At 30.5% G+C, this 144,179-nt stretch overlaps 6 protein-coding genes and 1 non-coding gene across 9 annotated transcripts; 3 read left to right on the plus strand and 4 right to left on the minus strand.

The window, feature by feature from the left end:
- Positions 1-8,968: 8,968 nt before the first annotated feature.
- LOC113849424 lies at positions 8,969-9,835 on the plus strand. The gene has a single exon (XM_027479329.1). The coding sequence runs from the start codon at positions 8,969-8,971 to the stop codon at positions 9,833-9,835; it is 867 nt and encodes a 288-aa protein (XP_027335130.1).
- A 28,670-nt stretch (positions 9,836-38,505) lies between these two features.
- On the minus strand, positions 38,506-39,828 carry LOC113849428. Its single transcript, XM_027479336.1, has 2 exons — positions 39,580-39,828; positions 38,506-39,468 (listed from the first exon to the last, which is right to left on the minus strand). The coding sequence occupies exons 1-2, from the start codon at positions 39,826-39,828 to the stop codon at positions 38,506-38,508; spliced, it is 1,212 nt and encodes a 403-aa protein (XP_027335137.1).
- Positions 39,829-51,766: 11,938 nt separating this feature from the next.
- Positions 51,767-68,862, minus strand: LOC113850187 (signal recognition particle 9 kDa protein-like). 3 transcript variants are annotated; one of them, XM_027480603.1, is made up of 6 exons: positions 68,785-68,862; positions 61,253-61,427; positions 60,919-60,987; positions 52,677-52,770; positions 52,017-52,129; positions 51,767-51,902 (listed from the first exon to the last, which is right to left on the minus strand). In XM_027480603.1, exons 2-5 carry the CDS (start codon positions 61,334-61,336, stop codon positions 52,053-52,055), a joined length of 324 nt encoding a protein of 107 aa, XP_027336404.1. In that variant the 5' UTR covers positions 61,337-61,427; positions 68,785-68,862; the 3' UTR covers positions 51,767-51,902; positions 52,017-52,052. The 3 variants fall into 3 exon arrangements, 2 of the variants coding, with proteins under 2 accessions (XP_027336404.1, XP_027336403.1); XM_027480602.1 differs by having other exon boundaries at positions 51,773-52,129; XR_003502176.1 differs by lacking the exons at positions 51,767-51,902; positions 52,017-52,129 and adding an exon at positions 52,382-52,493 and having other exon boundaries at positions 52,543-52,770.
- A 3,386-nt stretch (positions 68,863-72,248) lies between these two features.
- On the minus strand, positions 72,249-77,916 carry LOC113849776 (enoyl-[acyl-carrier-protein] reductase [NADH], chloroplastic-like). Its single transcript, XM_027479937.1, has 13 exons — positions 77,740-77,916; positions 76,419-76,734; positions 75,768-75,877; positions 75,594-75,649; positions 75,420-75,504; positions 75,284-75,331; positions 73,958-74,032; positions 73,771-73,882; positions 73,633-73,684; positions 73,495-73,546; positions 73,321-73,378; positions 72,750-72,848; positions 72,249-72,630 (listed from the first exon to the last, which is right to left on the minus strand). Exons 2-13 carry the CDS (start codon positions 76,696-76,698, stop codon positions 72,476-72,478), a joined length of 1,182 nt encoding a protein of 393 aa, XP_027335738.1. The 5' UTR covers positions 76,699-76,734; positions 77,740-77,916; the 3' UTR covers positions 72,249-72,475.
- Positions 77,917-108,335: 30,419 nt separating this feature from the next.
- On the plus strand, positions 108,336-111,503 carry LOC113850161 (U-box domain-containing protein 9). The gene is made up of 2 exons (XM_027480562.1): positions 108,336-108,882; positions 110,252-111,503. The coding sequence occupies exons 1-2, from the start codon at positions 108,586-108,588 to the stop codon at positions 111,335-111,337; spliced, it is 1,383 nt and encodes a 460-aa protein (XP_027336363.1). The 5' UTR covers positions 108,336-108,585; the 3' UTR covers positions 111,338-111,503.
- A 6,167-nt stretch (positions 111,504-117,670) lies between these two features.
- TRNAT-AGU lies at positions 117,671-117,744 on the plus strand. Its single transcript has one exon. It is a non-coding gene; the product is annotated as a tRNA-Thr (tRNA).
- A 153-nt stretch (positions 117,745-117,897) lies between these two features.
- LOC113850519 (E3 ubiquitin-protein ligase CHIP-like) lies at positions 117,898-127,573 on the minus strand. The gene is made up of 8 exons (XM_027481083.1): positions 127,286-127,573; positions 127,108-127,175; positions 126,694-126,757; positions 120,580-120,651; positions 118,793-118,926; positions 118,476-118,629; positions 118,262-118,372; positions 117,898-118,170 (listed from the first exon to the last, which is right to left on the minus strand). The coding sequence occupies exons 1-8, from the start codon at positions 127,403-127,405 to the stop codon at positions 118,045-118,047; spliced, it is 849 nt and encodes a 282-aa protein (XP_027336884.1). The 5' UTR covers positions 127,406-127,573; the 3' UTR covers positions 117,898-118,044.
- Between the last annotated feature and the right edge of the window lie 16,606 nt (positions 127,574-144,179).

Raw genomic sequence — 144,179 nt, forward strand, 5'->3', positions numbered from 1 at the left:
GTAAGAGACACATGAATGAATTGAACTTACACTAGAATGAGAGAGATCTAGAGACTCTGTATACAGTTGATGATAGCTTAAAGAAATTGATTGGGACTACGTATATCAACAAAAATGCATTTACTTTTTGGTGGCCTATCACTTAAGAACTCCAAAATTAAGCGTGTTTAACTTGAAAAAATTATGGGATAGGTGACCTTCTGGAAAGTTCTTGGGAAGTGTCTGAGTGAAGACAAAACACACTAAAATGTCTTGCGTTAGTTTGTGGGAACAGTCATTAATCCCGAATAAGTTGCTAGGTTGTTACAAACGAGCCTTTTATAGTCAAAATATTATAAACATGAGATAAATGAAAAATTATAGGATTTTTTTACTATAACAAAAAGAAGTCAACTATCAAAATTAACATCATCTTATATATAATGAGCCAATCTTTTTATATCGAGTACTAAAACATAAAGAGAAAATGGATCTTTTTAACGAATATCCTAAGTAGGTAGAAAAGTATATGTGAATTCACCATTCCAATTTATGCACACAGAGGATGTTGACATACCTTCAAACATCATATTAACAAAAATATTGAGTCAAACTTGTCGTGATATAGTATCCTTTACAAATTCTCAACTAAGTATATTCCATGCTTTTCTAAATCCAAATTTAAAATCATATATCCTTTATTACTTTTAATATTTTTAAATAAATGTATTAATTCTTGAATTATAGTAATATTATCTATCCCTTCTCTACCAAAATTCAAATTAGCTTGACTATCTAAAATAAAAAATTAAAAGAAATACTTTTAATTTATTAGATAAAATTTTAGGCATTATTTTATAACTCTTGTAAAGTAAAATTAGTCTAAACTTAGCTAATTTTTTAGGTGAATCAATTTTATAAAATAGAGTTAAAATAATTTGATTAACCATCTTTTGAGGGATTAAAAAATACCTTAATAAAATAAAAAATATAAGAATGCAAAATTTTTCATTAGGATTTAAAAATTAAAGCATACAAACCATTTAGATAAAGAGATTTATAATTGTTCATACTAAAAAGGACCACTTTAATCTCATCATATGATATAAACTTATTTAGCAAAGAAAAAGATGTTAAACTTTCTAAATCATCCCTAACATTTACATGTTAAACATAAAAATTAGTAAAATAATTAGTTACCATTATTTCAAAAGATCAAAGTCATAAATTCGAACATTTTACTATTCATTTACTATGCCAAATAAGAGATTTAACCATAGTAATATTAAAACATTTATATAAATACATGCTATAAAATACTATAATATAACCTATTAAAGCATTTAAGAGATGAAATATTGTACTAAATAATAATATTTATAACATTTAGTAATTTTAAACGTTTTAAAAATTATTGTAAGGTGTACAACGATGCTTACTAAGTAAACATTAAAATAAATTTTATCTATTACAATATTTCAATATTCAAATGCTTTGATAAATGATGTTTGAAACATGAGAGAGTATTTTATACTTTCTTTAGATTAACGGTTATAATTCTTTTAATACCTTAAAAGATGAGAGAATATTAACATTTTTTTTTTTAACTAAACAACTAACTCTATTATTTGTTAATATATAATTAACAACTAGTATTATTTAACATGTAAGAAATGTACCAAATCCTCTCAATTACTGAGTACCGTAGATTTTACCTTAATAAAATTTTAAATCTTACTGCTCAAAATAACAATCTCATAGCACAACAAACTCGCATCTCATTCAAATCCTAATTCTTCAAGAAACATGTTTCATCATTGCTCAATCCCATTTAGAAATTGAGTAATGTGTTCGATTTTCTTAAAGGATTTCGCTCTCTTGGGCTATTTGTGTTATTCTGAAATCTCTTTGCCATTAAGCGTCTTAGACCTGCACTCTTGGTGACATAGTTGATGAAATCTCAGTCCTTCTGATGTTAGGGATTTTTTCTTTTGTTAAAATGCTTTGGTTCATACTAAAACTAAAACTATAATCAATTTCAAAGTTAAACCACTACTATTGTGATTTGATTTTCCTTCTTTGTAATGTTTTCTTCGGTTTCAATTTTTAAGGAGTACTAGAATAATATATAGCGGTAATTGCTCGAATTCTTTTGCTTCAATGTTGGATATTAGGTTCAATTTTTTCTTTTCTGTTTTAAACTCCACAGGTTAATTGCTGGAATGATGAAAGAAGGATTTGGATTTGTTGCTGGAGTTTAAAATAGGTGGAATGGAATGAAACTAAAGAACAAGTCGTTGTTGCTCTTGAGGAAATCAATGGAAAGCATATAATGGAGGTTGGTGTTTGTTAAAATCACAATTTACATTTTATTTGGTTATTGGTGCTAGCAGTAGCAGAACCAATGGGAAATATTATGAATGTGTTGGAAAATTCCATCAATTACTATGTTATAGTTAAGTAGCAAATGAAAAAGTTTGCTTTAATATTTATCTTGCAAATTGCAACTGTATTGTTAGCCAATTGATGATACTTTCTGATTTGGAAGAAAAATTTGTAATTTTGCTGATATAGTTGGCTAGATTAGAAATTAGTACTCACTAATATTCAATTTAATGCCATTGGGCATTCTAAGTTTGCTTTAATATTTATCTAAAAGTGATTTTGTGCTCTGCAATTTTATAAAATAAAAAAGTGGCCCAAATTGGTTTGGTGAAATAATGTTCTAGGGTTCAGATTGACTCAATTTTTATATGATAGGCTTGAACTAGATCCAATCTTTGACTCAAGCATGGGACTACACAACCCTTGCTCAGAGTCAATCAGCATCTTATATAATGTGATAAGTATGCAAAACCCAACAAGCTTGCAAATTTGCATCTAAGTGGAGTTACACTTGCATCTCATTCATCTAGATTCAACAGGCACATGATTTATTTATAATTTACCTTTTCTCACCAATTAATGTTTCGTTAAGCTGACTAATGAAATTTAGACCATTTTTAACACTTTTTTTGTGTGATAAAAGCTTATACCTTGTGTATTAAAGAGGTGCGAATTATGAAATATTCCAAACATAAAATTAAAATTATATTTTCACTTTTTTATGTCATTGTTTCATGTTATTACAACACTTCCTTGATTAAGTGTTATAATATATTAGTTTATTACAACGCTTACTTAATTGAGTGTTCTAATTAAGTAAATTATTATAAATCTTCTGTCTAATAAGTGTAATAATATATAATTTTTTTTACACCGCATTCTAATTATTGTAATATTTTTTGCATTTTATTATTTTGAAAAAATATATAGTGTTGTAACATGTTATAAAAATATGTGAAAAAGTGCTGTAAGATCATTTTTGACATAATGATTAGAACTTCAGCTCTATGGGTTTTTTTTTTTTTTTTTTGTCTTTGGAACAAAGAACTTCACTGAAAGTATTTTTTAAGATAATTTACGAGACAAGTACTTTATTTAAAAAAAAAAAAACTAACCTAAAGAATGTATCGTTAATGCTTCTCATTCTCATGTATAAAAATTACAATTTGTAATTGTACCAAAAATCAATAAGATAATATGAAGCAGTAAATAAAATATCATTTAAGTTTGATTGACAACCAAAACCTAAATCTTTAATTTTAAAACTATCAAAATAATTTGTTGAAAATTTATACAGGTATTTCAAAAATTTTAAATTATAGCATCTTTAAATTTTAAAATTAAATTATATAAAACAAGTATTTATTGATTAATTCCACTTTTGAATTAAAATATTCATTTTAATTTATTGCAATTATTCTTTATTATTTATTATTTATTTGGCATATTTATTTTTATTAATTTCAAATTATAATTTATAATGATATTTATTTAATATTCTAAACTACAACAACCCTTTTATTTTAAAAGGGGTCTATGATTTCATTTAACATGCTTATTCTAAAATAAATGTTTTTGAATATATATATATATATATTCTGTAAACTGTTCTATTTTTTTAAAACAAAATTAAAAGAACCTGTTATATTTGGAGAGATTTTAATAATATTTCAAAACTAATAAATCATTAAAGATAATATCGTTTGATAGGTCTTAAACCCTTTTTTTTTTCATATTTTTCAATAAATTTTTAAAATTAAAAAAGATGACACTTGAACAAAGTAGCAACAATTGAAATTAAAATTAAAATTACGGTATTTTGATTTCGATTGAGCAAATCATATTTAAAATTGATGAAGTTATAATCCAATGATCGTGAATTATCTGATAATCTCTCCTAAGAATATTGACTAACGCATATTACCTACTTCTCTTCAGCAATAATAATCATAAATCAACCCGTTGTAATATACGATTAACCAAAGACAAAGTTGCACTGTTTAATAAATTTAAAATCGAATTACACTGTTATGGTGAAAAAGCGTTTAGACACTATCCTTTTCACTTTTGTAACTTTTGCAACTTGGGAGCCAAAATTACTAAAGTGCAATAATGAATAATGGAAAACCTTCTTCAAAGTTGAAATTATTGAAGCTAAATATCTCCTCCTTTGCAATATTTATATTGATTTCTCATTATTCCTATTTGCTCAAAGTCTTACAATGTTGGAAAATACGCCCAGAAAAATAAATGAAGAGAAAACAAAAGTTAGTGTGTTTCGGAAAGATCATTTACTTTAATTGTTTGAATAGAAGTTATAAAAAGTACTGTTATTTTTGTTTGGCAATAAAATTGATTATCACAGCAATTGATTATACATATAATAAAGGATTAAAATAATTTGCTATTTTAGTTAATTCAAACACACTCTTAGTCTAAAAATTACGATAAATGTAAAATTTTGTTGTGGTTCAAATGAGTAAAAGCTTGAACACGAAGAGTGATGGGAACAGCTTGTGGCAAACTTTGCTTTCTTCCGCATAGCTTTTCTTAAACGACAAAGACAAAGGTAGTATTCATTGTAAGTTAACTGATTTTGGACCGTTCCTTGATAAACAAATTTCACCCTCACAGAATTTGGATATCTATAATTTTACAAGGTAAAATATAGTACATCACCTCTAGTTGAAAAGTTTTGATATGTGTCTAACAAGAATAACAATTGTTATTGTTAATTTTATATTAATAGATAATGAAGTTAAAAAATATGTTAATATCTTTTAATTTTTAAAATATAATAAAAATTATAACTGATAATTTAAAGAGGATATAAAATATCCTCTTAAATTTACAAAAATTATAATAAGTATTACTTACTGAATTATATAAATTTTTTAATTTAATTTTTTTTTATTAATTCTCCTTCCTCCTTTTTCTTTTGTATTTTAATTTCTTTTATAAAATAATAACTTCAATAGGATCCACATATCTATTTATTTTAAAAATTTGATTGTAAATAAATATTAAATTGTTGTAATATAGATATAATTTTAAAAGTTTAAAAATTTTACACCGTTAACTAATTATAATACATATTACATATGATTTTTAATATAATTACTATTATTACTAATATACAATATATAATTGGATGATAATATTATAATATTTACACTATCAATATATTTAAATTAAATTTTAATTTTAGTTAATATTTTTCGAGTATATGTAACAGTTATAATTTTCCTTTTTATATTAAATGTGAGTATTCATTTTTAATTGAGAGTATTTTTAAAAATTATTTTCTTCTTTGTTATACTATGTAACTTCAGTATTTAACGTGTTTTTAAAATTTAATATTAACCTAAATTTTGAATAATTTTTTAATATTTAAAAATTTTATCTCTTTAAATTTAGTCTAATTTAATACAAAAAATATTATTCAGTAAAATGTTTAATTTTTAAATTATAAAATTTTAAAACAATTGCATAATATATTTTAAATTTTTTATTAAATTCTTTTAATTTAATAACACTCATTGCACAAAAAACTTTTTATTATTTTAATAATTTTTAATTCAATATTTTTTTAAAAGTATTTATTCTTTTATTTAGGGAGATATTACAATACTTTAAAATATTAAAATATTTTAAATAATAATTATGGTAGTTTAGTTTTTTGATTTTGTTAACCACTTTTTTTATAAAAATTTTCTATTTATGGATATTTAAATTCAGCCCTTAAGACTGAAGTTAATAAAACCTTATACATAATTAAATAATAGTATAAAATTATATTAATAATATATCATACTTAAATCATAGTAGCTAAAAGAAACAAAAATAATTAAATCATGCTTTAATATAGTAAACCACAACTACTTCTTTTTATTTGTATCTTCTTTTCGTAACTGTTTATATATACAAATACAAACAAACATTTAACACAATTAAAAAAAAAAACTGTATAATTAACGTATGGTATATTCCTTTCCAATAAAAATAATGCCTTCAAAGTTTAAATCTAACTGCTTTCCTTATCTTTCCTCAAATAACGACACATATTTTATGATTCACCTACCAATGAAACGCTCCTTCTTGACCCACAATAATTACCAAACGGCAACCCCTATTCCCCAAAACGACCCCATTCCTTGAATACACTTTCCCAACGCCCAATCCTTCCCCTTTCATTCCTCCTCTTGGCTGAATGCTCATTTTTTTTTATTAATAAAAGTGAGGGAAAATATTAATAATATATTTTTATAATTATTTTTTTTAACAAATATTAATAAATGTGTTTTAAATGTATTATTTAATATTTTCTTTTATCAATAAGTTTCTCGGGTGCCGCATGAGAATTATTTAATTTAAAATTTTAAGATGCATTATAAGACTTACTTTAAGGAATAAGTTTTAAAAATATATTTTAATATTAATAATAAATATTTAATTATATTAAATAAAATTAAAGAGATAATATTTTATAAATTAAAAATAGATTATGAAAATTTTCAAATTAAGATTGAATTAAAAAAGCTAAATGTTCAATATAAAAAAAGTGAAAGAATGCAATAAAAAAAAAAACTCCTAAAACTACTTTCATTTAAAAACAAAAACTTATATTTAGTATGAAGTGGATCAAATTCAATCATTTTGAATGTTCATATCTATTAGAACTTGATATATAAGAAAAGAAAAACACATTTATTAAGAAAGATTTATATTTCATGCTATAGGTTTCGAATTGGAATGATTCCAAAACAAGGAGAAAGATATTGTTTTCTACTACAAATTCAACATAAGAATTAATAGAAAAGAATATGTATTTCAAGATACAATTGAGAGTTATTTTGGACGTATTTGGTGAGTTTAAAAATTTAGAAATTATTTAAGACCCTAAAAAATGTAGAATTGGAGACATTTAAATAGAGACAATTTACAAACATAAATAGATAGTGAATTTTTGAGAAATAAGATGCCATAAACGAGATTTAATAAACTTAAGATCACCATTTAAAATGAATTTTTATAATAAAATCAATGAAGGTGAGAAGAAGTCTGGCTAAGAGAAAACTCTCACATTTTAGAAGAAAAAAAAAACATATTCAAATTTAATTCATCAAACTAAATAGTTTTAGTAAAATTTTACATAAATAAAAATTCACTAAATTAAACTTAACAAAAGCTAAAAATAATTAATCTTTAATTAAGTACAAATATATCAATTAAAAATATATATTTAGTTTCAAGTACTTGAATTGATTAAAAATTTTGTTTTTAAAATTACAAAAAATATATTTTTTAAAATCAATATACTTTATTGTAAGTGTTCTAAGAGTAATGTTTAGATAATTAAAAGTGGATTTTATAAATTGGCCTTTGCTTATGATTTTTAATATACGTATGATACTGCACTTAAATTTTATCATTTTTAATATAATTCAACACAATTTACAATAAAATCTCTCACTTGTAATTTCTTAACCATGGCCCTTAGAAAGTAATTTACTTTACAATACATTTAATTTAAAGTTGAACAAAACTAATTTTGAATAATTAAATATAACTTTAATATATATATATATATTAATTTAAATCATTTTTATTAAAATATACGTTTTTATATTTTAAAAAATACAATAATTAATTTTTAGCTTTAAAGCATTAAAGTCCTTAATAACTTTTATTAATATTAAACTTTGTGAATTCTACTATGGTTAAAGCAATTTCATCAAGAAATTTAAGTTTACAGAATTTTATGTTATTAAGAATTATTTAACAATTTATCAATTAAATTTATTTTTATGTATCGTATACATTTTAAAATATAAATAAGTATTTATTATAGGATTATATAATGATAATTTTTTTATTTAATTAAAATTTGACATATATAATATGATAATAATATATCATTAGACAATTAATTTTATAAAATTTACATTTTTAAATATTATTGCAAAGAAAATTTAAGACGTATTCTTAAAATAAAATAATATGGATTAATGTAAAAATTGCTAAAACTAGAAAATAATTATATAATCTTAAATATGAAGACAAAGGTTAACAAAACTATTTTTAATCACACTTTAAATTCACCATTAAAACTAAAATGTGTAGAATGTAAATAGTCATATTAAAATTGAAGGGTGGATAATCTCATATATTAAAGTAGATAAATACGTTTTTATTATAAAATAAATTTTTATTTTCTTTCTCTTACAAAATATATGGGCCGTTTAATCTGAAAAATATATTTATTTTTAATTATAAAAGTATTACACTAGTTTTATTTTCATACATTTTTGTAAAATTATGGAGACAACCGACACCTGGCACAGCTGCACTCTCACACGTTACACACTGAATAATCAATCCATTTTTAGTCTTCCGCGGATATGCCAAGCATCTAATGTAACAGATTAAGTTTCATAAAGCTCACTCTCAAAGTGGAAATTGAAATTAGTTTCCACGAATATTCTCCACATAATTCTTCTACGTCCATTTCCCTCTTCAAAAACCACCCGTTTCTCACACAAAACAACCCTTTACCCAAAACCTCTTCATTTTCATTCCAAAAAACAAAATCACATAAATACTAATGCCTAGTTTTGTACCAAAGAAGCGAGTCACTGACCCGTTCGACGACGACGCCCGAGCTCGACTCGTCGGCGCCCATCACCGTCAACTCAACTACGGAACCCCAGATTTCGGCGACGGGGACTCCCTTTCCCTCTCTTATCTCGTCCATGGTTTCCTCGAAGAAGAGACCAATTGTAGTGGCGATGACTCGGTAGCTAACGAGTTGGACTGGGACCGAGTCGACTCGGTAGACGACTGTGTTGACTCGGTCCACGACTCGCTGAGAGTCGCGCTTGCGAACAATATGGATCCTTATAGGAACACGCTTCTCCCGCACGTTTCTGAGGCTGCGGAGAAATTCGCGTTTCTGAGGGAGCGAAACGTTTCGGCTTTCCGACGAAGCGTGGTGGCGTTTCTCCGAGAGAGAGGACACGACGCGGCGGTGTGCGCGACCGTGTGGGACTCCTCCAGCGGTGTCGCCGCCGGGAGCCACGAGTTCGTCGACGTGGTTCAATCGGGAGCGTCCACGCGGCGGTACATCGTGGACCTCGATTTCCGCACGCAGTTCGAGATTGCGCGGGCGACGCAGCGGTTCTGGGCGGTGCTGAGCTCCGTTCCCCGCGAGTTCGTTGGAGAAGCGGAGGAGCTGAAACGAGCCGTTTCGATCGTGTGCGACGCGGTGAGAAAGTGTTTCAGTGATAGAGGGCTTTCGGTTCCACCGTGGAGGAAAAACCGGTTTATGCAGAACAAGTGGTTCGGGCCGGGTCGCCGAACCGCGAACCCTGTTCTGAAGGCTGTAACTGCTGTAAACAGCGTTAATTGCAGGTTGGTGGGGTTCAACGATGCCAGACGCGGCAGTGGCGTAGTTGTTCGAACCAGAGGATAATAGGATTAGAAAGTAGTAGTTAGTTATAATATTATTAGTTTTAATAAAATGGATATAATTTTGGATAGGCTTTGTTTTGGAATAATTTGTAATAAGAGAATGTTGAAGAGGAATGATTAAGTATAAAGAATTGAAAAATGATTAATACTTTATTATATTCTTGTAATGATTTTTTAATAATTTTTTCATTGATGTCGTAAAGATATTAACAAGAGTCGTTGTAAAATTATAGTAACTTTTTTTTTTTTTTCTGTTGTGAGTTAAAGAATAATTTAATTGAAATGATCTTAAGATGGAAAGAAAGAAATGCGGCGAATGCACATTGTGTTTTCGAGTTGGAGGGAGCGATAGCATGTGGGCAGTGGGCACATCCGGTTGGAACTGACACGAAAATAATAATATAATATTTTATTTGTTAAATATAAAGACTAAATTAGTTTATATTTAATAGAAAAAAAAGTAGTTCATATTTATAATTTTAAGGATTAATTGATTGTTTTAGGAATTAAAGTGTTTTGGATATATTTTTTTAACGATTAGTTTAGATATTTATTCTAAAATTTTAAGGCTTTTGTGACTCAGTACTAATTACATAATAAATGAATAAACAATCGTTAAAAATTATGTAAGAAATATATTAGAATAAGGATAAGAAGATATTAATAATTTTAATATTTATTTGTTTTCAATCCCTTTAGTACGCTGATACACGTTCAGAATGTTGCGACTTGGCAGAAACGATGTTAACATGGTGTCGACATGCATCTTCTAGATCCATCCTTGAGATGAGAGCGCTCTGAAAAGCAAAATGATTTTCTCCTTTGGAATTTTGAAAACAACATTATTCACATGTTTTACATTTGTCTTTTATATATTTTGAAAAACCAGAATTATTTTTTTAAAATTAGATTAATCATTCATTCCTCATAAGTTTATCCTTGGGGATTTGACTTTCACATTTTAAAAAAGCTTTTTAAGTTTTCACTAGGTTATACATATATTTTTTAAGTTAAGGAACGATTCTTTACTTACCCTTTGTTTGCTTAAATGTAAAGGAAAGTGAGAAGAAAAAAATAAATTTAAATAATTAAATTAAAAAAAGAAAAGCTTTGCATTTTAATTTTTACTTTTTTAACTTAAATAAATAAAAATAAATTACTAGTTGTATTTTCTTTTATCCAAATAAAGGATTAGGCAGAGCTACTATTCAATTTCAAACGAAGAAAGAGTGAAAATGTAGAAAAGGTAGTATGTAGTTACCAAATTGCATTGTTTTTCTATTGTTATTAGATTTTTAATTTATTATGTAATTTTTATTTGATATAACTATTATAAAATTACTATTTCTCTTTTAATTTTGAATTACGTAATTTTCACAACACAATATATGGTTTTCACTCAATCAAGAGTTTAGAGAGTACTAATCTGAATTTATGGTTCCTTGATGTTATATCTCTCTTTGATGTCGTTGAGTCTTTTGTATTTTCCCCAACTTTTCCTTCCTCTTTTAGCTTCTCTCGAATGGTTAAGAGAAAGTATCTTTCTTGCAATTACTATGAGACCGTGAAAGTGATAGTCTCAATAGAAAAATGTCGTAACTTCTATTTTGGTAACTGCTTTTTTATTTGCTGAAGGGAGAGAGAAGGGTTTCCTTATAATTGTATTTAAAATTATATCCTCAATGACTCCATATTTTATATTTAACCACTATCATATTAAATCATTAATTAGAGTCATGTCATAAATTACACAGGCCATTATAATAAAATTATTAAAATAATCTAACAATCTCCCACTTGACCTATGTAACGACTTGAAAGTTCAATGAATTGTAAGTATGCATATCACTGATAATATCAAGTCATCATTTTTCAATGATTTGAATTGATCATATTATGATAGTCATAAGTCATTCAACGACATGATTCTTTCTAAGTATCACAGAACAACTCAAATTAAATTAGCTTTAATCAGTCATACTACATATTGCATCTTTGATGTGTTTTTAACACTCAACCTGCTATCAAACTCAAATCATACATGTATATTACCACAATTCAGATAACAAGTAAACAAGCAGAAACAATACATTTATTGAATTGCCAAAAATATCTACAATAAAATGAGTAAAATAATCTATATACATATATGTGAATCACACAATCATGCTAATAAGGACTTGTCTATAATGTTCATTCTTCCAACATGGCCAGAAAATGTTTTATAAGCAATCCCTTAGTTAGTGGATCTACTATCATCAAATCAGTATCAATATGCTCAATAGACACTTTTTGTTTCTGCACTTCTTCTTTCACTAATAAGTATTTTAAGTCCATATGTTTTGCTCATTTGAATACTTATCATTCTTAGAGAAGAAGACGGCTGCAGAATTATCACAGTATAATCTTAGCGACTTTTCTATACTGTCAACAATACCAAGCCCTAATACAAAGTTTCGTAGCCACAAAGCATGAATAGTGGCCTCAAAGCATGCCATAAATTTTGCTTCCATAGTAGACGTAGCAATAATGGGCTCCTTTATGCTCTTCCATGAAATCGCACCTCCAGCCAACAAGAAGATGTAGCCAAAGGTCGATTTCCTTGAGTCTACACATCCAGCATAGTCTGAATCCGACTAGCCAACCACTTCTAGGTGACTAGAACTCTTATAAGATAGCATGTGGTCCTTGGTGCTTTGTAAATATCTAAAGACTTTCTTTGCAGCCTTCCAGTGGTCCATTCCGGGATTACTTTGATATCGGTCTAACATTCCAATAACAAAAATGATATAAGGCCGAGTGCATGTCTGAGCATACATTAAACTCCCAACCACTGATGTGTAGGGAATAGATTCTATTGCTTTTTGCTCCAACTCATTCTTAGGACATTGCATTTCACTAAACTTGTCTCCCTTTTGAATTGGAACCACCCCTGATGAACACTTTTCCATTTTGAATCTTTTTAAGACTTTGTTAATAGAGCCTTTCTGAGACAATTCTAGTAATCTGTGTGATCTATTACGGAATATTTCTATTCCAATCACATAGAAGGCCTCACCCATATCTTTCATCTTAAAGTTCTTAGAGAGAAACTCTTTTACATAATGCAACAACCCAACATCATTAATAGCCAAAAAAATATCATCAACATACAAGACTAAAATGATTAACTTTCTTCCACTGACCTTCGTATAGATACACCGGTCAACAGTGTCTGGAAGCCTGTTTTAACCTATATATTGATTTCTTTAACTTACACACCAAACTTTCTTTACCTGTGGTCAAAAAGTCGTCTGGCTTATCCATATAAACTTTTTCTTTCATAATGAGCCACTAAAGCCATAACAATTCTTAAAGAGTCCTTATTTGAAACTGGAAAAAGGTCTCTTTATAGTCTATGTCATCCTTTCGAGTGTATCCTTTAGTAACAAGTCTAGCCTTGTATCTCTCAACGTTGCCTTTTGAATCATGTTTGGTCTTAAAGACCCTCTTGCAACTGACTAATTTTGAACCTTCTGGCAACACGGCTAGATCCTAATCCTTGTTGTCACTTATTGATTTTAACTCTTCTTTCATGGTATTTAACCACTTTTCAGAATTGTTACATTCTATGGCTTGCTTAAATGAGACTAGATTCTCATCAATACTTAAGTCACATTCATGCTCAAGTGAGTAAACCACATAATCATTTGAAATAGCAGGTCTTTTCTGCCTTATAGACCTGCTTAAAGTTATCTCTTGTGGTTCATCTTCCTTTTGCTCGTTTGTGACTTGCGTATTGTCAGCTGGTTTATCCTCTATATGTTGTTCTTATGGGTTTAGAACATTAACTTGTTGTCTCCTTATGTTGTGTGACTGTAATACAACAAGAGGGACAACAACTTGATAAGAGACACCAACTACAGGAGTTTCTGCATGTGTCTCTTTAATTTCCACCTTTTGTATTTCACCACTCCCACTAAACTGACAATTTTCAATCAACCTTGCATTTCTAGACTCAACTATTCTCGTACTATAATTAGGACAGTAGAATCTGTACCTATTTGATTTCTCAGAATAGTCAATGAAATAACCACTAATGGTTCTAGCATTAAGCTTCTTTTCATGTGGATTATACACTCTTACTTCTGTTGGACAACCCCAAACATAAAGATGTCTTAAACTGGGTTTCTTTTCTATCCACAATTCATAAGGAGTCTTTGAAACTGCCTTACTAGGAATTCTATTAAGCAGATACGCAGTGGTCTTTAATGCATACATCCACAAAGACATAGGTACAGAACTATAACTCAACATACTTCTAACCATTTCTGTGATAGTATGATTTTGCCTTTCAGCCACACCATTTTGTTGTGGTGTACTAGACATAGTATATTGTGCATATATGCCTCAACTTTCTAGAAGTTTCACAAATGGACCTGGATGTAACATCCTAAATTTTTAAAGTTTTAAAAGCTACTTATTCCATTTATTCAACTCAGTATAATGTATAAAATTTTCATATATGGAAAATTTTGTATGTATAAATAGATAAAATACCTATTTGTAATTAAGGTTGCTTACAAGGTTTGTCAACACATGAAATATTAAATAAATAGTAATAAACATAAATCATAATTACACGAAATAAATTTTTACAACATTGGTAAAAAAAAATCTGCAGTAATACATATTTTATACGATAATTTACAAACTCTTTGGTAAAACAAGTGGGACTCAAAATAATATGTACATGACCAAAATAATTACATCTCAAAAGAAATTTAAGTCCCAGACTAGCCCCAAAATATATTCCAACACTAAGAACCTAGTGCTAGTCTATTCGATGCTAGCTTTCTATCTCTGTCAGGTCTTTAGAATCAAGATCGTCTGGATCAGTTATGACTTCAGTACCAGTAACTCGTTACAAAGTCTATCTGGATGGTCTTCCGAGATGGTCATGATCATGATAAGTAAACAAATAAATCACGGCTATTGGATTTCTAAAGGTACTAGGAAATATATATATACATAGAGGGTGTCATGTATTTTATTTACAGGGAAATCAAAAGGAATACTATAATATAGTTCCATCTCCATCATAATGATATTCCTAGGTTCATCGTCAACATGTGCAACAATCCTAAAGTAGCATAATCTTTGATATTCATTAAATACATAGTTGAGTCTATTATATACAGAACTAACTACAAGCCTAATTCTTTCCCGAGACTCTGTCATCCTGATTTCCTGAAAATATTAGTAAGGATGAGCACCTATCTTATCATTTAAACATAATATTACTTTAAAGACTAACATAACAGCACAATCATGGTCATGGAACACAAGAAATCATAATAACATGAATTTCAAAGCAATATATCAAACATATATATATTTCATTACAATCATTATGTTCCTCTCTTTCAGATATGCACACCTAGTGCATTGTGATCACAATTATACGATGCCTCCAACAGTTCTTGAGGTCTTACACAACTAGGTAAATAGTCGCCGGTTATCCCATGCATACGGATACAACGTATACAATAGCGAGCCTCTTAGCAAAGGTATAGTCAGAAGTCTAGTCAGGAAACGAGCGTGAGGCTATGTGGCGCATTCGCTCTCAGAAAGAATATGTACACATGCACGAATGTTGCTCACCACCCTGTGTTTCTCGCAGATTTCCTATCATCTCTGGACTTTATACCCCTAGTGTATCTCTGTAACTATTCACACTAGATCCATTCAGCTTTTTACACTTATCTCATACTCCCTTTTGTACTAAATTCATCACTCAAGTAAAAGATTGTGCTTAGTAAAGCACTTCCAAACTAAGTTCCAAATAAGTATAATGCTTGAACATGACTTTAGCACCCAAAATCAACTAAACATATCCTTCATAACAATCCAACATTAATCAATCATAAGAATCATACAAAAACACATACATAAAGTACTCTCATGGTTACAAAATATTTACTATACTCAAAATCACAAAATAGAGTCCTCCTTACCTTGAAACGAAGTTTTGAAAGAGGGTTTATGAAGAATTTTGGTGAAAGAAACAAGATCTTCCTAGATATCACAAAAGAGAACATTTTGAGAAAGGAGAAAAATAGAAAACAACCAAAAAGAAAGAACAAAGCTCCAAGAACTTACTTGGAGTTGATTGGTGAAGTTCCCGAGCTTGGATTCGAAAGAGAGTTGAGATTTTGGAGAGATTTTCATAAAAGAAAGGGTTAGAGGTCGAGAGAACTGGGGAGAGCTCGAAACTTGGATTATAATCCAAGTTTTCTAACTTGAAAAGCCTTAAATACCCCTTGACTCGTGACATTCTCGCTACAGCGAGGGATTTTTGCTACAACGAGTCTTTCTCTCGCTACAGCCAAAAAACTAGACTAAATTGCACTTTGCTGTCTGTCATTCTAGCTACAATAAGAGCTCCTCACTATAGCTAGAGAATCCTCGTTATAGTGAGAGAGCATCAGAGAGCATCAGACTAAATTGATTTTTGGATGTTCTTTCTCACCACAGCGAGATATCCTGCAACTTACATCATTTAAACTTTCTAAAATTTAAATAACTTCACAAATACAACCAACATTCAATGTTATAATAATAAATATAAAAACGAAAATGTTACAATGGACATTGTCTACTTTTATAAGATTTTTCATAATATTCACCACCTTTATCTGACCTTACAACCTTTACCTTTTTATCTAGTTGTCTTTCCACCTCATCAATGAACACCTGAAAGACATCCACTGATTGAGATTTTTCATGCAACACATATAGATAGTAATAACGTGAGTAGTCATCAATAAAGGTAATGAAATATCTTTCACCACCCCAAGATAGGATGTCAAACAGACCACAAATATCAATGTGTATCAACTCTAAGAGCTAACTACTTCTTGTGGCTGGATTCTTTGATGTGTGTTTGGTTTGTTTTCCTTTAATGCAATCCACACATACATCCTAGTTAGCAAAACCCAACTGAGGTCAAATTTTATTTTTCATTACCTCATCATCATTTCTTTGGATATGTGACCTAACCTTTGATGCCACAAGAAAGCAAAGCATTCATTACGCACATTAAAATTACTACTAACAGCATTCTCAACATGAAACAGAGATTCAACAAATTTAACATTAAGATTGAAATGATATAAACCATCAATTAATGTACCAAATCCAAAATAGTATAAGTGTTTATACAAAGAAAAAGTACCATTTCTAATCTTAAAATTAAAATTAAATTCATCCAACTTTGCAAGAGAAACCAAATCTCTAGCACATTCAAGAACATAAAGACACTTTTCTAAATCTATGCAACAACCAGTATGAAAGATCAATCTGTAAGTCCTTATTCCTTCTATTCGTACCTTCATTATGTTCCCCATGTACAAGAATTTTTCAATTCTGCTGAATCAAAAGAAATCCCTACATTACATGTGACACGAGTAGTTGCACCAGAATCTAACCACCAGGTGTTGTTAGGTACCTCAATAAGATTTGATTCAAAGCATACTAATACATAATATATACCTTTCTTTTCAAACCAAACCTTTCTCTTCGGACAATCTTTTTTGAAGTGACTAGCCGTCTTGCAGAAGAAGCATCTTTGGCCCTTGTGGATTCGACCTTCACGAACCTTTAGTAAGGCCTTATCCTTCTTGTCCTTATTGTCTTTCTTACCTAGCTTAGCCTTGCTACTACTAGCCCTTTCATGAAATGTGAGATGGATGGAGTGTTCTTTCAACTTCTTCAGCCTGCCTTCCTCCTAAACCAGCATGGCCTTGATTTCCTGTATGTTCCATTTATCCTTAACGGTATTGTAATTCACCTGGAACTGACCAAACTCAAGAGGAAATGAGTTCAAAATAAACTGTACTAGAAAGAATTCCTTTACCTCTATGCCTATTGATTTCAACTTTGCTGCTTGATTAATTATGTCAATCACATGGTCATGAATTGGCCATAGCTAATCAAACTGCTTAGTAGTTGCCTCATTTAATAGGGTACCTGAAACGAACTTGTCAGTAATATCTGATTGTGCATACTTTTTTTCCTTTGCCATAAATTCCCTAGCATTTTCAGTCTTTGGTATTGATAGCTTCACATTTTCAGCCATAATCATTTTCAGCAAGCTCAAGTTCAGCCTATTTGACCTTTCCCAAGCCTCACGAAGAGTCTTTTCCTCCTCAGTACTAGTCTCTGTGATGGCTGCAGGCTCTTATTCCATAATGATTGCTAGGTCCAAGTTCATAACACCAAGCTAGAATTGAACTTGCTTAGCCCAATCATCATAATTGAGCCCATTGAACTTAACTACGCCATTGCTCATGCCATACGTACTCATTGGGACTGAAATATTTAACACATGCTTAAATATTTACACTTTGAATAAACTTGATGGATTCAAACAACTAACCATCATCAATTATGCATCTAAGTTTATCTTTGGGTAATGCCTAAATACATAATTTATTTATAATGAAAATAAATAACTTTAATTGACAATCAGTCACTCAAACCAATACGCAAGTCATCTTTGGATATACAAACATATTATGAAGTACTTACATGTCTCCTTAATGTCATTAATCATATGCAATAATCCACCCTTTATGTTACCATATAGCATCAAACAATTTTGAACAATTTACAATACACAATTAAATGCTTAAACAAATTTTTTAAAGCTAGGCCACTTTGGTGACTAACAAGCTACCCTTAAAATTAAGCACTAAATTGTGAAATTCTCGTTATGATCATATAATTTAGAATTACTTAACTTGAGAATTTAATCACTTTGGTGAGTAAAATCCACTTTGATGTAATTCTGAAGTGATCCATAAATTTTATGAATTATATTCTTTATTTTGCTGTGAAATCACTATGCACGATCGTGCTTCCTTATGCATGGTCGTGCTTATAATTGATGCATGGTCGTGCTTCTTGATGTGTGGTCATGCTTCAACTTGTTCCTGATGCGTGAACTTACTCCCTGATGCATGTCCCTGCTCTCTGATATATGATCTTGATCATATTACATATTCAAAACCTAATGTTTCTAGCTTCCAAAACCATAGGGTTTTCAATTATTGAATCCTAAACAATCAATCAACATCAAAATAATGGCAATCCATCATATGAAATACCTAGGATTCATGTAATTTGGGGAAAACTTAACAGAGAGTGATGAATCCATATTTTGTTGAATTTTTACTAGCCTTTTTAGTGTTTTTTAATAGAAAATGTAGACTTAGAAAGTGTAAATAAGATAAAAATCCCACTTAGGTCAAATATTATAGGTTTCTTAATTTTTACTTAGTTAACATTGATTTACATAGAAAAATTTACAATTTTGATTATTTGAATAATTGTGTAGGAATTTCCAGACTTATTTTATGGATTTTTAGCTTTTGAGAATATTTGAAGTGAAAGTGACCATTTTCAGAAGTGAGTGTGACCACTACAGCAGCTAATTCTAAAGGACAGACCAAAGTTACCACTTTTAGAAGCAATAGTTGACATAACAGAAGCCCAAAATGCTGCAGACCTGCGTATAGCTACTATCAGAAGCGATAATAGGCACTACAACGAGTACAAAGTGATGCAGGGCTGGGCGTAGCCACTATCACCTACAATAGTGACAACTACAGAGAGGAAGGAAAATTCTGGAAGCTGCGCATGACTACTATCATGAACGATAATAGTTACTCCAGTCAGGACAACACTGATAATAGCTACTATTGTAAAGGATAGTAGTTACTATGAAGGACATCAAGTTTACTATAAATAGATTTTTACCATTTAGGGTTAGGAACTTTTGTAGAACCTTTTCCTTTAGATTTTTTTAGGGTTTTAGGATGCTTTTGGAGAGCCTAGGTCATCCTTAGGTTACAGCCAAGGATCCAACCTAGGGTTTGAATTCCATTTCTTCTTCACTTTTCTTTGCCTTTTCATCTTGGTGTTATTGATTTATCTTTATTTTTAATTTGTAATGGTGAGACTCATCCTCATGGAGGGCTAAACTTCTTGTAATCCCTGGTGAGTTCATATGTATTCTTGAATTTCTGGGTTTTCAATGTTAATATAATTTCTTTTCTTTCATGAATTTCTTCTTCCTAATCTCTTGAATTGAATTAATGGTTGAATGAGGGGGCATTGATTAATTAACCCTAATTCATTTTAATGAGATTCTAAACTTAGTTTGCTTAATTCTGGGTTTATTTCTAAGGTTGCTTAATCTTGGGATGAGAGATTAGAGTCCATTGAATTGGTTAATTCGTATGGAAATATAAGATTGATTTTTGCTTGTTAAATTAACTTAATTCTAGGAGGAGAGGAAGAATATTAAATCTTGAAGAGGAATAGGGACAAAATCTTTATGGATAAACTAGGGATTACTAAATTTCATTGATTGAACTTTACGATTTAATTGTTTGATTGGGTAATTTTCACTTGAAACCATAAAACCACCCCTTTTTACTTGTTTTCTAAATACATTACACACTACATGTTTGATATTCAGTCACACATCCAATGATTCACAAGAGGACAACCTAGGTTAGCACTCTAATATTATATTAATTTCTGTTTATATTTTGATAAGGATTCGCGACAAATCTTTCGTTCATCAGAGAACCAATCTTTTATAGAGAATCACAGAATTCACAACCAACGCTCTGATGCCAACTATTAGATTTTTAATCCATTATGTAATTTCTATTTGATATGACTATTATGAAATTATCATTTCCTTTTTGATATTAAATTACATGATTCTCACGACACAATATATGGTTTTCACTCAATCAAGGGTTTAAAGAGCACTAGCTTAAATTCATTGTTTCTTAATGTTACCTCTCTCTTTGATGTCGTTGAGTCCTTTGTATTTTTTTCAACTCTTCCTTCCTCTTTTAGCTTCTCTTGGATGGTTGAGAGAAAGTATCTTTCTTGCGATTACTATGAGATCGTAAAAGTGATAGTCTCAAAAAGAAATGTCGTAACTTCTATTTTGGTAACCGCTCTTTTATTTGCTGAAGGGAAAGGGGAGGGTTTCGTATTTACAATTATACTCTCAATGACTCTATATTTTATATTTAATCACCATCGCATTAAATCATTAATTAGAGTCATACCATAAGTTACATATGTCACTATAAAAAGATTATTAAAATAATCTAACAATTGTATATTACTTTTCATATAAAAAGTGTTAGAGAATAATTTCTTTAAATAATATCCATTATTCCCGTTTTCTCATATGCTTAATATAGATGATATATTACCTGAGAGTTTTTCTTTTTTGCGAGATCGAGAAAAATAAATTTTAATTATTACTCTCGTTATAAATAGTTAATATTAAAATATATAAATTATGTGAATTTTTTAAAAAGTCGCATGATGTTTTTAAACAATTTTTTAAATCTTATAATTATAACTATTGATTTATAGTTATATAATCGAAATTTATAATTTCCTATATATTTAATTTTTCACATTAAATCTTTTTAAGTTTCTAATATTTAAATTAAGGTAGGGCATTAGTTAATTTTGTGTGAGTTTAGATACAAAATACTAAACTACATTTAATCGACATCATAAAATAAAATAAAAATGCTAAATGGTATAAAATTTATACACAAATTATATGAAAAATGTATATTGCTATTCATTCATTTTTATTTTTTATTTTTGTTAAAGATTGAATTTTATTTTCAACCGTAACTTACTTTTTGACAAATAGTTAAGATTAAAACATATCAATTATGCGAAATTTTTAAGAAGTCACATAACTTTTTAAAAGTAATTATGTCACTTTCTAAATTAACTCTCACTCTTGTATGAAAAAGCTTTTCTCACAAGATACACACTTAATTGCTCACATTAAATTTTTTTAATTTTCTAAATATTCAAATTAGAGGAGAACATAGTTGATTTTAGGTGGGTTTGACACAAAAATGTTATACTACAACTAACCTGCATCATAAAATTATTGAAAAATTTTGCCTGTTTTAAAACTCAAGTTTCTCAAATTTTGGTTAAAACAAATTGGATCAATTTTGGGTGGATAATTTATAGGTATTTAGCAAAATTTTCTTTCAAAAATATGAATGGATTAGGCTACATGGGTCATTAGTATTATGGATTTTAAGTCCGAAAAAACTATACACTTTGGTTAGGTACGGTTTCATTAAGTTAACAAATTTTAAATCTAAAATTGCTAGCCTCTTACTCATCCTAAACTCGAATGCATTGTTTGGTTTGAGTGAAAATGAAAGGAAAAATTATAAGTGAAAAAAAACGTTAAACATAAGATATTGCGTCGTCTAAGAGGTTTTGCTCGTGAGTCAAAGAAAATTATTAATTGTTGTACTGTATACAATTATATAATTTTTTTATATGAAAGACATTCATTTTTATTTATGGACATAAAAAAACTTCTCACTCATTTTATCTGTTGCAACTCGGCAAAAACTTATTTTAGAAAAATATTTTTAAAAAATAAAAATATTTTTCTAAAAATCAGAAGAGTCGCTACCAAAGTTTATTTTAAGAAAACCTAAGAAAAAATTTTAAAAATGATCTTTGAAACAAAAAATGAGTACGAGAGTCGTTTACGTGTAAGAAAGGTATTAACATTCTACAACGTCTATTTTTTTTAAAAACGATTACCTTAAATTAATTGTTTAAATTTATTTTAATTTTAAAAAATATTTATTTAACTTAAAAAAATTATTATATTTTTTTATTTTAAAAGAAGACAAATTATTTATTAAAATGTTAACGGATGCCTTAAAAAATTATTTTGACTTGACAGGTTTAGTTCCAGCTCCTACGTATTCCCGAGTGCAATGGAAAACTTAAAGTCACATAGTTCTATCCAAAAATTCGAAGTTGGTTGACTAAAATTAAGTTTAGCAAAAGAAAATTTATTTTGAAATTAAAATTATTTTCATAAAATTATAATGTTTAGGATATAAGATAACGCGGTTGTACATATACCGAGAAATAATACTGAAAGTGAAGAAACATTACACAACTATATTGCAAATCGTTAAAAATATTTTATTCGTGAATGAAATCTTTTTATTTTAATTTTAATTATGATTAATGTTGAAAAAAAATTAAAATAGCGTAAGCTATACATAAATCTCTTATAATTTATTGGATAATCGAAAGTAATGTAAATCGCACATCGATATTGCAAAAATTTGTATAATAGAATGTAGAAATGATTGGTTATTTAATTTATCAAAATTAGAAATACGATTTAAGAAAATTAAAATATGAAATCAACTCTATTTAATGAAAGGAATAAATATATTTGAATTGATTAAAAAAATTATTTAATAAAAAAAATTAAAACTTTGTTTTATAAATTTATATTGTATGGAACCTAAGGTAACGTTGGTATACATAGGTTCTAACAATTTATAATGCGTAAAGGTAGAGTCACTACATATTAGCATTATAAATTATTATGTTAATAAAAATAACTTCTATTTAAATCGATTGATTAGTAAAATAGAGATTATAGGAAATACATTTTGATTGATTATAAAGTTTTGGTAATTTAGGTACACATAGCATTTATCAATTTACAATACATGACTATAGAGAAGCTATACGCTAGTATCATAAATTGATTCAATTATATGCATTATTTTTATAATAATAATAATTTATTATTTATGAAATAAAAAAAAGTAAATCATATCAACATTTTATAATTATACAATAAATAAAACAAAAGATGATAATTGTAACATCCTTAATTTTTAATTACCATGATAATGTATTAATTGTATATTTCGTTCAATTGTTTCTAAACAATTACAAGAGCTTGAATAATAAAATCATGATAATTAAACCAATTTAAGAAAAATATCAAAATATCATGGTCCTTCAGTGTTCTCATAATATACAAAAATATATCAACAATTACAAATATTTATAAAAGTTACCAAAATACATTAGGACTATCTATTCAAAATAATATAGGTCCTAATGAACAGTCTGTCCATCACATGACCAAGTGGCACTAGTCATCCTCGTGTCAACCCTCTATCATCGCTATGTCTTCCGAATCCAAATCGTCATCCGAGCCAAGATACAAATCACCCAGATCTGTAGTGACTTGGGTACCCATGATCCGCTCAGATGTCCATCACCCAAAGTTATCTTGGTCATGATATGTGACTAAGTATGTCACTGCTGCTGAGGTTCTCATAGTACCAGGAAAGATATAAATACAGAGGGTATGATGGATTCTACTTACAAGAAAATCAAAAGGAATGCTAAAAGCTAGTTCCATCTCCATCATAATAATCTCACTGGGTACATCACTATCATAGACAATAATTCTAAAGAAACTAAGTCTCTGGTACTCGTTAAATATATAATTCAATATATTAATTACAAAGTTATCTAATAATCTAATGCTCTTGGTGGGTGTTGTCATCTGGGTTTCCTGAAATATTGACGTAAGGATGAGCCTCTATTCATATTACCAAGCATACATTCACAATTTGTCACATAGTAAAACGAGATAATACAACAATCAATCATGTTACAAAATCATACTCATATACACACAAAAATCTTTAAGTGTTCAACTTATTACTTTTCATCTCTCTCTTAATACTCAGGGTTCTCATTCCACTTTCACTGCCCCTGGGATCTCTCGAGATCTTCTTTAGCATAGATAGTTGCTGGATAGCTGCAGCTACACGGATACAACGTGTGCCGACTCGGCCCCTTTTAACAAAAGCATAGTCGGGAGTATTAGTCAAGAAATAAGTGTGAGGCCTGTGGTGCTCCTACTCTCATTTGTTTTGCACAATTCAAGAGAAGCATCCAACACCCTCATTTCCTCAAGATTTCTCAATCGTCTCCATCTTCTACACCCTAGTGTACCTCTGAACTATCCATACTCGTCCTTATCATATTCCTTTCTCATTTCATTTCACTTTATCTGTATTTTCCCATTTCATCTCTATATTTTTTGTTCTCTATTTACTAATATATTATTCACACTTTTATCTCTTTATTATACTCTAGTTTCATTATTATACCATACATTATTCAATCATTACCGAGAGTTAGTCCCCTCGAACTCAGTCCACCACATACATGCATATACACTCAAATCAATGATCATACACTTCATTAAACACTACAAAACATGCTTCAAACACAACAAAAACACGTTCTCATCCAAAATACACTCAAAATTATGCATTTCATCACAATCTTTTTATGAATACAAACATAACACTTTATTAGTAACAAAATAGAGCTCTCCATACCTTGAAATGGAGATTTAGTAAAGGGTTTTTGAGGGTTCTTGTTCAAAACGTTAGGTTCTTCCTAAATATCACAAGATACCTCATTTAGAAAAGGAGAATCAAGAAACTAACCAAAGGAATGGAGAACCAAGCTTCAAAAACTTACCAAAGAGCAAGGGAAGTGATCTTCGAGACTTTGATCAGAGAAAAGTTGGGGCTTTCCAAGGATTTGCTGAGAAAATGAGGAGAGAAGTCAGAGAGAACGTATGAGAGTTGTGACTTGGATTATAATCCAAATTTCTTAATTTAGAAACTTCTTAAATACTCCTCAACTTGCGATATTCTCGCTATAGCGAGCCAATTCTCGCTACAACGAGACTTTCTCTCGCTATAGCGAAAAAACTAGACAAAATTACACTTTACTGTCTGTCATTCTAGCTACAGCGAGAAGATTCTAGCTACAACGAGAAGATTCTAGCTACAGCGAGAGAGTACCATAATGCTTGATTTTGGATGCTGATTTCTCGCTACAGCGAGACACATCTCGCTCCAGCAAAAAATCCTGCAACTCACACATCTAAAGCTCTCCTAATTTCAAACAACATGCATTAACAACTCACATCAAGTATAAAATTAATAATTAATAAAGTAGGGATGTTACAACTCTCTCACATTTTTAGGAATTTTGCCCCCGAAATTCACTAGCTCAGAAGAGATGGGGGTAAGCTTCCCTCATTTGATCCTCAAGTTCCCAAGTTGCATCTCTTTCATCATTTGTACTCCATATCACTTTCACCAGAGATATTTCTTTACCCTCAACTGTTTGACTCAGCGATCGGCAATCTTTACCAGAGACACTTCATAAGAGAGATTTTCTCGAACTTGGACTGGATCAAGTTCGATTACATGAGAGGGATCTGGAATGTATTTCCTGAGTTGAGATACATGGAAAACTGGATGCAAACTCGAATGTATTTCCTAATTTCAAAAAACATGCATTAACAACTCACATCAAGTATAAAATTAATAATTATTAAAGTAGGGATGTTACAATAATTCTAAAAGATAAATTACCAACATAATAATTAATATATTAACAATAAAATATCATAAAAATGGGAAGAATTTATTGTTAATGTTGAATGAGATAAAAAGAAACTCAAATATAATATGATAAAATAAAAATATTATATTTGATCAATTTTAATAACCTCTAATTATAATTATTTTAATTATCATTGTTTAAAAAAAGAATACAATAAAATAAAGTAAAATGAATTAAAAGGACTTTATAACAGTAAATTACAGTAAACACTAAACATGAATAGATCCAAAATAAAATTTTAGACAAGAATAAGAAGAAGAAAAATATAAAGCCAAAAAGGAAAAAAAAAAATACAGCAAAACACAAAAAAATAAAAATAAAAAATAAAAAAAAGGACACAAATCTACGTGAATGGCTTGATGGACATGACAGTGGCTTTTCTCGAGCCTTACACCCAGCTACTCAATATTTTTATGATTCTTTCAAGTACATTCCGAGAGCTGATTTTTTTTTTTTTTTGTTCATTTATATTCATTCTAAGAGCAAGTTTTTGGTTCATTTATGTTCATTCTGAGAGCAAGTTTTTCAGTTCATTCATATTTATTCTGAGAGCAATGTTTCAAAATGTAAAATAAGAAACAAAGGTGACTAACCTAACGAATATAATAACAACATATGAATAATGATTCAAGCTGTGGGTAGAAGAGATGGTATGGTACTCGCTTCTTTTCTTTTTCTATTTTGTCTGTTCTCTATTTAAGAAATATGTTGCCCTTTCTTTGAAAGCTTTTTGTCATCTAAAAAATTTGCTCCCTTTATAAAAATCTTCCAAAGACAACAAAATTTCTAAGGGTTTCACTCTCTTTTCTATTCTCTATCCCTTTTCTCCTCTCAGATTTTTTCAAAGAAACCTATTGCCTTTCCTCAATGTTTTTTTTTTTTTTAAAAACTTCTTCTCTTCTCCTCGATTCTTTTTTTTTCTTTTCCTGCCAAAGACCTCGCTTTTCAGATTTCTTACTTGAGTTTTTATACCCCATTTAATCTCACGTTTTAGGGTTTTTTACAAAATGCCAAAAATCCTGAGGTTTCTTTTTCAATGCTTAAAAATAACTTTTGATATTGAGGTATAAGCCTGCATAGTCCAGGGCTTTCGTTTCCAAAACTAATCTCTTTTTTCAAAATTTTTTTATTTTTCTATAAAATGATTTTATTATTTTTTTAAAATTGGGAGGCAATCCCTAGGAGGCAAAAAAAATTAGTATTCACAGTTTCCCCTCTTTACTCAGTTCATATCAATTAGAGATATTTTGAAGTTAGAGTTGAAGAGAACTGAGCAAAGAAGTGAATCAATTTTTGTCTGAAACGAACAAAGTGTAGAAGAAATATAAAGACAAATATAGTGAACACTTAACTGTTAGAGAAAGTCATAATTTATGACGATTTGTGTTAAATAAAATTGTGAAGCGACATTGAGTTTTAACTAAAAACAAAGGTTGCCAAGCAGATACTAGGCTAAAAAAACAGGATAAAAGATGGAAAGTGTTAGTAAGGTTTTGGACTTTGACATAACGGTAAAAGGTGCAGTCATGTTCTAGATTATGGAAGAGAAGTAAAAGGTGTCAGTCAAGATCTAAGCTTTGACAGAAAAGTGAAAAGATGTCAGTTTAGTTCTGGACTTTGACAGAAAAATAAAATGTGTCAGTTTAGTTCTTGGCTTTAATAGAAAAGTAAAGAGATTTTGACAAAAAATATAAAGAAAACTAGTCAGGTTCAGAATCAAACAGAAAATAAAAAGGTCAATTAGCCTCTAGATACCCTAATAGTAAGAGTGAGATGGAAAGTAAAGAGATCAATCAGTTTCTAAATTTTGATGAAAGGTAAAGTATCCAGTCAGATCCTGGACATGTACTAAACATAAAGGTTGTAAGACAGATAATGGAGAAAAATAAATACATGCTAATGTAATGATGTAATTGCACAGACTGGATGAATGTTAACACTTGGAATGAAGTTATTACATGATGAAGTCAAATGTTGTGATGGGACATCAAATCAAAATAAACTCTTTTTTTTAGATTTTAATTTTTTAACCTTATCAGAACATGCACCCCAAGGTTCATGAATGAGTAAGCTCTTCAGTCAAGATCAATTCTTTCATGAAATCTCAGCTGAGTGAGACATCAATCAAATTGAATTGCTATTTATTTTTGAATTGTCATGAGGATTCAACTTCTTTTGTCACATTGAACTTATCAAGAAATTCATCAAACTTATCGTGTAAATTTTTAGAGACTATTATTCTAATCGTATTTTCTTATTACCCTTTTAACAATTTACATGTTTCCTTTTAGTATATAATTATTGAAATGACAATAAAATGTTGGTTAATGTTGTTGAAGAAGTTGAGTAAATGAAGTAGTGTATAAATTGAATGGAAGATGACAAAATTCAGAGATAAATATTTTTGAAAAACAGGATGACTATAATGAAGAAATGGTAAACTTATAAAGAAGACTTACGACATAACAGAAAAACTAATACATCAAACAAAAGATCAGAATGACTACATGAATAGCGAAGTATTATGCCTATTAAGTGATGTCTTCCAGATGAACAATGCTAATCTCTCATGTAAATTGATCATTCATTAACAAAACTCCCAAAAAATGTTGCCCTAGTATGATATTTTGAATTCATCTTCCTTTTAATTCAACTTCAACCTTTCAAAATTGTCCCAATTTAGTATTCTAATCCATCATATTTTTCTAACTTGTCTGGTGCACCTTTTGAACTGCCCTTTCAAGTTTTCAGTTTATTATAGAATTTATTTGACCTTAATTTTTGCCTAAGACGCTCTTTCGAGTTTTCAACTCACCAGGTTGCTCTAACTTTTGCCTAAGTTGCCTTTTCGGGTTTTCAACCTAGCGAGCTATTTTTTTCTTTTTTTTTTCCTTTTTTATTTTTTAAATTATTTTTAAGCATAGTATTTTTTGATAGCATCAGAATTGATTGGGTTTGGAAGATCTTGTCCATCCATATTTGTGAGGATTAAAACTCATCTTAAGAAAGCCTTTTTCACCATGTATGGTCCTTCATAATTTGGAGACCACTTGCCACGATAATCTTTATTTGTTGGAAAAATCTTTTTAAGCACCATATCTCCCTCATTGAATTCTCGGTGACGAACCTTTTTGTCAAAAGCCTTCTCCATCCTTCTCTGGTATAGTTGATCGTGACATAACGCATTCAATCGTTTTCCTTCAACGAGATTCAATTGATCAAAACAAGATTGAACTCATTCTATCTCTTCCAATTTGGTCTCCATCATTACTCTTAAGGAGAGAATTTCAACCTCAATAGAAAACACTGCTTCCATTCCATATACCAAAGAGTATAGAGTTGCCTTAGTTGAGGTATGAACTGAAGTTCGATATCCATGTAAGGCAAATGGCAACATTTCATACCAATCCCTATTTGTCACCACCATCTTTCAAATGATCTTCTTAATATTTTTATTGGGTGCTTCGACCGTTTCACTCATCTCTGGGCGATAAGGAGAGGAATTATGGTGTCAAATCTTGCAATTGTCACACAATTCTTTCATCATTTTATTATTCAGATTATTGCCATTGTTTGTTATCAACTTGCTTGGGAGGTAATATTAACAAATAAAATCCTTTTTGATGAATCTCACCACCACATTTTGGGTCACACTAGCATATGAGGCAGCCTTGACCCATTTTGTGAAATAGTCAATAGCAATCAGAATGAAGTGATGACCATTAGATGCTTTAGGTTCAATGGGTCCAATAACATCAATTCCCTATATTGAGAAAGGTCAGAGCGATGATAAAATATTCAAAGTTGTTAGGGGAACATTAATATTGTTAGCATATGTTTGACATTTATGACACGTCTTTACATAGCGAAAGCAATCGGTCTCTATTGTCAACCAATAATATCTAGCCCATACAATCTTCTTTGCCATGGCATGCCATGAACCTTCATGAATCTCTTCCATAATCTTTCATGCTTCTAAAGCATCCACACATCTAATTAGAACAATATCATGATTTCTTTTGTAGAGCACATCTCCTTTCAAAAAGAAACTCATTGCTAATCTCCTCAATGTCCTTTTGTCCTTTTTGACAGTATTTAATGGGTACTCTTGGTGTTTTAGGAAGTTTTTAATGTCATGATACCAAGGTTTACCATCGAATTCTTCTTCAATCATTTGACAATAGGCAGGATGATCAAGCTGTTACATCCTTATGAATGACATGTCTTTTTTTTGACTCACTATAAACATTGATGACAAAGTGGCCAAAGTTTCAGCCAATTGATTCTCCTCATGAGGAATGTGATGGAAAGTAACCTCACCAAAATAATTCATCAGTTCTCTAATATAGACTTGATAAGGGATCAATTTTGCATCTCGAGTCTCCCATTCACCTTTTCGTTGGTGGATGACCAAAGCTGAGTCATCATACACCTCGAGAATTTTGATCATAGACTCTATAGTTGCTTGAATTCCCATAGCACATGCTTCATATTCAACTACATTATTCATACAATCGAATGATAATCTAGCTGTGATTGGGATATATTGCTTCTCTGAGTAAATTAGTATAGCACTGATCCCGTGTCCAAGCGCATTAGAAGCATGATAGTCATATTTTAGTACATCTTTCTCTCCATGTTTTTGGTTTAATTGTGCTTCATTAGTGCATTATTTTGATGTGTTAGTTTAGATTTGTGTTAGTAAGTAATTTAGGATTTAAATATAAATCTTTCTTAATTTCTACCATAATTTCTTATTTTGACACAGTTTCTTGCAAAGACCATATCTGGAGCTACACTACTCGGAATTGGACAAAATTGGTGTCCCTAGAAATATAAGACAAAGATCTACAACTTCTCTGTTGGGAGAAAAGCCCAGTTCGAGCATCTTCAAGTTCAAAATTGCGTCACAATTTTGTGGCCCTGCACTAAAATTTTCAGAATTTGATTGTATTGTTGATTTTACTTAGTTAGGGAGTTGGGTCTTAATTAAGCTCAATTATTATATCTTTTACTTAGTTAGGTGTTTAGGAAACTCATTAGGGAGTTGGGCCTTAATTAAGGCCAATTATTTTATCTTTAAATAGAGATTATGACTCTATGTACGAATCCTTGTTTTTCTTTTACCGCAATTTTTTAGAATTACAAAAGTCTTTATTTTAAATTCTTTCCTTTATTTTTGTCTCTCTACCTTCCATCTTTTCATATTTTCTGGTTTTGGCCGAAGCAAACATGATCATGAAGCAAGGCTAGTCCATCAATCGGTTCAAGGTTTCGAGAACAACATTGCGTTTGAGTTTCGGGTTAGGTTCTATCGAATTCGCACTTTTCCTCCTCTTTTCTGATTAGGATAATTACGTTTTTCATGATATTGATTTTTCGTTTGCATTCTAAACAGAGAATGAGAATTTCATATTTGAAATAAATAAATTCACCTAATTCATAAATCAATTGTTCCAAATTTTGTTAGAGCATTGGATTTGCGATTGCAGTTCTTGTTTTGATGAAATTCATAATCTAGATTTAGATTTTGGGTTATTAATGTCGTATTGAATTAGTGTTGATTGGAAATTCGTTAGAATTATAATCGTGTAACAATGAAAATTGCGTTGTAGTGATTGAGATCTTGATTTGGTTGAATTTCATATTTCGTTTCGTTATAATTATTCCTTGTTCTTTTCTTTTCTGTTGTTTACAATTTAATTCAAAACAATCCTTTTCTAAGCTAATCTGAAATCACATGATGGAACCAGAAACAGAATGTATCTTATGTCCTTGTGAGATGACCTAGGTTTACTCCTTGTATTGCAAAATTTTTAAGAAAATCTAGTTTCTTTGATACCATTGCGACGTGGTTATCAAAGTACCATCAAACATCATGACACATTCATCTTTTGCTAAAGATTCTTTCTTATTAAACAACACCATTACATTTTCATCAAGAAATTCGTACTGTATTGATCGATAATCATTCATCGGTTGATGAGCTAGGAAATCTGCGAGAGTGCCACCTCTGATTGCTTTTTGAGTAACATACACAATATCATATTTTGATAATAGAACCTGCCAACGAGCAATCCTTCCAATGAAGATTGGTTTCTCAAAGATGTATTTAATTGGATCCATTTTTTACACCAACTAAGTTGTGTGACTCAACATGTATTGCCTTAACCTGCGAGCTACCCAAGCAAAGGCACAATAGGTTCGCTCCAACGAAGAGTATCTAGCTTCATAATCAGTGAATTTCTTGCTCAAGTAATAAATGGCGTGCTCTTTCTGACCCTGATTCATCATGCTGACCTAAAACAAATCCCATGGATCCTTCTAACACTGTCAAATACATAATGAGCAGTCTCCCTAACACTAGCAGCACTAGTATTGGAGGATTTTGTAAATACTGCTTTATCTTCTCAACAGCTTCTTGACAATCCTCATTCCATTCCATTGGCTAATATTTCCGTAACAACTTAAAAATTGGCATATGAATCGAGCAATATAATTCAATCTCCCCAAAAATCCACGGACCTCTTTTTCTATGTGAGGCGGTGGCATTTCAATGATTGCTTTTACCTTGTCAGGATCAACCTTTATTCCCAACTGATTATGAATCCCAATAACTTGCCTAATTTCACCCCAAAGATACATTTGGCAGGGTTCAACTGCAATTTAAATTTCCTCAACTACTCAAACAACTTGTGTAAATTTATAACATAGTCTTCTTTAGTCCTTGATTTGGTAATCATATCATCCACATAGACTTCAACCGCCTTATGTATCATATCATGAAATAATATCACCATCGTCTTTTGATATGTTGCCCCAACATTTTTCAAACCGAAAAGCATGACCTTGTAGCAAAAGGTGCCCCAAGGTGTAATGAATGTAGTCTTTTCCATATCTTCTTTAGCCATTTTGATCTAATTATAACTCAAGTAACCATCCGTGAAAGAGAAGAATGAATGTTGAGTTGTATTATCTATTAGCATATCAATGTGAGGCAATGGGAAATCATCTTTAGGGATGGCTCTATTTAGATCCTGATAGTCAACACACATCCAAACCTTCCTATCTTTCTTAGGAATTGGCACAATGTTGGCAACCTATTAGGAGTATTGTGCAACGGCAAGGAAACCTGCATCAAATTGCTTCTTGATCTCCTCCCTAATCTTTAATGATATCTTAGGTTTCATTCTTTTTAGTTTTTCTTAACTGGGAAACACTTTGGCTTCAGTGGCAATCTATGCTGGACTATATCAACATCTAGTTCTGGCATATCTTGATATGACCATACGAAGACATTATTATAATCATGCAAGAGTTTAATTAACTTGTCGTACTCTTGCTTTTTCATGAGGGTGCCTATTTTGATTTCTCTCTTATTATCTTCAGTCCCTAAATTAATCACCTCAGTGGGTTCTTCATGAGATTAGATCTCTTTCACTTCTTGATCAACTAATCTTTGAAATTATAAGGATAAATCACCATCACTAACATCTTTGACAGCTTGATTAATGGGACAATCAAAATTAGTGGATGAAATATTAGCATTGTTACTTTCAGACATGTCACTTTTAGATCTTCATTGTGTGAGAGTTGAGACAAAAAGAAAATAAACGAGAAGATTCAAGCTATAAAGAAAGAAGATATGAAATGTTACTGAGAATTCAAATTGCATTTCATTTAAAAAAATATACTTAAAATGAAACATGTCTCCCAACTTACAAAACAAATTGATATTCCAAATTACAAAAAAAAACCATATATCAGTCTTTTCAAAAAGTAATGATATCCTAAAACTTTGGGACAAAACAATGGGATTAGCTTCGATGATTACTTTGAATAGCCATTAAAAATCACAGGTAACTCGATGATCTCCCAATTGCCAACTTCAGTGTTCAGCTGACAAGTGGGAACTAGGTTCATAACCTCTTCTCTAGGTACATCTTCATCAACAACAGCCATTGAGTCTTAAAACTCAAATCCAACACTATAGAAGCTCTTCAGAAGATCACAAATGGGGACTCCTTCACTTTTAGGCTCTCTACCCCCCAACCTAGCTAATCTTCTTTCTTCTCCTCTATGACTCTTTTCTTATCAGCCTTAGTGGGTATGTACCCCAACCCAAACCTATCCTTATTCTCATAGAGTTGTAACCATTTTGGTGCTTTCGTGGTGGTTTGTCTTGTCCCAAATTCATATTGACAACCTCCCTCTAGGATGACTTTAGCTGTCATTATGGATGTATTAGACAATTGAGGCTTTACGATTGGGGCTTCCTCTCCAACATAAGTAGCATTCGCAATCTCTACAGCCTGAAAAGAAGTCTTTAGAGCTTTTTCAGCAGCTTCAATGTAAGGAGTGGATGAAGGCTTACTCACTAGCACATCTTCTTCACCAGAGACAATCACCAATTTATTATATAAACTTCAATTTCTTATGCAATGTGGATGGTACAACTCGAGCAGAATGAATCCAAGGCCTCCCCAAAAGGCAGCTGTAAGCTGGTGTAATTGAAACAAAATTTGAAAAATGCAAGGACCAATTTGAATTGGGATTTCAATTTCTCCAATAACCTCTCTCCTTGTTCCATCAAAGGCACTTATTATCAAGCACTAGGTTTCATATACGACCCATCACAAGGTAATTTTGACAATGTTGCTTTTGGTATCACATTCAAAGAAGACCCATTATCAATAAGCACTCTAGCGATAATGTGATCTTGACATTTCACATAAATATGCAGTGCTTTATTGTGCCACATTCCTTTGACAGGTACCTCATCATTAGTGAATGTGAAATAATTGTTTGAAACAATATTACCAACAATGCCTCCAAATTTGTCGATAGTGATATCATGGCTAACATAAGCCTCATTTAACACCTTCAAAAAAGTCCTCCTATGTGGCTCAGAGTTTAGTAACAGGGATAAAAGACATATCCTGGTTGGAGTTCTGTTTAACTGTTCCACGACTTGATACTCACTTTGACGGGATGAACTTTAAAAACTCGCAAGCTTCTTCATCAGTCACCATCTTCTTTATTTCAAGCATTTTCCCTTCGTCAGCATCTTCAAACTCGCCTAATTTAGCTTTCCCCTTTGAGGATCTCTCTATCTCTATTGTTTGCTCTTTTCTCAGCTCTTCAGGTGTATAAATACGACCACTGCGGGTCATTCCACCAACACCAGCAATATTTGAGATGGAAAGAGTACTAGAATCAATACCTTCTGTTTGACTTTCCTTCATATTGCCAACATAAACTCTTGCATTGTAATTCCAAGGTACTGCTTTGTTGTACATGTAAGAAAATGGTGTCGGTATTTGTATAGTGATGGGTTTGGGTCCATTGGTAGTTGGGATATTTACACATTTGGTGTAATGGATGACCAAAGGTTTCAGAATAGTTGAGGATTGCCCATCAACAGTCAAAACTTCATTTTTCTCTTTAAGATGCCCGATTTGGACCAAATGTTTATTCATCAGGGTTTGCAGAATATGCTTGAATTCTTAACAATCTTCAATGGATTGATTTGCATTAATGTGCAAATCGATTGTATTTTCTTCATGAATGAAACCTTTAATTAAGTTAGCTTTGCACAACTCAATAAAAATAACCTTTAGAGGAGTTTTAACCTCTTCAACTTTTTTCTTTAAAACGTGGGTGGACTCTTCCTTTATGGCATTTACCGATGATCCTTCATGCCCGGGTAGGGAATTACTCCTAATGTTAGGATTATCCTCTTTGAAATTCAGCCATTTGGCATTCATTAAATCTTGTACTTTGAACTTTAATGCCCTACCATTCTCTGTTGAATGACCAATGCCACCAACATGATAAGGCAATATGATAGGCTTCAGGACCACCTCTACTCAGAATTTTGAATGGTCCAATGAATTTGGGAGATAGTTTTCGGGATTTCAATGCCCTACCAACTCCAGTAATGGGTAAAACTCTGAAGAACACATGATCGTCAACTTGAAATTCTAATAGCTTCCTTCGCGGATCATGATAGCTTTTCTGTCTATCTTAGGCTACCTTTATCTTTGCTCTAATCATCTTCACTTGATCATTCTGTTTCTGCACTAAATCAAGCCCTTATAGAATTGTTTCTCCTACTTCATACCAACATAAAAGAGTTCGACACTTCCTTCTGTATAATGCTTCATATGGTGTCATTCCGATGCTTACATGATAACTATTATTATATGTGAATTCTACCAAAGGTAGACATTCATCCCACACCCCTTGTTACTCCATCACACAAGCTCGCAATAAATCTTCCAGTGATTGAATAATGCGCTTCATTTGTCTATAAGTTTGAAGATGATATGATGAGCTAAGCTTTAACTTAGTTCCCAAGGCTTCTTGCAAACTCTCCTAGAACTTTGATATAAACCTTGGGTCTCGATCTGATACGATACTTAAGGATACCCCATGCAATCTAACTATCTCATTGATGTACAGTTCCGCTAACTTCTCTAGTTTATACTTCATGTTAATCGGAATGAAACGTGCAGTCTTTGTTAAGCAGTCTACAATCACCCACTGATTTCTCTTTGTTCTTGGCAGTGCAAATACAAAGTCCATGGAGATACTATCCCATTTCCATTTGTATGGTGATGTTCTGCCTTTGATTTTCGGCATGTTAAACACTTTGCAACATACTCCGCTATCTATTTCTTTGCAAATTGTGATACATTTTCATTGCTCAGGGATGGAAACTCAACTTACTCTTATATGCCTCTTCCAATATCATTTGACTGCTTGAGTCACAATGAAACTCTAAGCCCTTACTTTCATCCTTTGACTACGCCATATCTTGCAAATATGGATCTTCCAATTGAGCATTCTGGACTTGTATCAAGAAATCGTTACTAACTTTCAAGGTACCCATGTATAAGCTTTTGGGTCGCACTTCTACCTTCAAATTCAAGTCTCTAAATTCTTCAATCAATTTCCACTCTTTTATCATCATTGCATAAATGTGTAAGGATTTTTTGCTCAGCGTGTTTGCTACAATGTTTGCCTTTTCAAGATGATAAGATAATATGAAGTCATAATCTTTGAGAAACTCCATCCATCGCCTCTGCCTCATGTTTAATTCTTTCTGATCAAACAAATATTTCAGACTTTTGTGATCACTGAATACTTCAAATCTCGATCTGAATAGGTAATGCCTCCAGATTTTCAATGCAAATACCACTGCTGCTAACTTTAGATCATGTGTAGGGTAATTAACTTCATGTGGTCGAAGTTGTCTTGAAGCATAGGCAACTACTCTCCCAGATTGCATTAGAACACTTCCCAATCCTTGTCCTGAAGCATCACAATATACTTCAAACTTTTGCTCTAGGTCTAGCAATATCAACACTTGTGCCGATGTTAGCTTTTCCTTTAGATTCTGAAAACTAGCTTCACATTCTTCATTCTACTCGAAGTCTTTTCCTTTCCTTGTCAATTTTGTTAAAGGCAACGCTATTTTAGAAAATCTCTCAAAGAATTTTCTATAATAGCCAGCCAGTCCAAGGAAACTTCTAATTTCGGTTGGAATTGTAGGTCTCGACTATTGAGCTACTGCTTATATTTTTGCTGGGTCGACCATAATTCTTTCCTTTGACACAACATGTCCCAAGAATTATATTTGTGGAAGACAGAATTCACACTTTGACAATTTTGCATACAGCTGCCTTTAACTCAGTATTTGCAAGACAATTCTTAAATACTCAGCAGCTCCTCAGGAGTCTTGGAAGAGATTAGAATATCGTCAATAAACACTACTATAAATCGATCCAAGAATTCATGAAAAACTTGGTTCATATAGTCCATTAACACTGCTGGAGCATTAGTCACACCAAATGGCATTACCAAATATTCATAATGACCACAGCGGGTCCTAAAAGCTGTCTTGGGGATATCTTCCTTCTTTACTTGGATTTGATGATAATCTGATCGCAAATCAATTTTTGAAAACACTGAAGCTCCTCATAACTGATCCATCATATCATCGATCTTAGGAATAGGGCACTTATTCTTAATTGTCACTTTATTCAACTAACGATAATCAACACACATTTTCATACTTCCATCCTTCTTTTTCACCAAAAGTACTAGCGCTCCCCACAGCGACACACTTGGCCTTACAAATTGCCTTTGCAATAGATTTTCCACTTGCTTTTTCACTTCAGCTAACTCCACTAGTGACATTCGGTATAGTGCAATCGATATTGGGCTTGCTCCCAAAATCAGATCAATAGTGAACTTGATTTCTCTTTCTGGTGGCTATTTTGTTACATCTTCTGGAAAAACCTCCAGAAAATCTTGCAATATTGGAATATACTCAGCTTTCATGGTCTTATCAATCTCAGCAGAGAACAATACCATGAAAGCCTTAGTTTCAACTGTGTTTCTCGCTTCACTCATACTTAGGAGTTTAGAGTTTCCCAGTGTATCATCATCAAAAATTAAAACTTTCTCCTTACAATCTAACAGAACACGATTGGATGATAGCCAATCCATGCTCAAAACAACATCAAGTTGAGAAAGCGGTAAACAGATTAAGTCTATACAAAAATTCCTACTATGAACCATTACAGAGCAGCCTAAGCATACAGAAGAAGTTACAACAGACTTAGCTGTAGAAGTGGACACAACAACATTACATGCAAGGGAAGATATTGGTAACCCAACACAGTTCACATAATCCATAGAAATAAAGAAATACGTGGCACCAGAATCAAACAAGACATCACAAAGTCTAACATTAATGATGCATTTACCTCTAATCAATTCATCAAACTTGAACGCCTTAGATCTACTCATGGCAAAAACCTTGCCTTGCACATTCGGTTTCATTCCACTACTTGCTCTGGATGTAGGTCTGTTGCTTCCACTTACACTCCTACTCTGTTGAGAAGCTAACCAACAGTTATTCGCTGAGTGCCTCGTCTTCCCACAAATACCATAAGTTGATGGTGGCTGGGAGCAATTTCTCACCATATGAGGTCCTCCACATCTAAAATATCTCAACAGTCCTCTTGAAAGATTAGAACCACTACTACTACCTCCACGAAATGCAGTCCCCCTTGACTGAGACTGATTAGCACTAGAGTAAGGCCCTTTAGGAAACCTTGGAAGCCTTGGGTCTTGTCTCACTAGTCCTCCAATCTGGCTATCTATGGTCTTGCCTTTGGAATTGGCCTCAAAGATTCGGCATTTGCTTATCAAGGTTGGAAAATCAGTCAGCTAGAATACATTAATTGTTGCTCGTATCTCCGGCCATAGCCTATTCTCAAACTGGGCTCATAGATCTTCATCTCCATCTTTATGCTGAAAATGTGGCCAATACTTCAAGACCTCATGGAATTTCGCAGCATATTTCTCCACAGACATATTTCCTTGCTTCAACTCAATGAATTCCCAGGCCTTTTGTTTCTTTAAGTCTCTAGGGAAATAGTATCCTAAGAAACATGCCTTAAAAGCTTTCCAGTGAATGTACCCTTCTTCTTGTGGCAGAGTTTGACTGGCAAACCTCCACCAGTCCTCTACTTCTCCTCCCAACGTATAGGTGGCATAAACCAACTTATGCTCCTCACGACATCCCATCACATTGAAGATTTTCTCTATATCTGCTATCGATCTCTAAGCACCTTCTAGGTCAAATTTTCCTTCGAACATTGGAGGGTTATGTTTCGTGAACAAGGAAAGTCCACGATACTCCGCTGGCTCCACATCTTGGTTATGTATTAAGGTTTCAAAGACTTGCGTCATACGGGCCAGAATCTCATTCATGGCACCAGCAGGTCTACCTCTACCAACCATAGTTCTAATTCCAGAAAAATTAAATTTCACACATCAACTTTTATTCTAACACATTTAACATTAAGCTCAAACAAGTCAAACAATTTACAACCACTAGGTTTTATTAACAAACAATTCCTAAACAATAACACATATCACACCACATCGATGAACTAATCCCATACCCTAGGCTGGTTTGGATGAACTACTATGATACCAAATTGTAACACACTAAAATTTTAAAATACGAAAAAGTTATTCTTTATTATCAATTAGGATAAAAATACCATTTACTTATACAAGAAATCTGATTATAACAAGTTGATAAAAGTCACTTTATTAATGGGTTTGTTGTAAACAAAACTTTCCTATACGTGCAGTCTTAATGGAACAACAACACTTTTAAAGACTGTAATAAACCATAGTCAAATTTCTAATTTGAGAAACTGAACATGCATTTCTTATATCAAGTATAACAATTTACAAAATATTTGTCAAAATATATGGGACTTAAAATAATATTTACATTACCAAAATAATTACATAAGCAAATTTAAGTCCTAGAGCAATCCCCAAAATCTATCCTAACACTAAGAATCTATGCTACTAGTTGATTCTATGCCCGCTTTCTATCTCTGCCAGATCTTCAGAATTAAGGTCATCGTCTGATCTAAGATAGCGATCGCTTGAATCACTTGTGACCTCTGTATCAGTCACTTACTCAAAGGTCCATCTAGACGGTCTTTTAAGATAGTCGTGATCGTGATAGATAAATAGATAAGTGAGGGCTGTTGGAGTTCTAACAATACCACTATACATATAGATATATAGGGTCTGATGAATTCTATTCCTAGGAAAATCAAAAGGGATACTATAAAAGAAATACATCTCTAACATAACAAAAGTCCTAGGTTCATCTTCCACAAGAACAACAAATTTAAAATAACATACTCTTTGATATTCATTAAACACATAATTAAGCTTATTATGTAATGAGCTATCTATTAACCTAACTCTTTTCTAAGGCTTTGTCATCTTGTTTTCCTAAAAATATCAGTAAGGATAAGCGTCTATTCTACTCAGCAGTCTAGTCAGGAAATGAGTGTGAGGCCAAGTGGCACATTCACTCTCAAAAAGAGTGTGTACACATTCGCGAATGTCACTCACCACCCTACATTTTCCCCAGATTTCTCATCGTCTCCGGACTCTATACCCCGAGTGTATCTCTGTAACTATTCAACTAGATTCAAATCCATATTCCACACTTATGGTCATTCCGAAATCATTTCCTCCTTCACTCACAAGATCGTGGTTAATAAAGTACTTCCAGACTAAGTCCATTTCACCTATACTTTTTTTCTTTTTTAGCATAGTTTCAGTTACTAAATTCTTCATATCAGTATCACACTTTATCATAGCATTTTATCCAAACATATTCCATGAAATAAAATCAGAATCACTTAGCAAGTTTAATAATATTTCGTATTAAGTACTCATCGTATAATGCATTAAGCATGTAACAACCATTCAGTCCAAACAATCAAACAAACATCTTTTCATCCATTATTCACACAATAGATATTTCAATCACATATTTTTATGAAATGTCCATATAACAATGCTCTAATGAGCACAAAATATATACTAAAATAGAATGATAAAATAGAGCCCTCCTTACCTCAAAGACAAGTTTACAAAGAGATATTGAAGAAGATCAGAGATCAACTATGGAATTTCTCCTGAATACCAAGAGATATCCATAAGGAACAAAATCATAAAAATGATCAGAAAAACAAAGTTTTATTCATAGAAACTTACTTAGAATCGTTTAGACTCAACGTCCAAGCTCAAATTTGAAGAGAAATCATAGTTTTTTAGGCTTCTCTTTGGAGAATAGAAGAGAGGGTTCAGATAAGAATGAGAAGAGAACGTGAGTTTTGAATGAAATGAAATTTTCATGCTGGAAATCTGTTAAATACCCCTTAGCCCCACGCGTTATTGCTTGAGCGACAAACATCTTGCTTGAGCAACGGATATCTTGCCTGAGCGAGATATGCAGACAGTGGTCTCACCTAATATTTTCTAATATGCTCGCTTGAGCGAGCTCTATCTTGCTTGAGCAAGATGGCGCCTAGAGAGCATAATGTTTCTCCTGTGAATCCTCGCCTGAGCGACCCATCTCGCTTAAGTGAAATCTCATCTCGCTTAAGCGATATCACTCTCACCTGGGTGAGATGACAGTTGGGCTGAATTTATCCTATTTCGCTTAAGCGAGAATCATCTCGCCTAAGTGAGAATCATCTCGCCTGAGCGAGATTGCCCTAAAACATCATATTTTTGGACGCTCAGTCTCACTTGAGCGAGATTTGCCTCGCCTGAGTGAGACCCCCTGCACCAGAATTCTTCCAAAATCCTCTATACTCACTTCCAAATGTATTCTAATACTACTTAATATTAAACTAAACATAATTTACTGAATAATGGAAAGATGGTGTTACATGATTGCCTACAATGCAATCAATTATGATAGTTAAGATTGATCAATTCCAAACATATAGATATAAACACATTAGCGCAAAAGCAATATAAAAAGGAAATGATAATTGTGATTAAACTACAAGTTCATAAAAATTATGCAAAGAATCTCAAGGGAAAAGAGATGAGAAGAGTTATTCTCTCTAAAAAGAACTATCTATGACTTGCTCAAATTCCAAAAATGTATCATTTATCTTCACCAATGATTTCCACTCCCAAATGGCTCTAAAAATTGTCAAAAGTTGGCTAGAAAAAAGTGTCTCCAAGTCCAAAATTGTTTTTATATAAGATTCTCTATCTCTAGAAAATCTCCAAATCAGTTACACCAAAGAATAAGCATGAACATGCATGCCTATAAGCACAGTCGTGTTTGGTCATGAAGCACTTGTAAGTTGGCTTTTAAGCTAGGTCATGTTTCTTGTTGTTCGTGACTCTGCTTTTATCTAATTTCTTCTAATGATAGCCAAAATGTTTTTGTAAGTAACTGATAATTGATTCACGTCAAACTACAATAATTAATGAGTAAATCAGTGTAAAATCTCTATTAAATAAGGGTCAAATTTATAAAAATAAGTTATAAAAATACTTCAAAATATAGATTTATTAATTTGTTGACACAAAAAGAGTTGCAAGAGTTTGGTTTATTCCACCAAAGATAATTATAGAAGGTTCTACCAAATTTTCTAGTTGTTCTTAGCCTCCTTAATCGACAAACTAAATCACATTAGCATAAGATTCATTGACTTGACTGTGAAAAGCCTTATTGAAAAATTCACTAGAGCTCATCCAATATAGAGGTAAGAACAAATTTATAATAATTAAAAATCTTATCAAATAATTTCAAAAAACATACACCAGGAATAATACATATCATTTAAGAAAGGATTTAGGACAATATCAAATTTTTTATTATCCTCCAATCATCCAACCTTCAATAATTATAGTAATATAAGTGAAAAAGGATGATTTACAAGTTATTTTTCTACATTGAAAAAAAAGAAGCAAAATCATTTATGGTATTACAACACAACACTAAACTAAGCATGTATTTATTTTTAATTCCATTCAATCATTTTTTTTATTTGTCAATGGGTGAATATTGATGAACAGTGAGAGGAGATAAATACAAACATTGTAGCTACATTGAATTGTCACTTCCTTTAACCTACACACTACCTTCTGTCACTTGTGAATAAGACCTTACAATCTTTAAAGTGAAATATCTTGTTTTAAATATATAAATATTTAATTTATTATATACTTTTATTTCCTTGGAAAATACAAAAAAGTAAAGTAAAAAAGAAAAGAATAATCTATGCAAACATTGTGATGAGTATGAATTTTTGTGCAGTTGAGCAAATTGTCAGGCCTATGTTGGGTGCATACCTATTTTTTTTAGAGTTAATGATGTGTTCATTTAACTATGACGTCTCTATGTGTTGGGTGTGATGTTGTATAATGGTGGTGGTATGAAATGACTTGAAAATATGTATGCATAAGTTGTGTGGTTGATATGTAAAGGTTTAATGCATGTTGTGTGTGCATTAGAGGATTTTAGTTGATGTTGAGTTGCAAGATATCTTGCTATAAATGACAGACAGAAAAGGGTTCCACTGTCTGGTATATCTCACTGTAACGAGAGATGCTTGTTGTAGCGAGAGTATCACGAACTAAGGGATATTTAAGGGGGTTTTGAGCTGAAAACCTTCATTTCTCACCAAACCATTGTTTCCTCTTCCCCTTTCTTCACTCACCCTCTTCACTCAAAGAAAATCATCTTAAGGCCAAGCTTCTCCCAAATCTAAGTGAGAACCTTTACCTAGTGCAAATCTAGGTGAGTTTAGGGTTTGGTTTCTCTGTTTCATCCCTCTTTTCTTGATTTCTTTTCTCAAGGGTCTCTATTTCATGGTAATAGGAATATTTGAGGACCTGGAGCTTTATTTTCTCTTAAAAATTCATAAAAGCTTCGATTTGAGAGATCTCGTTCTAGGTTAGGGGAGCTTACCTAAGCTGGCCTTTTTCGTTCACTAAATGTTTAGACCTTTATGTGTATAAGTTCATTTTAGCTGATATTGAGTTGATGTAGGGACAAAACCTAAGGTAGAATACTAAGTAGCTATGTGATTGATTGTGAAAGTAGGGCAGTTATGCTGAGGCATGTAGGCTGAAATATTTAATGGAGACGGTAAAGTATAAAATATAGTGTGAATCCTGTGTGCCAAAATGAATGAATGAGTGCTGATATGAATGTTGATTTGTCGTTGTATATGTATGTGCATTGCTAGACATAACTAAGCTGTTAAATACATGATTATGGCTGAGTTGTATTATTATGCTGACATTTATCATTCTAGAGCCTAGATGCATATTTAGAAAGGGTAGGCATGTATCGATCAAATAACATGTTGAGTTGTACTATGTTGTATATCTGGATCCAAATACCGGGATTGGTCACTCCCAGACTGAAGAATTGTAGGTTCCTTCTGGATTAATAAGGCTATAAAACCAGTTGGAACTAAGTTGTTGCATCTTACATTAGGATGAGTTGCATTGTTATGCTGAGTGCTGGAAATGTTGAGATAATGAGTTATATGAATGATTATATCTATATTTTACTTCTATAGTTGTGATTGTTAATTCGTAAGCTCACCCTTGCCATTTTGTCTATGTTGGGGTGTGTTTGTCTTGCAATGATCGTACTGTGGTACGTGAGCAGATGTGACAAGTACTGTAGCTACTTCTCATGCTGGAAGGTCTGGCTAAGGAAAGCTTGGAGTCAAGTGCTCTATAGAAATTGTAGTTTTATTTATTTTTTTAGTCTAGATCATAATAATAAGTCTAGACTATTTAGCTACAGTCTTCAATGATGTAACTATTATTCAAAAACTTATATTTTGAGTTCCTCACAGAGTATCTATTGAAAATATTATACACACTTATGTAAATTTTTGGATTATATGAAAATGTCCTCAAGGCTTATTATTCGGTTGATTATGATGTTGAAGTCCAAATTTTAAAAGATTATAGGCAAATGTGACCTTTATTGTAATTTTACTAGCAAGTCTCTAGATTACACAAATTTCGCAACCCTTTTCATTCCCTTTGATACTTTGGCTAGCAGGCTTGAATCTAAGAGTGATACTAAAACGGTTTAACAGTAATGAAAGTTTAAATTTATTATTAATATTAATGTATTTCTATTTTGAAATATATAAGTAAACTAGAAATTTAAAGGCTTTTTGTTTTGTTTAAATTAAAATCACATTTTGTGCATAATTTATTTATTTTTAGCCAAATATAAAGTTACCTTGAAATATTAATTATCAAATAATTTATAAAATTATCTTGAATGAAAGTAATTAGTAAACTATTATCTTTTGATATTATTGAAAGTAATTTTGTCAAATATTAAGAAAAAAATATCAACATGTAATTGAGTTTAGATTAAAAAATATTTTTAAAATAAAATATAACAAAATATTATACAAATTTTTTTTGTTACAAAAGAATTCAAGCTTAATTATGATTGTCGGCCTAGTTTGAATAATTTTTTAATAAGTATTTATAAGAGAAGAAATTAATATAAAAATTAAAAATTTATTTCATAATTAAAAAAAATAACTTATCTTTTTAATTTTAAAAAAGTTAAATAAGAGAGCTTGTCAAAAAAATTAACAAACATAAATTGATTTTAATTTATGAAAAGAATTTGATTTATATTATAATTTTTTTTATTTTTTACTTATTGAGAAGTTTATCTAAACTTGATCTTAGCAGTAAAATGAATCAAACAAACTCCCACAAATTAAAATTAACTTATGTTTCTCTATTTTTTAGAAGTTTTTTTATTTAATTTATTTAAAATTTAAGAGATAAGTATTTTTTAATTTATAAGAAAAATTATTTTTTTTATATTATTTTTTTTATAAATGACTTCATCGAAACAAAACTCTTTTCAGTGTAAACTATATGTAATTTTAGTTTCATATATTTTTATTTAGTAGGGTTTATTTATTTTAAAAATTAAGCAAATTTAGTCCTTTGTCATTTATTTATACTTAAAAGTCTTAAAATAATTCTAAGAGTCTGTTTGTTTATTGTTAGGATGTTTTGTAATTTAGATTAATAAAAATAATAAAGTTAAAGTCAAATTGTATTGTGATTAGCTTGGGGTTAATTATGACTAAGTTAGTTAGAGTTTTCTCGATTGTGAAATCAGTTACAGTAGTTTGGTGTAAACTACTATTAATAGCAATGTGTAATTGAAGTTTGATGATGCAATCTTTATTACCAAAATTTCTAATCATGAACTTCTCTCTAGCTCTCTCATTACCATCTTCATTCTTCCCTTTCTCTCTGCAAATTACTTCTTGAGTGGAACTCTGTGAGTGTGAGTGTGAATCTTTCTTCAATAATAAGGCACGAAAGCTCCAATAGTGGCATCAAGAGCATTGGTTCGTGGTTTTGGGAAGTGAAGCATCATGATTTTGCGGTTTCTTGGAGGTTCTCTTAGGAGAAGACGAATCTTGAAGAAAAATGCCAAACTCTAATGGAGGTTTTCCAGCCAACATGCCAATTCTTGATGGGAAGGATCTTGATAGCTATGAGAAATGGTGTGTCAGGATGAATGCAATTTTCGAATTTCAAGAAGTCACAGAAATTGTGAAGATTGGCTATGAAGGGGTTAAGGAAGGTTCCAGTGATGCAGCAAAAATGGCATTTCGAGAACTCGAGAAGAAGGACTGTAGAGCATTATTTCTAATTCACCAATGTGTGGATTTTGTGAATTTTGATAAAATTATTGGTGCAAAAACTGCAAAGCAAGCCTGGGATAGATTGGAAAAGAGCTATGCTGGTGGAGGCAAGGTAAAGAAGGTGAGGTTGCAAACTTTGAAGAGATAGTTTGAATTGTTGAAAATGGAGGAACAGGAGTCAGTTCCAGAATTTTTTGCTAGGCTACAATCTTTATCAAATCAGATAAGGAGCTGTGGAGCAACTCTAAATGATCAAGATCTTGTGGAGAAGGCACTTCAAACATTGCATCCAAGATTTGATTATGTGGTGGTGGCCATTAAAGAGTCTAAGGACCTTGAAAAGATAAAGATTGAGAAGCTTCCTGGTATTTTGATAATGATATCTTTTTGAAGTGCATATTCCTGAGGGGGTAGATTGGGGCATAGACATAAGGATCTTTATGACACCATCAAAATTCAATTCATTTTGAACTAGGCTTTGCTTAACTTCTTTAAGGGTTATTACTTCCTTAGTAACTCAAGACATGTACGCTTTACTTGCTTATGAATTTATAATAGAAGACTTTATACTCAAGTTGCATTATATACTCATTATTAATACATCACATGATTTATTATGATAGGGACATTTGCTCATACAACTATATTTTTCTAATTAGAGATTATAATCTAGAATAAAATGAGAATAATGTCATAGCAAGAATATTAGACCATAAAGAAACAATTTGGGTTAGTCTTTTTTTTAGGATTCCATACTCTCAAACTTTATGACCATAATGATGTTACGCATGTTTTTGGCACTCCAATAAAATAAATTTTGATCAAACCCATATTTGCTTAATGGATACAATATATTTATGATAAAACTTCCTATGAGTTCAATGTACTTTTACCTTCAACAAACATACAAGTACATTCAATGTAATTCTATATTATTAACAATAAGGCCTATGGACATTTTGGTTGATAATGCTATTATTCTTGTTTTACATACAAGTGCATTGATCTTAATAAAAGGTGCTTTAGGTACACATTGTTCCAAGTTCATGCGCGATAAGAAAAAAAATTTCTTGCAATAGTCTAATATGATGTAGTACTTGTAATATTTTCGTTTGTGATATTTTTATTTTACAATTTTTTTATATATTTGATATCGTTGGATGAATTACTTCTTATTGGTATTAAAAACACATTACACTATAGCAAGATAATGTTCCACAATTTAATGAATCTTCTACCTATTTGATGGGATGGTTAAGAGATTATTTATAGTTAAATTCTTCACAACTTATCAACATATATAACCTTATTATATAAACAATATATATATATATATATATATAATAAATATGTTTCTTATTAATATTAATAGTCTTTAAAATGAAAATATTAATCTTATAAAATATATTAATAAGATGTTTAAATTATATTCAAATATATAAATCAAATATGAATAGCATATTCAAATTATTTTATTTTATTCTTATTTTAGTTTAATATTTTTTTCTTAGTTTTAATATATACCATCATATAAGCATAATATATAAGATTTTTCCAATAAAAAAAGTTTGACCACTCCTTATAATATAATGTTTTAGTTTTCTTTATTTATAGGAGTTTATATATTTCATTTATTTTGTAATATGCCTCAATCCAAAAAAATTTCAAGGTAGGGGTCATCTCATTTTCCAATTTAAAATAAGTAATTTCAAGATATGAGAGAATTCATAATATTCACTACAAATACTAATCTAATTCATAATGATGTCCTAGAGAATACAATAATTTTTGTTAGTAACATAACCATTAAGAAAAGCAAATGATCAGATACACTAATCAATAAAACGAATAAAATAGAAATTAATGTAAAAACAACAAATTAGAAAGCAATAGTCCTAATTCTTCAATTTACCAAGAAAAGAACTATACCATTTGATCCCTTTTATCTACAAAGAATAAGAAGTTAAAAAACACATTATAGAAGATTTTATCATAAATTCATTGATTTTTTTAATAATTTATTACTACCCTTTTTAAAGCGATCTGACCAACATATTCATACTAAATATCTTTATCATAGATAAATAATAAAAATTTAAATTATATATTTAATTCTATAATTGACACCCGTCTACAAAAATAGTCTTTACTTTAAAAAATTATGTTTTAATCTCTATATGAGCAGTTTGTTACATTTTGACATCATTATAATACGAGAGACTAAAACATAACAACATACTTATATAAGGCAAAAAAAAACATAAGTTTTTTTAAGTGTAGGACTCATTCATAAATAAGTGCTAACTATAGGAATCAAATATATATTTTAAATAACAATAAAAAAATATTTTTGGTGAATTTGTTTAGAAAAAATTAAAAATGAGCCACCAAATAAAAGAATCATAAATATTAAAAATAATGAAAATTCATATATTTAAGTCAGATCATTTACAGTTTAAGATCATATATATTATTGCATGTGGTTGTAAGAGAATTAGAGAGGATGCACTTGAGCCAAGAAAGTTAATAATTAAGTAGAAAAGAGGAGGAACAAAGAGGGGGAAATTCACACAAAGAAAGAATATAAAAATTAAATTTTTAAAATTAATATTTTTTTATGAGAAAAGGCTTATTTGAAACATTTGTAAATTTTAGATGATCAAAATAAAGAAAAAACAAGTTAGAGGACCAAACGAAAACAAAATTAAGAATTAAAAAACTAATATAATAATTTAACCAAAAATTAATTAGTAAACCAATGTAAATTTTGTGAATAGGATGAAGTGAAACCTTACTATTAAATCTACTAAAGGCACTCTTTTGTATAACCTAAATTAGACTCTACATCAACCAAATTTATCTTTCGCAAGGTTAAATATGACATATTTTGGATGATTAAGATGCATATAAATATAAATAAACACTGTACAAGTAGAGCTAAATAAATGGACTTCACTCAGTAAGTTAGCTTGCAAAGCATCCAATTTGTATAGGCCAACTTAAAAAATTATGGCTTATTTAGAAGTAAAATTTTGTGAGAATTCACATAACTCATGGTTAAATATATAATTGAGAACACAACTTAATTAAATTTTTATTTAGTAAATTTGACTATAAGACTTTTTGAAATAAAATAAAAATAACTTATTCTGACAAGTTATGTTAAAATAAGTTTTAAAAAAATTATGAAAGTTGTAGGTCTATTTGAAAGAACTTATAAATAATTTATGAAAAATAACTTATGACACTTATAAGTTATTTTTGGTTTATTATAATAAGTTTTTTTTAGTAAAGATGTGATAAGGACTTTAGTTTAAGGGTTATTTCTACTCAGCCCTTAGTCAGCCTATTTAGTCTTAATTTAATGTTTGTTAAAAAAAATAGTTTAATCCTAAATTAATGTCAGATCAAAATAAAATAGTTGAAACTCTAATCCTAAGAAAGCACAAATCATAGATATTATTTAAGTCTACGTAGACTCTTGTCGTTAAAGTTTCTTTAACCTTTAGCATTTTTGAGTGTGCAACTTCACGAACTACCAATGCTGGAATTGGAACGGTTCTCTCTACGGCTCAATTCTGATGGTAATGCAGAACGACTGTCAAACTCTGATCCATTAAATGGCACTCTGCAGCTCTAATGAGAAATAATAAAAGATAATTTTTAATAATTATAAAATTACTTATTTGTTATTAGCCTTTAATTACTTTACTAATCGTTTTAGCAACCTCGCATCTTTCACTTCTTTATATGCTTCATCTTTTTGCTCCTTGCTGCTACCACTGCACCCACTGCTACCATTTCAATTGGCATTTTTTCGGTTGAATTTTAGATAATTTTATTATATTTAATTAAAATGAAAATTTTATTTTGATCAAATATTTATATTTAACGTTATGATAATTAATAATGTAAAATTTCAATTTTAATTATAGAATAGCATCATCAAAAGCACCTAAAGAACTAGATTTGAATTGTCTTATTTATAATTGTAATATATATATATATATATATATATAATATATAATTATTTAGCAAATTTTTATATATCATTTATTTTTTTAAATTACTCAATTAGTATATTTTATTTATTATACTTAAAAATTTATATAAATAAAAAAGTATTTGTAAAACTATAATAATTAATATTGTCATGAAATTTTATATGACTATAAATAAAATATATTTTGACTTATAAAACCTTAATCATAATTCAGAGGGCCTGTAAGCTTTTACAGGCCCATATGACTTTTAATTTAATAGAATTTTTTGGCGAATAATGGCTTTTTGATCTTGGTCTACATGGACCAGAGATAGAGCTGGACTAAATGAACTTTATAATAGCTTTACTTTTTGGTGTAACCAAGTGAAATATAAATAGGATCAATCATTTTTTTCTAACTCTTGGCCAAGTTCAGGAAAGGAACACAAGAAAAATTTAGTTAGAATGTGAACTGCGGAGACAATGGTTTGGGTGCATCATTGGATTCAAAACAAACATAACTTTCTATCTGATACAAAAATATTTAACACTCGTAAAATCCATAGCTGGTGCTGGTGATATGACTAAATTCTGTAATACACAAGACTCTGACAAAGATCAGAGACTGAGACTTCAAAACTTCAATATATAAACTTCCCTAACAAAAACTCGAAGTAATCATTTGGTAGGGAAAAAAAACTGTTCAAATTTTTTGTTCCTACAATTCATTAAACCATCTGGCCAAGCATAAGGCCAAGTTATTGCTTCCTTCCTCGTCCTTTCTTGGTTGGGTTTACATCCATTTGCTCTTTTCCTGTGACTTCTGATATATCAACTGCAGAATTATAAGCAGTGGAGAATGTGAAAAGAAATTTCAACACCAAATATGAAATAATGTCCAAAATATAATCAATGTAAACCACAAACCAAAATAATAATGTGCAACCCACAGAAACCAGCACATTTAACATTCAATCTATTTAAACCACCATCCAATGTACAGTGTTGTATCTCATTCATGCCCGTGATTCCAACTAATGTCAAAATCACATGGAAACAACCTTATGCATTGTTTGGTTCAAAGTCAAATGAATTTATTAAATTAAGAATAATTTAGTCTATTTAGTTTAAATGTTTCTCTGCCCTCCAAATCCTGGACCAAAAATTAAAGAGAGGAGAGATTTTAGCCCCCTCCTCTCCTTCAAAATTTTGAACCCAACACAATTTATTAAAAATCCTTCTCCTCTCCTTCCCTTCTTTCCATTTCCCTACAACCAAACAATGCACAAAAGAATATGTGCCGACAGTTTCACAAACGTGAATGATAAGAATACTTCTGAGCTAAAGCATCACAGGTAGCAGGAGCATAGGGTAAGACGTACCATCAGGACCACGAGCCATCAAAGCAAAGAATATATTATTCAGTTTTTCCATCTTCTTAGCCTCTTGTGCTTGATCTGTCTTATACTTTAGACACTGGTAAAAAGTTCAAGAATTCACTGTTAGGACATGAGAATATATATGCGACTAATAATAGGTAGTAGAGAACAAAACACCAACCAAAAAATGAAGCTTACTGTGAGGAATATAATTATCACATATAATTAAATTGAAAATGATCATATAAGCAACAGAGATTATATTCTGCCAATTGAAATGACTGAAATCTCACAGATACTAGGAGTCATATTGTGGATTAATTTGATTTTCCCCACCAAAAATCAGTGAGTTTTGATATTTTTATCTGTATCTTTTTCTTAGCAATGTCCATCTGATAGAATTATCAATTATCTTATTAACAAGCAAAGTTATCCACCACCTAAAAAGTATGGGCCTGTTTGTACAAGACTCGGTATCAATTTCTGTCATTACCGATTGATAAGCTTTGGTGTTCATGCAAAATGTATCTCCATCATCGGATTTAATTTGAAAATTGATTTCTAACTACTGAAACATAAAAACAAATAAGCACTTAAGGGATATGACAGCAGATAACTTCCTGTTTCCTATCCTTTTTCAATATGAAAATGGTTATAAAGACATTATAATACACAAATGTGCCTCTGAATTTCTAGCCTAATAATTCAGGTGAAGAGAATGATACGTTGAAGGAATTTAGAAACTGTTTGGTTTTGGGAAATGTTCTGTTTTAGCATCTTGTTTTCACTTTGTTTCTTATTTCAAATATTTGTACAGAAGGTGAAAAAGAAAAGAGAGAAAACAGCAGAACACTTTCTAAAACCAAACAGGCCTATGAATCACAACATTAATAGCATACCCTATGAACATGTTTCCAGGATTAGAAGCTTTCGTCATTCCAGTCACACACAACCCTGTAAACAGATTGCTATATTATATGCATACTGATAAACATCTTCCTAAAGTTTAACTGACCAAAGTTAATTCATTCATAATAGCATACCCTATTTCACCAGCAAATATAAACCCAAGTACAATAATTTAAACCCAAAATAAAGAAATAATTCACTAAGTAAAAGAAGAAAATATACTTTGAATTAGAAAAAGAGAAATCTATGCAACAAAATCATGTAATAATTATTCATGGGCCTAAAGAATGCAAGAGCAATGGAAGCAGAAAAATAGGGTTACTTTTCACAAAGATGTTGTGTAAGTAGTACTATAGAGTCTAATTTTATTTATTTTTGTATTTCAGACACTTTGTTTCATTGAAGGCTAGGATTTAAGTAAGGGTTTACAGCCTACACAAGGTGTTTTTATTGATTATTGTTAAGATGTCTCACATTGGCTAAGACAAGAGTCAGAATACTCCTTATAAGGGTTAAAGTGGTCCTCCTCCTATGAGTTAGCTATTTGAAGTGATTTAGGCTCAAGTTTCTTAACATGATATTAGAACCTATCCAATTTGAACATTAAGTTATCCACAGATGTCCAGCCCTGTTGGACCACCTGTGCAGATGTTCAGTCCTACAAATTTCACGTACCAGACTTCTAGTCTTGGGCATAAAGGGTATGTGTTAAGATGTCTTTATTGGCTATGACTAGAGTTAAAATACTCTTTATAAGGGTCAAAGTAGTCCTCTGTAAAGAACTGGTTCAATTTTGTAAAGCAGAAGTAGAAATACTTAATGTACTTTTATTGAATGTTCTCTGTCAAGTGAAATATCCCAATCTGAGAAAGAATCAAGAATACAAGAATATCCAGGACTTTGAGAGCCTGGTCTCTCCCCAACCGACCAAATATTAATCCACCGCTAAAAATTCCCTTTTCCCCCCTAACCCTATTTATTCCCTGTTCTTTACATTTTTCTCAGCTAATTGGGCCTCTTTTCTTCTATTGGGCCTTCTTACATAGACTTTACTAATTGGGGGTTTGGGCCTATTACTAACAACACTCCCCTCCCAAAGTTTCACCTTGTCCGCAAGGTGGAATTCTGGAAACTGTTCTTGTATAACTTCAAAGGACTCTCAAGTTGCTTCAAAGTCAGGCAGGTCCTGCCACTTGATGAGGACTTCAGCCCCTCCTAAAGACCCGTTGCGGATTGCTAGGACTTCGCTTAGTTCAACTTGCAACTCTAACTCCTCAGATAGCATTGGCGGCAGTGGTTGGGGTGTAGTAGTGGAGCCAATAACCTTCTTTAGTAAAGATATATGAAAAACTGGGTGTATTCTGCTGTGATCAGGTAATGCCAATTGATAAGCAACCTGTCCTATTTTCTTGACAATTTGGTAAGGGCCATAAAATCTAGGTCGTAACTTCTCATTCATCTTCTTTGTAAGAGATTTCAGTCTATAAGGTTGTAACCTTAAGTAAACCCAATCGCCGACTTCCAAATGGACCTCTCTCCGGTGGCGGTCAGCAAATTTTTTCATCTGATCTTGGGCCTTCAACAGATTCATTTTTAAATCATGTAAAATGATATCTCTTTCACATGTTAACTGGTTCACTTCTTCTACCACGGAGGGAATTGTTTTTCCTTTTAAAAGAAGAGGTGGATCACACCCATATAGGGCCTTAAATGGTGTAAGCTTAGTGGAGCTGTTATAATTGGTGTTGAACCAAAATTCAGCCCAACTTAACCACTTTGGCCATTGCTTTGGTCTGCTACCCGTTACACATCGTAAATAAGTTTCGAGACACTTATTAACAATCTCTGTTTGTCCATCGGATTGGGGGTAGTAAGCAGAACTGAATTTAAGTTTGGTACCAGCCAATCGGAACAATTCAGTCCAAAAATTACTCAGGAAGATCTTATCCCGATCTGAGACAATGGTGACCGGAAATCCATGTAATCGGACTATTTCCTTAAGAAAAATTTCTGCAATATCACGTGCTGTAAAAAGATGGGCCAGTGGCTGGAAATGAGCATATTTGGTGAGTCTGTCAACCACCACCATAATACTGTCTTTACCCTCAGCTTTTGGAAGACCTTCCACAAAATCCATTGAAATGTCTGACCAAACCTGTGTGGGAATAGGTAAAGGTTGCAGGAGACCTGCAGGTGTTAAAGTTTGGTATTTGTTTTGTTGACAAGATGCTAGATACTGCTGAATGTCCTTCCGCATTCCTTCCCAAAATACAAAGGCTGCTATCCTTTTGTATGTTCTGAAGAAACCTGAGTGTCCCCCCATTGGTGAGTTGTGAAATTCAGACAATAGTACAAGGATTCGTGAAGATCTTTTGGGCAGAACAAGCTTTCCCTGATACATCAGTTTACCATTTTGTAAGGAAAATCGTGGGTGTGCATTTGGATCTTGGAGGAGGCCTTGGATAATTGTTGTCAGCTTAGGATCAGCTTGCACCTCTTCAGCCCAGTCTTCTAAATCCTGAAACGTAAGCTTAGAAATGGCAGCATAGGTCATTTTTCTAGACAGTGCATCTGCAGCCCCATTTTCACAGCCAGGTTTGTACTTAATCTCAAAGTCGAATCCAATCAGTTTAGAGGTCCAGCGAAGCTGTTCCTCACCAAATAATCGCTGATCATTCAGAAATCATAAACTTCTTTGGTCTGTATGAATGATGAAATGTCTTCCCATCAAATAGTGACGCCACTTTTGTACTGCTAAGACGATTGCCATTAATTCTCTCTCATAAACTGACTTCAATTGGGCCCTGTCAGATAACGTTTGACTGAGAAAAGCTATTGGTCGGCCTTCTTGTAATAACACTGCTCCCAATCCTCTACTAGAGGCATCTGTCTCCACAATAAAAGTTTTTGAAAAATCTGAAACAGTGAGAACTGGTAATGCAGCCATTGCACCCTTTAAAACATCAAAAGCTTCTTGAGCCTCCTTACTCCACTAAAAACTGTCCTTCTTAAGGAGCTGTGTTAGAGGTCTGGCAATGCTCCCATAATTCTTAACAAACCTGTGATAATAGCCTGTAAGGCCCAAAAATCCTTGTAGCGCCTTCACATCTTTAGGGGTAGGCCATGTCATCATAACTTGTAGTTTTCTTTGGTCTGCTGCCACCCCTTGTTTGGAGATGATGTGACCCAAATATTCTATCTGCTTTTGGCCAAAAGTACATTTTTTTCTATTGGCAAATAATTGATGTTCCTTCAAAAGTTGCAGTACTAGCTGAAGATGTCTTGTATGTTCCTCCTCTCCTTTACTATAGATTAAGATGTCATAAAAAAAAACAAGGACAAACTTCCACAAATAAGGGCGTAATACCTCATTCATTAAAGATTGAAAGGTTGAAGGAGCATTAGTTAACCCAAAGGGCATTACCGTAAACTCATAATGCCCTTCATGTGTCCTGAAAGCAGTTTTAGGAATATTTTTTTCCTGCATCTAAATTTGGTGGTAACCTGATTTGAGGTCCAGTTTTGAAAAAATAGCTGCTCCCCCCAATTCATCCAACAATTCATCAATAATGGGAATCGGAAATTTGTCTGGAATTGTAATCTTGTTGGGGGCCCTATAATCCATGCAAAATCGCCACCCCTCATCTCTTTTTTTAACAAGAATGACTGGACTAGAATAAGGACTTACACTTGGCCTGATGATACCAGAGACTAACATATCACTCACAAGTTTCTCTATTTCTGTTTTCTGATAATGGGGTACCTGTATGGCCGTAAATTGGGTATGTCCGATCCTTCTTTCAACCTAATGGCATGGTCTTGTCTCCTTGTGGGTGGTAGGCCTTCTAGTTCTCTGAATACTTCCTCAAAATCCTCCAAAATTTTATCAAGTTCCTGAGGAATAGTGCTCTCTACATCATTTTCATTAGTTAATTCTTCACCTTCGATGAGTTTGCATTCAAGGAAAAACCCTTGTGCCTCATGTTGCAAAGCCTTGACCAACTCCTTGAAAGACACAGCAGCTCTGGAAAGTCCTGATTCACCTTTCAACACCTTTATTCCCCCTTTCACAGGCACCTTCAACGAGAGTTCCCTGAAATTAACTCTGATTTCTCCCAAACCAGCCAGTCATTCCATGCCTAGCACCACATCCACCCCTCCTAGGTCAAATATGAAGAAATCTTGTTGAATTCTTAGTCCTTGAATTTGATGTGCTACCTGAGAACAAACCCCTTTACACTTAATTCTCTGACCATCCCCCACTCCCACAGTGTATGTTGCTGTCTCAGTAACAAGTAATTGTTTATCATGAACAAACGTGGATGATATGAAATTATGGGACGCTCCACAATCCACCAATACAGCCACCTTTGCACCTTCAATCTCACCCCACATTTTGATGGAATTTTTTTGAAGTTAGTCCAGTAATACTACACATTGACAGCTGTAATTCTTTAAGATCTGCTCCATCCTCTTCTTCACCCCCTCCTTCTTCCCCTTCACTTAAATCGTTGCTTAGGATTAGCACCTGGAGTTGCTTATTTCTGCAAATATGCCCAGGACCAAATTTCTCATTACACCGAAAACATAATCCCTTTCTAGTTTTCTCTTGAAACTCAGCATCTGTCAGCTTCTTGAACCCCCTCCCTCTATAAGAAATGGTTGGTTTATTGCTGTTAGACTCAACAGAGCTAATTCCTGTGCTGTTCCCAAGATTGTGGTTCTTGGTTCCCGTTTCCCATGTCACCGTTCTTGATGAAGGATAGCTTTTGTATGAACCACCTACCTTATTATTTCCGGGAACCCCTTGGCTCAGCAACAAATTTTTCTCATCAATTCGTTGGGCAAAATCCATCAATTCTGGTAGAGTTGATAATCGGTGCAACTTCAACTCTGCCCTGACTATGTCTTTCAGTCCGTTCAAAAATATCCCTTTCAAATACTCAGCCTCGATACCTTTAAGGGGTTCTGCATACAACTCAAATTGCTCATGATACTTTTCCACCGTTGTCTCTTGTTTGAGACTCAATAACTTTTCATACGGGTTTTGTGCCATTGAGGGTTGAAATCTCCCTATTAAAGCGGTGCGGAAATCTTCCCAAGTAGGGTTCTTGGAACGAAATTCCCATCATTGGAACCAAGTTAATGCCTTGCCCTCCATTGCTACCATTGCCGCTTGCAACTTTTCTTCCTCGGAGATACCCCTTAAGGTAAAGTATCTCTCTACTCGACTGACTCACCCGTAAGTGTCGTCTCCGGAAAATAAGGGAATCTCCAATTTCCTCCATTGATCTCCCCCGGACTGCCGTCTCGACCCACTGCAATTGCTTGAGTTCCCATTGCTCTCATGGTCGCTGTCCTCAGATTCCACTGCTGACTTCGCGTCTTCCTGGTTCTTTCAATTGACAATGAACATCAAGTCGTCGAACCGTTTCTGGGTTTCCTGCCTGTCCTCCTCGAGCTTCTTCATCAGGTTTTCAAACCCTCGCTCCATACTATCTAACCGGGCTTCCATTCGCGTATACACCATGAATATTCTCCCAGGTTTGAGAGCTTTGATACCAGTTGTAAGGAACTGGTTCAATTTTGTAAAGTAGAAGTAGAAATACTGAATGTACTTTTATTGAATGTTCTCTGTCAAGAGAAATATCCCAATCTGAGACAAAGAAGCAAGAATACAAGAATATCCAGGACTTTGAGAGCCTGGTCTCTCCCCAACTGACCAAATATTAATCCACAGCTAAAAATTCTCTTTTTCCCCCTACCCTATTTATTCCCTGTTCTTTACATTCTTCTCAGCTAATTGGGCCTCTTTTCTTCTATTGGGCCTTCTTACATAGACTTTACTAATTGGGGGTTTGGGCCTATTACTAACATCCTTCTATGAAATAGCTTTTAGGAGTGAGTGAGGCCTAAATTTCTAAACAGCTGCAATATAGTTCAAATGACTCTTAATTGTTAAACCAAAGAGGGTTCTCTTTGGCAGTGTTTTAAATGTCTATGACCATTCTTCTTTTGTGTATTTCTCTTACGTGTTACAGATATTTAACCTCCCATTCTATATCAAATATATTTAAGCAAATGTAAAATTGTGGGTTTCGAAAATTAAGACAAAAGCTTCCCCATTTTACTTCTAAATTACTGGGTGCAATCATGTAAAGTATGCTGTAGACCTCTAGTTAAAAGATAATCTAGTAGGTTCATCACGTGTCTCTGGCCAAACCAGCATTCCAAGGAAGAGCCCTTGCTGATACCTCTTTCATTTAGGTCCCTCTAATAAAGAACATGGCAACATGCCCAACTACACAACAATAATGTGGTTTCCATGGTGTAATGACTCTCATCACAATCTCGTCAATATCTACACAATTATTAGGCAGAGGCCTAGGAAATGGTTATATATCTCCAACATGGCCCTCATGCAAGGGGCCTATTGGGCACAAACTGTGGACAATGCAGAAGCCCATTTCACCTTGTACTAAAATTCAACATAATTATGAAAGGCATATGGGATTGAACTCCAAACCACTTGGTCATAAAGGTTTCAGTAACATGTCAAGAAACAATTCTCTTAAAAGCTTAAGTTTTTAGATGGAAACCTATAAACAGGTTTATATCATTCTAAAATTATTATACAGGTTAAATATATAAAGCCAAAGGTGAAAGGAACATCCCACAAAAGAAGAACTTATTCGTCAGCTAGGCCATTGATCAGGCTTAAACCTCCCAAATTAAGCAGAAAAGATATCAGGTTCTGTTCATGATACAGATCCCCACTCGAACAATAAACTCTTTCATTTATAACTGAAATAATTGTATAGGTTCAACAGAATGAGCTTTATAGTCATATAGGAAGAACAATTCCTCCATAAAAGAAAGAATCCAAATCCTAACCAAACAAGTAGTAAAGTAGGATAGTAATATCTTTTGAAAACAAAAGATAAAATATATATATTGCAAACTTGAAATCCCTAAATTACAAACCACAATTTCAGATCACATCATCATCAATATATATATTTATATGCTGTAGAATGAATAATATAAATATTTTCACATTGTCTGTCCTCAAAACAATAACATTGTATAGGGAGTTCAAATTTTGAAATAGTCACATTAGATTTGTTGACAAAAACTACAACATTTCCCTGGAGCACATTCTGTACTGAAGAATCAAAATATAATCTTATATATATCCATATTCTCTGTTTCACTCTCAAGCTTGCACTAGAAATTCCAAAATACAGTCCATAATAAGATAATGGTATTTAAAAAGAGAGAATAGGGCAAATATAAATTTTATAAATGTTTTTATTTTAGAAAAATGAACCAATACCTCTCGGTTATCAGTGACCTTGAGTACCAACTTGCCATCACAGTGCCTGTACTTCATTGCATACCGTGTCTGCTCCAAATACAATTCAATAAATTTCATTTATACTAGAAGTGGTAAATAGAACAAGGACAAGCTGAATAACTTGGATAATCGTGAAACTATATTATAAAAGTACAATTTGGCATTGCACAAAACTGAACCAAAAAAGGGAGCAAAGGTTAGCAATTGTAGATTTTTATAAGCATGCATCAAATGTTACATAGTATCGTAATTGGTTGGAAGCTTAACAAGTTACTGCTATATTATGAAATAAAAAAAAGTAGCAGGAAATTACAGAATCAGGATCTGCACGGAACAACTCAATGGATCTCTCCACAAACTTGTCCCACTCAGTTATATAAACCATTGCACCAGACATAGACTTCAGGAAGGAGGCGGGAATCTGAATTGAGAGATTTCAATAATTTTCTGTCCGTTGTCAAGTTTTAGCCAATTGAGTTCAGGATCACCTGCATATCAACAGGAAATAAATGAAATTACAAAACCTATATCACTAAATTGATAATAATTGTATATGTATAATGAATGAGAAATCAGAAACTTACAACATGCAGCTGATTTTCATTACGTTGATAATGTTGACAAATAAACATTCATACGCATAATCTCAAACAACACATACGCCAATAAAAAATGAAAAATTGATAGAAAAATTGCTAATAATCAACAAATTAAATTTGAAGTGAAGAAATGTCTCATTCTTGCCAATCCTCAGTTCGAAAAGGTACATTTTGGTCATTGTAGATAACTATACACAATCACTGATAGAACTCAAATTCTAAAATTATTTGCTTTCACCTCAGTTCCTTGTCAGCACAGAGCTCTAAAATAAATCAATTTCAAATCTCAACAACAAACGAAATTAAAAATTTGTGATGTTTAAAGAAGCAATCAACTCTTGTTCATATGTCTGATTTCCTGTATGGATATGGTTCAGTGATCAGAATCCCCCTGTAAATACACCTCAGGTCCATTTTGGTCATTGTAGATGACTATACACAGTCACAGATAGAACTCAGATTCTAAAATCATTTGCTTTCAGATCAGTTCCTTATCTGCACACAACTCTAACATAAACCAATTTCAAATATCAAAAATAAACAATTAAAAATTTGTGATGATTAAAGAAGCAATCAACTCTTGTTCATATGTCTGATTTCCTGTACGGATATGCTTCAGGGACCAGAATCCCCCTGTAAATCAACCTCAGGATCTCCACAGGTGTGGTTCCAACCTCTAAACAAGACTTCCTTTACACTTTTCTGACCAACCAATGAACCAATCAATACATACTACCCATTTGGTACCCTCTTCCCAATTGTTGATTGTATGGAAAATTGATGTGGGGGACTAGAAATTCAACGTTCTAGAATATCACGTGTGACAGCCTAAATATTGTAGATTCCATCTGAACTCATTCAATTACACTTTAACATGCTAGTAATAGCTGGAAAAGAAAGAAAGAGAGCTAATAATAGCAACAAATACATGATTGATAGGATGTGATATGACATAATGCTTTTACCAAATGCTCCTTTTCATACTCATAGTTAGTTCAAGTACTGCACTATTAGTACAAGCTCGAGAACAATATGACCAACCCTCACATACTCTAACACCAGTCAAGTGACTGCTTAATATAATGAGAAAAACATAAGAAAAGCAAGGCAAGGAAGTAACTGATAAAGCAAAAACGAGAAGACCTGTGCTCCTATGTTAACTCAATTAACTACTTCTCAACAATTTTGAACGTTTGATAAAATGAAAGGATGAAATCAAAGCATCAACCACCAAAATGGTATCTAATAAATTCTACAAAACACTATGAAGGAGAGTTACAAATGAACTAATAATCTGCTCAATATGCAAGCTTTTCAGGAATCAGGTGACATTGTTTCACACTAACTAAAACAAAAACACAGACTGACCACAACAGAAGAAATAGCAAAAAAATTGTCATGATTACCAAGCCAATAACATTACATTATACGTGGGACCCAATATATTGATGTCAAATATTTATACACAATTTATCCAATACTTCTCACTCCAACACCTATGATCCTACTCAATGTCACAAAACTGCCTTCTACACCTCAATAGATCAACATTAGTATTTGTCTAAAAGAACATGATACTCCAAATCTAATAGCACATCTTCAAAAAGTATTGTGATTATCCACTAATTCCCAAGCGGTGAAATTCTTAAAATCATTACAAAATTAAAATGCTCACAAAATAATATATACTCAAACATAACCAATTGCCAAGCAAACTAACATCTAATAGTTCGTATCATAGTAGTCAATAGTGACCACTATCGCGGTGGAGCAAAACAGAGCAGTAGGGCGCCGCTAAGGAGATCAAGTCGCGTCACGTTTCAAAGGAGCAGCCATCGCACCGCAAATCGCAGCCACTATTCCATTCACGCTGAAATTCCAAATTTGCCCCTCTATTTCTAAATGTTGGCATCTTTTAAGGGGGGCAATCTAGGGATTTCACCCCCTCTTAGTTTCTAATATCTTCTCCCTCCCTCCCTCCCTCGCAAGCCCTAAGCCCTATCATTCTCATCTCTCAGTTCTCCTTCATTCTATTTTTTTCATCTTCGTTCTCTACGATTCCACCACTTCTAGTCCTTCCTCTTCGGCAAGGCTTCTAACGTGACAAAGATGTTCTCAGGTCATCTTTTTCATCGCCAATGAAACTTCTGATGTGACCCAAACTGTTCAGTCATCTTCTTCAAGTCCAACGAATCTTCCAACATCACTCAAACATTTTCCAATCATCTTCTACATCTCCGGCGAACTTTCCAGCAAACCTACACATTTTCTAGTGACTAAATGTTCTTTTCTATTTTCATTCTCTATTTTGATTCTCCTGCTCCAATGAACCTGCTTTATTTTCCATCTCTATTTTTTTTCCTTCTCTGCATCAATGTTATCAATGGTGGATGATGGATGGTGGCAGAAACCTCAAAAATTGTCATAAAGTTATGGCAGCCGCCATGACAGGTTATGACAAATTTATGGCGGATATAATAAAATATATAAAAAATACTATAGGTCACAAGAAATGATAGAAAAGAATTAAATCAAAATATATGTAGCATAACCCACAATCCAAAACATAATTCAATATAAAATATACAGTTATCAAATGTCAAGTAACAATAAAAACAAAGATTATCGATTTAGTTCTCTTCTTCAACTCCAATATAATCATCTTCTTTCTCATCCACTAAGGCATATCCCTCCTCTTTTTCTACCTCAGATTGTGGAAGATTAATTTCTAATTCATCTTCTGTTTCTTCCGACATCTCTTCATCTTCTAATTCTTCATCACCATCTTCAATTATCATTTTCTCTTTTCCTTTTGCTGTTGACCATGTCTTGATCTTAGAAACTTTTGCAGCTTTGATAGTAACACCACTTGATAGACACTTTTTTTCTTAGAATGATGCCTAGTATATATTGTAGGCTCTCCAATTCTAGAAGCTTCATAAACAGTTGCCCAATTTAAAGTGTTATCACCATAAAAAACTAAGTCATTTCCAGCATCTTCATCATAAGCATCATCAACCATCTCTCCAACCAACCACTCATTACACTCATCAATGTCATTGAGTGTAATTGGATCAATTACATCTTTAAGATTGTAACGTTCTTTGAATTGTTAATTATATTTCACGTAAACCAAGTCATGTAATTTTTTGTGATCAAGCCTATTCATCTTCTTTGAATGAATCTGCAACGTAAGTGTAATTAAAAAAATATTAATTAGTTTCTTTTTAATTTCTAAAAAAAAGTAGTAGGCTTGAGAGATGAGAAATTACTTGCTCAAAAACACTCTAATTGCATTCACATCTAGATGCACTACATGTCAAGTTCAAAATTTTGATAGCTAATTGTTACAAATGTGGAGCTAAATGTCCATACATTCTCCACCATTGAGCTAAAAAATAAAAAATGAATTATAGCTTTAAAGATTAATTATAACCTTAAAATTAAAATGTTGAAGTCTTTGATGACAAGGAACAATGTTTTTTCTTTGTGATTTTGCAAAGTCGGACCCAAAGGGACCACCATCACTCTTATAAATTGGTAATTCAAGTAGTATACTTTGTTGCACATCCTAACTTGGCACCAATCTCTTGATACAATCATACAACCCATTTGTAATTTTCAAATCAAATTCTATTTGAGGGTTGTCATAATAGAAATCCGAGTTTAAAATGTCACCAGCTACATGCAATGAATAATGAAGCTGACAAGTCCATCTATTATCAATAATTGCAAACACATCTTTGTATTTGCTCTCATTATTTTTGAATGACTTCATAATAGTTTTTTTACCTTTCTCCATTGCTTCATAAATATATCTCATGACTGGTCGTCTTTTCCCATCAACCAAACTTTAACACCCATACAAGAGGAGTCATGATTTTCAAAGTATATACCACATTATTCCAAAATATAAAATTTAATAGAATTTTTGTTGCTTGCTTCCTTTTAGGTTCCTTTGACAACTTGTTTTTACACCACTCGTCAGAAGTAAATATCTTTCTAAGATTTGTTTTTTCTTGATGAAGCCTTTCTAATGATAGAAAAGAAGTTGCAAATCTAGTACCTACATGTCTCACCAATTCCCTCTTGTTTGTAAAATTTCTCAACAAACTCAAGGTACTTGAATGATGGTAGATAAAGCCAAAAATAGATATTCCCCTTTGAATTGTCTTCTTTATCAAGGGAAGCTTTCCAATATCTTCAAGCATAAGATCTATGCAATAAGCTGCACAAGCAGTCCAATAAAGATGATGTCTTTTGCTTCCAATATCTTACTAGCCAAGATATAATTGCTTCCATTATCCGTTATCATTTGCACAACTTTATCTTCTCCAATCTCCTCCACAAGAGCATCCAGCATCTCAAATAATTTTTCACCGGCCTTCACAAAATTTGATCCATCAATGGACCTCATAAACATAGTCCCAGTAGGAGAGTTGACCAAGAAATTAAACAAACATCTTTGCTTTTGATCTGTCCATACATCTAACATGATAGAACAATCATGTTTGCTCCATTACTCCTTATGATCTTTCATCAAAGAATCAGTATATTCTAACTCTTTCCTAAGAAGTGGAATTCGAATATCATGATAACTTGAAGCTAATAAATTAGGACCAAAGGCACTAACAGCTATGAACATTTCTTGAAAGCTCTTCATTTTAACAAGCTTAAAGGAAAGCCCAGCTTGATACCAAAATCGAGCTATGTATTGATGGACCCTGTCTTGGCTTCTTGTCACATCATTGTCTTATATTTGTTTGTCTCAATTTTCCCTTTTTTCTTTTCTCAATGACACTTTCTGGCTTTCTACAAAACAAGTCCATTGGCCCTTTTTGATTCCCCATGGCAACACTACATGTTTGGGTATCCTCTTCATCCTCATTTTCATCATAGCTTATACCTTCAAAGCTTCTTACATTTGGCATCTCAAAGTTGTTTCGACTCTATTTTTCCTTTTGATATGTCTCAATCTCTTTTCTAACTTCTTCTGAACACTTGGAACAAGTTTTCACGTTACCCTTCTTTCTAATCAAATGTTGTTTCACTCTAGTGATTCCAACACTCATGACTTCTCCACAAAAGTTACATACAATATTATTTGTATCTCTATCTTTCAGCGAATGAGCATATTTCCATCCCTGGTCAGAACAATTAGAAGCTCTTAAATAATTTGACGAAAATTCTTGTTGAGTCATGTTAAGGGAAGCTGAAATAAAGAGATTCTTTTTCAGGAAAAACAGAGAAAAAACAAAGATGTGGGTGAGGTAAAAATTAAAAGATGGAAAGGATAAAACAGAAATGAGGGAAATAAAGAAAAAATTGAGAGAAGGAAAAATTAAAAAAATGGCTATGGGAAAAAATAGAGTCGCTGGAGATGGAGGTGCAGTTGCCGAAAATGAAGGGAGACAAAACTACACCAGAACAAAAACCCAAGCAGTCTAGCAGAATAGAAGAGAAAGAGATCTCAGTAGAGGGAGAGATCTCAGCAGAGAGCAGAGAGAGAGAGATTGCAGAGAGAGAGAGAGATCGCGGGGAGAAGAGAGGAAAAAACTTTAGGGTTGAGTTGTCTGGACCGGGTCCGGTTGCTAGCCCAAACTTGCCAAACAAACCCATTTTTGTACCAAAAACGCCATTCCGCCGTTTCCACCATGCACTTAACGGCCGTCATGGCGCCACCACACCACGCCATACCTATAAGGGGGTCCTTCAAAACTGCCACGCCATTCCGTCATGACGCCGCCATAACAATTTTTTAACAACACTGCTCTGCATATATATTAGTGTAGCTTAATTTATATTAGGTATATATAAAATGCCTAAAATAGCAGTCACCGTGCTATCCCGCTATAGTGTTTTTTGGGTTGGTCACTCCGCACATCTACCGGGATTGACTATTATGGTTCGTGTTAAAGACTAATGATAAAGAAATACATTCAAAGAACATTAAAGGCCTGTTTGTATGCTAACTGCAACTCCGTTTTGGTAATACATGTAAACTCCATGTCAATTATTATGCAAACAGGTACTAAATTGTTCGTTACACAAGAAAAAATTCAGCAAACTCAGAATGCAGCAATAATATATGAAATACAGCTATTCTCCACAAAAACAACAACACTAGCCAGAAATAATAATAACAATTCATTCTTAGGTTAGTAGAACAGAATAGGGCAGCTGTGCATACAGTTCTAATGTGATAGCAGAAATTGTTCTATTCTTGTATATTCTGAGGGGCAGGGAGGTGTTCCAAGAATCTTTTAGGATTTCAGCTCATGAAGTTTTAGGTCTTGATAGCTCCTCTGAGATAATTCCTTTCACCTTTATTTTATTTATTTTATTCACTTCACTTAAGTCTTTAGCAGTTTTAACTTTAAAATCAACTCTTCTTCTTTTCTGCAACCTTTTTTTTTTTTTTCCTTAAAAAGCTATTAATATGTAGCTATAATAGCCCATTCCTTAAAATTAACGACGTTGTCATAGAAATGTAGTATACCATATCCGTCATCCATTATTTATTTTATTACCCATAAGATAAGATATTGTTGACTACGGAACCATGAGTCCATATTTTACAAGCCCTATTGCCTCTTATAATTTCTACATAGTCTAAACTCGGGTTGAATCCAACAACTCTATAACTGTTCAACTATTGATTTAGGTCTATCAAAGTAAAATATCTAAGAATGCAAATAACAATGTGAGTTCACCTATTGTTAAGAGAGGGAACTGCCCCAGAGCAGTGAATTTAAGCAGCAGCAGGCCCTTCAGGGATTGCTTGATCCCAGTATCCAAACCCACCCTACCACTTTGTCTGCAATCTAGCCTACAATCCCCATTCCCACACTAAGACTTAGACCTCCCTTCTTTGAACTTTTGGTTTCTCACAACTATACTTCATAAGAAACAATTCTACTTGACACACAAATTGCACTTGTAACACAGAGAGAGGTAATTAAATAAACAATAAAACTAAACCAATTCGATTGCAAAGAGAAAGTACCCAAAAAAGTAAGAACCTAGCACTACGAATTACATTACAGCATGTAATGAAGTCCTTATCACATGACCACCAAAACCCACATGAAATAAACCTTCTAACATCAACACCATTCATTCAGCAATGATTAGCAATACCCATCTACGAATCAAATGAAATGATCCATGACCAAAAACAAAAGTTAGCTGTTTGGGTCAATTTTGGTCGAGTGGAGAGAACAAGGAGAATCGATTGAGTGCATACCTACACCGCCAGACTCTACAACCTCTTGGGTGGGAGCAATTTGCGTGTTCTTCAATTCAATCCCAAAGGGTCAGGAGCCAAAATGAGGTGTTAATATGGGTCAGATTTGTTAAAACTCAAAAAAAGAAAGGTTTGTACCGTGTTACCCAAAAAATTGAACCGATAAAAACTAAGCAATATATTATTATATATAATTTATTATTAAATAAATTTATCATTTAAATATATATATCTACATATTATTAATTAAAAAAATTAGATAATATCCTAAAAATTTTAAAAGGCACTACAGAATTCACTTAAAAAAACAAGCTAACACTTAAAGAAGTCAAAACTAAACTTTATTAAGTAGTATAAGCAATAAAGTTCCGTAAAATTGAAAAATATACTTTTTTTTCGCTGTGAATAAGAGCATATAATAATGCTTTAAAAATATATATATCTTGGTTGATAAAATAGTTTTAAAAATGTTTTTTTTTAAATTAAAACTTTAAAACACTTAAAAAATATTTTAGATATTAGTATAAAGTAAATTTTTATATTAGTTTCTAAAATTATAAGTGTTAGATAAATTAGTCTCAAAAATTTTAAAGAAATATGTTAATTCATAACTCTGTACACTTTAGTCTAATTAACAATTTTGTTATAATAATTAATGCTATTTATTTTAAATATTTTAATTATAAATATAAATAAAGCTGACAACTACATCAATCATTTTACTATTTAATTCAAATCTATTCCATGTAAAACTCTATTTAAATTAACAATAAAGTGGAAAGACATAGAATATAAAAAATCTAATAAAATTATAATGAATATTTTTGATATTTTTATTTCAAAGAAACACATACAAACACAACACAAAAATATAGAAACAATCAATAAACAAAAGTAATTGAGATTGAATTCACTTTCATTCTTTTCTCTTATAGTGTAATTTATCTCATTTATTTCATTTTTTATACAATGAAGATTAAATTCTCTAATGTTGAGTAACTCTAATTCTTTGGACGAAAACTCTTTATGCAATTAACTAAAACTTTTTAATTTTTTTGGCTAACCTGATTAACAGATTCGTTATAGTTCAAAAACTCATAAAAAATCTCATAATCATTTAGTTGATTCCTCAACATATCAACAACTATGGCAAATTTCTCAAAAAAATAAATTTTGTAATTGTGAAATCAAGTTTAGAATCATTTTAATGTTAGTCAAACCAAAGAATGTATTATGAGTAAAGAAACTCACTCAATTGCACCAAAAGAAAGTAAATAAGAATAGAAATTTATTAATAATATAAGAGAATTAAACATAAGTTCATCTCATCCTTACTTAACGGGTGTACATTTCTTAATGAGAACGGAAGCATCTAAGATCTCACACTCATTTTTTGACGTATACTCTTAATCATACTTTTGCTAAAAGAAACTAAATTAGTAAATGTTGTATCTGTGTTACTACAGCTAATCAGCAATTATTTATATGAGGAAGACTTCGAGGGATCACAGGGACAATAATTGATTGAGATAAGGAGTCAAAGAATGATAAGAATGTTGAGAGAATATGATCACAATATATGGAAAATATTGTATGTACACGAGTGATGTGGTTGATATGTTTATTGTATGAATTAGTTTGTATATTATATTAAACACGTGTGTATTAAATTTATTAAGTTGATTATTGTCTCGATTCAATGGTCTGGAGAAAAACTCATCTTTACTAATATTTTCAAGGAACAAGGATAATGGACCCTCAAGACCTATTAGGTTGTCAAAATTGCTAATTAGTAGTATATTTAGAGAGTGACAGTGGCTCTACCATTGTAAATTTGTTGTAAACAATAATGATGAATCTAGTAATATATTTACTCTAAAAATGACAATAGAGTATAATATTCCTTTTGGTTACTCTATTAGCGGTAGGATCAACCACACTCATTATTTGTACATATACAGAGGTTTGGTCCAAATGTCCGATGCAATGAATTATGTATATACTTTCTTAGATCATGACCACTATAGAAGACCAAACCGATTTACCTTAAACAGGTGACTAGTACTGAAGTTATGACCAACACAAAAGATCTTGGAGAGGATGAAGACCTGACTCCGAAGGAGCTAGTTGAGATAGAGGACTGACATAGTGATGACGACTAGGGACATAGTCTCAGTATTTTGGTGTGGGAGTGATCTACTCATTAAGATTTAGTATATTTTGATTTTGTAAATTAAGTCCTAATATATTTTGAATCAATCTTTGTATATATGAACTTCTATATTTAAATGGTAATACGTACACATGTTTTGCTATTATTTTTTATGTAAATTTATTTAGCAAGTCATGATTTATCTTTTATCACTTTACGTATATTTTGTATTTTTGTGAATTGAATAATGAAAGAAAGTTTTAAATTTTGTTAAGTTCTTATATTATGAATACAAAGAAATTCAATTTATTTTCTGTTTTTCATATAACTTCTTTCTTAAACTTCATAAAGAAATTAAGGACGTTACACTTTTTAATTTTAATTTTTAAAATTGACATGCAAATAACTTTTGAAATTTAGTTTTTAAAAGATATAAAATCACTCTAAAAATTCACTTTTGAAATTGATTTTCATAAAGTATTAAACATTTTCAAAAATTAAATTATAAAAAAAAAGTAAAAAAATGATATAAATAGAAAACTTAGTAGTACGAAAAGTAATATTACTTTTAGAGACAACATTTGAACTGTTTATGAAACATATGTCGTGTTAGCTTTCACTGTTGAGTTACCACTCTAATGACTAAAATATAATGGTACTTGTTATATTACATGTAAATTTGAGAAGGTATTATATATTCTTTTTAAATTAATAGTTATAATTTTTCTAGTAAATTTGAGGTGTTATAATTTTTTATGTTAATATAAAATTAATAATGATAATTATTAAACTTGTAAAAGAAATATAGAATATCTTTTTAATTTATAAGGTACCGCATAAATTACCAAAAATAATCTCAAACTCTAACTAAAATAGGTTCAAACCAATTCGGACCTAATATGCATTCTGCTGGCCCAATTCTTTTATTCTTTTGGACCCAACAGCCTTGCATCGTACTGGGCTCATCAACAGCCGAGAACCATACTCAGCATCCAATGCACTCAGCTTTTCTTTTGGTTAGTTTTCTAAATGGGCTATCCAAATCGAAATTGGCCCAGCAACTGACGAGCTCATTTACCATGCTCAGAAACGCTTTGGGTTGGAAACTGCTAATCCCGCGACCAAGGAAAGGGATAAATCATAAAGCTTCATTGTTTGATGTGATCAAAGGTTGTTTTGCCTCTGTCTCCTTGGTGGATGTTATTGCATTCAAAGGGGATGAAAGTTGAGATGCGTGGGTATACATACGTGCGTTGAAAGAAACGAATGCAGAGGGTGAAAAAGAAAATTTTCGAGTACCAGAATCTTGTCTAAAGCCATTTACCTTTTATTTAAGATCCAAACAGTTTTGCAAATAATTTTTCAATTTCCCAAGTCTGGATTCTTTCAAAATGATTAAAAAACAATGGAAATAAAGTTGAAACAATCACTTACTAAGTTATGAAAATGTAAGAACTATCTCCTCAGTTTTTTCTCATCATCCTAGGCTGCATGGTCTTTTGATGAAGTTGAAAAAAAGAAATCACTTCAAGGACAATTTCAATGGTTGTCCTTGGGAATGTCAAGATCCTTAAATACTGGACTGTCAACTCCAACACCCATGGCGTTTAATCCATTGTCAACGTATATAACAGCGCCTGTAATAGCCGACGCCAAGGGTGATGCCAAGAATGCAGCAGTGTTCCCCACTTCCTCTGTTACAACAACTCAAAAGTTTAAGTGCCTGTTTGGTTCAACTTATTTTCATTAATTAATTGCTTACAAAACATGCTATAATTAACCAAAAAGGTGGAAATCTCAAGGGAAACATTACCTGCATGTAGTTCTTTCTGCAATGGTGCATTGGTAAATGAATAATCAATCATCATATCAATGAAACCAATTGCTTTTGCCGCACGGCTTCCCAGTGGACCTAACCATTTCAAACAATTTTGGTCAACTTGTACTAAATTCATTGACATGCAATAGTTGTGTAGTATATGAGAAAAATAGGTGTTTAGACAAATAAATAATAAAATGTATCTCGCAATTCTGGGACAATTTTTTTCTCAATGCTCCATCAACCAAGAATTGGGTCTACTTTCAGTATTGTGTCAATTATGTGGTTCTGATATATTATAACAATGCATTCTCCCTTACATGAATCAATCACAACTTTGGCGGGAGTTATTCATCAACAAAAGCTAGTTGATAATATAATAACAACTGTCAACCAAAACATAAACTGATAAAAGCTTTTACATTACAACACTTCCTTCTTTGCTATATTAACTGAACTCCATTTGGCATCGCATGCTAAAGATCACGAATGTATATACCATTAAACATTTAAAAGGACACATACAAAATCGTTAACAAATGAAGTTATGAAAAGCTTTCAATACCTGCAGATATAGTATTAACTCTGACTCTTTTCTTTCTACCAGCTTCAAAAGCAAGCACCTGAAAAAGCAGAAATCTTTAAAGATCTATGTGCATAATATAGAAATTTGTAAAAAAAAAAAAAAAAAAAAAAAAAAAAAAAAAAAAAAAAAAAGAAAGAAAAAAGTTAAACTCACTCTTGTATCACTTTCCAAAGCAGCTTTTGCAGAACTCATACCGCCACCATATCTGCACATCAGGCATTTCAAATCTTTGTCAATTAAAAATGTTATCAATAAACAAGTATATGGGTCTCCAAAGCATCTCCAACGCACCCTGGAATGATCCTCTCTGAAGCTATGTATGTAAGAGAGAGTGCAGATCCATCTATAACAAAAACAGAAGGGTGACTGAGAACAGTAAACCAAAGTTTGAAGCAATAAAATGCTGACCCTCTTAGCTAATGAACATGCCTGGGTTCATGATTGGGAGAAAGTGTTTGAGTAAAGAAATATAAGAGTAACTAGATGCAGACAAGGCAGCAAGATATCCTTTTCGAGATGTCTCAGACAATGGTTTGCTGACCTGAAATAGAGTTGAATGCAGTTAAAGCTATAACACATGAGGAAACAAGAAACTTCATTATTGCAATCACTATACCTCTGGTCCATTAGCAAGTGAGTGCACAAGTATATCGATAGTGCCAAAATCTTTCTTGACAGATTCAGCAACTTCCTACAAGGTAAAACAAATCACAGTAGATTAAGTACAGCTAGTCTTATTTAAACACAGACTGAGACAAATCACAAAGTAAATGCAGATCAACAAACCATCCTATGTTTTAACCAACCATTTCTAGAATCTCCATTATGAAAAATTAATAAAGAAAAAATTAGAATGAAATCAAGTAATCAACCAATCGTATGAAATAATCAGATGGAAATGAAGCTTTCAGCTTCAGCTTGGTCAGAGAAAAGTGAAACCAAAAAGAAGACTCTTCATCTTGTAATTACATCGTGGAAGGAATTATAAGACAATGATTAAATTACTCGTGTATGTTATTGAATAAATTAGAAAAGCTTCTAGTCAACAACCCTGATAAACTTTAGCATTGACATTGACAGGGTCCTTACTTGCACATTTCCAGGCAAGGAGAGGAAGAAAGACAATAGAAAAGATCTTTTTATTTAAATGCATTACCAAGAGTATATTGTATCTTTACTGACTTACAAGTTTCTTGCCTCCATGATTTTTTCGAATATGTGAATAGATTGTATGACCTTAGACTATTTTCGGTCTCCATTCTTCACTAAAGAATAGGTTCAATATTTTTAAAAAAAAAGGCTTAATTACAATTTCAGTATCCAAATTTATGATAAGTTTTTTATTCCCAAAACTGCATCTGTTTTCAACATTCAATTGGCACCAATGTTGTCCATTACCAGCCAGCAGATTGATCTTCACGTGATAAAATCATCTGATGTACAGTTCAAATGTATTTTGAACTGAATGAAAAGAATGGAATATTCCCCCCAATTAAACATCCATTACCTGGTACAAGTCCTGCTTATATAGATTTTTGAGATATGCATTTATAATAATGGTTTTTAGCAACTTATGAAGTATGTTTGGAATAACTTTGATCAACTTAGCTTAAAAGCTTACTTAGCTGATGATAATCATTAGCTCGAAAAAGAAAAATGATAAAGAAAAGAAGCTTATATCCTGTCAGCTGCTCTCATAAGCACATCATAACAGGAGAAAAATTTCCCATCAACATTTATGGCACAAAATAACCTGCTATTAGCTGAAACATGAAAACACTCTTTATACAAGTAGATAAAACTGATGATATATTCAAAGTTAAAAGATAAATTTAACTAAAAAGCTCTTTTGGGACAAAACTGCCACTTGTTTCACAATGAAGAGATTAAACGATGACTGTAACCGTAAAGAAATATAGATAACAGAATGATTAATCTATACCTGTACTGTCCAATTAGAGGCTCCAGCATAGCGCTTGTTAGATTTTACCTATACAATTTTCACAAAAAATAGAAGATGAAATGTTTTCTGAATGGACTTTGTGTTTTTTTATAACAAATATGTGCTTCTCTCTTACATCTTCTGGGACGTCTTCAAGATTGTCATAAACAGCATCCAATGGATACACTTTACTAATCTCCATTAATGAACCATCTTGTAATCTGAAAAATGAACAGTTCCTTGTAAGCAAAGTACATGAGTTTCGCATTTACATACAAATAAAATTAATAGAAGCATTTAAAAGTTTTACATGCGTGACTCGTCAAATTTTCCACGTCGTAGACTGGATTCAAATATATTTAAAGCCTGCATGAAAATCTTCAAAATTAGCACCCGACCACTTGTATATTTCACAAGGATAGCAAGATTTCAGGTAAAAATAAACAATGCACAAATAAAACTGGAATCTGTAATATTTACTTACAGGTACCCATGTACCAACAAGAATTTCAGCTCCTGCCGCTGCAAGAGATTTTGCTATTGCCCAGCCATATCCATTGTCATCAGCCACACCAGCAATGAAAGCCCTTTTACCTGCACATTGCATTACATTCAGGGGAATGCCAAAAATCAAGGATAACAAATGAGCGTGGGGTTCCATTAAAGTGATGCCACAACAAACGAAAGATATCACAAAAGGACAGTAAAAGAAAGTAGGTCCACTTGGAAATAACAATTTATGATAAAAAGCAAATACTTAAAGACATACTATCTTTGTGTTGTTATATCATACAGAGGTCGGACATGCAAAGGCTCCTTTCAACAGTTTATAGATAGTCTAACAAGCAATTTTTCTTACCCTTTATCTTGTCTAGTAAACCAACTTTCAGCAAAGTGGTTTTGGAATGAGTAAACTTTTGAATGGGGAAAAGAGGCTATGTAGCCACAACACTACTTCCTTTTGACTTTATTTCAGAAAACCATGGGAAAGGTCGTCAAGGGCATATATTCTTCACATCATAATGTAGCAATAGTAATTACTAAATAGATTAAAATGTTTAGACATCCTACATACAAATATGTAAATGAAACCAGAATATATGTGATGAAGGATTCATGGAAAAAGAAGTGAAACCTTTCAAATCAATCGGCAATCCAGCAACTTGATTGTTTGAACTAGACTCAGACATAGCCTTTGTTATGATTGTGTCATATTTTATGGCACATGATGTCATTTTCACACCTTGCTGGAAGGGTTGTGCTGACGCAACATGACAAACACTTGTGAGCTTATCACATGAGCCAACCTTAAACCTTCCTCCAAGAATTGCAGGTCCTACATTTGCAAACCTCTGTGATGAACGAATCTTGGGTCTTGACATCAATATTGGCAAGTTAGAAGCTGTTGTTGCCATCTTGAATCAATGAAAAATATGGCAGAGCACCTAGACCTGCACATACAATTAACATTAGGACCAGTACATGATAGTATGTTGAGAAATGATTAGTTACTTTTTCATTTGCCCAGACCTTGTACTTAAATAACTTATGATAACAAATAACGCCAGATACCAAATAAGGACAGCCTGATAACAAATGAAAAAAAGAGGGCAGGTTGAAAAAGAAATTCAGAAATTGACTCGGTTTCAATGGTCATCAATTGAAACTTTACCTGCTTATCCCATACAATATTTGATTCAAGACTTGGCTCCAACTTTTTGCCAGAGCTATTTTAACTAAAATTATCGCAAAATAAATATTGGACCTTATCACTTTGCTTAATAATGCATTCAACTTCAATTGATTCACTAGTCAATGTTTAATAATGTTAGTTACAGATATATTTGGTTACTTATAATATTTACTTCAAAAGAAAACAAATCGAAAACTTTAAACCAATTAAAAGAATCAAAGATAAAAAAGCCAATGGTTCTACAAATGGCCAGTCATGATCAAATTATTAAAAGAATTCCAACCACCTTCTTGATCAAATGATTCTAAAAGTGGTCAAGCCTAGATAAAAATATTTTAAAAAAATTAGTCAAGCCTTTGATTGCGTTATTCCCAGATTCCAGAAGCCTTATTTTTATCATACTAAGCCATAAATAAACAAGGAAAACATGAAAACACAGCCTCAGTCTAATTACTAGCTCCCAATAAATCTCCACCGTTGAGCCACCCATTTGTTAAAATCTTCCAACTTTCACTTGATAAAGCCGTTACTTTGTCAAATACAAATTGCAGCAGAAAACCAATGATTGGCCAGTCCAAAAAAAAGTGCGAAAAGCAAACACATATCCCTTGATCGAACATAAACATAGCATTACTCTTCATGCAGATGATTAAATCTCTGTTTTTCAATAGAACCCGCATTTACATGATTACACTACACCCACCTTGCATTGTAGAAACCAAACAACAAGAACTAGAGCATGATCAGAGAAAAGGGGTGTTACCTTTTGCCAACAAAAGTGATCAATGTGAGAGAGAAAGGAGTGAGTACCAAGAGGAAATGCAAAAAGCAAAAATGGGATTTCTTTGTTGGAATGGATTAGATAATGGGAAGAAAATGGAGCTGTAGAAGAAGCCTCGGAACTGAGTCGATGAAAACGATGTTGTTGTGTTCTTATAAGAAGTAGCTTAGAGTAGTTGGGGGGGACTTTGGAACTGTCGAATGGAAATGCAATGCAACAGCCAACAGGCCCTCAAAGTTTTTTTTTTTTCAGCCGAAGAATAACAAGGTTTTCTGCCGGTGTACTTGTGAACATAGTTTTTTAATTTAATATTTTAATTGTAATATATTTTTAATTATAATTTAATATATCATACAACTTCTTAATATATTAATATTATAACATGATTTTCTTCTAAAGTTTATAAAAGATTTTGAAATTTGTTACTTCATTCAAATTTTTAGTTATATTATGTCTATGTTTTATAACTTTTCATGCTTTATTTTAAATTTTTCATTAATTTTTTAACTTAGAAATATTTATAATTGGAAAAATAAAAATTTTAAATATTATATGTAAAAAATGAACAGATTATATAATTTATAAACAAGTAAAAGATAATTATAAATAATATATATATATATATATATATATTTTAAAAAAATTTATATTTAAGATTACTACATATGTGTGTGTGGACTAGAGAAATATATATATATATACTAGACAGAATTATAAGATTAAATTTGAACATGTATATGAAACACATGTAAAGTTATTAAAAGAAAATGAAATGAAGTAATTAAATTAAAATAGTTTTAAAAATATCATGTAACAACTTGGTAAAAATACTTTAGTTGTATGTATAAATAAGTAAAAAATAATTGTATTAAAATAGTATTTATTATATTAAAAATGTAATTATAATGCTTGCGATTTTTAAGCAACCAACAAAGTTTTTCATATAGACACAAAGTATATATAACTCCTAATAAGAGCTACTACACAAACACTAATTAAAGAATTAATAAATTACTTTTTCATTAAAAATTATAATTAGAATACATTTAAAATTTATGATAGAGATACATAACTTTTTGTTAGATAAAAAGTTTTCTAGATGCATATTTTAAAAACTCTGAAAGTATAGAGAAAGTTTGTAAAATAAAAAAAAATCAGTTTTTGAAAAATATAATGTCAATCATGTTAATTCTTGAATGATAAAAATTATGTTTAAGATTCATATTTTTTTTTTTCTGGTCATTCTTAGATGAGTAATTAAAGAGTTTTTAGAGACTAAATTCATAAGTTTCATTGCTAATAATAATTTTTTTCATATTTTTTTAACAAACTTTTTATTATTTATTAAGATTTATTTAAAATCATAAAATTATATAAATTTCATTCATAATTTATTTAGAAATTTTAAATATCAGTACAAAGCATGTTAAGAATGATATTAATAAAAAAAATGCATTCCTAACATTTCTTAGATTATTTAATATTTTTGTAAATATATATTTTCATCTTTAATTTAGATTTTTTAACATATATTTACTTTTTGTATTCCCATTTTTTTTTAACTATACCACTCATTATCTTTCAAAGATAAAATTTCAAAAATTAAATTCTAAAAGTCACTTGTAAAATTAAATGTGGAAAAAGTGATGAAAAAAATAAGCCTTTCTAACATAGTCTCAATCAGCTCCATGCAGGCCCATTAACGTTTGAAGTAAGTTAGGCGTAGCTCTCTTGCTTGAGCCCAAAAAAGGGATACGGTTCGGTTCACCACCCGCTATGGCCCAAAAAGAAAAATACAACGAACTTGATATGCTTATATTGATGAGATGAACAAGGATACAATTAATAGCTGAAGTTAGCAATATAATAATTGGATCTAAAAGCAAATATTTTACCCCAATAATAAAAATGAACATGTACTCATTGGTGATTATTGTCCTTACGAATGTATCAAGAACCAATCATATTTGTGAGGCAAGTAGATTTTTTTGGTATGAGTGGAACATAAGCTAGACTTGGTAGATTGTGTTCTCTCTCTCCGCTCAATTCAAAATCCAAATCAATCAAGCACAATAATGAAAAGAGTATTCACAATAATGAACATGTTCTGTTGCATATTTGCAGAACAACTTATATGGAAGGAATTCACTCTTTGCTTTCTTCTGCAGCCATGTCCGTTAGTATTCTGAGTATAATCGTTTCCTTTGAAATATAGAGTAGATCACTTTTTCTATTTTTATCTTTAAAATCGAATAAAATAAGATCAAATTGTAAATATACTAAACTATTTATGAAGAGGAAAATGAAATAAAATATTCAAAAATAATAAAATAATGTGAGAAATAGAGTAGAACATATCTCCGAGTGCTAAACTAATCATAAAAGGCTTATGAATTATTAGAATGATTGTGTACAATATTTACCATAAGAAATTTTATTGTGTACAATATGAAAGTATAAAATGTCCTTTCTTGATTGATACGATGGTGCAATGAGGCAAATGATAGCATACCTTCTAAGTTTATGGTGTTATTAATATGGGAGTAATTGATCAGTATGTTTACTAGTTGACATTTAAATGCGATTAAGTAAAGCATGGAACATTAATGAAATTTAAATGCTGACTTATGAAGACGACAATCCTTGTGTAAGTGACTCTTAAATAACGCATGATTTGTGAAGTGTAAGATAATTTTATAATGAGAGATGATGATGAATTTAATTATTTTACTAATGAATTGTTTTTATATTTAAATTACTTAAATAATATAAATATATAATATTTTAAATAAATAAAAAGACAATATTAGAAGAACAACAATTAATATTATTCTAAATATCTATATGAATAAATAAATAAAAATAATTTTTATCTTCATTTTATAGATAATAAAGAAAAAGATAAAATTAGTATTTTTTTATCTTCTAACTTTAAAATAAGTTTTGATTTAGAAAACACTTCAAATAAATATTTTATTATAAAAATGTAACTTGGTTAATTTCTTTGTTATATATATTATTTATGTACTATTCATCTTCTTTCTCATATATCCAATATGTATTATTTCTTACTTTGTTTTTTTTATCTTTTTCTCCTTCTCCTTCATCTTTCTTTTAGCATCTCTTTTCCCTCTTCAAATCTCACATAGTGAGAGATGATGTCACCACCATAAAAAGAAACAATGTTATTTTTGCTACTCCTAGAGGAAGTGTGACAAGTAGTATTTCTTTTCAATGTATTCTTTCCTATCTTGTTTTTTTTTCTCTTTCTCCTTCCCCTTCATCTTTCTTTTAGTATCCCTTTTCCCTCTTCAAATCTCACATAGTGAGAGATGATGCCATTGCCATCAAAAGAAACAATGTTGTTTTTGCTATTCTTAGAGAAAGTGTGACAAGCAATAATGAAGATCTCATAAGTAATTAAACCAAGTTCAGAAAAAAATATTTTGGCAACAAGTTAACAAAACATAGAGGAAAAGTTGTAAACGACGGGTTTTGGTGGTATTATTATTGGCAGTGGCAATAGTGGTAGTGACAATAGTGTCTCTCTCTGAGTAGTGATGATATCATCTCCATTATATAGGATTTTGAAGAAGAAAAATAAAGGAAGAGGAGGAAAAAGAAAGGAGATAAGAAAAGGGAGGAGAAAGTGGAAGAGAAAAAAGTGAGAGAAAATACAAATCAAATATATGAGAAAGAAGATGAATAGTACATATAAAAAGATAAAAGAATCTAAGTAACAATTGAAGCATTTTTAAAAATTAAAAGACTAATGTGAATCAAAATAAAGTTGGAGAAAAAAATTAAAAATTACTTTAAAATTAGAAAACAAAATAATAATTTTACAAATATAAATAAAGATTGTATATTTTTTACCAAAGTTTATGTAAACTCTAGATAATTATTTAACTATTATTTTTAGTAATGTTTAAAATTAAATTAAACAATTTTTAATTAGTTAAATTAATTTGAAAAAATATTGAATAAAAATTAATTACACAAAAATATAAAAAATAAGATTTTACACTACAATTTAGTTTAATTTTTCATTCATACTTATTTGAATAAAACAAGCCAAATTGATCTACAACGATAATATATTGATATTATTTTTTCTATAATATTTTTATATAAATTACTTTTTTCTCCTTTAAAGTTTAAATACTATTGTAGTTTTTGTATAAAACTTGTATTTTTTATTTGGTCCCTATATAAAAAAGGAGTTTATAAATAAGTTTTTAATTGAAAAAAATTGAAATAGTATCTAACATTAATTATAATGTTGTTATCTTATATTTAAATATTTATAATAAAGATTTTATTATAATACAAATATACGTTAATGATATTGTTATTAATACTACTAATAATTATGTATGTAAAGAATTCTAAAAATTGATGTAGAGTTAATTCAAGATAAGTATAAAGTATAAAGGGAGAGTTGGAATTCTTTCTTTCTTTCAAATTAAACAATACAAATGAATGAAACATTCATCAAGAAAAATATATCAAGAAGTCTCTAAAAAAATTCAAAATGGAAAAATCAAACTATCCATCCATTAATCATCATAAGCAAAGACAAATATAGTAAATTTGTAAATCAAAAGATTTATATAGGATTGGATCTTTGTTATATTTAATAACTAGTAGATTATGTTTAATGTCTAGTTATGTGCTAGATATTAATCTGACTCCAAATCTAAAACTTGTAAATATAATATTCAGATATCTTGTTAATATACTAACTATCATGTCATATAAACATATAAGCAATTTTAGATTAATAGGATATTATGGAACTATAAAAAAAAAAAAAAGAGAGAGAGAGAGGATATTATAGTGTTGACTTCACTATAGACAAAGTACAAAGAAAAAGCACTAGTAGAAGATATTAATTTATTGAATTAAAATTCAATAACTTTCTCATTTGTAGAAGTAGAACCCATCTCTACTATGGGAAGTTGTTTTCAGTTGCTTTGGGTAATGTATCTAAGAATCCTATTTGATATTCAAGGTTAAGCATATAAAAATGAAGTATCATTTTATTAGATATTATGTTTAGAAAGGGTATTTGATTATTCAAATCATCAATATTGATCATTAGTTGGTTAATATGTTTACTAAACCATCAGCTAAAGATGTGTTTACATTCATAAGGAATAGTCTTAACATGTGTATGTTTGATATATAGTATGACTTTTTGAATGAATTGTCTAAACTATGTTATGTGTAGATTGATCTCATGATGTAAGATGCTAAATCACACTACATGATAGGACTTATTTTGTTTGAAATGGAAATGACATTATCTATAACTATCTTTTTTATGTTTCAGTTTCTCTCAAGAGCATTTAATGCTTTGACAAAACCTTTTCTTTCTCTTTTCTTCTATATTCTTATTTAAGTATAATATATGTTAGATGAGTTTGAAAAATCTTCTAAATACACAACCTATTTTCTTCGTGCTATGAATTTCATCCTATTCTTAAAATAAAACCCTAAAACCCTAATTTGGAATAATGACAGAAATAAATCACCAATATTATTTCATGTTAGCCTTTCAAGACTAGGTTTGACACAAGAAGATACAAGAATTAGGATGACATCTTGATTAGAAGGTTTGTCAAATCATGAGAGTTTCAGAGGAATGACATTGACATCATTATAGAATTGAAGCTAGCAAAATAACATTAAATTGTAATAGACAAGAATTAGTGGTCATCTCTTTAGATACATTAGTTAAAGATTATTAATTATATATACATAAAATTTTTTTTTTACAATAGATTGAGAGAGTAATAGATAAATCTACAATCTTAGTAGATTTATAGGATTCAATATGCAAAAATTTAGATAAACACAAATAAAAATGCATGAAAACATAAAGGACTACTTAGTGGTCATCTCTTTAGATACATTGGCTAAAGGAATTAATTATCTATACATTAAATAAACTCTTTATATAAGATTGAGAGAGTAAAACATAAATCTACAATTTTAGTAGATTTATAGGTTTATTATGCAAAAATTTGAATAAATGCAAATAAAAATGCATAAAAAAATGCATATTTGCTTAATAATTGAAAATATAGATAAATTCACTTAATTGATTTATGTTTCTATTAACCCTTTTAATTATACATTTTGTACACGCAAAAAGAATACTCACTCACATGCTAGTAACACTCACCCTTTTCATGGAGTTTTTCACCCTTACATTTTTATAGTGGATTTATTGTGATTTGTTGCTTTACTAAATTAAAATTGTGCAAAACATGATTCATTAATTTTAGCTTTTTAGATGATGAATTAATGTTTACAAACATTTTGACAATTCAACATCGATTCATGCACATGGCAATTGTTTTCAAAGTGTTACATTTGGTGGATTAAGTGAAATATTTTGATTTCGTTTTTTTTGAACATTTATGTGTAAAATGATTATCATTTACTCAATTCACATTTGCTCCCAACTATGCGGTATTAGGGCTTTTATGCATGATTTATTTGTTGTGTGTTTAAGCATTACCTATTTAAAGTCCACTTCAAAACTTGGTTCATTTCTTTGTCAAGATTGCATTTCATGTGTAATGTTTGAGGATGTTGTTTTAATTTCAATTACTTAAGTCAAATAAACCTACCTCTAGTTTAATATATTACTACCCCCTTTGAGCTAACATTGCATTTTTTTTAAAAAAAATAAAAAAGTTCACCTTACTCTCTTGTATGTTTGGTCATGATCCTACACTTTTAAAAGTGTGAAATGAAGTCTTTTTATTACTAAGATGTCTACTTTTTCTATTATTTGGACAAAAATGTATGCCACCATAGAGAGAGGAGAGATTTAGAATTTAGGAGGTATTTTTGTCCAAAAAACAGAGAAATTGGATATTTGAATAATAAAGAGTTTTATTGCGCACTTTTAAAAATATAGAGTTACGTTGTATACTTTCAAAAGTTAGGATCTAAATTGTACATGACCAAACATATAGAGAGGTAAAGTGAACTTTTTTCCATTAAAAACTAACCTCATTACAAGTTAATAAAGTGTAAAACAAATTAATCACCTAATCATCACGAAATAGGTGTAATTTTTTATCATTACATAACGAGCTATGAAATTAAGTTAAGTTTAGGGTTCAATCCATATTATTTGAGGAAAAATAATTATTTTAAGTTTAGGATGGAAGGTTAAAGATAAAGGCAAATGTAGCACACTACATAATTTTGTAAAAAAAATTCAACTTTTTGTTGCTAAAATTAAACAAAGCTAAAATAAAATAAAAACAGAAAGAAAGAATTGAAAGAGACAAGAAAAATATGAAAATTCAGATTTGTACAAAAGGTTGTAATGTATACAAATAGAAAAAGTGAAATACAAATTTTTTTTGAAAATTTAATGAAGAAAAGAAAAAAAATGATAATGAGCAGATTAAATATGAATAATACTTAAGGATTGTTTTTCAAAAATTGAATTTTTAATGAAGATCTCATTAATATAAAAACTCATTTTTTTTTATAATTGAGCTTACAATTTTTTAAAATCATATATAAACCAAGCCTCATTATCATAATTTTTTGTCAAAATAATATAAAAAATTTAATTTCTAAACTAAAACCAAATATAAATTATTTTCCTATTTAGAGCTTTTATTTTTTTGCTTTGTCATGTTATAGTGAGTATCACACCCATAAAAGCGATATTAATTTTTTTAAATAAGTATCACTTCACGTATGATACTTAATTTTTTTTATTTTTTTAGTATTATATTTATGGGTGTTGTGTAATTTTTTAATTATTTTTTTAAGTGTTGCTCTTAAAGGGTTGATACTCTACAAAATCTCAAAGGGTTGAACTTTAGGAATCAAATTTGTTTTTTTATTTGGTACTTCATATTTACCTTTCTTCCCTTGATTAGTTGTTTCATAAATAATCACTATATGTAGGTTTATTTAGAGGTCTCGCAACACACACCCACATTAAGTTTTTTAATATTTTTCTTCTTTGACCTTCACTTAAAGCACCACAACATTAACAAACAAAGCTCTAATGCAATAAATATTAAAAAAACCACATCCAACAATCCAAATGACCCTTTTGGCTATAAAAAAAACTTCCTAGTACTTGCAGGCATTGGTGGTGATAGGCAAAAGGACCATTTACCACTTTATAAGGTGATTCTTTAGGGGATGCAGTCATAACTATAGGTGCAGGGGATGCGATAAGAGATGAAGGAATAATAGTAGCATTAATAGATTTCCATCTTTTTTGCATAATACATATAATTCCTAAAGTTTAGTCCTTTAAGATTTTATAAAGTATCAACCTTTTAATGGCAATACTTAATAAAACATTATATATCATCCATGATAAGTGTCCATATTCCTTGTAGATACGACAATCCTTTATATTACATCAAAAGTTTGGTATACTTGACAAATCCTTAATAATCTGTGTAACACCTTAAACTTAATTTCAATAAATAAGGAATTTCACAAATTTTTGAAATAATAAAATTTTCATTTTCAATCTAAGTTTCATCAAACATCTCAAATAAAGAAAGGGAGTTACAAATTACATCAAACAGTTGCTACAAGACTTATTCAAATACAACGGTTTTCAAAATAATATCCTAAGTCCTATAGCAGCTCCATCCACCCCTTCACTAAGTTCGGTGCTGATCGTCTTGATTACCTGAAAAATAAATGTAAGAGTAAGTACTCTACACTACCAAAACACAATCAAATATAGAGTCTCACCTCTAACTCATTTCCAGCACATCTATACAGATATAACACAAACAACATCATTATCCAGTACATTTCAATTTAACATCAATGCACTCACGGCACCCACACACTTCACATTTAAAATTATAATTAATAACAATCCCATGCACATGCACGTCAGCCACACTTACTGTGGCACTGCGATCATAGATTTACACAATGAATGGTCACCGGTTACTCCTGTCTCACGGATACCACGTGGGCAGTCACGGGTCGCTAGGCAAAGGTAGTGGTTAGAGGTATAGTCAGGAAGAGAGTGTGTGCCCACGGTGCACCCGTTCCACAGTTGGTGTCACTACCACTCTCTCCTCCCCAAGGTATTTTTACCGTCCTCATCTTCCACACCTCAGTGTATCGCTGAACCATTCACAACATATTATAACGGTGCTACACGCCCCATTCACATACATTTCATTCACACACGCAATATTCATGCCGACACACGGCACACAGCCTATATTCAATTCACATTACACGACACATAGCCCACATTTTATCCACAATATACGACACATAGCCTTCATTTATTCACAATATCATTAATTCACCAATCATTGGCATCCCATCACACACAATCACCCCTACAAGGCCTAACTATTCCAAAGCACATCACATTGCACATCAATTTTCATCAAACACAAAATTTCTACTCCTTATCTTAGCCACATTACATTAATCAACAAAACATACAAGAATTACAACACATTGAGATAGGGTAGAGTTTCCCCTTACTTCAGGTCGAAGACCCACACGTTAAATCCACCAAGAAGTGCTCCCTCTCACGAATTTCGTCCTAAACACATGGAAAAACTCTATGAGAACCTAGGGAAACCATAAAAACAGAGAAAGGGGATGAAAAATAGAAACTCTAACCATTAAAACTCACCTCCAAGCATTCTCCACATGGATTCAACTTTTAATCAAGCTCTCAAACGGCTTTAAAGGCAATGTAATCGGTAGAATAAAGTTTGAGAATGAGAGAATCGAAGGGATTTCGAAGGGAGAGGGAGAAATAACCCTCCCCGAATCCTAACCCCCTTTAAATCTTTTTTTGGTTGCGACACTCTCGCTACAACGAGATATTCTTGCTGCAGCAAGGTCCCCTACCTACAGACACGCCCTCACGCTGCAGCAAAAATATCAGACGAAACTGTACCCTAGTTTCCGCAGAATTGTTACAGCGAGATTGCACCAAAAAATGCACCCTAAATTGTCGCTCTTTCGCTACAGCGATAAAGTGACAATTTTAGTCCTTCCTCCCAGGGCCTCTCGCTGCAACGAGAACAACCTAGTATTTCACCCTGCACTTAAGCACTTAGCCCATTTCAGCTATATCCAGTCATGCATACACACAATACACATATCCATATACTTAATACACATAAACATCATTATCAAGTAAATCAACACACACATATATATGCATTTGGATTTATATAAATAACAATAATTAATATTACAAAATTCGGGACGTTACAATCCGTATAAGTGTGAAACTTAAAAAATTTTAATAAAAAATTATGTGTCGTACTATGTGAGGTGATACTTATTTAATATGCAAAAATTTGAATAAACTCAAATGAAATGCATGAAAATGATGCATATCTGCTTGATTTCTACTTAATAATTGAAATTAAAGATAAATTCACTTAATTATACTTTTCTTGGATAAAGTAATGAGTTTTTAATAATTTGCAGGATGTGAAGAAAAGTGCACGACATATGGAAGGAGAAAGTGTATTTCTTGTATATCTCAATACAATGATACAATATGAATATATACAACAATAAAGTAACTAAATTAGGAAAATATATGAGAATAATTAACTTAATTGATACAATTGCTAAAACTAGGTTATTACAAGAATCGGTAAAAGTAAATTCTAGTAACAATCTCCTATAATTTGGTAATATCCTAAATTGATAAATGATTTCTAACAATTACGCTAACACCCCACCTTAAACTCTAGTTGATGGGTAGGTGACAACCTACGTTTGCTTAAGAGATCTTGGAAGCGAGCACGTGGATGTGCTTTGGTGAAAATATCAATTGTTTGGCTGGCAGAGGAGACAAAAATCTAGCGGACTATGCCATTAGTAACATGGTGACACACAAAATGACAATCGATTTGAACATGCTTCAGTTTCTTATAAAAAACATCATTGTAATAAATTTAGACGACACTTCTATTATCACAATAAAGTGTAGTAACAAAAGAATGTATAACACCCATATTAGCTAATAACCATCGTAACCAAAGTAATTTAGAGGCAACATTTGCAAGAGCATGATATTCAGACTTTATTAGAATAGACAATACCAATTTGCTTTTTACTTAGCTAAGAAATGGGAGAATTGCCCAAGAATAAACAATAACATGTTGTAGATCGATGATTAATTGGATCATTAGCCCAATCAACATCAAAGTATCCACATAAGACCAAAGAGGAGTTAGCACAAAAGACTAAAGCATGAATAATGTTCCTTTAATATATCAAAAAATTTGAAAGACTGTAGAAAAATGTGAAGCAAGGAGTCGTCATAAATTGATTGACTATATGAACAATGTATGCTATGTTATGACGAGTAACTATGAGATAAACAAGACCACTAACAAGTTTTTGATACAAAGTGGGATCATCAAAAAGAGTTCCATCAAGTAGTGTGAGTTTGGAACTGAGTTTCAACAAAGTTGATGTTGTCTTGCTACCCATGATACCAACTTAAAAAGTAAGTTAGAAGCATACTTGGCTTATCAGAGATAATAGCGGTAAGAATTTTGGAAAAACTCAAGATCCAAAAAATAGCTTAGAAAACCAAGATTTTTCATTCCGATAGAGAACATTGTAATGCTAACTTTCCAAATTCGTCATCCCTGGTTATTATCACATTGTTAACATAAAGCAATAGAAGTACAATGTCATCCTTAGTTTGGCAAATAAGTAACGCAAAATCATAGGGACTAGAAATTAAGCCAAATTGTGTAAACTAAATTTAAAAAAGCAAGCCCAAAGAACTTGCTTTAAACCATATAAGGTTCGTTAAAGCTTACAAACCTTAAGAGAAGAATAATAACAAAATGGAGGATGCATATATATATATATGGAGCAGGATCTTCTTACACCAGGGTAAGTCTAAAAACTCTTGCACTGAATTTGAATCTTACAATTGTTTACCCCAAGTATTCCAGCACTGGAAGCATCAAATTGGTTCTACCATTTTATAAATGCATGTCTTTGTAAAATAGGAAGAATTTTTTGGTTCTCTATCTTGCTATATTTGTATTATCATGAGAATACCCATATTAAGTCAAAGACAAAGAAATATTTAAGATCTGTCTAAATTCTTGAATTAGGATCATATCTTTTCTTAAAATGATCAAATCCTTCTTTGACTTGAGGAGGAAGGATTGATTCTATTCGTCCAAAGAAATCCCACTATTGGAAGAACCAATTCGAAAATGTATAATTTTTATAGGTTTGTCCCTTCTGAAAATAAATTAACCAAGAATGTTGATTGAATTTATTCTGCTACCAAAAAACTCTAGTCCATGCATCCATATAGTCCCAATAATTGTAACTTGCTAGGTCAAATGGTTGGAATGTATTGTAGAATGGGTGATTTTATTAGAATCTTTTTTATCCTTATAATAATTTATTGAAACTGAGTCTAAATCTACTAAAATAAATTCATAAAATTATCTGATTTTATTTAAAGCTGTAGGCTTAAAATGAAATTGAGGTGGAAATACTTTTGTAATTGCTTTATAGAGATTTTTATCCCAAAATTCTAGTTCCATTTGGATAACAGAAGAAAATTTTCCTTTTGTTATGTAACAGGTTATATTGGATGTAGATTTGGCAATTTGTTTTTATTGAGGTTGGGTAATAGCTTTACTAGGCTCTCCTGGAAAATTGATAGTTTTCTGGGATTGGTTTAGGGATTGTATGATATTGTTTAGACTTGCTAAATCTATTTTCATTTCATCTTTAGAGGCAATTCTGCCCAAGATTTTTCAATAATTGATTAAGGCTTTCTTGTTGGATAGCTAATAGGGTACTGATTAGTAAGACATAGTTTGCTTTAGTTTGTTTGGCTATTTTGGATTGGGATGAAGGAGAATCAATCTTTTTTGATGACTCTATTTTTGGAATCACAGACTATTGGGTTGATGACTTAAAAATATAACTTTCTGAGTATATGACTCAGTTAGAGTGGATGACTCCGAAGAGATTGGTTTAGAATCTGCTGAGGCAGATTTTGATTTATTTAGAGCCAAAGCAAGTGTGACCCTACCTTTATTGGTGGTTCCTCCTTGAAGGGGGTTGCTGCCTTTCTAGGCATCTCACTTGTCTTTTAAATGTTCACGAGGAAGATAATCAGGAAGAGAGTTTGAAGTGCCTTTGAGATACTCAATTTCAAAATAAAAAACACTTAAAATTGCTTGCCATCTTGCAAAAATTTATTTAGAGGCAAGGTTTCTAACATCTTTTTATAAAATTTATTTGGCTGATTTACAATCAACTCTGATAAGAAATTTTTGATTTTCCGATTGAAATTTTGAGACACACAAAACAATTGCCAAAACTTCTTTTTTAACAGTTGAATAATTCTGTTATGCAGAATTCCAATGTTTAGATGTGTGTGCAATGATATGCTTATGAAAATCGACTCTCTGTTTGAGAATACTGTCATAGCCTATATCTGAAGTATCTGTTTCAACAATTTTAAAGGCTTGAGGGATAAGAAGATAAAGACATCTTATCTCTCTGACTTTGATTTTGATATCATTAACAAAGTTGGTATGAACGTCAATCTAAGATGGAGGATTTTTCTCAAGCCTATCATACAAAGGCTTAATAATATTATTGAGGTGAGGAATAAATTCACCTATGTAATTGAGACATCATAAAATTCTTTGTAGTTGGATTTTATCTAAAAATTTATTAGCAAATTTAATGGATCTGCTAATCGGAATAATAGTTCTTTGGTGAATATTGTGACAAAGGAATCTAATGTTTGTTTGAAAGAAATTGATTTTTGATTTGGACACAGCAAGACCATTCTGTTTGACAACATTGATAAAAGCATTTATATGTTTGAAATGTTGATCAATAAACTGAGGAAAAAATCAAAACATCGTTGATATAGATAATGACAAATTTAGAATAAGAATTAAAAATATCATTCATGATCTTCTTAAATTCAAAATGAATATTTTTAAGACCAAATGACATTACGTTTTATTAGTATTGCCCAAATAGAACAATAAAGTCAATCTTGTACCTATCAGTTTCATTAATTTGGATTTGCCAAAATCCAGACTTCTTGTCAAACTTAGAGAAGATCTTGGCAGAGGTGAGTTTGTTAAGAAGATCTTTCTTATTTGGAATAGGATACCTAATCCACTAAAGATCTTGATTAAGAGATTTGTAGTTGATAACTAACTTGGGAGTTCCTCTTTCTAATTTTGCCTGCTTATTAACATAAAACACAAAATAAGACTAGAGACTCTTACTCTTTCTAATTAGGGTTTTGTCATAGATCTCTTTTTGACAATATTGAAGTAGTTCTTCATTCATCTGAATGGGTATGGCCTTGGTAGGGATTTGACTTTCTTTAAAGTCTTTCTCATAAGGAAGGCTAACTATATGCTTCTTTCTATTCCAAAATGCATGAGGAATATTAGAACATATAGAAGATTGAATATATTCTAAAAGAGATTGAATCTTTTTTTGAAGTGATGGATTCTTTAGCTGAACATCAATGTTAGTAAAAAAAACTTCTTCTTTTACAAAATTTATTTGATTAATCTTACTTTGTATAACATTGATGTTTCTAGTAAATGGTTTATTGGAGAATTTAAAAGTAATCTATTTACCTAAGTGGTAAGTCAAAATTCTTTCTTTTGAAATTAGGAGCGGGAAAAGAGCTTATATAAAAAATGTTTTCAGAATAACTTTATTTTTCAAATTTTTTACAAGGAGAAAATTTGTTTCTATCTTAAAACCTTGATTTTCAATAATAACTTTAGATAATTTATAATAAATCTTAAGCTTAGAACCAATTGTAGTATTAAGTTTTTCAGAGATTTTTTCAAAATACTTAGTAAAAATTAATCCTTCTAAAATACAATTTGAATCAGCACCAGTGCAAAGAGTGCCAAAGTATCAAGAATAAAATCATCAATAATGATTCTGATATTAATATAAAATGACCTTGTTGATGTAACCCATAAAAAAATCTTCTTTAGGATTTCCAGAATCATTTTTCTCAAAAATTTGTTCTTTCGTAACTTCAAATTCACCATCATCTTCAAATTATGAAAGAATTACTTGATGAATTTGTTGTTATTCTTTAATCTCACAAATCTCCCTTTTAAGATTATTAATATCAATCTGAAGATCTTGAATAGTGGTTAGTTTTATAGAACTATTTTCTAATTTTTTGAAATGCTATTTACATCAAACTTATTTGTTGTAATAAGCTTTTTTGGTTTTGTTTTGTTTCCAAAATATCTTTGAGGATTAGAAATATAATTAATTGTTTCAAAAAGAAGATCTTGCTTTTTTTGTTAAAATATTAATTTTTGGAGTTTTATCATTATTAGAAGAAGATATTTAATCTTCCCGTTGGATTTGATTGATATCTTCATTAGACTTTTTAGTAGATTCATCATCTGAAGTTTCTATGAGAAAGTTATTGATTTGGTCTTCTACGAAATGTTCAAGGTTAAGATTGTTAATATTTTTCTTAAGCCTACAATATTTGCTAATATAATCGGGTTTTCCACATTTGTAACAAGTGACTCCTGTTCTTGGTTTTCTAAGAATGTTCTTAGGGATATTATCATTACCTAATTTCCTAGAAGGTTTATGATTGTATTTTCTCTTGTAAGGCTTTTTTTTTTTTTTTTTTTTAAATTTCTACCTCTTTCTTATGGTAATGTTTCTTTTTTCTGGGTTAGACAAGGAGGTAATCTGAATTGCTCATAGAAAGACTCTAACTCTTTTTGGTTTAAGGCTTTCTCTTTAGCTAATTGCCTTTGGATCTTGTCGTCTTGACAAATTTTCAAGGCTATTTTTTGGACAAAAGAAATTAATTGTCCATAATTAATATTATCATAAGGAATTTTTCCATTGACAGAATGGCTATGAATTTTATCTCTAACCTTATCTCCTTAGTGCCTAGGGGAGCTAGTTAGAAATTTTTCTTTCTAGAAAGATTGTTGACTATCTTTTCTAGTGAAAGCTCTAGATAGAAAGGTGTCTCTATGCCACCTAAATTCGTTTAAGGTTCTACACTTAAGTTTATACAGTAATTCTGTTGATCTATCTTTCCATAAAGATGGATCTCCTATGAAATATTAGGCAATGGTAAAGAGAAGAGTATTGACAGCATCAGGGTATAATTATCCCATTATCCTTTGAATTGACTAGAAAAATTGATTACAAGAATATTGACAATGGCTTCATTGGTACAATCATAAGAGGTCTAGTAAGCAATTGTTACCATTGATATATGTTGCAGAGTATTCATAATATTATATTCTGTTTTGCCATCTATGTTCCACTCATAGATGTTATTTGAGCTAAAACTCTTGAAACTGTGATCATTTTGTTCTTCTATAAGAAGATCTGGAGTAGTAGCCTTATTATAATAAAACTTTGAAGGGGATTTTCAGTTCTTACCTATAGTAATAATCGGATTGACCTCTAGATTAGAAACTGAATCTACTTCAAAAGGTTGTTCAAAGTCATGGTTACTAATGACATTGACAGTTTTGAAAAGAGATCTAATTTTTGGTTTAGCACTAGATTCTTCAGAGGATTAAGGTGTTTCTGGGATAGTTTTAAGCAAACTATGAATTTTACTTAATATTTCGCTAGCTTCTCCTATTTCTTTAGAAGGTCTAGGTCTACTATTCTACCTAAGCTCTAGGATTTTTTGTTTCACCTTGACACTAATTTTGAATGGTTTAAAAAGAGGTTTTTCTAGTTGAATTTGAGAAAAGGAAGATACTTCTTCATCTTTCTATTTATTAGGAACAATAGAGATCTTTTCTTTACTAATCTTGTCTCCTAAGACTTGGAGATACTTATTGGTATAATTGGCTTATTTCATGAGGCTTTGGATATCACTAGGAGATATAGACTCTTATGGATTTTTAGTTTTGAATGGCGTATCCATTACTGGATTGCCACCATTATCTTTTAATTTAGGCAATTGGTATTGAGTTAATGAAGGTAGCTCACTCTAGACTATTTTTTCATCTTTGATCTGCCAAGATATGATATTAGCGGTAGGATTGCTAATAATATCTACCTGCTAAGGATAATCTAAATTATTTTTTATGGTATACGCATGAAACCAATCAAAGAAAGGAATATTTTGTTTGACCTTTTCAAGAAATTTGTAAATTTTTTCTTGGATATCTTTCCTATTGCTACTCTTGTAATTCTGGAAAAATCACTCTCTCTGAGGTTTCCATTTCTCAAAATAGAATTCTTTCCTAAATATTTCTTTATCAATGACAAACTTATGAGACAATATCATAAGACTCATTAAGGGAAGAAAAGGTTAGAGATTGGATACTCTGATTTTCTTCTTCCTTATTGGTTTGGTAAGTTATTTTAGGAATGTTAGAAGAGGTATCTAAACCTTGTAGGTTTATGTGAGAGGGAACATGAGATACCGATCTTGGTATCTCTAATCTAAAAGTTTGGAATCTAGAAGAAAAAGATCTCCTCGCAGAGACAAAATCATATTGTCGGTTAAAGGCTTCTATCCTAGAGGAGAAAGAGTTTCTCCAATTAAAAGTTATTTCAACTTTTCCAAAATTGTCTTGAAAAATTTCTTGAATTTGAGGAGTAAGTTTGGGTACAAAAGGTGTAGCTTTATCCATAACCCACTTCTTTGGAACAGTAACCTCATCCCACTTGATTGTCCTAGGAAGGGATACATTGGCCTTAGTCATATCTGTGATAAACAGGGTAGTCTCACCTTTCTCGGGTTTACACTACTAAAAAGTCTGTATATACAGACGAATTTTTAAACCATTACAGACAATTTTTGAAATTACAGACGAATTTAGAGATGAACATAAATCGTCTCTGATATCATCGTCTGTAATATATTTTATTACTATTTTTTTATATAGATAGTTATTTCTGAGTGTTCCTGATTATCACAATTTATAAACATAATAATAACTATAAATTGGGCATCTAAACATTTAAAAATGATTTATAAAATTTAAAATTTAAATGTTATTACAAAGGAAGACAAAAGTATCCAAATAAATACATTTAAAAATAAAATATAAGTCTTCATCATGAATAATCTGTATGATCATCATCTGAAGGAGCATTATCATCAGTAGACAAGGAGTCGAAGGATGAATAATGCATGGAGGTGAAAACCGGTGGTGTTGGAGCTGGTGGTGGAGGAGGAAGAGGTGTGGAACTGCTTGCTCTTATGAGCTCAAAATAAGCATGCATCTGCTGCATCTACATATGTTGTTGCTTCATCTGCTGCTGGACCTCCCTTTGCATTCTCGAGGCCACCTTCTTCTCTATCTTCTTTTCCATTTTTTTTGCCCACTTCTTCCATGCACTTTCCTTGCTCTTCCACATCTCCTTATTCTGCTTCTGGAGTTCTTCATTGAGGGCATGGACTTGAGTGCGGACCATGTCCTCAACTTCCTCAGGTGCAAGAGAAGGGGCATATCTAGTGACAGATGTAGGGGACATGAAGTTTGCAAAGCGGCCCTCTATGCCATAAATGCGACCTTTATAAAGGCCACCCATTGTCTGTGACCACATAGCATCCTCATATACTGACTTTGGATCCTAAGAAGATGCCTCCTCAAGCCTTTGAACATAATCATCCTACAGTTCAGTTCAAATAATTAGATATTAGTTTGGAGAACTATTTAATAAATCACTAATAATAACATATAGTATCAATATATTAATGACTTACATATGTGGCCTGAAATCGTGTATCAATCCACAGGTTTTTGTCCTGCCTGCGAGTGTGTGTCTCCTTAAACAACTCTCCAGTCATAGGTGGCCTCTTCAACGATTCTCCTACAATTCAAAATAAATCACAATCTCAAATATGAAATTATAGATAGAGTAAATTGAATTTTAAAATCACATACCAAGTTCGCCTTAGTGTCAGCCAAAGTCGTAGACCTACCAGTATGCAGTGACCCCCCCTTATTAGACGCCCTGTTTGTATTGTTCTTTACGGAGAGATTTTTGAACTCATCCGTACCCCAATACTCCTGTAAGACATGAAAAAAGTTGGGTGCTATCCAATCAGCAGTAGAAGAGTCCTGATGAGCCTCAGTGTACATTTGTCTTAGTCGCTTTGCAGTGTGACTCTTCCAAGCCTTGAAAATCATTTTCTCGTCCTGGAGGGAATGGAGAAGTTGCTCTACAAAAACACAATTTCATTAGAAAAGGTACAAACAGTCATATGCAATTACACTTAGTTAAATTTAATACACTATTATTACCTTTCAATCTTTGAACCAATCCATCTTTGTATCCTTCGGCACCTTTGCAAAACTTGTGTAAGGCGCATCAAGAATAAATATGGATTTTTCATGCTCATTTTAGGAGGAAGATTAAAAGGTGTAACCACAATAGGCCAACAAGAATATGGTTTATTAAATTGATTGTTTGGAGCGAACCCATCAGCACATAACCCTAACCTTACATTTCTAGGATCGGATGCAAACTCAGGATACACTTGATCAAAATGTTGCCAAGCCTCACCATGAGATGGATGAGTCATTATCCCATCACTCCTTTTATTTTCAGCATGTCACGTCATGTAAGGAGCTGAACTCATAGACGCATACAACCTTTTTAGCCTAGGAATCAAAAGCAAATAATGCATTCTAGTTTGCGGTACATCTTTATGTTTACCACTTCTACCACATTTTCTTGGTTTAAACCTAGGCTCTCCACAGAATTTGCAATTGGTCAAAACATTATCATCTTTGTAATACAGCATGCAGCCTTTCAAACAACAATCAATTTTGACTTCTTTTAATCCAAGTTTGGAAACTAATTTTTTTGCTTGGTAAAAGTCCTTTGAGATGGAGTCAGGTTGGAGACTAAACTCACTAATTAATGTAGCGCATTGATCAAATGAACTTTGACTTTGATTGCCTTCTGACTTTATGCTTAACATTCTTACTGCTAAAGATAACTCTGAATGCACACACCCATCCCATAAAGGCTTGTTTGTTACTTTTAAAACATTATAAAACTTTGTAGCCTCTCCATTAGGTTCTTGTTCAGCTTCAAAATCATGAAAAATTCCAAATTGAGGACCAACAACATCATAAACCATTTCTTGATAACGACTATTGCTTTCTTCCCAACTTACATTACCTACATATTCACCTGATTGCAATATATTTGAATTACCTACTTGATTTTCTCAATTAACTACTTCCCCATGCTCAGTCCATATCCAATAATCATGTTTAAATCCAAACTTATACAAATCATATCTAATTGAATTAATATCCAAAAACTTTCTACACTTGCACTTAGAACATGGACATCTAACATTTTGGTTGGTGATGAATTGCTGCGAATTACAACAGACACGTATGAATTCCTCTACACCCTCAAAGAATTCAGGTTTTATTCTCTCCCGACTTGGGTGCAACCTATCATACATCCACTGATGATTTCTGAGAAACATCTTCCTCAAAAACTATATAAACCTAATACAAATATACAATGTGGTATCAACCTTGTATTATACATTACACAAATTTTTAATATAAATTTTGGCAGAATCTCCCCTAATACATGTTAATTTCCTTACATTTGTTTACCACTTTTTTACAGAAATCAAAATTTCACCACACATAACTAATATATTATATAACAATATATTAATCGATACATTAAACACAAACACATCACAATCCTAAACCGTTCTAGAGCACATCCCCTTGTAACTCCACAACATGCATATTCTACAAACTCCACAAATACAAACAATCCCACAACACACAATAATCAGGTTCGGAGAAGGACCTCTACGTTTTTCCTCCAGTCATACAATCTCCAATCCTACAACTCTATCTTAAAAATTTTAAGTCTTTAAAAAACATAAAAAATTTAAAACTAAACCGATTAAAAGTTAGCGTATCGTATCAGGAATACAATGATGTAAAAAATCTTTCAAATGGATGCTCCAATCACTCGCAAAGGCCAAAACACTGAGCTCCTAGAAAGAGTGAGAGAGAGGGGGGCGAGAGAGAGAGAGAGAGAGAGAGAAAGAAAGTTATGAAAAAAATGAGGAAGGGGAAGGGGAGGCAACGCTTTATGAGTTTCTGTCATTACAGATGAAAAAATTCATCTGTAAAGGGTTTAATGAAACGGTGCGTTTCAGGTTAGAAATTACAGATGAATTTTTTTTCTGTGAATTCGTCAAGTCCATTTACAGACAAAAAAATTCGTCTGTAATTTGTCACCTGAAAGGTCGGTTAAAAACGGCCATATTTACAGACGGATTATCCGTCTGTAACTCCCGCTATAAAATTCCCTTCTATTTTCAAATTACAGATAGAAAAATTCATCTGTAATTTCTGTTTATACGATTTCGCGCCAAATGGCAGACAAACTACAAACGGATTTTTCAGAAAAAAAAAATTCACAAATCCGTCTGTATATACCGCTTTTCTAGTAGTGTTAAAGAGGACTGTAGATGTACAAGAGTTCATAACTTTATACTGAATCCTATTGATTAAAGCTACAGGAATTGATCCCTCTTTCATTTCTAAACTATAAAAGTGAATGTTGAGGAACAGAGGTCTAGAACATTCCTATTAATAAGACTTACTATTTTGTTTGGGTAACAATTGAAGTAGACAGAACCTTGTCCGAGACTAGTTTCTACTGTACCTATTAAGAAATTTTTAAACCTATTGTGTGTAATATCTCTAAGACACATTAAGACAGTAACATCTATACTCGTATCTATTAAAGGTTTAATAGCTACTTGAACACACCTTATTTGGAGGTATTTATATTTTCTCATATGCTTACTTACCGAATGTTTCGATAAGAGATGAAATTCTTCTCCTATGTCCTGACTTAAGGGAATATTATTTTCGACAATCTTAATAATGTAATCATAACTACTTTTTTTACTTGATTATCAAGAACGTATAATATATCGTGAGGGATTTCTGGAATAGTTCAGTCATCCATACTTTGGTTAATCTCTTCAAAACAAACTTTTTCGTCAAAGATATTATGTTTGGGTATAATCTCAAGATACTGTTTCTCTTGATCATTGAGTAAATTGGTTTTGGAGGAAGAGGATGAAGATGAACTAGAATTAGAATGAAGGGAAATATGGGAGAAAGAGCATAGTAGACAAGACATCATAAAAATAAACTTTGGTTCATCACCCTCATTTGGTTCCATAAAAATATATTTGTTAGATTATTTATAACTTTTTCTTCTAGATCTACTTATTTGTGTACTTTTTTTTCTTAACAGAAACAGAAATATCTTTACTATAACCACCAGTTTCTTATGTTCTTTCTTTTCTTTTGTAAGATGGATCAAGAAAAATTTTACAACAATAGCTTATCAGAGTTGATTGTAAATTAGCCAAAGAAATTTTAGATTGTAAACCCTAGAGGCATTGAAATCCATCTGATAAAGCTTCCATTTATGAGCTACAACAATAACTAAAAACTACGAACAAATGTTACTTACACTACTGAGTAAAGATTTCTTCGTAATCTATCTCATACTCTTGAGTATATAACCTTTGGCCATTAAGCGAGCTTTATAACGCTTGATAGTCTCATCAAAACGAGTCTTGATTTTATATACCCATTTACAGCCAATAAAAGTCTTGTTAAAAAAATGATCAACTAAGTCCAAAATATGTGTTTTCTCCAAAATTTTAATTTCATTGGTCATAACTTGCTGCCATAAAGGGTCAATACTAGCCTCACAATAAGAAATGGGCTCATGGAAAGTTGCAATAGCAAAATAGTAATAGTAATAACAAGGTAATAAGGAGTCTCTCTTACCTAATTAGAATTATGAGAAATAATTATAAAGTTGATTAATAGTTACTTAAAATAATTATCAAATAAGTTAAGTTAAAATTGAAAAGTTAGTTAAAAATTAAAAGATGAAGAGTAAAAAAAATTAAACAAAAGATAAATAAAAATTAGATAGGATAAAATAAAGATAGGTTCTTCTTATAGCTTATGTTTAATGACCATTAGACAACAACATAAATAATATTATTTTTTTAATGTTTGAGATGAATATAATAATATAACAAAATAAAAACTATATTTAAATAAAAAATTATTCTTTTATCAATATTAATATAATTTTTTAAAGAAAAATTAATTTTTTTATATATATGTTAAAAAATTTAATTTTTTGTGTACATATAATATTAAAATTTGATATTAAATTATAATAATTTTATGAAATTTTTATGAAATTTTTTTTGATAAAAATGATAATTAGAATAAATAATCTAAACCCAGTAAAAGTATTTAATAAAATGATTAAAATATTTTTTAGAAATTTTTTAAAAATATATACTTTTTATCTAAAATTATATATTCTTAAAATACATATTTTTTTGAAAAAAATATTAAAAATATTAATATAATTTTTTATAAAAAAATTCAAATTATAATTTTTTAAAATAATAATAATTTTATAAAATATTAAAAAGAGTATAGAGTATGAATAAAAATGTAATAAAGAAAAAATCATCTCATCCTAATAATTTAAACTATAACAATACAATAAAATAATTCAACACATATCTTATCCTGTTAATTAATTAACAAACACTAAAAATAATATATGATAGGATAAAACATCCTATTCTAGCTATTAACTAGAAAATGACAAATAAAGAAAATAAATTATTGGACTAGAACTTAGGTTTTAGTAATTATATATTTTAAAATGATTATAATTTTTAATGTTTAATTTATTTAAAGTTATTTATCTTTTTAAAAATTAGGATAATCTATTTTTATTTTATTTATTTATTAATACTTTTATTAAACAAATACAATAATATAAATAAATTTAATCATTAAGCTCGTGGATTAATTAACGTGAAGTTGTTCTAGTTTAATTTATAGTGTTGAGTTTAAATCTATGAAAATGCAAGTATTAAATATTTAAAGGAAATTTTTTATCTTCTGTAATAATTGTATTGGTGTTGAACACAACTGTATCTATTGATTAGGAGAAAACTTGAAGGACTTTGGAGCAAGTCCAATTACTTACATTGAAGAAAGTTATAAGTTAAAAACATGTCGTTTATTTATTTTACAAATTTGGATGAATTTCATGACGTCACAAAATCACTCCCAACTTGCAATTTTATTTGATTCCACATGAGTTTACAAAAAATAATTTTGCATGCATGTTACCACATTTTAATCTTGTAAAAATTTATGAGTTATCCCTCAATTTTAACAACCATGCATCTAATAACTAATGATGATAATTGAATGATGATTGACGATACTATCTGTCAATTACAAATTTATATTTAAAAATTAAAATCCTTTTAATTTTTGTTTATTTTTAACGTTGTGATTATTTTATTTATTTATGTCTTTGTTTAATTTATTGGGCTATTTAATATGTTTAAATAGTGGTATTCGTACAATTAATATTATTAAGATCAAGAGGTTTTTCAAATGCAGTTCTAGTTTTATGCATTTAGTTGACTTTTAATTTGGCTTTATTATTATTATAACAGGTTAATTTTCAAACTTCTTAAAAAATTATGAGTTTTTAAATCACATAAAATTTATGGCAATTTTTTCAAATTAAATAAACATTTTTTAAAATAATTTTTAGCCAGATTGTCTCTTGCTATAATCTCAAAAACTAGAAAGTTTGGAATCGATCATCTGCAGCATAAACTGTTAGACGAATTGACTTAATAGTAATTTTTGAAGATTGGGCTCTCCATTCATGTTCAAGTCGCAAGAAATATTGATGGTAGTCTGCTTATTAGCTTGTGAATCTATATATGTTATTAAGCTGAACATAAATCTGAATTAATTATTTCAATAACGTGACTTATAAAAGGTCTTATTTTTCCGTTTATTTGCTTTGTCGACGATCAATAAAGAAGTTGATTTCGCCTATTATGAACATTTCAAATTACCTTTTTAGTATAAACTTATGCAAACCCTTTTGCATGGTTGATCCAAAATATAAACCTTTTTGAAAACGAATTATTGTGGTTTGGACAGAGATAGTTTATCCCATTAGACCTTGCCGACAAAATAAAAGGGCACAATTTGTTAGAACGTCTTTCATAGATTTGATACCATATAAAAACAAGCATAAAGAAATGTTTCCAAATAAAATAAGGTTAAAGTAATTTGGGTGGGTGGAATACTGACATCATTTAAACAGTAAGATTGACTTTATTTCTGGACCTTTTGCATTCCAAAACAAAGGCCTTCAACTTAAAATTTGATGACTCCATTGAATTCTTTTTGTCAAAACTTATCCAAGTTTGAGGGCAGTGGACGAGAGAGATAGGGATAGTCTCTTTCAATATTTGTACCCTACATTTCAAGGTCCTAGTTAGCACCTTTTCTTCTTAGGACATTAACTACTCAAATCGAGTGGTCCTTCCAGTTTGGTACACCACCGTAGGAACTTCATTCCCCATCATCCCATTCAACCACACTACGTACTCTTAAATCTATTTCAATTTTTTGTTCAATGTCATTACGTATTTTCTTTCAACTTCTTATTAAACTCAACAACACATGTAATCATTTATAAATATGACATTATTGATGTTGCATATGACTCCAATGAAAACAAATTTTTAAGTGTTGTCGTTGGAAGTTTATTCTCTTGGCAATCATACAAGTGCATTCATAATTGGGGTAGTCGTATTCTTTTGGGCTTATAAAAATAATTTGGATTGAATGATCAGTTAGGCTATATATACATTTCACAACTTTAATCATTTGTTGTTGTTATTATTATTATTAACACACACAAAATAAAATCATCATTTCTCTTCCAAATAAAGGTTATTGAATAGTTATTTTAAATATAATATGCTACCAAATATGTCATAAAATATAACATCATCCCAATTTCTACTCTCATATAATAAATTAAAGGAAATTTTTAAATAAGATTTAATCTTTACCTATCATTAATTTTTTTATAAAATATATAAGTTTTGTTTATAAAAATTAGTTGTTATTTCTTTTGCTTTTATAATATTGTTTAATATTTAATTTTGGTGCAATGTTAATTTAAAGCTTTTACATTATTAACCCATTAAAAAACATCATAGATTTAATTTATATATTAATTATTAAAAAATCAATAATTCTTCCTGATATAATAGTTTATATTGGATAACACTGTAAATAAAATTTTATTATTTATGGATATAAAGCAGGAAATTATTAGGCGACACACATATTTATTAGATTATTATTATTATTTGACTAAAATATGTTTTAAATTTTTGTATTTTGTGAGATTTTAATTTTAGTCTCTAAAAAAATAGTTATAATCTCTAAAAATATATTAAAACCTTTTTAATTTTATGGAATATTAGTATATAAATTATCACCGTCAGGGTGAAGCGACAGAAAGAGAAAGGCAAAAATGGAATTATCCAGTGGCATGTGGAATTGAGACCCATCGCAAATATATTGAACCACAACAAAAGAATGCAAAAATCTAAGAGGAATTCAATTTGGAGGTCACTGGAAATTTGAAAGAATATGATTCGACGATTTTAGGAAGGACAACTCAAAACAAAGCCTCACATCCGCATGACATTTTCCTCGTACCTGCCTTTCTATTCTATTTCCATTGTCGTGCTAATTAATACTCTTAATATAGTGTTACGACTCAATTGTAGCCTTTAATTTGAATATTATATATATATATATATATATATATATCTATATTAGTTTAAAAATTAAGTAAGTTTAGTCATGATTTTTGAAATTTTTATTTTTCATCCAAATATTTAAAGTTGTGATAAATTTGGGATATGAAATAATTTTACAAGTATATAAAGGGGTTAAAAATTTAAAGCAATTTTCAAATGTTAGATTAGAGTTTGAAGGGAGAGAATTTAAGATATTTTATGTTTGATAAAATTGAATGTTTTTGTTGATCAGTTTTAAGGGTAAGGCATATTTAACATTAGAAATTAAAATGACTACCAAGTGCAATATATTTTCAATTTTTCAAACTTTTGTTTACATATCAAATTAAATTTCAATCCATTAAAAGCATATCAATATCTTAGTCTAGTTTTCCTTAAGAAAAAAACACATATGTTCATAATTTTTCATTTTATTTTTTAAAAATAAATTATGCATGTGTTTTTTAATTTCAAATAAATTTCATTTAATTCTTGAAATTCTATCCAAATTAATTATATATATTTTTTCAAATTTTTAAATAATTTCCTTAAATATTTTAAAGTTATCTTTCAAAATAACTTATGCAAAACACGAATGCTTACTATTTTCTAAATATGCGAGAGGCAATATTTATCATATGTATGTATGTAGGATTTATAGAATATTAGGAAAGAGGTAAATTTTAATATTAATAATGATAATGAAACTTCTAAGTTTGGTTTTTGTTAAAATATTCACACATAATTTGCATTCGGATAAGTATTCACTCATCTCCACCTTAAAATTTTAGATTTCCTAAGAAAATAGCTACTTAAAGGTAATAAAATGATGTTTTGAAAATATGATCGAAATAAATAAATAAAGCATATTCTCATCGAATTTTGCATTCGCCCCGGAGAGATTGAACTGTGTGCATCCCAGGCCATGCAATCAGTTCCGGTTCAATTCGACCGGTTTTCATCGTATAAGCCGGTCGAAGCGGTTCGCAGGTATTACTAACTCTGTAACTCATTAAAATTATTGGTGGAACCCGCATGTTTCCTTCTCAGAATTCCTGTCGGAGAATGACACGAAGATGACACGTGTCCACATATTGCAACCTACGTGTACAAAAACATAAATAAACCGCCACGTGTAAATAGAGTACAGCATTGACCATATATCCGAATGTAGCTGAGTGGAACCCTTTGATGCGAGAAGAATGAAGCAGGGCAAAGGGCAGGGAAGGAAAACGGTGCCGTTTGTGTCCGTATACAATGGGTTTGTGTGGTAGCGGATACAGGGGATGATAGCTTTGTGGGGGGGGGGAGACGAGTACAAAGGAAGTTTTACCCACGCGTCGTGCCAGCTGTTAGGGCCGTGGAGTCCGTGATTGCGTGCAGGAAGGACCATGTGGGACCCACCTATTCCCTCTCTCGCTACACTACACACTTCCCCTCCCATTAATCATATGCTAATTTATCTAGTGTTTTAATATTATTACTATTTTTTAAAAAATAGAAATTTATATGTGGATGGATGAACTATCACTTACCTGTCATGCTGGCCAGTACCCACTTCCTTCTTGTCAGCAATCTCACTCAATAATACCTTCAAATTTTCTTTTCTAATATCAAATGTTACCTATTTTTTATTTTTTGTTCTGTTTTATTCGAAACATGGTTTAGCTCAACTGATTGGAGGGGTTTGGTTAACCCTTCATATGCTGGGTTTAGATTCTTCTTCCACATTTTATTTTTAACCTCATTGGTTACCGACAACATCACTTCTGGACAGGCTTAGAGTATTTGCATTTTTTAGCTATTTCCCATCCAAATATACACATTGTAAATGTGAGGTTAATTGAGAAAAATAAATAAATAAATGAACAGCTATTAAAAAAATAATTAAATATTATGGGTTAAAATTTGGTGTCTTTCAGTTTTGTTTTTTGTTTTTATTATTATTAATCTTGACTTCTGCTGCAATACATTTATTGAATTATACGCGTTCCGTTCTGAAATGAACTGTCTACCTCATTTAATTAATTTTTTATTCTAACTTTTAACAAAAATATTAATTTAATTCTTATTGCTGAATTTAAGCAGCTAAAAATGGTAAGTATTTATTAAAAAAATTACTTAATGAATCAAGAATATAAAAATAAAAATATAATAACTATTTTAAAATCATTCCAACTGAAAATAACAATATAATTTTTTAATTATAATTTTTATTTTATCATATAAGTTTAGCATATTAATCAACACGCTATAAGAATCGACTTATATGTAATTGTCACAAAACCAACTTCTGATGAGTATGGAATTTGTATAAATTGCCTTACAATTCATTTACTGTTAAGTAAATTTAATATTTATTATAAAATTAACACTCAATAAAATAATAAAAAACTCACCGTACGCATCGCACATGTAAGAGTGTCGTAGTAATCCAAACAAATAATAAAATTAAGAACTTTCTATTTGTATGGTTATCGAATTTTTTGTTCTAATTATAATTTATTTGCCATTTTAGCTGAGAATGAGGATGTAATTGTACATCACAATTCTAATATTTATATCAATTTTGCTATATCTGCTCCCCAAAGTAATTGTTCAGAGATTCAATAACGATGATGAATCTGAGGGAGACAAGCGTGGTCTTCTAAAAAATTATTTACGAAATATATATTTGTAAATTTTACTTTCATGTAAAAAGTATATAATTATATTATTTATTATTATAATTATGTATATTATCAAATTTTCATGTAATTAATAGATAAATAAGCCTTTTAGATATATTAATTATGAAAGAGGTTATATATACCCCCATTAATTAGTTTTTATATTCAAGAAAGACTCATAAAAAATAATTAACAATGTGAAATATTATATTTTTAGTAAATTTTATTTCAAATTCTTAAGTATTTAATTTAAGGGATATAATCAGTAAAAATTATATAAAGAAATTAACTCTATTTATTACATTTCATTTACTATATTGACAGACCAGTTAAAATATTTAATCATGATAGTCATTTTTCTATAGTCACAGTCAAGATGACAATTTATCAAGTGAGTTTATCTGAATCATTAATTGAAGTGTTTAATTATATGCACTATTAATATTTCATTAATCATAGAAGTATTTTTAAATTTAAATATACTTTTAAAATATTTATAATTATAAAAGATGCAGGGAGAATTAATTCAGATATAATATATTATTAATTTTCCATTTGAAAATATAATACAAAAAGATCGGTGAGATAAGTAAATGAGCAAAATAAAAGAAAAGACCATGTGAATTGTGAAACGTGGAGGGTAAGACTAGAAGAATATAACCATTTTTTTTTCTTTCTCCTGTTTTTGAGTGAATGACTTGCGGATCAATTATGCTCACACCAAGGAAGTAAGACATTAAAAAGGCATATATATTAACACGTGTCAAGACATTAATTAATAATTAAAATGGATTTTCATTAAAAATTATATTATTAAATGTATATTTAATATAAATTGTTAATTATTTTCGGTATAAAATTTTAAATAAATTTTTATGATGTGTCTTAGATGATATTCAAATTAAACATTTATTCAATAATTTTTATTATTTAAAAAATTATTTTAATAAAGCATATAATAAATTTATTAAAAATAATTAAAGACTTTTTAAAAATTATTTAAACGGGTTTCTTGTTCTTTAAGACCCATAAGAAAAAAATAAAGTCTAGTGAGAGGAAACTAAGGTGGAGTTATGAGTTAGTGTCTTTATGGTATTGTCCTTGTTTTCCTCTCAACAGTTAAATGTTACTGAGAATAGAAGCCAGCAGAGTAATAAAAGAGGCCAAACCGGCACAGAGAGAGAGAGAGAGAGAGAGAGAGATTCACACATACGAATTTCTTTTCTTTTAAAAAATGAAGATGAAACAGAGTGTTTCCACTGATATTCTCTGTTTCTTCATTCTGTGAACCAAATTTTGAATATATTCAACCTTTTGTGTTTGTTTCAATTCAAAGTTGAAGGCTTTGGGTCTGATCCATTCCATTGGGATCATCTTCATCTTCATCATCATCACATGGCTAAGCCTGGGGTCTTGGACTCTGATCCGGAGGTGATGGTGAAGAAGGCCATAGAGTTGAAGAGAGAACTGCAGAGGCTTGTCAAGTCCATTGTTGATGATGAGGATTGTAGCGCTGAGACCATTGATCAAGCCATGGAATCTCTCTGTGTTCTCAAGGAGTTGAAGCTCAAAAAGAGGTCATCACTGTCTTTGAAGCTTCATAACAACACTGTCACTTGTTGCCCTGATGAATTCAAGTGTCCTCTTTCCAAGGAATTGATGAGAGATCCTGTCATTGTGGCTTCTTGTCAGGTTAGTGTCAGAATTTAGAGTGTTGTACTAATAATAATATTAATAATGATAATTATAATTTGCTGTGTTTGGTTTGGTTTCTGGGAAAATGTTGGAAGCAGAAGGAAAAATTAAATTAAATTAAATCAAACTGGGTGGTTGTTGTTGTTATTATGTTTTTTAATAAATATCTGGGTACCCTGCAATGTAAGGTGAAGAATTATCCTACAATGACAAAAAGGGCTTAAAAGTTATAAACAAAAAATGGGTTTTTTTTTTTTTTTTTCGGAATTGAATTTAACTAAAGTGAAGATGTGGATTCTGGTTTTTGGCCTTTTGTCCATCTCTTTTGCTGGAATTTCTGTACTTTATTCTATGTAAGTGACTCAAAAGGTATGGGAAAGATAAAAAGGGAATATATTCAGTTCTTTCCTCGTCTAGTCCAGAACCTTAGAGATATCTATTATCTATTCTATGAAATACATAATATAGTTCATATTATTTATTTTAATATATGTGAAGCGCTTCAACATTTGGCATTGCAGCTTTCTCTTTGCTCTTCTTTTTCTTTCAAACCAAACAGTTTTTTTTTTTTTTTTCTTGTTTAAATGCTTTACATCGCTGTCAATGTAAGAGTGCAATGTCAAGTACTTTTTGTTTGATTTGCTGAACTTCTGCGAGCTTCTCTTTATTTATGTTGTTAGCTTTACTGCATTTATGTTTCAAATGTACGTTTCATAAAACAAAAAAGAGGAAAAAGAAAAAGGGCTATTTAATAATATATCTATGATAGTCTTTGTGGATGGAAAGAGAAAGAGTGGGAGGTGAAAAAAAGAATAATATTCTTTGTCCATAAACGTGATTCTGGAGTGAGTGAGTGAGTGGCGGTGGTGATTGTATCTTTGTGTAGAACTTTTGACTGGTTTTCTAAAAAGGGAATAATTAAATTCTAGTGTTCTTGGCTTCTTCTTTTTTCTTTTTCAAATTTCTACTGTGATGCCTTTCCCCACCCTAACCACCACTCTTTATCTTTCTGTTCTTTGCCTTTTTCTGTGCATTGATACTTCTAATTGGTTTCAAGAGAATCAGTTATGATTTGGAACAATTGGAGACTGTGCAGATTTTTTCCTAGTCTAATTTTGAACCATGATTCGTTTAACGGTTTTTTTAACATGTAACCAACAATAACCTATGTATAATAAGTTTTTCATGGAAATCACAGGATATTACAGAATACAATATATTGATAATATTAAATGTTATAATTTAAAAAAAAATTACTTATTAATTTCTTATCACGTGCCTTTGAGCATGCAGCAGAAAAATTGTTCATTTCATCACCCTCTATTGATTGTTAATATGTGACATCCTTATGGTTTCAATTTTGCAGACATATGATAGACCTTTCATTCAAAAATGGCTGAATGCTGGAAATAGGACATGCCCTCGAACCCATCAAGTCCTCTCACACACTGTGCTTACACCAAATCAACTAATAAAGGAAATGATAGAACAATGGTCTAAGAACCAAGGGATTGAGTTGTCCAATACTGTCAACTATATTGATGAGGAAGGTCTAAAAGAAGCTGACAGAGACCATTTTCTTTGTTTGCTTAAGAAAATGTCTTCAACACTCTCTGATCAGAAAGCAGCTGCTAAAGAACTTCGCTTGTTGACAAAGAAGCACCCTTGTTTCCGGGTACTATTTTGTGATTCTGCGGATGCTATTCCCCAATTGCTTAAGCCAATTTGTGGGAGTGATTCTTTTAGTAGCATTCACCCTGATCTCCAAGAAGATGTGATCACAACACTTCTCAATATCTCTATCCATGACAACAACAAGAAACTAGTCGCTGAAACTCCAATGGTAATTCCACTCCTTATGAAAGCATTGAGATCTGGAACAATTGAAACAAGAAGCAATGCTGCAGCAGCACTTTTCACTTTGTCAGCTCTTGAATCAAACAAGGAACTTGTTGGTAAATCCGGTGCCTTAAAGCCATTAATTGACCTCTTGGAAGAAGGGAATCCCTTAGCAATGAAGGATGTTGCTTCAGCAATTTTTAACTTATGTGTAATGCATGAGAACAAGGCAAGAGCGGTTAAGGATGGCGGGGTGAGGGTGATTTTGACAAAGATAAAGAATCGGATTCATGTGGATGAATTACTGGCTATCCTTGCTTTGCTTTCAAGTCACCAGAAGGCTGTTCATGACATGGGAGAGCTTGGAGCTGTTCCTAGTTTGCTAAGCATTATCAGAGAGAGCTCTTGCGAGCGCAACAAGGAGAATTGTGTTGCAATCCTTCAAACTATTTGCCTGTATGATAGATCAAAGTTGAAGGAAATAAAAGAAGAGGAGAATACCCACAGAACAATCTCTGAGCTAGCACAGAATGGAACATCAAGGGCTAAGAGAAAAGCTAGTGGAATTCTTGAGAGATTGAACAGGGTTGTTAATATCACACACACTGCATAATGTGTCTTGTGCACTCTCTCTAGGTACATTAAATCGTATATTCTGCATCTGTCTGTCTTCAGACATTTTTAAGTTTTTCAAAGTTAAAATCAGTCAGCAATTCTGTCTCATCACCAATTTTGTACATTCTTTTTTTCTTAACAAAGTCATCCTCGTGTTCATCAGTTAGTGACTCAATAAAGTGAAGTCATATTCTCTTTGCCTCCAAATTATTATTCAAAAAATTCAACAAGTTGGGTATTTGGGCTTAAAAACATTTTTTAGTTTTAGTTGTTTATATCATCTCTATTTTTACTTTGTTAACTGTTTTGGAGAAGATTAAGATGGAAAACAAACAAATTCAGTGAAGGACTTTATGCTTTCATGCTTTCCATGGTAATACTGCACTGTACTGTTTAACCAACCATGACAAACACCAACTTGTACATGGCTTAAATAAATTAATCACATTCCGTGTAAGGGGAGCAAGAAGAATCACTGTGAATAACTAGTTTCATACTTTCAATTCTGAATAACAACACAATTCCATTATTTTATTATTGATTTATTGTTTAGCTAGCTCTCTCCCCATGAGAAATTGAGCTTATATGTTATCTATCTTTTTTCATATTTAAATTAAGTAAATCTTCATTTTAAACATGTGAAGTTATTCATATTAATCTTTTGAATTTTGAATTTAAATTCTTAGTTCCTAAAATTAGAGATTGTTAATTAGGTTAGACTTTACCATTAAAAAATGTTAAAATTGAATAATAGAGTGATGATATGTCTTATTAAATGACACGTATTAATTCATTTTTGATATAAAAGGACGTCATTTTATAATATTTTAAAAATAGTTTATTTTATCCTTTATTTTAACTTTTTCAGATAATAAGGTCTTTTTTCGTTTTTTTCCATGGTGTCTTTTTTTAATAATGGTGTAATGATATTTACGCTGTAAAAGTCTTTCGTCTTTTTTTTTTTTTTCAACTGAATTACCATATTCAAATTTCAAATATGTAACGGAGAACTAATTGTGATCGATTCAGTGAAGGGGTCTCAAATTTGTCACCTTAGGACTTTTTTATTTCCCTCATATTTCAAAAGCTTTCACTTGTGAAATTCTTATATCCCTTTACAATAATTCTTTTGGAATTTATAACCTCTTAGGCTACAATGAGAGATGTTGCTGTAGTTACTCTCAAACACGTTAGAAATGTTGGTTTCATCATTCTTACACTTTGTAGTCCTTTGCAGCGGTAATCGAAGAAATGAAAAAGACGTCGTGAAAGAAGGCGAAAAAAAAAAGAAGATAGTAAGGAACTTCATTGCTCAAAAATATTAAAAGTCAGAAATAAAAATAAACTATTTTTAAAAAATTTTAAAACAACATTATTTTAAGTCAAAACCGTCACGTGTTATTTAACGTAAGTAAATCATTAACTTTGTTATCTAATTTTAATATCTTTTAATGGCAATGACTAATGTGATTGACTATTGTTAATTTTATGAACTAAAATTTTAAATTTTGATAATTCACTTTAGTCAAATTACATATTTTAAGAACTAAAGTGAGAGTTTATTCTTTTTAAATCTCTTGTGACCCTAAAAAATTGAAAAAGAAAATGAAGAGGAAAGAACTTTTTTTTTTCCATTCCAACTCAATTTTTATGGTTGTTGAACAATTTTTTTTCCTCAAAAGTTCCTAATCTCTGTTTAATTTAAAAAATTGTTACAAAGATCAAAATAAATTTAACAAGCACATCAAGTGAAATTCTATTTTGTTTTTACTAATGCAAACTAATTACATTTACGTCTTCTTTTATAAAAAAATTACATCAAATTTTCTTGTTTTGTTATTTTTAAGAATGTTTGCTGTATAATTCTTACAATGAAGTAGATGTGTAGTTCTTTAAAAACAATGGTTGACAATGTATAAAATTAAGATATCAAATAAGAAAAGTTTGTATAAATTTTCAAATGAGTGGAGTATAAGTGTAATTATTGTTAACTTTAAGAGAGAGGTCAATGTAATTAAATTCATGTTTTTGTTTTTGTTATGGGACCTTTAGTATTTTTAGACTGTAACTAATTTATGAGAAGCTAATATAATTATTTTTCATTCGCGTACGCACATATGGGACTTGGTTTAGAGAGAGTTAAATTAGCATGCCATAAGCATAAATCATTTAATCTTAAAAATAGTATAAATCATTGAATGCCAAATGCTTACAGTTAAGGATCGATGTGGGACTCTCGAATCAAATTGCAAATATCGTAAGTCACAGATACAACATGTTGTAACGACCACGAAACAGAATATGGCTTCTATGTAGGTGGCTGAAATAGGGAAGTTATCTCTTATTCCTCTTTCAATGGGTAATTGTTGTCGTGGCGTGATAAAAAAGAACTAGAGGAAAGACCCATATGGAGCAAGGAACTTACAAAAAGGATAAAAGGAAAGAAAATGAACCCACAAAATATCACTTCGCAACTCACAAGGAATCAAATTCACTTAGAAAAAAACAAAGATAGATAGAAAGAAAATGAATGGTGAAAATATCACTTATATACTTAGCAAATATCACTACACGACTCACAAGGAACCAAATTCTCTTCTTTCTGTTGTTTTCTTTTGGTATAGCTCAGTATGTAGGACTTAGTATACAACTCATCTATCGACAAAAAAATAAAAATAAAAATAGTTTAGAACTCATCTAATTAATGGGTACAGGAATAATGACATTCTCTCACATATATCCTAGTGTTATGTAGATGTAAATTGTACTATAAACTTGTTGCAAAGTCTTCATTTCTCTTATTTTTTGTTGTTTTCTTTTGGTCTTTGTCACTATGTAGGACTTAATATACAACTCATCCAATTACTGGGTATAGGAATAATGACATCCTCTCACATAAATCTTAGACTTATGTGGACAAACTGTACTATAAGCTTGTTGCAAAGTCTTCTTTTTTCTTAAATGTCATTGGTTAAACTTATTGATGCTCTGGATTATACTTATTAATCATCCAATAATCTACTTTTAAAATATACAAGATCTTTTAAATAAATTCTTTTTTTTTTTGTCAAAATAAGGTAAATTTTATTTTTTATTTCTATTTTTATTTCATTTATTAAAGTATTAAATAAAAAATAAATATTTTTTATGTTCTAAAAGTATAAATGATACAAACAAAACATATTATAACTGAGGAGAGGAGTATGAATTAGTGTATTGATCCATTGCAAAGTGTTTGTAGTTTATTAAGAGTTCACTACTGAAATAGATTCAACAGGGAAAAACAAGAAGAAGAAAAAGACATGAAAAGAAGAGGTTAAATACAAGGGAGATTTAAATTTCAAAGATAGAATGAGAGCTAATTATAGAATGAAAAATAAGACAGATATTGAGTGAATGAATTGTAATCAATTTCTTTTAACTAAGGTCAATTTTTATATGTAGTGTGACGAAAGTAAGAAACTAAATCAGTTTTGTGATAACAAATTGCTAATAAATATTAAAAACATTAAGTAAATTGGATAATAACTAATATAAATACTTTAACATCCCCTTTCAACTTCATAGATACTTCAAGTTTAAGCTAAGTTTGGCCTTAAAAATAGTAAACCTAGCGTTGGAGGCGGCTTTTGTGAGTCCATTGACAGGTTTTGCAGTTTGGTTGGATAGTGATTAGAATATGATGAATGGATACTTGCTAGAACCATCTCACAAACAAAGAATAAATCAAGCTCAAAGTTTTAGTTCTATTGATAACAAGAGAATTTATAAATATAGTAGGAAGAAAAGTAATTAAGTGTTATAGCTTTGTAAGTAAAGAAGTTATCTAATCTATTTTAGGAAAGGATATTTTCATAATAGTACAAGTCTAAAAATTTTTACACTTGTTATATGTAAATTAAATAAAAAGTTTAAAATGAGTGTAGAAGTTTTTAAACTTATACTAGTATATGAAGATCATGTCCCATTTATTTTATTACAACTACACATGTAATTGTATTCTTCATTTGTATTTGACATATTGACAACAAGCATTTGTTTGCACAACCAAGTCACAAGATATTGGCCAAAGTATATGTAATGACCTAACATAGACATTTTGTTATCGATAAATCATTATTTATTATTTATGTAAGTTTATTTTAAAAATTTTATGCAATTCTCAATCATTTAAGCTGATTACATATGGATAAAAATAATTAAGAATGCATTTTGAAGAAAAAAACAAAAGTTTATGACCATGTTCAAGGAATTAAGCATGCATGCCCATGGTATCATGAATATGTCCATGCTTAGTTAATCAAGCATGCCTATGTTGAAACCAACATGCCTAAACAAGCTTAACCATGCTCCTTATTAGTGTGCTTATACTTTAAGAAACTAAATTTGCAAAAAAAAAAATTATACTAGAATTTGCAAAATCGTGATGGATATGAGACAAATTTACGAGAGTAACAAGAGGATAATAGGATATTTAACGCACCTAAAAATTCTAAGGAATGAATAGTCGAATTATATTTTAAATCTATATATGCTTACTACAGGCATCAACAAAATTAATGAGGTATTTGGTGCCAATAGTGTTATCAACAGTAATTGATAAATTCTTATTTTATTTGTTTATTTATACAAATTTGAATAAATTTTGTCATGATTTTAAATGTTTATTATTTCATTTTACTCAAGAAAACTTATTTATTGCAAACTAAAAAAAATTGATTCATATATGTTTCTAATAAAGGATTTATTATATCATCTTGGCTCTATTTGGTAATACTAGCTAAAAAGTAGGATTTAGCGAAAAATCCATATATGTTTAATTTATAATCAAAGCTAAACTAGTTTTAAAATCCAAATTTTTAGTACAACCTGATACTTTAATCCTTCTTTCCTCTTCTATTTCCCAAGCCCTGCATGAAAACACTATCCTATCATAGTTTGAAAACACCTTTCTTGTCTTAACACTTCAATCCAATGATAAACTAACTTCTTGTTATTATAATTTTTTTTTGTTCATTGTCATTTTTCTATGTTGGCCTTATTGTTGTTGGGTCTTGGTGTATTTTGAACATATTTTAGAATAAAGCCCAAAAAATATAAGGACATTGGTAGAGGAGAGATTAGTTTGGGTTCGTTAAATCAAAATTGGTTCTAAACCAAATTTAAATTTTAAAATTAATTTAAATTAATAAAATAAATTAGTTTAAAATTCAATCCAAATATATGGATTTAAAATAAATTTAGATTACTTCTATGTCAATCCAATCTATTTACAACCCTAGTTAAAAGTTGTAATTAAAGCTTATAGTTGATTAACTAATTGAAAGTACTTAACTTATAATTAAAAGTTTATAGATTTAAGATTTGTATCTATGTGTAACTTGTTTTAAAAATAAATATAAATTGACATAAAATTATTAAGTTATAAGTTGGATGTTGTTTTACCAAACTTTTTTAAAGCTATCTTACAATGGTTATAAGTTCTTTCTATTTTGTTATTACTAAACAATTCTACTAATTTATCAAGTTATAACTCACAAGTAAGCTATAAGTTCATGTTGCCAAATACAGTACTTTTAATTTCTTTTCTTTGATTTCTTTTCTTTAAATGAACTTATGTTTCTCTTTCAATTGAGTTTGTTGAATTGACCTTCTCTAAAGTGAGAAAATGTGTAAAATAAGACTTTATCCATCTTTACTTTAAATTAAAGTCTATTTTTCATTGATAACTTGAGATTATAATTATTAAAATCAAACTAGACCAACAGGTGTGATTGGAATTAGTGAAATTTATTAGTCTGAATAACTTATCATCAGTGGAGTAAAAAGTAAATAAAACAACTAATGACATTGGTCCAAAATAAGATATAATTGATAAAAAAAAAAGTGCAATTTTTTTAAAAAAAAGCTTATACATAATATTTACGTTAAATTATTATTATTATTTAACTGTATATTATAATTTTTTTATCTTATATATATATATATGATTATTTTATGTTAATTTATTATTTCATATAGTTTGTAATATAAATATTTTTTTACCACTAGTTTGACATCAATTTAACCATCATTAAACATTTACTTCCTTGCCAAGGTAAAACATTTCCCTTTATGTGTCCAGGCATTAAACTTGGGCCCTTTCAGTTTGGTTGCCTAGCTTCATACCATAATTCAAACCCATACAAGTGAATATTTCAATTTTTATTTTTCTTTTCTAGATTTACAAAGTTCAACAATCCGCAAAATGCCATCAAATTCATACCCCTTCTAAATCTAAAAACATACCCAATAATGACTCAATCTATCACGCAAAGCGTTTAACATGTAAGCTTTCGTAGCTCAGTTGGTTAGAGCACCCGTTTAGTAAGCGGGAGGTCTTGAGTTCGACTCTCAACGAAAGCAAAACTTTTATCTTAATGCTGACTATTTTAATTTTTTGAAAATTAAGAGTATACAATGAAAAACATTGAACATGTTAGGCAACTATAGAGGGTGCTCTTTCAAGTGCAATGCTTTGCATTCAGAGTCAATTAGAGTACTATGTACACATTTTCAGGGAAACAAACTATAGTCATATATACATTTCAGAATAACTCATGTTCGAAATTATGGTACCGCGGAGAAACTCCTAAAACCATTGGCCACACTACAAATGCAGGGCGAGAAAAGAAAACCCACAATTAATTCAAAGTTGTTCTTAGGCTAATATGTCTTGTATGCCCATCCATGAGTATCCAAGAATGCTTGAACCGCTTCCTTTATTGCCAAGTTGGGTATTAGCTGTGATGGATCAAGAGGTTCCCGTGTGACAGGCTCAAACTTACCGACCTAAATTTAGAGAAGTTAAATGACTGCAAAATGACTTAAAATGAAATTTACAAAATCTGGTCTAGAAGATGTGACATACAAATTAACTTACCTTCTCAAGATGCTCAAGAATCACTGCCCTCTCGTATGTAAGTCCACTTGGGGTTATAACAGGATCACGAAAAATATCAAGTGTAATTCTACAGCATAGATAATCTGGCACCTTAAATATTCAACAAGCCATTTTGCACGATAAATAATATAGCAATTTTCCGGGAACCAATAAGGTTATAAGATAAATAGTATAAGATGCGAGTTGCATGTACCTCAGTAGGAATGTCAGGTTCTGCAACCTTATTAATCACTCTTTCTAAAACTTCTAATTGTTGTAAATAGGCAGCAGTAGCATTTTCTGTAAGTCCTTCCGATTGGGAAACATCAAGAGAATGTTTATGCCATAAAGCAGACTCACAAACTTGTCTGAGACAAAAACATTTTATATTAATAACTCAACATTATATCTATCATCCTCTGGCCAATAAATAAATTACACGAACTAATAACATATATGATGCAGACAAAGCATCAAGTACTGATGAATAACCCTTAGATAATGGGTCCAGCAATCACCACAGAAACATACTTCAAGCACTGCAATTCCCTTGTTCGGTTAGTAGATGAAAGGTCCCACTGTGTGTATTTTGCGTTCCTAAACTCTTTCTGTATCTCCTCTACCATATAACTGTTAGGATGGGCACCTCTACAGAGATCCAAAGCCTATTAATGATGACCATAAACCATGAGAAACTTATCATGCATAAAACACAAGGAAAGAAACACCTTTTCAGCAAGAAAGTTGTATTTAACAGAATCTGACATAAAAAACAAAAGGGAGATATGCTCAGGTAATCTGAGAGAATGCACAAGAACTCTGTGTACCCCAATCTACAATAGTAGAGCAAACCCTATTTGCATGCAAAACTCAACATTGGGAATAAGCAACAAAAAAGAAAACCATATGCCAATGTCAAATCAATAGAAAGATTTTGCAAATATGTTTTATATCAAAAACAACCTAAAAGAAAGTTATCTTTCCTACCATATATTTTGAGTTGAACACAGCCAAATTCTGCACTTGCGAATGTTTATGCCTAATAAATCATTAATTTAATTGGTTGATGACAGAGAGGGGCATAAGGTCTGTTAGCTTCTAGTTTGCAATAATTACTAAATAGTATGGCATGCATTAATAAGATGCAGAAGCATCCCATCACAATATAACATAGCAATTCAAGAAACTATGAGCATAAAACAAAACTAAATGCATTAGCAAATTGGTTGACAAACAAAAAAACATGAAAGACATGATGAATATATGCAACAATAACAACAACTAAGTCTTATCCTACTAGGAGAACATAATGAATAAATATATGACAAAAAAATTCTAACAAATTGAACAAAAATTTGGAACTTCTGAAAATAAGCAATGAATAAATGGTGTTTTATTATTGCCATCAGCTTATGATACCAAATTAAAATTTAAGCAATTCTTAGAATATGCTACTGATACTCGGGCTAACATAGTCCAGCTAATATGTTGTTGAAGATATGGATAAAAAAAATCAATATGTCAGCTATTTCTCTATTCCCATTAACACACGGCATTGGATCTCAAAGGCCCAAGTTTTACGCTGAAATACAACAATCAAGACCAAAAGAAACCATTAAAATCCCGAGATGAAGACATTAAAGGTCATTTAGTTCCATACAGAATCACACAAATCCTGGCTCCGCTGTAACATCAAAATGGTAAAATACAAAAATAACCTAACAAGCTAAGACTTGTCAGAAGAAATAATAGTAACTATTTAGTCTTTATCAATGAACCTAAAACTCCAATCGAATGCCTGCTTCAGTTTGTACAAGATAGCCATCCTAATTGTTCTAAGAACTGAAAACAGGTTATGATTTAGGTTTTACGCAGACAAAATTTGTTAAATGTTTGAAGAGCTAGGCAGGTGTAATGTTGATAATTGCATGCAAAAGACTAGACACGGATTCTACGTCCTAACTTCTAAGACAGCAAGAGAAAGAAGTATCACATATAAATAATGGTTACTGTGTTTATAAACTTTAAATATGGAAAATTCACTAAGATTACTGACTACATTAATTCAGATACTATGGAGATTAGAGTCAGTTTCAGAACAAGTTGGCCATTCAAGATCAAAAACTAACAAAATATCTTCCTGAGATTCAAGAAGCTCATTCAAAATTTTTTCCTAAATCAAATTTTAATCAGTATCTAATGTTTTTAATTCTTTTAGGGGTGATTTGAGTTCAACCACTACATCAGATATAGTGATCCACAGCACGTGACAATTCCTTAAGAGACATAGGAAACAAGTGGCTTCAATGACTACAAACCTTCTCCAATTCTAAGATTCCTTTAGCAAATTCTTTTCTCTGTAGCAATGCAAGACCTAACATATAGTGGGCCTGGAAGAGCAAATAAAACAAGGTAGAAGTTAATTCAAACTGTTAAATACATGTAATTATATGTAATTATGGTAATGTGGAAAGTTTATCTTTGTAATTATGATAAGTAGGTAACCTTAGATTTTGTAATTACTCTTATATTTATGAAATTATGATTATCAATATAAATATATACTCCACTCATCCACTATGTAATTCTGCTGTATAGTTGAAACACATGGATTCATTTTGTGCCTTCTCATTTCTCTCTCCTTCTTAACATGTATCTAGAACCTGAAAAGAGTGTTATCCTAATCCATGAAGACCCAGTGAGCCCACTGCCTACTGTTGAACATTATTTTCAAAAATCATCTCATCTCTAATCTTCGATCTCTTCCTATTTCTGGCTGCTACTATTTCCACCAACATCATGTTTTTCAGTAACATTTTTTATCTGCAGCCCCTAGATCAGAATTACCATCTTGCGCCCAACCTAGTCATGTTGAACCCATCTTGATAGAAGGTCTGGCATGCACTCATGTGCCACCATAGCATGCATGCATCTTTTTGATCCATTGCCAAGTGTGGTGACATGTCTAGCATGCTTTTGGCCACTACTTGAACTGCTAGTGTTGACCAAGCTGGTTCCAGATATGTACTTTGTTCATTGTTTTTTGACCTCTATACCCACTATTTGGTATTTTCAATATGGCTTACATCAGCTTCTCTCTCTTACGTGCTAACTCATGGCATATCCCCTCCACCCTCAAAGGTTGAGACACCTATTTTTTAGTAATTATGTTACTCCCCTACTCGTGACGAATAAATTGGATTCGAGCAACTTTGCTACATGGACTTCAAACATCAAACTTTGGCTTAAGAGTCAAGGTTATGCCAATCATCTTATTACAAAAGAGGCGTCCATCAATGCCACTGAATTCCAAGTGTAGCAAGATTCATGTCTAATTTTGTAGTGTCATAAAATCTAGTATTCATCCTTCTTTGAAGTAAATGCTTTACCCTCATAAGACATGTGAATCTTTTGGAATGCATGCTAAAACTCTGCACAAATGGCAGTTGGTGCCATTATGAGGTTTGTCAAAATCTCAACAATGTGATGGTCCCATGTTCAAATATTTGGGTAGTGTAACTAGCATTCTTCAAGACTTAAATGGAGTCTTACCTTTTCTCTAGTTGTAAAGAACTTGAAAACCATCACAAACTCATTGTGTTATTCACTTTGTATGGTTTATTGGTAGAGTACTCTGATATTCAGATCAGATTTTAAATTCACCTATTGTGTCCATCATGGACTTCACATGGTCAACTTTGCTATGTGGATATGCCTCTTGCTTTAGTCTCTCAAATTGGTGACCATGCTTGTTCTTGCAAATCAAGCAAACATTATTAAGTGTGACCATTGTCACAAGTAGAGACACACCATTGATAGGTATATTATGCATGCTCTATGGTCGTTCACCTCAAGCTATTAATATTGCCAAGGCAGCTACACTTGCTCCTTCAGAGTTTACAACTTCAGTTGAGCATTTGGCTATTGATCCTCCTCTTACCTACAATGATTTCCTTCAACGGTACAAGGAGCATTTAGACTCAAGTTTTAATGCCTATGTTGAGCACACTAGTAATTCTTCCTCCAACATCTCTCATTCTCTTAGTTCATGGGTCCTTGATTTTAGGGCTACTGATCACCTCACTAATAACATGTCTCTTTTCTCTTCTCTCTTTCCTTCTGATTATTTACCATCTATTACTATGGCAAATGAGTCTCAAACACAATCTCAAGATCTTAGTACTATTCATCCACTTCCATTAGTCTCTTTGAACTATGTCATATCTTTTACTAAAGATTGTTTTCCTGCAAGACTAGATTTCAGGATAAATGATTGGTATTGGATATGAGTCACATGTACTTTACCAACTATAACACTTTGCTCATGCTAGTTTTGTGGTGGGCTTCCTCTCATAATTCATGTTTAATTAAGTTATTCTAATTTTCAAAAGTTACGACAAACAATATCGAGTCTCTCCAAGCAATCTACTTCATCTTTTAAATCATGTCAATAATACAAACACATCCATAATTCCTTTCGTGGTCATGCTAATACTCAAGTTGCATTTCATTTTAGTTTAATTCATTTAGATGTTTCCAAATTGTACTTCATCTTCCTTAGACTATAGGAATTTTGTCACCTTTATTTATGTTTATTTTCGTTAATCAAAAATCAATCCAAGTTTTTTTTTTAATCTTTCAATACTTTTACCATGAAATTTAAAAGTCAGATTGGTATTATTATTCACACTGTATGTAGCGATAATGCTCATGAATATTTTTCATACTTTATGACTTTACATGGCATTCTACATTAGATTTTCAATGCCTATACCCCTTAGCAAAATAAGATTGTTAAACCCAAAGAATAGACACCTTATTAAAATCATTTACAGTACTTGTTTATGGTAGCGATGCTGTCTTTGCCTGTTATTTCATTAATAGAATGTCATTTTCTCTTCTTAATGACTAGGTACTATACTTTATCTTCTTTCCTCATCATTCTTTACATCATTTACCTTTTCATGTCTTTAGATCGATTTGTTTTTCTTATTATCTTAGTCCATGAATTAACAAGTTTTTTCCTTCTGCTAACAAATGTGTCTTTCTTGGTTACTTTTAATTTCAAAAAAAGATTATAAATGTTATTTTCCAACTCTGAATTGTTATTTTCTCTCATCTATTGTTACTTTCTTTGAGTCAGTTCCCCTTTTGTAGGTCTTGGAGTGTGATATGCAACCTATTATCTTATTAATCATATGTCAACTCCTGTTCTAAACAATCAAATACCACGACTCTCTTGTTTTCTCATCACTCTTTATATTCTTGTATCTTTAAATCCACTTATCTTATTTATAATCCTAGTCTAAGAATTGACAAGTTTTCTGCTCATGCTCAAAAATGTCTTTGTGGTTATACTAAATCTCAAAAAGGTTATAAATTTTATTCTCAAACTCTTATCTTATCTCGGACTATGTTACTTTCTTTGAGTCAATTTCCATTTTAAGGTCTTGTTCTTCACTTGGGAGTTTTAAGTCTATCATGTTTCCCTTGTCTCTTCTACCTATTCTTGTTGTTTTTCAACCACTAGACATCATCTCCTCCAAATAATTCATGTCCTCTGGTACCAACTCCTCTGCCTCCTTTGGCCTTCCCTTTTGTGCTCGATCTTCCTATAGTTCTTTGAAAAAATATATTCTTCACTCATAATCCCTCTACATTATATTGCTTTGACATATCATCATTTATCTCTTTTTCATTATACTTGTCTTTTTTCCTTTTTATCCTTTGTTTTCATCCTTAGCATTGGTGATGCTCTTTCTCATTCTAGTTGGCAAAAATAGTTATCAATTCTGAATGTGTGCACTTCATATCATGTTATATATATTGTTCAAAATTAATGGCATATTCATAATTATCAATAAAAAGTAATAAGTCATAAACAAATAAATAACAATAATGAAAGAAACAATAGTTTAAAGGTTGCAAAGGGGAATGATAGATAACAAAAAACATATAACAAAACAAAGGCAGCAGAACTACAAAATAGAAAGAAGAATAGAGAGAAGTCTTTGATAGAGAAGAGAGACGAGAAAGAGTGGGTGTTGCTGGCAAATAACTGGAGATGGGTAGCTCTGCCACTGTGGTTTCAAAATAGAAAAAGGATAAGTTTTGAACAGGAAAAAGAGAGGAGAAAGCATGGATGAAAAATTGAAAACCCAAAGAAAGGGCTAGGGTTTTTTTAACTTTTCATAAATATCAAAAAGACAACTTCAACCCTAAAAAAAACCACAAAACAACACAGTTTGAAGGCCTAAAATGGAATTTTTCATTCACCTCTATGCTAAACAATTGCATCACCAAATGCAGATTTTGGGCCACGAAAGTGGCTATGACACCTGTGAATAAAAAATGTTCCACTATTGAAGTTCTGTGGCAGCCAATCACCACTACACCAACATGCACATAGTGTCATGACTCATGAAAGCGTTCCAATTGCATGCTATTGGTAACTATGCTTGGGACCTCATTTATCATCCTCCAGTGAAACATATTGTTGGATGCAGTTGAATTTACACAGTCTAGGTTGACCCTAATGGCCATATTGATTACCTTAAGGCTCATTTGGTGGCCAAACTATACCGAAATATTTGGTTTGGGTTATGGTGACATATTATCTCTAGTGACCAAAATGACCTTTGTTAGTTTATTGCTTTCTATGGTTGCAATCTGTCATTGACCCATTTATCAACATGACATCAAGAATACTTTTCTTTATAGTGGTCTAAAAGAAGTCTATATGGAGCAACTCCTTAGATTTGTTACTTAGGGGGAGTATTCAGGAATAATCTATCATCTCCAAAAATCTTTTTATGACTTCAAACAATCTCTTAAGGTGTAGTTTGACATATTTAGCACTATGGTGACCTTTGTTAGTTTATTGCTTTCTATGGTTGCAATCTGTCATTGACCCATTTATCAACATGACATCAAGAATACTTCTTTATAGTGATCTAAAAGAAGTCTATATGGAGCAACTCCTTAGATTTGTTACTTAGGGGGAGTATTCAGGAATAATCTATCATCTCCAGAAATCTTTTTATGACTTCAAACAATCTCTTAAGGCGTAGTTTGACATATTTAGCACTATGGTCCAAGAATTTGGAATAACTTAAGAGTGAAGTAAATCACTCAATTTTTTATCACAACTTCACCTCATGATATTAATTGATTGTTTATGTTGACAACATTGCTATTACTGACAGAAATCACAATGGCATTATATAGGTAAAGCAGTGTCTATGTCACCATTTCTAGACAAAATCTTGGCAAACTCCGACACTTCTTGGGAATAGAGATGACACAATCCAAGAATGTAATTCATTTTCTAGCATAAGTAAGCATTAGATATCTTTTGAAGAAACAGGATTGATAGGTGTCAAACTTGTAAATACTCGTATGCATCAAAATTCCAAACTTTTTCCAGGTTAGAGAGAGCCTCTAATCCAAAAAAATATAGGAGACCAATGGGGAAGCTGAACAATCTCACTGTCACTTGTTCAGATATCTCTTTTGCAATCAATTTACTAAGCCAATTCCTTAACTCTCCTGGTAAAATATATCAAAGGTGCACTTGGAAAAGGCCTCTTGTATGATTCGGGTGGGCAAAAGGAAAATAAAAATAAAATATAGTTCAAATATTGGACTTGGACCTGTACAAAGCCATAAATATACATTTCTCATATCATGATTTGATTCCCATCTTTGTTCAACAGAGAAGGAATAGTATCACACAAACACATGACATGTGCATTTGGATTCTATCCAAATATTCAACTGCAAAACATATGAAAAAAAAAAAGCATGCTTATACAGTTTTCACTTTCAAAAAAACTAAGCAGTGCTTGGTCATCCAACAGGTTCCATGGATTATGGAATCAGCTCTCATTTTAAGATTATCATGTAAACGCAATCACATTGTTAGACTAGAAAATATAGAAGATAATCAGAGTGAATGGTTGCTGAATGAAGGCCCAGTTAAGCCCAAAATATGGCATGTGTATGCAAGGAAGAAGGGTCCAACCTTTAAAGGTTTAGCTAGTTAGCTAACAAGTATAAATGGAGAAGGAGATAACAGAAATAAGAGGAGGGGAAATTGTATTCTAGAAAGGGAGATTCAATCTCTGAATAGAAGCTGAGAGCTCTGAAAATTGTGTGTAAACATCCAAAATCTTTTTGATTCAATAATAAAGTTCATCCTCATTATTTCATATTCATCTTTCTTAATCTTTGAAGCCTAACACACATTCAAATTTTGTGTCATTGATGTTAAACAACCATGACAATTCTTAGCCATAATCAATAAATGCAAGGCTTTCTCTAAGGGACACAATAATAATAATTCTTAGAGGCTTACAGAATGGCTTACATGTTCCCTTAAAGAATTACTTTAGTCTTAAGGAATTACAAAATAACAAGTAGATTACAGAGACCTTAACCGAATTATTGTCCAGCTCAATAGCGTGACGAGAGTCTTCCTCTACTCTTCTCCAGTCACTACAAGCACCAGAAATAAATAAAACAGTTAAAATAACAAAACAAGAACTCAAAAAAATAAAATAAAAAGAAACCGATATTTTAGTCCCTGAAACCTCAAATCTCAATTTAATAATAATTTAAATTAAATCAAGATTCAATCCTTAAATTATTTTAAGCCACTTCACTTCTTTTGCTCTCTGTGTTAGGGACAAACGCGAAATGAGTTTGAATAATTCAATCGGAGCCTAAATTCCAACAAGGTTCATTACCAATGTGCAAAATATATCACTTTACTCAAACAAAACAATTTAAAAAAAAAAACAAAAAGAAAGTGACAAAATAAAAAAGATTAGGCGCGAAAATCATACTTGCGCTTGCTATGGCAGATTGCACGATTGGTCCAATACACTGCAACATTGGGGCTCAGCGTAATTGCCTTGAAACCAAACAAACACTTGGAAGTTTCAAACTTTACCGAGAAAATAAAAACTTGGAAGAACCAAAACCCTGAAAATGAAAAAGAAAATGGAAGAACAGGAAGAAAACCTCAGTGTAAGCATCAATGGCAGCTCCAAAACGATATTTTTTGAAGTAGTTATTGCCGTTTATTCTTAGTTGTTCTGCTTGTTTTTCCACTGACGACAAAGAACCTGCATCTGGCCCCATCTCTCTCTCTCTCTCTCTCTCTCTCTTCCTCTCTCTCTCTCTCTTCCTCTCTCCAAAACACACAGTTTTAACTCTATTTTATAGGTAATGCAAAATATAACGATGTTCTCGGTTGTGTGGTGGATGATTATGAAAAGACACAGTTGGAAATGACCCAATGTGGAACGACGAAGGGCAAAGGAATGAAGGCTGAATCTTGAAAGAAGTTGACGGGTCACGCGCTAGTATGTAAGTAAATGTAATTACGTAGACACTTTACTTTCTTTGGGCCGTAAATCTGACTCCTTAAATGCAGCAAAGGATACGGTGGGTTGGGTTGGGTTGGGTTGGGTTGGACTTGGACTCGTTAATAGTAACGTGGAAAACGACTTCAACCGAGGAATATAAATTTCGACCAAAAACAAACCAAGGAATATAAATTAACAACCAAGTTCCAACTTTAATATCTAATTTTGTAAATCCTTTTCAGTTTTGTCTTTAACTTGTGGGTTTGAAAATACAGTTTAATAAGTGTTTATCACAAGAGAGATTACACTATTATTATAATTTTTTAAAAATAAGTTTTAAAAATTAATAACTTTATTTTTACAAATTATACTAAATAACTTGTTAAAAAAGACGCAAGAAGTTTTAAGGGAGAGAATAAAACCTAGCTAAGTTTTAGTGAGATGTTGGTTTGGGTTTCTTCTTAAAAAACGTATCTTTTAGTCATATCTCAAATGTGTCTTTTATGAGGGAAAAAAAAAATCCTTGTTAATCCTTAGTATTAATCTAACAATTCTAAACTTACTAAAATCATTTCTCCTAAAGTAATAAGTCGTTTAAACTTATTTCATTATGTAATATCATTTATAAAGTTATGGCTTAAATTTTGGTTAGTCGAATGAAAATATTTCTTCAATTATCTTTGAAAATCAATGAAATTTTGTTACAAGTAGACAATGTACTGATAGCATTATCACTTGTTTAAGTATATTAAAAGTATAGAAAAAATTTATGATAAGTTAAATTAGAATTTTATTAAAAATTATTTAGAAAATGTTGCGCTTGGCATGAAATTTTCATATTAAGTTTTTTCTTGCATTTCTAATGCTTTTGTGTATCAATTGGATTGATGAATTGTTAGCACATTTTTTTTACCTTCTAGCGGTATTAAACCAAAAAGACTTTCTATCTTTGTATCTTTTTGTTAATTTTTTGAATAATCTAACCCATTGTATTCAATATAAAATAAGTATTGGTATCAAGAAGCATTTTTGTTTTGGTAAGAATGGTCTTAAAATCTTCCATATTTTCTATGTTGATGATCTAATTTTAGTTACTAAAAATTTTCACTCTTAAATTTACTTAATCTAATATGTTATAAATTCTTTTTGTGAAGTTTTTGGTCAAAAAGTTAGTTGATTAAGGCAGTCTTCTATTTACTTTCCTATCAATATTAGTTCTAAAGATAGGATTCAATTGAATCAAGAAATTGGTATTAATTTTCTAATAATTTAGATTATTATCTAAGGTCTCCTATTTTTATTAGTAGGAATAAAAAGAAAATGTATTCTAGTTTACTAGATAAGATTAGAAAAAACTTTTGAATTGAAAGACAAGATTAGTTCTAATAATTTAATGATCTCTTTTCAAAATATATTAAAAATATTATAGTTTAACATATTTGATTATCCAAACCTTTCTCGTCAATTATTTAAAATAATTCTGGACTAATTATAGTATGCTAAATTTTCATAAAAAATTGTGAGAAAATTGAATTGAGTTCATGATTAAAGTTTAATGGTCAAGTCTAACAACCAAAACTGACAAAGATTATGTCCAATTGATCAAATCATATCAGTTGCAACTTATAATTAAGGTGACAGACAGAACATTTAAATATAGTAAGCAACTAAAAACAACAGTGGCAAGACATGCTTGAGCACTTATATTTTTGTTAGACATTTTAGCATCCAATATATACACTACCTTTGTCATATAAACACCCACTATAATACGACCTTTATCTCATCATTTTCAAACACTCAGAGAAAGAGAAAAGAATGTAGGAAGAGAATAATCAAACTTGAGTTTTTTTTTTCCCCAAATGTGTTGATGCTTGTTGTGAGTAAGAATCAAAATCAAAATCAACAATGGTGAAAAAGAAATTTAAGATAAGAAAAGGAAAAAAACATGAGTGGTTATCAAATTTATGTTATGTTTTGATGAGAGGGTTGATGATATTGTTAGAGTAATGATTTAAGAGCTGTGGGATGTCTACAGTGCTGTGAAGGTGAAGAGTCGTGAGAATACTATGAGGGTGATATAGTTGTGAGGATGTTGAAAGAGTGCGAGTGTGACAGAGTTGTGAGGATGTGAGGGTGTAGTGAGCCTTAACCCACTTCATTTGTAATTTTTTTATTTAATTTACAAAAGTGTCATTCATGAAATATGAGTTTTCTGCATCTTGCAAGTTTTGGGGAGAGAAATAAAAAATTAAAAACAAAAACACCATGAAAACTATTTTGTATTTTAGTTTTAAAAACTGAAAATAAAAAATTATTTTTTAAAACTTAAATTAACAAACAAGTTTTTAAGTTTTTAAATTTTAAAAACTGAAAACTATATTTAAAAAGGAAAAAAAAATAACTCCTTGCTCTTTCTCAAGCTTATATTATAAACAATCCAAATTATTTCATGCAAACTCATTTGATTTAGGTGATTGTCTGTGAGGAAATAAATAAATTATGTAGAAACTTATATGAGATTCATTCCCACCTCAAACAAAATGTCATCTTATATTTTGGTATAAAATTCATTTGTCCAATTAAAAAGAGAGTTGGATTTTAGAGACTTGCATCAAGTAAATAGAAACATATATGGTTAAATTAAGTTTAAAAACTTTAAAAAACTTGAATTCTTTATAGGTTAAAATTATGAAAGCAAGGTATAAAAAAAATTGAATAACTTAAATAAGAAAAATAATAAGGTGTAGTTTTATTTTGTAACTTGGAAAGGGATTTTTAATCTCTCGAATATTATGCATAAAGGTCTCTTTGGATAATGGAAGATGGCTTAACAGTTATATTTTGAAAAGATTATTGGATTCCTAGTATTCTTAGTCTTGAACAACATATTGATTTTATTATTTCTCCTAAATTGATTCTAATAATAATTAGGATTAAGGAAAAATTAAATTTTATGTTCTCCACAATATTTGTGATATAATCTCTAATATTATTTTGCCAATAATGATTGCATGTATGAATTTACTAGTTTAGCCTCCTAACTTTAATGGACTAATTACTCCCAATTCTACATATAACTAGAAAATATGTCCGTGCGTTGCACGGGTTTATTTTATTTTTATTAAATTAATTTATTTTAAAATATATAATTTAAATATAAAAATATATAAATATAATAAAAAATTTATTATATTAAATATAATTATATTGAGGAAAATTACGAAATACTTCTTTATATACAACATCTTTTGTATATCCTATATATTTGTCATCTTCTTTAATAATAAGAATTTTTATTCTTTTTGCTGATGTTACTCTAGACAATGCAACATATAATTGATCATGACTAAATACAGGTTTTGCCAAATATAATTTAACGATTGTCCTTGACTTTTGTTTATTGTCATTGCATAACATACTTTTATTGGAAATTATTTTCTTCTTAAAAGAAAAGGCCACTTGGAGTCACTTGCTGTTAAAACTATCCGCAGAATAAGTATTTTAGTACCAATGTTACTTTCTGTAATTATTTTTGTTAAAATTTTTTAATGATGATATTAACAAATATTTTATTTTATAAATAAATAAATTATTACTATCATAATTTTATTAAAAATGTTAATAATAAAAATTTCAGTATAAATACATAAAAAAAAATTATCCTGTAATGTATTCAAATTAAAATATATTATTTTTTGTATTTTATATAAATAAATTTATTTGCAAACAATATCATACATATTAGAATAGTATTGTAAAATTAAAATATATATATAATTTAGTGATGCTACATTAGAATGTTCTTGTAATTTAAACATTACCTGATACATTACTTGGTCCTACAAAAAAACCTGATTTAAATATTTTTTTTAAATTAAAAAATATATAATTTTAAGAATATAACATAATAAATAATTATATTAATAAAAAATATTTATATTGATTTCATATTTTTATATATAATACCTGTATTTTGATTTATATTTTGGGAACTAATTGTAAGTCCATAAAATGATTGAATTTTTCCATTAAGAAACACTGTTATCTGTATTTGCAATTGAATACTCTCAGAAAATTTTTTAAAAGCATTAGAACATATATTCCAATTTGAAAACTTTGAACAACCATATAGTTAGAATATGAAATTCTAATAAACAAATATAATTTTATATGTTAATATAAAAAATACTTCTATAACATTTTAAACACTAAACTTTATCTTTTTTAGATTGAAAGTCTTTCTATAGTTGTAAAGATTTAAACTTCATACTCAAAAAATTTTAAAAGTATGTAAAGAGAAATATTCGTTAACTTTTGAAACAAATGATATATCTATATATATATATATATATATATATATATATATAGAAATTAAATATAATATTTAAATTTAATTCAGAGTTAAAACGTTACATTTTCTTTACTTATTCATTCATTACGATATAAAAGTTTTAAATATAGAAATGGAACAGTTACCTAAAGATTTAAAAATCAAATCAAATTTATTTTCATTGTTATGATTTTTAATAATGTTTAATTTAGTTTAATTGTTATAATTAATTAGTTTTAATTGGAGAATTTTGAATTTATCATTCTTGTTATAATATTTTATAAAAAGAAACATTGCATCAAAATCATTAAGGATAAATGTTGTTAATTTTTAATTTAAAAAAATTAAATTTGTCATCATAATTATTATGTATAAAATATAAATAAAATATTGTCTATGTTAATAGGTGATACATAATTATGATATAGTATAAGAGAAAAAAAGAGTTGTTAAAAAATTTTCAATTAAGATTTAGGTAAAAACTAAAAGTAAAGAATGATTGTATTTATTATAAAAATTAATTTTTATATCAATTAAAATTACAGATGTTGATATAATATAAAATTTAAATAAATTACATATAAGATTTGTCTAAAAATAAAAATTAATACATAATAAAGTAAGAGAGAGATATATAATAAAATAATAAAATTATTTTATAAAAAGACGTAAATGTTTGGTGATATTTTACTTTTCAGATTCTACACAATATTAAAAGTATTTATACAATATTTCAATGAAAATGGTTCAATCTTCGAAATATTCCATTTTTGCCTTATGTTCACCATTTTTTGCTTCGTCTTCCTCAAGTTGCAACCTAAAAGAAAATATCAAATATAAATTACTGTATGATCTAAGAATTTGAACAATACATTATAAATTTATAATGTATACATTAATTTTCTCCTTCTTTTTGGTAAATTTGGTGTTTCCACAGTTGGAGATATATATGAACAACTTATTGCCAAGTCATTTTCTTTTGTTATTGTATTTGTATTGTCTAAACCTTCTTCCTTCTCAATCTGTAAATATTAGACAATGAAAATAAAGTTATTTATCATCATATCTACAAACATTAGAGATAAAAGTAATGAAACTCCAATTTAATCTTCTATATTACCTTTACTATCGGCTTCACAATTTTATTTGCCGTAAAACTTTGTCTTCCACGACTTTCAAAGTAAGTACTCATTTTTATTTGAAAAATATGTGAAGTGCCAATAATCTTTAAAAGTTGTGGAGGCAACTTTAACCCTTCACCATCACCCTTAAAAAAATTATCACATAAAAATAGTTATATGTTTTAATATATTTTATTGATATAATCAATCATTTGATTAAATTTTTCAATAAGTTAGAACTTAACATCTTTACTTATAATTTCAGATGTTGTAATAAGATCTTTTAACTTTACTTGTGCTAATTGTTCAACAACTTCATCAAATAAAACAAATATAGTTGAATCTGTAGAATCTTTAACATCAAGTTCAAGACGAAACCTGTAATTTATATAAATCAAGGTAATAATATATAATTTAATTTATTTTAACATGAAAATTTAAAAATTAGAATATATAGTGATAAATTAATTACCTTGTCATTAGATAATCAACATCTTTATAACATGATTCACATTTAAAATTTGTAGTTGTGAAAGAAACTTTCTTCTTGCAATAGGGGAAAGAAATATAATACCAACCATTTTTAAGCAATATATCGTTTATAGTTGCAATACAACCAATTACGGCATTCTAAAAATTAATTAAAAAATTAGTTTAAAATTTATTAAGAAAAACAAAGTATAAAATTAAATTAAATTTACCATATCAATCTTTATTTTTGCCATTATTAAAATTTTATATATATTTTTGAAATTTTCTAACTTAAGAAGAATAGTAGATCTTGTATCATCAACATTGTCAGCAATATGCACATCATTAAAATCACTACAACAAAGTGATAATGAATAATTAAAAATATAGTTAAGATAAAAAGTAAAAATTAGTAATAAATAACATAACAGAGAAATTTTAGATAATTTTAATACTTGAATGAATCTATAAAATGAGTAACTTCTGGTATGTCAATATTGACCTAGATCTTTGTTGATCTTGACGTGAAAATAGAAATATTACCTATAATACATACACTCATATTTTTATAATTAAATATGAAGCATATATATATATATATATATATATATATATTTTATTTAAATAAAATATTTTAAAAATATAATAATACAATTACCTTGAAATTCTTTTAAAATAGTGAATGTGAATATTGCAACATTGATTTTTGAATCCTTAGATGTGTTATCTTTTATTATCTTTTCAAACAGTGTAATATAATCATCTTACAGGGTTACTTTTACTCTATTTCCCCTGCAAATAATTTAATCAAAATTATAAGATTTTTCAATTAATAATAACTTTAGAATAATTGTTTATACCTTATGTCTTGCAATTGAAGCGTCATGGCATTAACCTTGCCTTGAGCAGTTATTTTTTCTTCAACAAAACTTCTATACATGATTACTTCAATCACATCTATTAATAAAATAAATAATTTTAATGAACTAATTGATAAATTAAATACAAATTATATAACAAATTTTAGTAAAATTTTACAGCAAAATACCTATTAAGACATTATTTCGACAACAACTGTTTAGATCTTCAAAATTCATAAACTCAAAGATATGAAAAGGAATTATGTTATCATCATTTACTTACTTAATAATAGTTGTGGTATAGAATTGCAATACGAAATGATTGTTTTCAACCACAACAAATCTATCTTTTTTCTTTGTCACTGTAAAATTTGTTATGAAGTATACTTTTCCTTCCTTTAATATACCTTTGAACTTGTAAAAAATACTTCGTCTTGTGGAAGCATGTATGTAATTGTTTTATAAAAAAAATTAATCAATTAAAAAATTTAGAAATAAATTTAGTTAGTTATTATAGAACAACATATAAAAGACAACATAATTATAATTTATAAAAAATAATAATTCTTTTATAAGGAAAAACAAATCTAATTATCAATCAGTACCATATCAGTACTAATTAACCCTTTCTTGCGATTTATGTTTAGTGTATCCCACAGTCATGATATTCACACTTTTATTTTCCAATTATATGTTGTTGAATTCAGATTGTTAAGAAAAGTCCATTTAACTTCATTGGAATTTGTTGTTCTCCTACAAAAGCATGGAAAACATCAAAGTAAATAATTACTTGTGATGAATATAAAATAATAATAATAGATTTGATACAAATTAATTATTTAAAAATAAAATTCAATACATGATATCAAGGCTAAAATAATACAACTTTATACTAACTTAAAAAAAGAGATTGAAATATACTACTCATTTCATAGTTCAATAAAATAAAAAATATCATACTCAAAAACAAATGTACCTACATTGATAGATAATTCTTAATCGTTGATATGATTGCAAAATACAAAAAAAAAAGATAACAATAGAAAGAAAATATCAAACTCAAAAACACATGTACTTACATAGATAAATAATTCTTGACCGTTGACATGATTGCAAAATACAAAAAAAAAAGAGATGACAATAGAAAGGATGGTGAGCAAGTTTTTAAAAGTTGTGTAAACAACTAAATATGACTTATATAAGTAAAAATGAAGTCTTACTTAGAGATATATAAAAAGTCATAAAATAAATAAATAATATAATAAAATTTATCTTTTCATTTGCATAATAGTTAATAATAAAATATAATATATAATAAAATTTCTAATAAAATAATTTAAACATATAATTTTTTTAAAAAAATTTAAGTTAACAATTTTTTTACTTCAAAGTAAATTTTAGTTTTTGAAATATATATTGAACTACATATTATATTAAACTAATTAAATAAATAATTTAAATATATAACTTATCTTTTCATTAGAAATTTGATCTAACAATCTATAATAAAAATAATTTATTCATAAATGTGTTTTTTTTAATTCAAACTATATTTCATAAAAGTAATTTTGTTCATAAATAATTTGTATGTAAAATGTAATTTAACAATCTATAATAAAATTAATAATTTTATAAGTGTAATTTTTATTAAAAATATAATTTAACAATTTATAATAAAAGTAATAATCTCATAAGTGTAATTTTTTAATTCAGCTCATACTTTAGTGTTTGAAGTATATATTAAATTATAAATTATTTTAAACTTACGAATCAGATATAATTTTAAATCGTAAATTATGAAAAATATTATAATTTTTTTAAACTAAAGATAATTTTCTATTATTATAATTATGAAAAAGATAATCGTAAATTATTTTAAACTTTAGTGTTATGAAAATTATTTTTTAATTCAACTCATATTTATCTTTTATTATAAATTTAATTTAACAACATATATTATAAATTAATAATTAAAAAAATAATTTTTTTGACATTACTCAATAATTTTTTTAAGCATTCGTTCATTTTTTAGTAAATTGAGTATTTTCTATTACAATAAAAAATTATGTTAAACTAATTAATAAAATATTTTAAATATGCAAATTTTTCTTTTATTATAAATTTAATTTAATAACATCTATTATAAACTAATAATTTTGTAAGTTTAATTTTTTTAATTCAAAATATATTTTAGTGTTTGAAATACATAATAAAATATAGATTATATTGAAATACAATAATAATTTTAATTTGTAAATTATAAAAAATATTATAATTAATTTTAATAATGATAATTTAAGCTAATTTATAGTATAAATATTTATGTTACTATTTGTAACATAATATAATCATCAATACTAATAAATATTCTTTAAATACAATTTAAGTTATATATACTAATAAATAGTATATATGTAAAATGTTGCCGTTTGTAACGTAATATAACCATCAATACTAATAAATATTTTTTAAATACAATTCAAACATAATAAGTGTGAATAAAATATTATTTTAATTCATCAATTATATGTTTTAAATTTTAATATACAAAGTAATAAGTAAGTGGAGTCAATAGGAACGACTTTATATATTCTGAATTTTAATATATAAAGTAATAAGTAGATGAAGTTACGTTTTAAAATTTAATACACTCAATAATAAAGTAGGTGTAGTCAATTTTACATATATATATATATATATATATATATTTGTTAACTAATTCAAATGTTAGTAAACATAATTGTAATTTCAATAAGGTTATTTGGAATTGGCCTGCTCCTTAGAAAATTAAAAATTTTGTTTGAAGACTCTATTTTGATGTGAAGGAATAATAAGAATAATTTTATTTTATACAATAAAGCTATTGATATTAAAATCACTAGTACAAAAAAGGCTTGCTACAACAGGATTTTATATTGATTAATAAGTAACCAATTTAATAAAAAGCGTAGTAGTATTTTTGAAAATAACAAAACTTTTTAACATCGATTATGAAAATAATCAATGTAGAAAGTGAAGAAAACATAAAAATTTAGAAAAAAAAAGTTTGTGCAAACCTCGTGTGGGTGTTTTGGGTTGGATAGATCTTGAAAATTTATATGAAATAGAAATATAATATGCATAAATCAGAGTTATATGTTAAAAGTTATGCTCATTCAAATTTACAAGTAAAATTGTAAAACTTTTTATATCGATTATTTTTTGAATCGATGTAGAAAATACTTTTTACGTCAGTTTTTTTTTTAACCAATGTAGTCTTTGGAATCAATGTAAAATCAATTCAAAATGAAAATGTTTCAGAGGCACGCACTAGTGAAATAACATAAATTGAAGTCGGTGAACACGAATTCTTACTTACATTCTCAAGCTTCTATTAGGGTTTATTTTTTCATTATATGTTTTCTTATGCCATTAATGAACACAAACTCTTACTAGGTATATCAATGATTTTATTTTTCTTCATTCTATGTTTTTTCCTTCATTGACGAATATTGTATATTTGTTAACATTATATATTTTTCATTTACAGACTCAACAAAGATTGACGATGAACGCTACATATCGAATGAGATTAGGGATGAATATTGTATATTGGTAAACATTGACGATGAACAATATATATTTTAGTAAGTAAATATTGATGTGTAAAAGACAAACATTAACACTATTGACATTAACAAACATTGACACCACTAAAGTTTGTTTACTAAACTGTAAGAGAAACACCAACGCCATTAATGAACAACGAGAAGAACATTTTCTACATTAGTTGGTTAAGAACCAATATAGAATGTGTATATTTTCTACATCAGTTGATTAACCGATGTAAAATCTCAGCACTTATTACATCGTCTGTATCTACATTAGTTCATCAACCAATGTTAAAAGTTATTTTTAACTGATGTAAAAGGCATTTTTTGTACTAGTGAATTGTCTCTTTATATTTAGAGATATATGTGATGAGATAGTGTTATTATGGTAGATATGTTTTTAATTTATATTATTATTTTCTGATTTGTGTTATTATTGTAGATATGTTTCTTATTTGTATAACCTTATTTTTAGGAGCTGATTTATTGGTCACATCTGTTCAGATTTGTATAGTGCTGATTTGAATTAATTTAGGAAACTGTTAGAAGATAATTTAAGAATGAGTCATGGAAACTCCTCTTGTATATATACTAACACAGAATCAATGGAAAAGGACAAGGTTGTTTTTCTCAAATTCTTTATAGCATCAAAGCTTGAAAATTCATCATGCAATGGTGCGAAAATAGAAGACCAAAAACAACCTATTGACCAAGGGAAGAGAATTCTCTCACCATATGAACTCAACTCAAGTGATACCCCAAGGAGCATAATCACTTAGGTGCAGTTTCGAGGGGAGAATTATGATGAATGGGCACACACTATGTGGACTTCATTTCATGCTATGCGACTGAATGATGGATCATGGGAGATGGAGGATTGGTGGACAGTGTAGTCTATGTTGGTTTCATGGATTCTGAACACGATTGAACCTAGCTTACGTTATACAATTTCTTATATGGAAGATGCCAAGGACTTGTGGGAAGATATCAAGGAACGGTTCTTAGTCACAAATGGCCCAAGAATACAACAACTAAAATATGATTTGGTCAACTACAAACAAGGAGGCTTGTGGAGGATGAAGTGCAATATTGCATCTAAATTGGAGAAACGTAGGGAGGAAGAGAGGGTGCATCAATTTCACATGGGTTTAGATGATATGACTTATGTGATGTGCAAAATTTGCAACAGAGCAGGTCATGAGACTAGGAATTGTTTTCAAGTAATTATGTATCCTAATTGGTAGGGAGATATGCCTAGAAGTGATGGAAAGAGTGGTGCAAAAGGCAAGGCGAAACAATGACCTAGAATTGGACATGGAAGAAGAGTAACAATTCATGCTAATGCTGCACAAGCTAGAGCAGTGGGGAGTGCTAGCACATCTTTCACTGAGGTAGACAAGAGTAGTCTTACTGGATTGTTTGATGAACAATGGCAAGTATTGGCGAAAATGCTGAATATTCAGAAGGCAAGCTCGAATGAGACAAACCAAAAGATGACAAGTAAATGTAACATCATTCCATAGAAATTTGACTCCAGAATTGTGGTACTTGATAAGAGTTTAAAACTCACTAATGAGCTCTATTTTTCCAAGTTGCACTATAACTTAATATTAGTAACCCAACTATTAGATACATCTAATTGCGTTATGCAAGTCATTAACAAATTGTGTGTTATGCAAGACTGTACTACAAGGATGCTAATTGGAACATGTAACTGAAAGAATAAGATTTATTTCTTTCATGGAATTCAAGGAACAAAGGCATTTCGAGTTGATGGAGTGAACCACGCAGAACTTTGACATAGGCATTTAGGACACCTTTCTTGAAAAATCACATAATTAGCTTATTGTGTTAGTGAAAATAAAAAATGTGAATCATTGAATAAGGCTTGTGATGCTTGTCTTAGAGCCAAGCAAACTAGAGAAAAGTTCCCTTTGAGTGATTACAAAGCAAATATTACATTTAAACTAGTTCATTGTGATTTGTGGGGAGCATATAGAACTTCTTTTTCATATGGATCATTTTATTTCTTAAATGATAGTGGATGATTTCTCATGTGTTATTTGGATTTATTTACTTGATAAAAGAGAAGTATCAAGAATTCTACTAAATTTCTTTACTTTTGTAGAAAGACAATATAATAAGCAAGTAAAGATATTTAGAAGTGATAACAAGGCAAAATTCAGTTGTATGAAGAATTATTTTCTTGATCATGGAATTATTTTTCAAACATCATGCACATGGACACCGCAACAAAATGGAAGGGTTGAAAGGAAACATTGCCATATATTGAATGTTACACAAGCTCTACGGTTTCAAGATAAACCTTCCTATTAAATTTTAGGGAGAAAGTATTTTGACTGCAAGTTATTTGATAAATTGTACTCCATCTAGCGTGTTAAATAGAAAATCTCCATATAAAATATTGCATGAACAAACCCCCTCATTGGAACACTTCAGAGTATTTAGTTCATTGTATTATGCTTATAACCAAGGAAGGAAAGAAGATAAGTTTGCCAGTAGAAGTAGAAAATGTGTATTTGTTGGGTATCCTTATGGTACAAAAGGTTGGAAGCTGTTTGATTTAGAAATAAAAATTTTTTTGTTTCTCAAGATGTTGAGTTTATTGAGTCAAAATATCATTTTGCTAATGATAGTGCCAAACACAAAGTTCTTTTACAATGAAATTGTTGTTGACACTCTTGAAGAAAATTTAGAGGTTTCATGTAGCGTCTCAAACTATAAATTCACAAATCAATCTGCGACTAGTCTTGAATTAAATACTGAAGTCAAGGGGTGCGATGGACAAAGGAATAACAGAATTTGGACATGAATTTAGTATACCTATAGCTACACAAGAAGACGTGAATCCTACGCCTTATGAGATCGAACTCCTTGGTAAAGGACATAAAGTAAAGCAACCCTCCACTTGGTTGCGTGGCTATGTGACCAACACAATTCAGAAGTTGAGCCTATTCTCTCGTTTGCTCTCTCCAACACATTCCTCAGATGCGCCCTATCCCTTAGCACACTATGTAAATTGTGACAAATTTTCTTTGGCACATCATGCTTTTCTTGCAGCTATAACACAAGATCATGAACCTATCACATACGCTGAAGCTGTGAGGCATATTAAATGGAGGTAAGCCATGTAGAGTGAAATCCAAGCTCTCGAATCTGATGGAACATGGATAATAGCATCTTTGCCTCAAGGGAAAAAGGTACTTAACTACAAGTGAGTTTACAAGATAAAGCATAAATCTGACGAAACAATAGAAAGATTTAAAGCTCGATTGGTCATCCTAAAAAATCACTAAGTAGAAGGGGTAGATTATATAGAGACCTTTGCTCTTGTAGCAAAAATGGTGATTGCTCGTATAATGTTAGCAGTTGCAGTAGCGAGAAATTGGGAATTACACCAAATGGACATACATAACGCGTTCTTGTATGGAGAGCTCCAAGAGGAAGTGTATATGAAACTGCCACTTGGTATTTTTGTTCAACGGCCAAGAATGGTAGGCTTAACAAATCTATTTACGAATTGAAATAAGGCCCCTAGGTGTTGGTTCTCCAAGCTGTCCAATTTCCTCAAATGCTATGATTTTTTACAATCTCTCTAGATTACTCTTTGTTTGTGCTGCAGAAATCAGAATTGCACCTGTCGTGTTAATATACATTGATGACCTTATTTTTTTGTAGCAATTATGAAGCTATCCAGCGATTAAGACCTACTTGCACACTTGTTTTTACATGAAAGATCTAGGAGCCTTTAAGTATTTTCTTGGAGTTTAGGTAACTAGTTCCTTAACTAGTATTTTTCTTTGCTAGCAAAAATATGCGTTGGATATAATTGCTAAAACTGGTCTCCTTGGAGCCAGACCAACCAACACACCTCTGGACTATAATCATCACCTGGCACTTGTTAATGGTCCCCTTCTTGACCAGCTAGAGCGATATAGACGATTGGTAGGACAACTTATCTATCTTTACTTTACAAGAGTAAAACTCTCATACTATGTACACACTCTTTCCCAATTTATGCAGCAGATAAGGCATGAGTATTGAGAGGTTGCATTGCGAATTGTTCGATATTTGAAAGGTAATCCTAGACAAGGAATTCTATTGCACATAGATAGTGACTTAAAGTTGTATGGTTGATGTGACTCCGATTGGGCTACTTGCCCTTTAACTTGACGATCTTTTACAGGGTGGTTTGTGTTTTTAGGCCATTTGCCAATTTCTTAGAAGACTAAGAAACAACATACAGTATCTCATTCGTTTGTCGAAGCTGAATACGTTCATTGGCAACCATCACAAGTGAACTAAAATGGTTGAAAGGAATATTATCTTATCTCAGTGTTTTTCATCCTTAAGCAATGCATGTCTTTTGTGATAGTCAAGCTACGCTCCATATTACTAAAAATTCAGTTTTTCATGAACAAACTAAACACATCGAGGTTGATTGTCATTTCGTGCGAGATGAGATTAATAGTAAAAACATTCAACTAGCTTATGTCTCAACGCATATGCAGCTAGTCGACATACTCACCAAGGCACTTGGTCGATCGCATTTCCTCCTCTTGATGGCCAAGTTAGGCATTCATAATCCGCATGCACCAACTTGAGGGGGGTGATAAGATAGTGTTATTATGGTAGATATGTTTCTGATTTATGTTGTTATTATTTTCTAATTTCTGTTATTATTGTAGATATATTTCTGATTTGTAGAACCTTATTTTTAGGAGTTGATTTGTTGGTCACATCTGTTCAGTTTTATATAGTACTAATTTGAGTAAATTTAGGAATATGTCAGGAGATATTTTAGGAGTGACTCATGGAGATTCCTCTTGTATATATACTAACACAGAATCAATGAAAAAGGACGAGGTTATTTTTCTCAAATTCTTTAATATGAATCATCTTACTACTATTTTTTTTTTTAATAAACATCACTTTAATCCTTGTGATAGTAAGCATTAGACATTTTAATTTATAAAATTTTAAAAATATCATATTAGTCTTTAATTTTTGTCTTTGTCTATCATTTTAGTCCTTTGAGTCACACATTGTAACAAAATATTGACATATCATATTAAGTGACACGTATAATTAATTGGGTAGTAAAAATGACATGGTGTACAATGTAGTATATGTTTTTGGAATTTTAGTACCTGAGATTGTCACATGTTAAAAATTTTAGTCACTAGTTTTAAAAAAATTTCATCTATCTACCATTCTTCTTTATTATTGTTTAATACTACAATCGCCAGAAATCACCATCATTGATCATCGTCTTCGTTTGCATTCTTTGTTGATAAATTTGTTGCCACCATTTAACACTTCTCTGATGCTATCATCCTCTCCCTATCAACCACATCTTTTTACATTAAACTTTCCTTATCTTCCTTTGTTCTTATTCTCCACTCTTACATTTCTCTATTAAGTTTCTTTTTCTTTTTTCCTACTCACCTTCAACACTTCCTTAGAAACACTTGATTTGGTCTTTTTCTATTAGGCTTAATCTTTTCTAGATATAATAACAACACTTTCCTATAAACAAACAAAAAGTTAAAGAACTCCCTTTTATGTCTGCCACAAAGTTGTCTAATAATATCTTACAAACTCAACAAAAAGTCCACCTTTTTTTTCCATAAATGAAACTAATTCTTGGCTTCAACCCCATCCAAGTTCCAAATTTCACAACTTGGAGAACTATAACATAAACAAGAAGAGATTCAAGATTTTGAAGCTATCAAGCATGGTAATGGAAGTTAGTATTATTCCTTAATTTTAGTTTGCTGCTAAAAAATCAATGCATATAAGGTTGAAATGAATGTGTCTTGGAGGAGAACCAGTGAGGTTGGTGTGAAAAATGGTCAAAGTTTTAAGTATTGGATAGTAATGGCAAATTCGTTATCAGAGAATGCAGACAATGGTCGAAAATGGTGATTTTAAGAATGGGTAAATAAAAAAGTTTTAAGAATTAAGGATTAAAATATATAATGAGTGACAATCTCAAAAACTAAAATATTTGAAAAAGATATACTACATTGAAAATAATGTCAATTTTACCATGCAATCAATTATACAAGTCACTTAATGTAAAATGTTAGCATTTTGTTATTGTGTGTAGCTCAAAGGACTAAAATAATAAACAGAAACAAAAGTCAGA

This window comes from Abrus precatorius, unplaced genomic scaffold (genome assembly GCF_003935025.1).
Source record: "Abrus precatorius isolate BTA unplaced genomic scaffold, Abrus_2018 Scaffold9, whole genome shotgun sequence".
Lineage (NCBI taxonomy): Eukaryota > Viridiplantae > Streptophyta > Magnoliopsida > Fabales > Fabaceae > Abrus > Abrus precatorius.

What these genes read in the sequence shown, in the direction of transcription:
- LOC113849424 (XM_027479329.1), top strand. Translation starts at nt 8,969, where the DNA reads ATGCCTAGTTTTGTACCAAAGAAGCGAGTCACTGACCCGTTCGACGAC.
- LOC113849428 (XM_027479336.1), bottom strand. Translation starts at nt 39,828, where the DNA reads ATGGGATGTCGTGAGGAGCATAAGTTGGTTTATGCCACCTATACGTTG. An exon ending in ATGCTGCGAAATTCCATGAG is followed by an intron (nt 39,469 to 39,579) that starts GTCTTGAAGTAT and finishes AATGTATTCTAG; the next exon opens with CTGACTGATTTTCCAACCTT.
- LOC113850187 (XM_027480603.1), bottom strand. Translation starts at nt 61,336, where the DNA reads ATGTCTGGTGCAATGGTTTATATAACTGAGTGGGACAAGTTTGTGGAG. An exon ending in TCCGTGCAGATCCTGATTCT is followed by an intron (nt 60,988 to 61,252) that starts GTAATTTCCTGC and finishes TATTTGGAGCAG; the next exon opens with ACACGGTATGCAATGAAGTA. An exon ending in AGGTCACTGATAACCGAGAG is followed by an intron (nt 52,771 to 60,918) that starts GTATTGGTTCAT and finishes ACTTTTTACCAG; the next exon opens with TGTCTAAAGTATAAGACAGA.
- LOC113849776 (XM_027479937.1), bottom strand. Translation starts at nt 76,698, where the DNA reads ATGGCAACAACAGCTTCTAACTTGCCAATATTGATGTCAAGACCCAAG. An exon ending in AAATTTGACGAGTCACGCAT is followed by an intron (nt 75,505 to 75,593) that starts GTAAAACTTTTA and finishes TTCATTTTTCAG; the next exon opens with ATTACAAGATGGTTCATTAA. An exon ending in TCTCCCAATCATGAACCCAG is followed by an intron (nt 73,685 to 73,770) that starts GCATGTTCATTA and finishes TTTTTGTTATAG; the next exon opens with ATGGATCTGCACTCTCTCTT.
- LOC113850161 (XM_027480562.1), top strand. Translation starts at nt 108,586, where the DNA reads ATGGCTAAGCCTGGGGTCTTGGACTCTGATCCGGAGGTGATGGTGAAG. An exon ending in TCATTGTGGCTTCTTGTCAG is followed by an intron (nt 108,883 to 110,251) that starts GTTAGTGTCAGA and finishes TCAATTTTGCAG; the next exon opens with ACATATGATAGACCTTTCAT.
- LOC113850519 (XM_027481083.1), bottom strand. Translation starts at nt 127,405, where the DNA reads ATGGGGCCAGATGCAGGTTCTTTGTCGTCAGTGGAAAAACAAGCAGAA. An exon ending in AGGGAATTGCAGTGCTTGAA is followed by an intron (nt 118,630 to 118,792) that starts GTATGTTTCTGT and finishes TTTTTGTCTCAG; the next exon opens with ACAAGTTTGTGAGTCTGCTT. An exon ending in TTCTTGAGCATCTTGAGAAG is followed by an intron (nt 118,171 to 118,261) that starts GTAAGTTAATTT and finishes CTCTAAATTTAG; the next exon opens with GTCGGTAAGTTTGAGCCTGT.